Here is a 122,500-nt window from a genome sequence, read left to right as displayed (position 1 = left end):
GACGTTTATTCTCGGTTTGGCCAATAGGGGGCGCAGCTGGTCTCATAGCACATGGGGAAGCTTTTCACTGCATTGAATTCTCATGAAAATAAAAATTCAACTCACAAATTGGGAAATGGTAAAAAGAAAACAGAGAAAATTAGTCAAATTATTAAAAAAATAAATAAAAAAGCTTTGAATGATTTTAAACAGGTCATTTAACATGTGGCACAAAGTCCCTTTAGGTTAAACTAATAGTAAAAGCAGCTTGTGAAATATATGAATTTGTTATTGTATTCTAATTTATTACATTACCTGACAACAAACAATTTATTTCTTTATTTTCAGTAAATAGTTTTGAAATCTAATGTGTTTTACAGAAGTAACAATTAACTTAGGTTTAAGTACACATTGTTAGAAAATTGAGACACATCAACAATTAACTAGTTCACATTTCAGATACTTTTAATGTCAGTAACTTACTTTTTAACCATAATCAGAGACATATTTCCAGTACCTTGTATTACACTAACTGAGATCTAAAATAAAACGTACATAATGTAATGTTATTTGTTTTTAGTTTCAATTCAAAATTTTCAGTTACTTGCACCATGAGTTACATTTACAAATACATTTTTCCGATTCCTGCAAATGACCAGTTACGCTTCAGGTACTTTAAAGTCCTATTACTTTACATGTATTAACTGTCATCAATTACAGATTTCCAGTAACCTGCAGTATTCTGAGACAGTTTATTGTAAGTAACTGGCTAAATTTCCACGTCAGTGAAACGGAGCAGGACCTGATTGTGTTTTGATCGTTGATTGACAGATAGAGGAGCAGCAGGTTTTCTTAAGGTTCTCCTTTTTCTGTCTGACCTACTGGTTTTCCATTTTTGAGCTAGTTTCTTTTTCTTTTTTTTTTACTGCCTTTTAATTATTCAACTGCTCGTATTTGTCTTTTTTTTTTCCACTTTTTGTTTTCAGCAGTGAATTTAGAATTTCTGACTGGTCACTTTGGAACTGCTGATGTTTTACAGTGTTTCATCTCTGCCTGGGGTTGCAGCGTTCAGAGGTGAAGGACTTTCTGTGCGGCAGTCTGGGCAGATTGATCGATTGTTTGGGGGGGGGGGTCTTATAGAGAGTGATGGGCGGCTCGAAGGGAAAGTGGAGCGCTTGATGAGACATTAATCAGGCGGCTGTGGGAGGGGCGGAGCCTGTGTGGACACTGGATGTGATGGAGTTGTTGGAGATGTGAGGTGTGCCGTGAGAGGCGGAGCTTGTTGGAGCAGAATAATGAATCGCCACATTAGCATATTGTCACCGGTTGTCTTGTTTACTCCGAGCTGTTTGCCAAGCAGCTCTCCCCAAGGAGAAACGGCCGCTCCACAGTAACTTCTGGAGTAAACACTGATATGCTAATGGACTCACACACACACACTGCATGCTCGCAGACAGTAAACATAAATAAACTTAGCTTTTAACAACCTGTGACGGGGTGATGGCTCACGTTCTTTGTCAATATTTATTACAGACAGAGGAAATGCCCGTCGTCTGCAATCAAAGGATACAAAGGAGGCAAGTTTAAGCACCTGCTAACATCCCTCGAATATCCCCAAAACATCCTGCTAATGTGTCTCTAACATCCTGCTGACATTGATAACGTCACGCTAAATTCACAACAACGTTTCCGTCAACATCCTGCCAACGCACCGCGAACATCCCACTGAGGACACGCTGGCGTTCTCTCCCAACCTCTTGCTCTGATTTCACTCGTCAGGCAAAACAAGCCAATGCAAAAGGATGTAGTGTTGTTTCCTTGCTGCAATTGCTGAAGTCTCAGTGGACTGTATCGTTAGCGCCATTAGCATTAGCACTGTAAGTTGATGCTGAGACCGACTGAGGTTTTGTCTTTGTCTTACTCAATAAACCTAATGTTAGCAGTGGCATTAGAAACTATGAACTCTATTCTCCTTCTCTGCTGCTTCCCTCATAACTGATGTAACTTCAGATGAACTGGCGGAGCGAATCAGTCGTGAGCTCAGCTAATGCTGTTGAGTAAAGTAACTGAAATACTTCTGAAATGAAGTCGGATTTCCTGTGAGGTTTCCATTTGCGTTTGCCTCTTTCAGTTTTTCTGAACAAATATCAGATTGTGTGTGTGTGTGTGTGTGTCCCTGGGCCCTCTGCGGTGTCTTGCAGGCACACAGAGTTTGGTTAAACCCGCCGTGCGGCGCCGCGCTCCAACATTCAATTAGAGGATTTCTGCAGCGATAAGGCCGGCCGGCGGGGGCCGCATCCCGGGGATCCCGGCCGTCCCCTTCCAACCCCGCCGTCCATCCAGCGTGAGAATTATGGCGAGCAGTTCAATAATTCAGATTAGAGCTCATGTTTATTAATGTCCGACATCTGTGCAAACAACGTGTCAAGCCGGGAGTTTATTGTAATTGCCTGAGCAAACAAAACCTGAAAGAAGCAATTTCCAGTTACAATGTGCGGTGACAAGTAATGAGGCCATTGGCATTCCGGTGCCGTCGTCCTGGCGGCCGCCGCTTGGCCGCTGCGCTGGGAGAGAGATCTCCATGAGAATGAAGGTGCTGCTGCCACTGGAGGCAGGTTAGTGATTAAAGATAATCATCTTTTTTCATCCCATCCTGTAAGATTTGATTAGCTTTCTCTCAGCCGCTCAGGCAGCGCAGCTCCTCTTTCACAGGAGGAGGTGCGGCTAATAAAGCCGGTGCCACCCGATGGAAACTCCTCTAATGTTCATCATTGACCTCGTCAGCTGTAAAGCAGAGCGCCACCTGATGGTCACTGGGCTTCCGTGGGTGGCCAACGGGGGGGTTAGCCTATGATGTTTCTCTGTGGCATTGTTGTTTTTGTTGTAGGTGAAAAGGGTTGAACACGGCTGCTTTATGAGCCCGCCGTTAGCTTTATCAGCAGAAGAAGCTATCGCCCCGTCGTCTGGTCTCTGACATAAGAGCTGACAGAGAATCTTCCTCCCGGACCCATTTTCATCGGCTTAGTTTGACGTTTCTTGGCTTGTTTCGAACTTGTTCTGGTTGACTTTAGACTAGACTTGTCTCATCAACCTAAATCTTTCAATAGCATGTTAATTTTCAAGTTTAGGAATTGCATTTAAAGCAGTATTGAACCACAATTTGTTAGTTTTTTTTTTGTTTAAAATAGTTCTCAAGAAAACCGTTAGAGGAGAGAGTTTTCTGGACTGGTTCAGCTGTTTTGGTTTTGGGACTTTGCCTCTATAAAACATTTTCGTCTCGTTGCTTCTTAACTGCTGGGCCTAAAGCATTTTGTGCCGTTTTTCACTACAATTGATTTTTCCTTTATATCTCAAATATAAAATCCTTAAACCTTGCCTTTTTTGGTGTCATTTTGTTCAGGACAATCTCATAAATGCAGCTCTGAAGTATTGTTTTCAGTTTGGCATACTTTATTAACACAGTGGATCTGAAAACACCTTAAAACTACAAATTTGGTTGGGAAAAACATAGATTTATTGATGATAAAATTCCTAGACATGCTCAACAAATCATTTAGTTTACTTGTGAAGTAAATGTAAACTATAATTAACTAAAATTTATCAAAACAGGACTGAAAAAAACGGTTATATACAGATATTTACAGTGAAATAGAAGCAATGCCTCAGGCGTTGGATTGAAACACTGGACCAGATGACGCTGTGCTGTGACGCTACTGCCTTTTAAAACGGTCATGTGATGAGCACGCACTGGTGTGTCTGCTGGCCACAGAGGTTTAACTGAACTCAGAGGAAATTTCTGTGTTTTTTCTATGAGAACTGCTCACGTCTGTGCTCTCAGGTCGTCTCGCTTCCATCAAATTAAAAATGAGCTCCAACTGTTAAAGTTAAAATGTGACACAATCTAAATTTTACACGCTGTTCCAAAATAGTGAATGAAGTCCTGACCTGGTGTGTGTGTGTGTGTGTGTCTATGTGTGTAAGACACAAAGTGTTTAGGTTGCATCTCTGTGTGATGGCTGTGGGATTAGAGCGTGCCGGCTGTGATGGATCGACGTATTTGTGGCTGCTGTTCGGACGGCGGCGGCTGAAGCCGGGACCATTAATCAGTGTAAATAACGCTCGTCTTATTCACACATCAGGAGGCCTGCGTGAGGACGTGTCACACCGTGGAGGGGCGGTGGCGTGCGGACGCTGACTCGACGCTAACCACCAAGGAAATTGGTGTTTTTTTGCTCTAAGCTCAGGTTGTGGCGTTTAGAACTTGATTAATGGCTGTAAAATATTGATGGATTCCACGTGAAACTCTCAGATCAGAGCTGCTGTCTCTTTCACTGTGAGCAAAATGCCCCCTCAGCAGTTAATTTTTTATTTTTTATTTTTTTTTAGCACTGCAGTTTACTGCTTTGAATCGGTTATTGACAGGTAATGGATCATTTTAGATCGAGGTGGTTTCCTCTTATTTTATGCTTTTTTTCCAGCAGTTTGAAAAACAAACATGTTTAGCAGTAATTTCAGACAGGATCTGCCAGGTTTTCTTCTGGTTTTACTCGCAGCTTCTTTTTTTGAGGACTTAGTTTGGATGGATTTTGGACTGTGCTTCTCTGAAATGCACCTTACATGCAGCACCACCGTGTTACTCTCCTGTTGCACTCAGCTGTTTTGAAAAGTTCTTCCAGCCACCCAGACTAGTTGAGACCTTGGTCAGAGATGGACTGGGAGACAACCAGTAGACATACATGTTAAAGATCTGGTTTGAATAGGTTTGAAACAGATTTTAGAGCAGCTTTGGACAGGATTCTGAATTGCTTGTGGATATATTTGATTACCCAAACATGTTTTGGACTCTTTTTCATTCATTTTTGGACTTTGGCCTTTTTTAATAAGTTGTGAATCATTAAAATGTTTAGGCTTGTGAGAAAAATGTTTTCATTTTGGACTATGCCTCTTGAAGATGCTCTGATTTTTTTTCTACCCATCATTTAGCTACTTTTTAGTTCTACTGAAAAATTACAAAAACAAAGCTTGTGATCATAACACTTCTTCTATTTTTGAAATAACATTGACAGAATTCTCCCTCCCGAAGGAGTTGTAGAAAGTTGGTCGTCCGTTCCTACCTTCTGTCTCTGCATGCATCCTGATGATTACTCTTATTAATTATCCTGCTGAACACATCCAGGCTGAATCCACCCTGAGATGATTATCACACGTGCAGAACAATGGTCGGACATGTCCAATCTCGGCCCATTGTTGCCCAAAAGAAGCCGTGTGATTGGGTAACTTCTCCCGGGTATCTGCTCACCCGAAGCTTTGCTATTATCTCCGCACAGACGCACACCTTGTCATTATTTACTGCTTAATTAGCAGGCGGCTTAATTAAATCGGCATTAATCAAGGAGACAGAGGTGGCGCTCGGGGAGCACTTTACACATGTTAGTGATACTGTACTTTATTATCCGAGGGAACATAAATCAAGCGCCCCCTCACTGGGATTAGCCGGGACCATGTTGGATGTTTGCAGGGGAATAAAAGCTCTCGTCTGTTCACGTTTGGACGGGAAAAAATGGACAGAAATTAGATTATTTTTCATTCAATTTATCTTTAAATACGCTTCTGATGAAAGATTGTCTACATATTTGTATGAACAGCAGCTGTTCGGGGCGGTTTGCCTCATTTATAACATCATTTTCACCAACTTTGTGACAATATGGTACTAATATAATAGTGTAATACACCGTTGGCCTGATCTACTAAAGAGCTGCCAGAATAAACAGAAGCATGAATCTGGAAAATGTAGCTTCTGTTTCAGTTTGTGCAAAATATTCAGATTATTAATATGTTTGTGATGCATTGCATCAGTTTTACAGCTCAGCCTTCAGCAGAGGCTCTTCATGACTTTCATTTGTGGATTAACTATCCTCCGTGTTGGACCACAACTTTGTTCCAGTTCCTTTTTCCTTCCAGCGTCAGATATGTTTGCGGTAACGCTCTGATATGTCTGAGAACGCCCTCCACCAGGTTCTGTTTTTTAATCTCCATTTGTACACAAGGTTACTGGTGCTCATAAAATAACCTGCTGACAAACTGAAAGTTCAGTCATTTTATGAAAAATCTGGATTCATCTCACTCATTTTGTATTTTAATTTCTTCTCCTTGTAATCTCTATTCTTTTTCTGTCCTTTCCTGCACTTGTATCCCCTCGTCTTTTTATATCTTACCTCCTTCTGTTCTCTTGTCATCTTATTCTTCTTCCTCTTCTTTCTCTGTTCTGTTCATTCTGCTTCTGTCTGTCTGTCCGTCTGTCCGCGTGTCTTCATGATTTGTCTCGTGAGACTGGATGTCAGTATTGCTGCAGTTTGTCTTGTGCTTGTCTGTTGCTTCACACTGTTTTCTGTCTGCTTACACATTTCACAGAAAACAAAATGAGACACAGATGGTGATCAGGACTGCGATTTATCAGATTTTCCAGTGATTGTGTGGCGTGTGAGAAATGAGGTGAGCCAGGTATTAGAGCCGTCTCGTGCTGCTGCGTGAAGCCCTCCGTCCTCAGAGACGCTCTTGGCGTCTGATCTGAAGCGTGAAGCTCACCTTTAAATCCGTCTCAACTTTTCTGAGCACCGACTCCCCCTTTCTCACAGCCCCCCCGCCCTCCCCACCCGCCCCGTCACTTTTCATGCACTCACAAAATCTGCGCTTCGTCTGTGAAAAGACGTTGGAGGCTGAAAGTGGTGTTTGCTCCCTGCTGGAGGTGTGGACTCTAGAGTCTGATGGAGAGGAGACGGGGGGGGGGGGCTCCCCGTGGAGAGAGAGGGAGTGTGTAATTAAAGCCGTTTGAATAGGAGGGGCCAGACGGTGGAGGGGTGGGGTGGGGGGGGCATTCCCAGTGGCGATGAGCACCGTCCCAGAGGAAAGGTGGGTGCAAACTCCTCCAAAGCGGATTTCACCGGCGGCTCCTTGAGGGGAGGCGGGCGGGGGTAGGTGTGTGCACCGGGGATGGGGGGGTGGGGTGATTAACTCCACCATGTAAATGAAGGTGGAGAGAGCTGGTGGTGGTGAGACGTCAGTCAGGCTTCACTGTTCCTCGATGTGACTCCATTGTGATTGTAGGTGTACTGCTTGGATTCTTGGTCTTCTGACATCTTGTCCTCTGAAGTTTGTCCACAGTTACAAGGAAATACCAGCTACTTTTCCATCTTCGTCTTCTTCAATGTCTTTCTTTTTTTTTCATTCATCTCCTTTGTCTTTGTCCCCTTGTCCTCGTCCTCTTTCGTGGTGTTCTCCCTGGTCTCTTCATCTTCCTCTCCATCATCATCATCTCCGTCGGGTTTGTCCGTCCCTTGATGTGCTGTGAGTGGAGGTGTGCTGGTTGTAAGTTGACTCGTCCCTGCAGGACTGTGAGAAGGTGGATATGCAAAGTTTTCAAAGTGACTCGGAGGAGGAGGAGGAGGAAGGAGCGGGCATGAGTGCTCTCTTGTCAGCTCTTTCTCAGCCCATCAGACATTGGTTTTGAAGATTTCGCCGTCTGACTTTGCGATGATACATAACGCGGGGTGGAGTGGTGGTGGTGGTGGTGGGGGGGGGTGTTCTCTGACAGTGCAGTGGTCCCCTGAGGATTGGAGACATGTGCGCACCTCTGGAGGTCTGGTGTGCATGGAGTGTGCATCACTCACACACATTTAAGTGCCTTTTTCTCGTCTTAATAAGCGTTTGCAGCAGCGTTGGCAGCAGGTCAGGAACACTCTTCAGGGTCCGACGTTCGCGGTTTCAAGCAGACGTTGGTTCTGTTTCCAGGCTCCCGTCTCCTTTTGGTGTTTTCCTCATGAATTCAGCGTGACCCCCCCCGAGTTAGCCGCCTGCTCCGCAGTGCGGGAGAGGAAGGCCTAGGCTGTAAATTAGGACCTGGAGGGATGTAGCGGGATGGTGCAGGGTCACTCTTCCTCTGCCTGTCACAGATTGTAGCTTAGCAACCTTCACCAGCGGAGCCCCGTGATCTTGACAGGGCCCCCGTCCTCCGCTGCCTCCTGCTCCCGATCGCTGCCAAGTCCTCCCAAAGTGGACCATCATTAAGAGAAGTCTTGGAGCCAAGTCTCTCCACAACGTGGCGCTAATTTGTCCGACCTGGTTGGACCTCAGTCCTCTGACATGTTTGCTCTGGTCCAAGGTTCCAGCTGTGAGGAGACAAACACTGAATGGGAGGAGGAGGAGGAGGAGGGGATGATGTCTTGTTCTTCTTTCTCTCCCGGTTGTTCTTTGTATCTGCCTTCGTGTTCTTCCTCGTGTCAGTCTTCATCTCATTTTTCATCTTCCTCATTTTACTCTTCTAATGAGCTGTTTCATCTTTTCGTCTTCTCGCCATCCTGTCTTCTTCTTTATTGTAGTTGTTGCTTTCTTCCTCTTTCACGTTGTTTTCCTACTTTGTCTTCATCCATCGTTGTTCTCGTCTTCCTCATTTTCTTCCCCTTTTCGCTCCGTCCTTTTGTATCTTCCATGTCTTCTTCATTTCTGTCTTTGTTGCCTTCATTGTCCTTTTTTTTGTCTCTGCTCTTTGTCATTGTCTTCACGTTTGTCTTTTTCATCTTTCATTGTCCTCCTTTTCTTCTTTCTCCTTTTTGTTTTCATCTTTTTTCTCTTCTGTTTTATTGTCTTCCACATCTTTTTTTATTTTCTTGTTGGTGTCTTTTGTCTCCATTATTGTTTTCTTCATCCTCTTTCTCATCTGTCTTCTTTTCATCCTACATCAGCTTTATCATCTCCAGCTGCTGTTTGTCTTAATCTTTTCTCTTTGTCTTCACCTTCTCTCTTTTTCTCTCTTTTGTTTTGTGCTTTTTCTTCGTCTTTCCCATGTTCTCTGTTTCTATCTTCATCTTCTTCTGCTTTGTCTTAATCGCCTTTTTCTTCTTCACCATCAGACTGTCAGTATTGTTGATGCACTTCACCTCCTTTCTTCCATATTTCTCAGGAACCTCTGAAAATGAGCCAGTGCTGATTGTAGAGGATGGATAGTAACTCTCTCTTTCTCTCGTTTGTCATTTCTTAATGCACTTGACCTGGTAATCAGACTGCCGGCGCAACAAGGCAGCAAACAAGTTATGTCATGTTATCAATTTATCCCACATGACAAAGTAATAACAGCCGTAAATGAACGTGTACTTTGGAGCGGCGGCGTTGCAAATTGAAACGCCGGAGTGTGAGATGTGACTCTCGCTGGGAAGAAGGCAGCGATGAAGATGATGGAAAATCTAATATGAAGGCAGACAAGTGTTTACACTGCAGCGTTTCCAGCCTAAGTACTCTCCGTCTCTTTGTTAGCATCCCCAGGGCTGCTTCCACTGCGAGTGCAGCATCTGCAACACCACTATTTACTGTGAGAGCGCCAAATGAAACATTCTGTGTCTTATCTGATGAGAGAAATTCTAAAGCTTCGTTATCTTTGGGGCGAGATTTTCTGGGTTTTGCAGCAGGAACGCTGCCGGCTGTGATTTTTCTTTTCCTTCCTCTTGGGGCGGCTCCAGTTTGAGAGTCTAAATCAATCCATCAATCAAATGGATTTCACAGGCGCTTTTGACCGGAGCTGGAATACATCTCGATGCATATTTCATGCACCTGAGCGGCCTCTCAGGTCCCTCTCATTTGACATCAATTCAGTGTGCAGCCAGTTAAGGCCTTGGGCAGTTCACCTGCACACAGGACCGGCTGCACCGCTTTGTCCCGGCTGCCCCGGGCGCTTCACAGTCCAACGCCTCTCACGCTGCAGCAGACCTGCACCCAGGACCACCTGGACTCCGGAGAGGAGCCGGGTCCGGCTCTGGGGCCGGGGCCGGCCGGAGGAGCTCCTGGAGCAGAGCTCAGGCTGAAACGATCACGGCTCGCTGTGTTTTAATCCAACACATGTGGAGCCTGTGTGGCCTCCCCCATCTTTGAACACTTTCATTTATGACCGTCTATTCATATTTAAGTGTCCACAGCTTTTCTGGAGATACGACGAGAAGAAAGTCGCACCTGAGTGGAGAAAATATCACCGGTCTGCAGTGTAGCATCGCTGCTTTCAGCTTGTTTGAGTCACACAGACTGAAAGAAGCTGAGCGGTCCAAGTAATTGCAAACATTAAAGCACAACTATCTCCTAAATAATACCTGATTACAGTAATGAGATTATTAGTAACTCATTACTTCCACCTCCTGTCATTTTAAAAGTATTTAAGTACATTACATGGAATCAATTTTATTTATTTACAAATACAGTTGCATTCTGTAAAAAACTCAAACCCGTAAAAGTACTCCAAATATACTCCATAGTTACCGTTATTTGAGTATTTGAGAGTAAACACACACTTTAAGGAAAAAAATGCGAGATTATCTCCTCCGAATATTTCTTATTTCATCACCTCCAGTCCTTGTGATTGTAGTGGTGATGATTAAAATAAATTACAAATGTAAAGCAAAGAAATGCCCATAAAGGGCCTAAATATGACTTGGCGACGGTAATCACTGGACACGCTGATAGAACATGGCTTCATGACAATCATCATAATATTTGAAACTCATTTCGTTCACTGTTTATTTGAAAAGTAGTGAAGTATGTGAGTAAGCATGATGCTGAGATGAATTACAAATACTATTTACCTTATGTAAATATACAATTCCAATGTGTAATCTCATAGTTGTATATTTTTTTTAATTTCTAATTGAATCAAATGCACAGGAAGTCATCTACTCCATTACTATAAGTAATATTTTGTAGCACTTTAGAGAATATGGAATTATACTCCTTGTTATGTACAATTGAGACCATATAATGTGTGATCTTTAAAACAGATACCAGTATTTTGACTTGTAATTGAGTACAGGCCATGCAGCGGTAGTTATACTTGAGTATAGCTCCATCCTCCTCTCTGAGCTCTATCCTCCTCTCCACCCTCCATGTCTGCGTTCATCTGATGGTGTCATCATCTGTGAAGAAAGCAAAAATCCTGGATTAATACCTCCCCCCACCCCCACTCCCCCAACTCTCTCCACACACTGACCTTTTCCTCTCATTATGAGGGGTTAAAAATATTAATGAGCTGAAGCTGCCCTGAAAACTGGACATTTTAGAGATAGCACTCCTAATATGAAGAATTAAAAAAAAAAAACACTGATGGGCAAACATAAGCTACATTTTAATCCACAGTCACTTCACCTGCATGTCTCTTCTTGGTAACTGGAGAAAAGTTGTGACGATTTAAACTGTAAATAACATTGAACACCAGCAAAATACCACGATCACAAACAGCACACGACTAAATGTTATATAATAAATGACTCCTGTTAATGAAGTCACTCGAAAGGCTAAACCCCACTACATACACACACACACACACACACACACTTACTATGACCTTTTTGTCTCATTATGAGGAGGATCTATAAAAAGCAGCCTTACAGTTTGTTCCTGAGCTTGAGGAACATCGTTACGACACATTCAGCGATGCTAATGAGACATATTGGCTGTTCTGTACCACCAATGAGAACTATTTAGCCCCCACCACCACCACACACACACACACACGCCAGGCCAGATGTACTTTTGTGTGTGTGCATTTATGTAAACGTGAGTATCATCATGTGTGTATTTCTACACGTGCATGAGTCTTCCTGGATTGGTATGTATATATGAGTGTGAATGTGATGTAAAGATGTGTGTGTGTGTGGGGGGGGGGGGGGGGCAGACTGTAAACCACCTTTGGGAAGTGTGTGTGTGTGTGTGTGTGAGAGAGAGAGATAGACAGATGAAGACTGAGGCGTTCACTGTAATCCGTCCTTTGACTGTTGTCAGGATGGAGCACAATGACCCCCGTCAGTGTCGACTCACACCATCCCTGACACTCCTGACACCCCCCCCCCCCACCACCACCTTTCCCCCCCTCCCTCATTTTTACAAAAGAACCTGTCAGGATTCCCCCCCCCCCCCCCCCACACACACACACACACACTGCTGCCATTGCCTACAGGGGGACCGCCAAAATGCTGGACCCCCCCTTTCCAGGTCTCTTTCTCCTCAGCCTCTCCCTCCCTTCTCCCCCGGACAGGCGACACAAAGCGGAGGTTCAGGGCGCGATGGAGCTGCACGCCGCCGCGCAGGGCTCATGTGTGGCTGCTGGCTCGCAGCGAGGGGTTAATTACGAGCGAGGTTAACAAAATAGGAGACAAAAATCAGATGGAGCTGTGTGTGTGTGTGTGTGTGTGTGTGTGTGTGTGTGTGTGTGTGTGTGTGTGTGTGTGTGTGTGTGTGTGTGTGTGTGTGTGTGTGTGTGTGTGTGTGTAAAATGCTAATGCTACCCTAATGAGTAATATATTTGAGGTTAAATGCTAACGCTAACCATCTTGGGTAATCCAGCCAGTGATGCTTATTCTAGTAGTTGAAACATGTTTTTTGACAAAAACGCTACTTCTACGCCTCTTCCTACACGTTAATGCTCTGAAACATACAGAATTCAGACTACATTCAGTTTGAGCTTTATTGAATTTGTACCGTATCTTTCCTGAATGCATATGTTGGTGCAGAAGCTGAGTGTTTGTGGCATCAACACAGCGTGCAGCGTTGGTACGGAGCTGCAGTGGAAAGCCTCAGCTGTGTTATTAGAGCGCGTTCACTTACTGTACTCGCTCTCCACCGTCACAGCTCGGGGAAAGGAGCTAACATCGGGCCGTTAATAGCGGCTGCTGGAGTGTTCGTTCGTCTTCAGATGATTTAATTGCCCGGCAATTTTCTCCTGTCAAAGAAGCAACGTGCAGCTCGCCTGAAAACCAGCCGGCACAAGTGGGAGAGTTAATTAGCGACCTCGTTAGGGACCTGGAAGTGTCTGCTGGGGCCTCTTTCGCCGTGTGTGTGTGTGTGTGTGTGTGTGTGTGTGTGTGTGTGTGTGTGTGTGTGTGTGTGTGTGTGTGTGTGTGTGTGTGTGTGTGTGTGTGTGTGTGTGTGTGTGTGTGTGTGTGTGTGTGTGTGTGTGTGTGTGTGTGTGTGTGTGTGTGTGTGTGTGTGTGTGTGTGTGTGTGTGTGAGAGAAACCATGTCATAACGACCTGATCTCTCATTGTATGTATACATGACCAGCTTACATTGTGTGACTGACAGGATGTTCACACCATGAACCAAGTGGTTTGGGTGTGTGTGTGTGTGAAGCAATGCATTGTGGGTGGTGACATAAGCTGCGATTTCCTCATTGTTGTAATTTTATTTTTATTTTTTTCACAATATAGTTCAGATTACAATAAGTCCACTTTTTCAGAGAAGATTGAAACAGTCTGTTCTGTTGTGTTCAGAGGAGACGGTGGAAAGAAAACTCCAGATTCACAGGTGGAGACTTTCCGCCGCTCCGGTTGGAGGTTAAAGGATAGAAAGAGAGGAGATGAGAGGACAGAGAACAACAAGCTCACTGACATCAGAGAGCAAGCTAATCCACTCACTGCATAGAGGGAGAGAAAGAGAGAGGAGAGAGTGAGCACGGCCTATAGTATGGCGAGCGAGAGTGACCCTGGACTATAATATATATATATATATATGTGTATATCGAGCGAGAGAGAGCACAGACTATAGTAGAGTGAATAGAAGCTCTGCGATGCTTACTCAGCAGTCTGAAACGGAGAGAGAGAGAGGGCGAGAGACATTGCAGAGTAAAAGGGTTTGAGTTCTGGTTCTGCACTGAAACAATGTGAATACAGACGATCCACCTTGTGAAGTAGTTCTAAAGTTTTTTTGCTTGGTCCTTATTTTTCTCGTGATGTGAAGAAATGCTTAAATCTAACGTCAGATGGGTGTGTGTGTGTTCTGACTGCTGTTTGCGAGGCGTCTGATTGGCTGACACTCGTCTCGCTCGGGGCCGTGATTGAATTACGTCTCTTATTTGGTGTCTCTGCAGAAATGTCAGCGTGGCGTACGGGGGCGTGCAGTGGAGTGGCCGGGCGGGCGGCGCCCCGGCTGACTGAACTCTGCAGGTTTGGAGAGCGACGCTCGTAATTTGTTTCGACTTAAAGATGAATTATTAACGAGAAGACGAGTGGAAATAATTCACTGATCAACACACAGCATGACAGGACATTCATCACACACACGGAAATGTACGAACACCCACACACTCATAAACTCACACGTTCAGATACACAAACGTGTGTATATATATATATATGTGTGTGTGTGTATAAACTTTACACACACAGTTCAAATACATACGGACACACACACAGACTTAAAAATGTGTGAATAGAAATAACTGAGCATCTACATACATGTGCACGTACACACACACACACACACACACACACACACACACACACACACACACACACACACACACACACACACACACTGAGCTCCTTCATGGAGGAATGAGGAAACAGTGGGAGGTTGAAGTTTGAGGACAACTCTGTGAATCTGAAGTGCTTCATCATAACCGGCTTTACTGTTTACTCCCCATAATCTCCAGCCCTGCACCGCACACACACCTTTATATTTTTTTTCGACTTAACCTGGCTCTTTTCAGTGGCACAGCGAGTCTGGTGACAAATTACCATAAACGGGTGGAAAGCATGCAAATGCAGCCAGGAGACAAATGTCCAACCTTGTGTTTAGTCAGAAGCTAAGGTCATCCACCCTCCATCTATCACTGTTCTAATCAGCTGCACACAGCCCGCTGCACGGCCCGCTACCTGCTGCGGAGATAACAGGAGGAGGAGGAGGAGGAGAAGGAGCAGGAGGTGGTGGAGGAGGAGCAGGAACAGCAGGAGGAGCATAAAGAAACAAAACTGATTAAAGATTCAACAAGTAAACAACTCTTCTACACAGAGGTCAACCAGTGTTGTTGAACTTACTGAAAATTAAATGATTACAGTCAATAGTTTTTTAATTTTAAAAGGTGCCAACTGGAGATACGAAGTAAAAGGTCACTTAAGTGTGTTACAAATGTTCACATAGCTGTATTATTGTCTTAGCATTAGCTGAGCTGTCGGCACTGTGGGTCAGTTTAATGACACTCTCTCATTAAATTCAGATGGAGATCCGTCAGATAGTGGGAGGAAGATGCTCTATGATCTGGATGTCAGCTGAAGTTCCATCAGTCAGTGGGAGGCTAAGTACAGCTCTCGCAAAGGGAAGCTAAGTGCTATTTAAGCATGCTAGTGCTAATCGCAGCGACTGTGGATACGAGCTAATACTAATGCTACTTACGGTGTGACAAGCTTCGTGTTGCTGTCAGGAGGACTGAGTTAGTCCAGGATTAAGGAGGCTGCTCCTCAGTAAACAGACGTTGAGTGAAATAGCATCACAGTGGAGACGTACACTGAGGATAGCACAGTTTAGCATTAGCAGATCAAAACCACAGCAGAGTCTCTCTCACACGCAGGCACACATGGTGCTGAGACCTGTCAATCATTCAACTCACCTCCTGTTTCCACCTCCACACTTGTCTCTGTGTGTGTGTGTGTGTGTGTGTGTGTGTGTGTGTGTGTGTGTGTGTGTGTGTGTGTGTGTGTGTGTGTGTGTGTGTGTGTGTGTGTGTGTGTGTGTGTGTGTGTGTGTGTGTGCGCGCGTGCGCGTGCGTGCGTGTGTGTGTGTGTGTCTCCTGAATGTTCTCAGACAGGATAGAAATAATTAAATTGTGCCACTTCAAACTGTCAGCACTCAGGGCTCAGTCAATAGGAGTCCTCATAAGTGTGTGTGTGTGTGTGTGTGTGTGTGTGTGTGTGTGTGTGTGTGTGTGTGTGTGTGTGTGTGTGTGTGTGTGTGTGTGTGTGTGTGTGTGTGTGTGTGTGCGCACGCGCTTGTGTGTGTGTGTGTGTGTGTGTCCGGCTGTCCACTGCAACAAGGTAAAAGTGTGTGTGCTCATTAATCTGGGTGTGTGTGTGATGGAGCAGAGTGCTGGTAAAGCTGCTGAATGTCTGAACAGGAGCTGTGTGTGTGATTTATGGCTGGAAGCCTGCATTAGCAGCCATTCGTAGCCATTAGCTCGGACAGCTAAGGACGCCTCCACCTCGTGCACAGCCTCCACAACCTCCACCTCCTCCTACACAACCTCCACCTCCTCCAGCACATCTAAATACAGCCACAGAAACACAAAGTCCTGGGATCATCTGGTTGCACCACAGAAACTACTACTGATTTAGTCAAACTAGTCTTAAACTAGTATGTTATAGATCGTATGTATGCTCTAGTATGGGATTCTAATGGAAATCCTATTTAATTTTAAAATACTTTAATAGTAGAAAAAATATACATCAACTAAAAAGGGTATAACATCTATCAATTAGCAACATTTTCTATTGATTTCAAAAGGTTTGATAAGTCTTGAGGTTCTGCGAACGCCGTAACAACCATAAATTGAATCATAATCGACTGTTTAGTATATATTTTCTAGGTAAAAGACACACACGTCATTGACATTAGCAGAGAAAATAATATTTTAACATTTATATTTGATATGCACGAGTTTCGGTGAGAGACACATCAACTAATAATCACGGACGTGATCCTGAGTGATCAGAGGCGACAGAAGTGATGCGATCGCACAAACAAATTAGCATTTCCAAGCAAGTCGTCTTCCTTTGTAACTTTTAAGAACCAAGCAACTCAAATCAGAAGTAATATTTAAATTTCCCTGCTATTTGGGAACATTAAAGACACCTAAAAACACTTTAAAAAAAAAGATCTGAAAGTGTTTTGGCTGAAGTGCTGATTGATTCAAATCCAAATGATCCTGGTTGAATTTATTATGAACGTCCTCTGACCTCTTACCTCTGGAGACCTGGAGGAGCCTCACTGTCCGCTCAGTGTCAAAGGGAATTTTGTGTTAGCGCCACCTACTAGAATCACCTATGTCTGTGTTAAATGCAGTCAAAGAAAACGTTTGAGTGATTTGTAGACAATTGTGAGAAGTGATCAGACTGGGTGTGAGAGCACAAACACCAGGAGAGAGCACAGAGCAAGTGGAAGCTCCGTGTACACCTGCGGCAGCAGCACCCGGAAAAGGCTCCACTTTAACGCTAAACTTGATTTAATAGAAAAGACTTGGAGGCTGTGTAAACCTCCCTGGTTCCACATGACAGGAGCCTGAGTGCTGAACTCTGCCTGCTTTTCTGCTTTCAGGAAAGCGAGGAACCTCCAGGGGGCAGCACCCCGAGAAGCAACAGCTCCTTCAGGTATGATGGAGTAACTCCTACCTCTGTGTGTGTGTGTGTGTGTGTGTGTGTGTGTGTGTGTGTGTGTGTGTGTGTGTGTGTGTGTGTGTGTGTGTGTGTGTGTGTGTGTGTGTGTGTGTGTGTGTGTGTGTGTGTGTGTGTGTGTGTGTGTGTGTGTGTGTGTGTGTGTGTGTGTGTGTGTGTGTGTGTGTGTGTGTGTGACCAGGGGATGGGGGGTGTTAGTCTATTTTGGCTGAGGTAATCCTTCCATTGTGCTGCACTTCTTCATCTGTATCAATTCATTGAGAGCACAGCGGCTCTGTGGAGTGAAACCGAGCCGCCCGGCCCCCTGACAGGGCGAGGGGGCGGGGGGGGTCCATGAGGGACCCTTCAGGGGGAGGAGGTAGAGGTGTGGTGGGGGGGTGGGGGGGGCTGAGGGTAAAGGGGGTAAAAGGGGTAGCGGACCATGGGAAAAACACAATCCCTGGCCCCTCTATACCACTTGTTCCACCCCACTTCTCCCACACAGCCACCCACACCCACCCCGTGTGTGCCACTTGTCACTGACCCCTGCACTCTACCCCCCCCCCCCCCCCCCCCCCCAGATATGTGTCAGCCTCCACCACCTCCTGTCAAAGGTGTGTGTATGTGTGTGTGTGTGCGTGTGGAAAAAGCAGGAAGCAGCGTCTTGAAACAGAAAAACTTCCCTTTGGGTTTTTATGTGTTGTTGCTAATGTCTCAGCTGTTGTCTGTGACTCTCTGGATCCTTATATATGCAATAAGAGGCAATAACAAAGAGGTTAACTTTGAAAGTTTGGAGGTCCAAGGTTGACCTCCAAAGCTCCTGTGTCCTGCTGAAGCTGATTTAAGGCCTCTGAAAGCTTCTGAGCTAAATAACCATTCCTGTTAGCGCCTCATCATCTTTTTAATAATTGAATTTGGCAGCAGCATTATTTTCAAAAGCCACCCTGGTGGCACCTCGCTGAAGCTAACAGCAGCTCCTTCATCCTCCCGCTGCGTGTCAATCACTGCTGTTGACGAACCTGAGTCACATGATTAAAGCTGACATGATGGATTTAATCTCTGATGAGCTCTTATCAATATCCCTCATTCACTGTTAGCATGTAGCGAGTGGTGGGGGCCTTTATTGTGGTAGAGTTCCAGTACAGGAAGTTGTTTCAGACAGAAGTTTCTGGTGGTTCCTACAAAATTAAGCCCACAACGACGGAAACAGCTGGATCAGGCTCCACCCCCTTTTCACTATCAACCAATGACTGCAGAGCACAGCTGCCCAACTTCAGGAAGAAGATGAAACAGGAAGAAGAGCAGGAAACAGGAGCAGGTGGAAGAGCAAGAGAAGGAAACAAGTGGAGGAAATGGAAGGAGGGAGAAATAGGAAGGGGAAGGAACAGGAGGAGGAGGAGGAGAGGAAGGAAACAGACAGACGAGGAGGAGAGAGCAGCCAGCAGGGGGAGGTAAGACAAAGGAGAAGAGAGGGGAGAGGAGGAGGTGAGAAGGCAACTCAACCTCAAAGATCAGAATCCTCCTGCAGTTGAACACCTGTGTGTGTGTGTGTGTGTGTGTGTGTGTGTGTGTGTGTGTGTGTGTGTGTGTGTGTGTGTGTGTGTGTGTGTGTGTGTGTGTGTGTGTGTGTGTGTGTGTGTGTGTGTGTGTGTGTGTGTGCGTGCGTGCGTGCGTGCGTGCGTGCGTGCGTGCGTGCGTGTGTGTGGAATTGGGGGGGAGGCTGAGGACCCTCCAGTTGGTTGTAACCCCTCTGTCTTCATGTCTGTGAGAGGAGGAGGTGAAATTGTCCGGGGAGATCCGCTCACAGTGGAAAGGTTCCTTAGTGGATCTATTACACAGACAGACACACACACACACACACACACACACACACACACACACACACACACACACACGTATCCCTTACCTGTTCGCCCGCTGAATGACTCGCCCACGTACAGGAGCCAAGAAACAGACACCGAGTAGATACAGAGCACTTTCTCCTCCCAGCGGACGGCAGATAAAGACGGGGGGGGCAGAGGGGGTCTACCTCTCTAATTTGGTCAAAACGTTACCGTGAGACATCACAGTGACTCCGAACTGCCGACATCGTCACAATCAATCAGCAAAAAGGACACAGAACGAGTATATGATCACAAAGTGACATAAACTGACCAGAAGATACAAAAGATAGAAAATGAATGGAAAAATACACAAAAAACATAGAATAACCACAGAATTATAAACAAAAAGACACAATTTCAGCAGAAAAACCTTACAAAATTACCCAAAATAACCTCAATGATCTAAAAAGTGAGAAAAAAAGACACAGGACTGCCATAAAATAATTACAAATAAGATTGAATGGCCAAATATATATGAATAAAACTGAAGGTGACCCACAAATATGTATGAACTCACAATAAAAACACAATATCAGACAAGAAAAATACAAAAATAATACCAAATAATATCACACAAAAGTCCCAAAATACAAAGCATGTCCACAATGATTGTGAGGTGACTACAAAACAACACACAGCTCCCAAAAAGTGGCACAAAATGATCTAAGAAAGACAAATAAACACCAACTGCTTCCAGAAGTAGACACAAATTGAAGACAATTGTGTAAAACAACCAAAAAAAGTCACTGAAATTGTGGAAAAGACAAAAAAAAAAACTGCCACACAATGTGTTATCAACAGGTTTACTTAATGTTAATAACAGTACTAACAGCTCCCAGTATTTCTCCACTTCCTGGTTCTACACAGCAGCCGTTACCATGGAGACCACTTCGCCAATAGCGGCGAGAGCGAGGGTCTCCGGGGCCGCCTGTCTCTTTCAAACAAGGCCAGACACTTCACAGGCAGAGAGGGGGCCAATTAGGAGAGCCGGGGGCCGTGCTCCAGGGGCCACGCTCCGGGTTAGCATTTGTTAGCGTGATAAATTAGCGTTTTGTATCGGCAGCAAACTACCTGAGCTCGGCGTTGTGACCGCTCGCCGGGGCAGCGGCGATGCCACGCCGTTCAGCCTGATTAGGCCGACATGCCTCAGCCTCTTTCACGGGGTCGCTGCACCACTGCCTGAGCAAAATTAATTAACAGATGCTCACCTCGGCCAGGCTCATTTCAGGCTCCTGGCTAACATCTGCTGAGGAGGGAGTCAAATCCACGCTTTAAGGGAAAAAAATTAAAGTTCACCTTTTTGAGTAGTGAGTATTCTTTAAAAAAACAAACCAAAAAATAGCCTCTGAGTAGCACATGTGACCCCTGATTAGTGAGAGGAAGATGCTCTATGCTGTAGTATTAAGAGAGCAGAAGAGAGAGACAGCAGCTCTGCAGCTCCTCCACCGTTGTCACAAAAAATAATGAGCCCACTGAGGCTTAACAGTAACTGTCACTCAGTGATATCAGTGGCTAATGCTAAAGGCTAGTGTACTCTTGGTTATCGTGCTTGTTTTGATGTAAACAAGGTGGTTGCTGAGTGGAGGAAACCCCCCGGTCACTGCTTCCATCTGCTCTGAGTTTAGCCCCCCTGCTATCTGATGCTAACATCAGGCTCATGCTAATGTGAGGAGGAGGAGGAGGAGGAAGAATATGTTTTACCTCATTATTTGTCTCCGTCTGATCTCCTCCGAGGTGGATTACAGTGTGTGTGTGTGTGTGTGTGTGTGTGTGTGTGTGTGTGTGTGTGTGTGTGTGTGTGTGTGTGTGTGTGTGTGTGTGTGTGTGTGTGTGTGTGTGTGTGTGTGTGTGACTGCATTAAAAACCACCATGAAACACAAATTACAGCTACTTTTTCAAAAAGTTGTAAAGTCACTTAAAAATTAACAAGTTACTTTGAGAAGTAATCCATCAGTGCACAAAGTAATACTTGGTTACAGTTATTTCCTTAGAAAGTAGCGGAATTACTTGTTGATTAGAACTGAAAATACTCAAATTAACGACTTATGGAATTCAGTTTTTCTGTCTTAATCAACAATCTGAAGTCACTGAGAAGTACTACTGAGAAGTACTACTGGTTACCACCAGCTTTTGTTGCTCTATTTCATGTTGTGATATTTCTTTTCAAAAGGAAGTACTGGAATTCATTATCAGTTGTTGAAAATACAAAGTAATTCTGTCTCTATCAGTTTTGAGCAGGCTTAAAACTGATTAATGTTGCCCGAGTTATAGAAAATTATATCTTTTTCACATAAAGCTCTTTAAAAAGTAACAGAGACAGCATGAATAGAATGAATACTAGTTACTTGAAAGGTAACTTTCATTACTTGTGCTTTACGTTAGCCCGTTAGCTCGCATATGTATGAGGGGAAGCTGCTGTGTGATCTGGAAAGCTGATATCAGAGAGTGGGCCAGAGGACCAGAGGTTCCCCCTCATGGGGGGTCCTGAGAATGTCACCCTCTCTCTTCTTTACCCCTCCTCCTCCTCCCACCATTATACTCGTCTACATTATCTCCAAATGTCACAGAGAGTAAAACCAACAGCACTGAGAGTCGCTATCAGCTCTCCTCTGATAGTGCACATGGAAGGATTGAAAACCAGCTAACAGTCTGTCGCTGCCGCTGGTGGACATCCACACTCCTTATGAGCTCCAGGCAGGCAATAAAGCACACATTTGAACATGTCTAAACATAAAAAGATTTGACATCTAATTCAAATACAGTTCAAAACAAGCCTGGAACCGGTCAAAAACTGTGTTGAAACCAGCTGAAAGCTCACCTCTATCTCGCACAAAACAAGTCCAACACCAGTCCAGAGCTTCAATCATTGAACGACTCCAAAGTTAGCCGAAAGTAGTCCAGACAAAAACAACAAACAAACGAGGCTAGTCTGAAAAGCAGGAAGGATTAAAATCCAGTCTAGTCTTGGACGAGTTTCAATTTAGTTAATGACTAATTTGAGGTTTGAGAGTCGGCAGTCTTTTCTTTCTTTGCTTCTCTGCTCAGTTACCTTCACTTTGACACACTTCCACTGATCCACAGACAGTGGGGGACCCCCCCCCCAAAAAAAAAATAAACCCACCCAACTACGACCACAGTGAGGTTGTCAGTAGACGACGCCATCAGGTGAAAAGACACAACATCTCTGAATACCTGGGAGACAAACACTGGAGATGATGGGGAAATGGAGGGGAAGTTATAGTGACACAGACTTACCCCCACCCCTCCGCCCTGTCTTCTCTGGGTGATTCAGAGTCCTCAGAGTGAGCGGCAGCCATTTCTAGTGTGGAGAGGAGGGAGCCAGATAAAGAAATGGGGGGGGGGGGTAGTTTGAATCGTTGTCATCGGCTCCATCACGTTGAAAAGACCTCCTGAATGCAGGCGAGTGTTGAGGAGCGGCGGCAGGTAATACCTCCCACATTTAATTGGGAGCAGGTATTGGAGGAGGCTGTATTACTTTAATTGGGGGTGGGGTGGCTTGGGGGGAGTGGAGGGGGGTCTTCTCTAAATGGAAAAGACAAAGTATAATGGCCAAATTGTGGCGCACAATGGCACTTAGCTCGGGATTGTGTGCATTCGCTAATCTGCCCTGGAATGAGGCAATTCTGAACAATTTTCTCAGTGAAACCAGCTGCAGTAGAAAGCCCCCACACCCTGTCGCCCCCCCACCTCCTCACTCTCCTTTTTTTTGTTCTCTCTTGGGAAAATGTAAGATTGAAACAGAAAATACCTTCACCGGGGCAATCATTGGCCACGTGTGGAAAGCGGATACAGCTGTGAGTGGTGGAAAGAAAAGGAGGGGGAGGCGGGGGGGATGGGGGGGGGTAGATAAAGCGGTGCTCGGAGTGGCGGCCAACGGCAGAATAAAGTGATGACATTTACAGCGACAGGTGAGCCAGCCGGTCGCTCTGCAGGGGGAACCCGATACCTGGCCGACAATTAGCATGATTAGCACGAGGAGTTAGCCTCGTCATTATTAATGACCAGCGGAGACACGGTACCGGCGTCAGGCCACGCCCACAAACACGCCACACCGGCAACTTCCTGTCAATCCTGCCGCAGTACGCCACGTGATCCAGCAACCCGCCAAGTCGACGGGCGCATCATTGGTGGTGGATTAGCTTTACTTTAGGATAGGCACAAAAGAATTTCAGCTTAAAATGTTATAATCATCGACATCCCTTATTCTGAATTTTAACTTCCTGACATGTCGACACAACGTTCACTAAGAAATCTGTAAAAACTTCTAATGGACCAGGTCATGTGTTGGTAAACTTTAAACTCGTCTTAGCTGGCTTATTTCAGTGACGTGCCAGAGCAGCGCTCACTGATCTTAGACCAGTTTCAGGTTGTTCGTCGGGACGTTCTGGTTAGTTAATGACAGGTTACAGGTTAGATATCAACAAGTTAGAGGTTAGTTTATGTCATTGACTCGGGACAACTAAGTCGTTACTTATTGACTTATCTCAGATGAGTTGACAAGTTTCACCTTAATTATTCTATAGTTTGATGGTGGTTAATGTTAAGTTACTGGTTAGTTTGGGACAACTTTCATATTTATGACTACTTTCAGGTTAGTGAAGTTAGTGAGTCAGCAGATTGAACCGTCATGTATCATTTGTTTGATTCTATAATTAATATACTGTGTAATTTACATAAGTACTTTGAGTTTTGCTATAGAATTGTTGATAATTAAAGCAGATCTTCAAATGATGCTTTTGTGAAGAAACTTTTGTTGAATGTACAACAGAGCTGTGTATAGTCTGACTTCTGACTGAATTCAAATGTTAGTAGTTGTGAATGAAAGTGTGTAGAAGCCTGCAGTCAGTGAATGCAGCACGGCGCGGAGCTATTTGTTCCTGCTCAGAGAAAGCTGAAGGTTCCTCTTAAATATTCATCATTCACTGTTTCTCAACAAATTCTTCTTCTGCTCTATGAAGTACGAAGGAGTGGAATTTTTCAGTTCTCCGTCAGCTATGCAACTGATGTAAAGTGTGTGTGTGTGTGTGTGTGTGTGTGTGTGTGTGTGAGAGAGAGACCCTTGAAAAGGTTGAGAATGGTGACGAGCTCCGGTTCTTCCAGAGAACAATGGAGAGGAGTCTGTGCTTTCATAGTGAAGGTGAACAATGCTGCAGGTCTGCAGGCGGGTTCCTGCTGTCAGAGTGCTGCACTGGCGGAGGATTCACAGTCAAACAGTCTGAGAGGCTGATTGTGCTGCACAAGTCACTCTGATTGCTTTTGATTCTGCTTCATCTCCACAGGTTACGGAGAGGCGGGGCTGAAAGGGACGCCCCGCCGGGCCAACGCCGCTCCGCCATTACGCTCCTCCATCACGCCACTTCAACATCACCCTGATCCGCCATTACGCCGCTCCTCCGTCGTACTTCATCACACTCCACCGTAAGGCCGCTACGACGCCGCACCACACCACACGTGTGTGCTCGCCTGCGCAAAGGCTGAGCGTTTCACTGGGGTCAGTGAAGGCAGCATCCTCGTGTCGTCACGTGACTTGACCACCGACGCGTCACGCAGCATAAAAACGCACATCGCGGGACTGAAGACGCAAGACGGGATTAAAGACGCACGACGATGCACTAAAGTCACATGACAACAATAAAGACGTGACAGAACTTGTTCCCGAGCGGATAACTTTGCTGAAATAGATGATGTCATCGCTCAACCTCCAGATTAAGTAACCCTGCGACCCGCTCCCACTTCACCGCAGTGTCAGACCACATGCAGATTGACTGCAGAAGCTCCTGATGCTATTTGCTTTAATGAGGCGAGAACTTAGATACTTAAATACGAGCATTTTGTTTCATGCTCCATGTCTTCTTCTCAGTTTTTGGTGTGACAAACTTACAGCGCCCCCTGTAGGCCTGGCGAATGCACTACATCATATAGGGGTCATAGAGGGTCGAGATACATGACTAAAAACACTTGTTCAGACTAAAGATGCACAACACTGGACTAAAGACACAAGATCAAGGATTAAAGTTGTACCACAAGAGACCGATGACACCGGACATAGAACTAAAGACACAACGCCAGACTGAAGACACGTAACAAGACAAAAGACACCTGAAAAGAATAATTATACCGAAAAGATAAAGAGACACAACCCCAAATATATTAAAATACATCAGACATGAGGAAAACACTCAATAATGCCACATAAAAGACTAAATACAACAATAACAGACCAGAAAACAACTATAAAGACAGGAAACTATGAAAAAGAGACAAAATACACCCAAAAGCAGGAAACAACAGAAAGACGGAGAATAAATATCATCGATCACACTTTTTGTTCTCATCATGTGACGGTGCACAGAAGTGTGTGTTGGTGTGCGTGGGTGTCCAGATGTGAGATGTTCACACGTCTCCGTCCCACATGTTGCGTTCACTGACTCCCTCACACGGTGGGATTGGTGAGCGTGGGGAACAATCGGAGGACAGATGTATGTGGTGAAGTATTTTTACCAGCTTCGTCGGCTGCAGATGGAATTAAGCGTAAATGAACTCTTTGAAATCTCCCTTTTGTTATCTGCTCTTTAGAAATAAACAGCCTTTATTTATTTCATCTTTAAAAAGACAAAACATTCTCCTTTCAATACACATATTTTTAACCCGTATCAGCATGTGATTGAAGCAACGGAAAAACATGTCAACAAGCAAACGCTCGTCCTACTTTATGGCTGCTTTTCTCCAATTAAAGACAAATTATTTCTCTTTATTTTCGGTTTTCTGATAACAAAGGAGATTTATTCAGATTGCAGACAGAACGACGCTCCAGAACCATTTCCATTGCTGTAAACAACACCAACATTTGTTCTTTTTTGTCCTTTATTCTTTTTCTTCTTCTTCTTCTTCTTCGTTCTTTTTTGTCTTTTCCTGTCTATTCTTTACTTCATTCTCCTCAGTAGTTTTGTCGTCCCTTTCATCTGTCCCTTCTTCTTTTCTCAATTCTTATCTTTCGTAGTGTCTTTTTTATTCTTTTTGTCCATATTTTCATATTCTTCCGTCCCGTCACTTTCTATATGATGTCCCTGCTCTTTTTCCATATGTCTCCTGTCCCTTCTTTACTTCTTCTTCTGTTCTTTTCTTCATCTTATTAACAAGAACTTTTCTCCGACTCACAGGAAGTCATCCGGCCCTGCTTTTCCTGACTGCGGCCCTGAGAGCTGCTCTACAGGTAACGTCTGCTTTTTGTGTTCGGTGGGAGTAAGGGTGAGTAGTTGGGGGGGGTGGAGCGATGGGGTGGGGGTGCAGAGGATGTAATTTGTTCTGTCTGGCCAAAGCAGGGGGGGTAGGTGGTGGTGTGGGTGGGGGGTGGCCCTCTGTACACTTGCCCCAAGTGGCTGAAACATACCCACTTCCCTCTGCTATGTGAGCCTGAGCGGGGCCTCCACCGCTGAGAACCAGATGTACTGATAACACACACACACACACACACAAACACACACACACAGCCCCCTTATACTGTGGACGTTTTCCTGGTGCGGCTCGCGGCCTGTGTTAGCGTAGCGTAGCGGCAGGTGATGCTCACAGACACTCAGGTAGATGGTGGGAGCCGATCGCAGCAGCGGAGGATTTCAGAGCTTCTCTCCGGGTTTCATCACGGCACATTTCTGCGTCCCTCCGAGAGTTACATCACCCCCACCACACACACACACACACACACACACACACACACACACACACACACACACACACACACACACACACACACACACGCTAAATGCTAAGCCTGTCTCGGTGACAGCGCAGGAACAAAGTAATCTCTGAATATAATCAGTTACTTCTCGGAATGTGTAGCTCCCCTGGCTTCAGTCAGTAACTGATTACTGTTATATTAGTAACTCTGTTCATATTAATATCTATATAGATCATATTTAGAGCATCTTCCTCCTCGAAACTCCAGGTTATAGAGCATCTTCCTCCCGCCAACTGATGTAAATTCATCTGAATTTAATGAGTGAATAGGTTTTCTTTCAGTGAGTCTTTGTTTCAGGTCTGCAAGCTCTTTTCTAACATGTTTATTTCCTCCAACTCGGTCTGCGTCTGTCTTCTCTCATCACAGAGTTTGTGTACGTTTCACAGCTCCTGTTACATGACTCACTGCTGCAGCACAACCACGTGTGGAGGTTGTTGGTTTCAACATGTGCAGGCATTTCGGAGCGAAGCATCTCTTTTCACCGAGTGCAGCTTCAATAACCTTGAGACAGTGTGAAGAAAAATGATGTTCCACTGTCATGGACAACAAGTTAGATGGTAGAAATAAGAAATTGGATGCTTTTTTTTTTTTCTCTTTCAACTGTTAAATCTTTGTTTTAATTTTATGGTAGCGACACCTCTCAAGAACGTTGGGACGCATGCAACCCCACCAATTTTTCAAAATATGTTATTTTGAACAATTTAGAGCCAGAAAAAAACAAGCATCTGAATGATTTTTGAAAAGTCACTTCTAAATGTAAAGTAGTTCTGAAGTAGCCCAAAGAGAGTCTTGATCAGGCTTCTAAAACCACTTCAAAACTTTGAAGTTAAACTTTCTTCTCCACACAAAACTGTGAAAAGAGTCAGACTGTTTGTTTGTTTGTATGCAGTGTATGTGTGTGTGTGTGTGTGTCACCTGGACTCTAAGGTTTAAGTGACTGCCTGTGTTTTTTTCTCTCTGCGCCTGTGTGTGTGTGTGTGTGTGTGTGTGTGTGTGTGTGTGTGTGTGTGTGTGTGTGTGTGTGTGTGTGTGTGTGTGTGTGTGTGTGTGTGTGTGTGTGTGTGTGTGTGTGTGTGTGTGTGTGTGTGTGTGTGTGTGTGTGTGTCTGATGCAGCCTCCCTGTGAGCTGTCAGAATCTCTGGCTGAAGGGGGGAGGAGGTCAAGTGCATCTTTCTGCACGTATACAGGGGGTGGGTGGGTGGGGGGGGTGGCAGTTTGGTGCCTCCGACCAAGTGTGTGTGTTTGTGTGTGTGTGTGTGTGTGGTAGGGGGTGGGTGAAGAGGGGAGTGGTGGAGGGTTGTAGCCAGCAGCGAGGTCACTGCAGACCTCCCTCTGTGTGTGTGAGTGAGTGCGTGCGTGCGTGCGTGCGTGTGTGTGTGTGTGCGTGCGCGCGCGTGCGTGTTTGAGAGCTTCCACAACTGACACTGGACCTGTGGCGCACATGTTTGTTAACGTCCTCGTCTATTTGTGTTCTTTTCAAACTCAGATCACACGACCACTATAAGTCTCATGCTTCTGTACGCTTGAAATTCTTCAAATCTCATCTTTGTGAAATTTGTAGAATTGAACTATTCTGTTAAGATTCTAGAATTCTAGGATTGTCAGATTCCCAAATATGTTGAAGTCTTTGAATTGTACTATCTGCTGCTGGTAGAATTCCAAAAATTAACTCTGTGTGGAAAAACTGCAGCAGGTTTTTGAATACTATAATATTTAACATTCTTGTTGAATATTCTACTATTTGAAGATAATTGATGGAATTCTACAAACTTACATGTACAGATTGTTTGGAAAACTGTCCAACTGCATTGATGCATTAAATTAAGGTTAAGAAATCCTACAATCGGAAAATTTGTATTCTTTCAAATGAAAATGATAGAATTCTATAATCTGTAAAAAATTGCAGAAAAATTATAGCATTCAGAATTTGTGAACTATAAAATCCTTCGAATTTGGAAAATTTGTGAAAACTCTGGAGTTCTAGAAGATTCATTGGAAAAGTGCAGCATTGTAAGAAGTTGGAATTTAGATAATTCACTGTTTATGGGTCTCATGATGGAAATGTCTAAAGTGTTAACTGCTGCTGAGACCTCAGTGTGATTTGTGTCCTTCTTGGACGTACTCTTCCTCCTCCTCCTCCTCCTCCTCCTCCTCCTCCTCCTCCTCTTCACCCGCTCCGTCATGAAGAATGTCTTCATTAACATAAAAGCTCAGCGTCACCTCACGGAAACAAATCAAACTTCGCATTAACAGGAGGGATGGACACCGTAACCTTGATCACAGAATTCCCAACAAAGTTGCTGAGTGATGGAGGGGAGGTGGTGTGTGTGTGTGTGTGTGTGTGTGTGTGTGTGTGTGTGTGTGTGTGTGTGTGTGTGTGTGTGTGTGTGTGTGTGTGTGTGTGTGTGTGTGTGTGTGTGTGTGTGTGTGTGTGCGTGCTTTTTTTTTCTTCAGGTTTAACTTTTCTATATTTAGATTTTACGCCAGTTTGCGTCCAGTATTCAAGTGGTTTTATAATAGTTTCTGAATTATATTTCAATGTTTTAAATGAGCTGCTCTGACGTTTGAGTAGCTTGATGAAGCTTGGGGGAGTTTTACCTACGTTGGGCCTGGATTGAGACTCGTATCCACAAATATTCAGTTATACTTTTTCTCCCTCTGTTTCATCAGTGGTGCATTTTGTTTGTCGTGCTCTGTGCTGACAAAATAAATCGAAGCAGTTGTGAATAAATGATAAAGGTGAGTGATGATGAGAGTTTCAGATCAGATTTAATGACCCCGTTCATTGTCGACCACGTCTTGGCCGTCGTCTTCACTATGGAAGACGTTTCCTGAGCTCATTTCCCATGATTGATTAATATCACAATTAAAATTCCTGGCTGGATTGTTTTGATTAATATTCCCTTCTTGTCTGGAGGTTCCAAACCACCCATGATGACATGGAAATAAATAAACAGGCACTGGAGCTCTGGCACAATTCTCAGAGACGAAACAACATGTACCAGGATCTTTGGGGGGGGGGGGGGGGAGAGAGGGGGAGAGGGGGGAGAACTTCCCACATTTCTGCTGCTGATTGACAAGGCTGACATATGGAATAGTTCACCTATTCCCCAGTGATGGGAGGGTGGGGGAGGATGGGGGAGACGCGGGTAAACTTGCCTGCGAGGCTGAGTGGAATTTTTTTTTTTTTTTTTTTTTCTTGGATTCAGAGCTTCTGATCAGAAGGACTCGTATCTGTGTTACTAAATTTAGCTCCAGTGGCAATTAGTGTTGGAGTCACACAGAAACTCCAGCAGCTGACAAACACCTCAGCGCCGTGTGTGTGTGTGTGTGTGTGTGTGTGTGTGTGTGTGTGTGTGTGTGTGTGTGTGTGTGTGTGTGTGTGTGTGTGTGTGTGTGTGTGTGTGTGTAGCATCTAAAGGTTGTGTAGATTGGTGTAATTTTTTTGTGCACGAATCTGTGTCCATCTGCATGAGAATCGTTTGTGTGGGAAAGTTTTTCTTTTCGCTTTTTTTTGACGCGTTACATTTTTTCTGTGTATTTACTGAATTCAGAGGATTATTGAGAAACAAAATACACTTTGCATTAAACAACCGAAACTTCACACCCTTCGTTGAATGGTTTCTTTGACCACTGTAAACTGTCTGTTCACAGCTGTTCCAGAGGTATGAAGAGGAGAACGCCGAGTCCTCGTAGAATAATGAAGCTACGAGCAACACGAACAGCCCACGAGGTCCGGCGAGCGTTTAGGAGGTGTACAGAAGATTTGTTGTTTTTGTGTCTGTTTTGGTGAATGTATGCCCCTTTGTGTGTGTGTGTGTGTGTGTGTGTGTGTGTGTGTGTGTGTGTGTGTGTGTGTGTGTGTGTGTGTGTGTGTGTGTGTGTGTGTGTGTGTGTGACCTGCAGCCTCTCCTCTCTTTACACTGCCAGCTCTTGTGTGCGTCTCTCAGGCCTCGGAGACACGGGAGGAGAAAATATGTGCCGACAGCCCATCAGAGTTCACCGCGCTTTGTTTATCCCTTTAATAATTGAGCATTGCTGCTGAAGACAGTACAAGGTGGGTGTGTGTGTGTGTGTGTGTGTGTGTGTGTGTGTGGGTTGGAGGTGGGCTGCAGAATATTGTCACTGAGGGAATTCACACTAAGCATCACATTTTGAGCTAAACTGCTTGTTTACGACAACATTAACGCACATTTGGACTCTTTTATCAGGAACCTCTCTTTACTGTGTTCATAAAACCTCCGTCAACACTTTTATTTATGTTTCTCGTACAAGTGTGTGTGAATATGTGTCGGTCTATTGGCTGGACAGCTCGCTGTGTTGGACCAAAGATCTTGAGGTGGTTGAATTCCTGGTCAGGGAAACTTTCATGTGGATCTTTCAGAGCAGCTTCACCCCAGCTTGTGTTAGAAACATTGATATCTACCTGTCAGTGTATAAAGCTGCACCTGTTCAGGACCAGAACCCTCGATGGGTTGCGTCAATCCCACTGAGCTTGATACAGATCAATATTCATTCTCAATGCATGTAAACATAAACATTGTCCTGAGAGTCAGACCCAGTAGTTTAACCTGTCCACACCGGGTCTGCACTACCAGCCCAGGTGGCACCACACACCCATTTATTGCAGTTTTTAGTGTTTCACTGTTTGTTTAGGCTAAAGTTGAACCAGGAAGATACGTTCAAACCTGAACAATGACACTGAGACGTGTCTTGTGACCTTTTCATGCTTCACTGTGGTCGTCTATGTAGACTTCTACACAGTATCTGGATTTGTTTTTCAACCAGCAAACACACTAGAGCATTCTATAATGTTTGACACCTAAAGGATGAGTGGTCCGGAGAGTGTTAAGAGTGTATGTGTGTGTATGTTTCATTTGAATTGTGTATTTGTTCAATCTATTTTATATAAACATAAATTGTTTTACTCACAGAGACGATCTAATAAGTGCATCCAGACCTGTGCACATGCAAATTTCTACACACACACACACAGACCTGTGGTTTGCGGCGTGCGGTGGAGCCGCAGCGTGCAGACAGCAGGTGTAAAGAGTTGTGACGTGTGAGCCGGGCCTCTGTGTGGGCCGCACACCTCTTTAAATCTGTTTCTCACTGATGTTTCACAGTCGTGGAGACGCAGCTCCGTCACAGAGGAGGAAGAGTCATCCTCTCCATCAGCTGCATGATTCACTGCAGCGCCAACAGATTTTATTTAGTCAAGCAGCTGTGAAAATGTTCTGTCTGCTGCTTCAACAGCAGCTCCTCGGTCAACTTCCAACTCCATCCTCCACGGATTACACTCCACTAGTTACTGCAGATAGGAAGTAACTATTCCTCTGCTAGCGATGCTCACAGAGCTGTGTTATTGTCGTGTTCACATGAGCTGCGCCGTCCGAACTGTGTCGGTCAGTTAACGGCTGATTCAGTCATGAAGTTCAAATGGAAGTTACAAGAGGAGGATGCTCTATATTGAGCTTCTTCCTTCATGGGAAAAGAATGCAGATTCCTGAAAATGTGTGTAAACCAGGCTGTAATTTGACTCCTTCCTCTGCGTTTTTGCAGCCTGGCGGTGTGGAGAGGACGACCCGCAGGCACCGAGGCCTTCGCACGGCAGAGGCACGTGAAGTTTCCTTCTTTCATGTGAGATTTGTTGCTATAAGATGCAGCAGGATGTTGCTGGGTGTGTGAACGCCGGCGCTGGTTCAGCCCGCCGCAGCCTCGGCGGCCCGTTCACTTTGTTTATCGCTCCTCTTTATTCCTCTCGCTCCGGCAGCTTCTGTAACGATCTCCCCACGTCCATCACACCAGTCCACCCATCAGCACGCCGACAGACACTTCCTTTGATATGCTAAAGCAATATTGTACTTCATCTCTCTTTTTATTTGCCCATTTGTGAAGGAGATGCCATTAGCGGTGTGCTGTGTTTCTCCGGCGGGGGGAGAGGGAAAAAATATCTCCAAAAGGAAAAAGTCTGCGTCGGCCCGCGTCCTGCAACGCCTCATTAGTGCATCGCCTTCCAACAAACGTATCAACAATGTTCTGAGCTAATAAGCTTTTATATTGGCGGGCTATGTGATGTAGAAAGAGGCAGCGCTGAAGGTCACGGGTGTGTTTGAACGCAGCAAGTGGCTCAGCCGGGGAATGATTTATCTGGAATTATTGCTGCGCTCTGCTCCACAGAGTCGGCGATTGATGTGTGTGCTTGAAATGGCTTCTTCAAGAGGGGAGATAGGCGCTTCACACACACACACACACACACACACACACACACACACACACACACACACACACACACACACACACACACACACACACACACACACACACACACACACACACACATACACACACACACACACACACACTGGCTGGACGTTCATTTCATCCAGCGTCACTTTGTGGATTAAACGTACAATATGTCAGATTCCAGCAGATTTCAGATGCTGGTGTTTGTCTTCACTTCCTGCTGAAGTTTACTGGACTGCTGCTGTGGATGAAGCCAACACTGACTGAGCTTCACAGCAGAATAGCCCAGGAGAGAGAGAGAGGTCTTGGCTGAGGTCAAAGGTCACAGTAGGCTAATACTAATGCTAACTGTAGGCTTGAGAGCAATGAGACTGCAGCTATGCTAACGCTAAGGCTGTGTAGAGCTGTTCAGTCTTGCCTCAAATCTCAAACACAAACCTGAAAGTGACCGTCAGGTTTAAGTTTGATTTGTCAATTTAAACTTGCTTTATTATAGGTTTGAACAGATTTATGTTTATTCAAGGAGTTAGAATACATTCAGGCTTTATTTGACTTGAGGATATTTATAGACTTTGACTGGACTCATTTCAGAGCAGAAATAGATTGATTTACACTCAGTGGAGGTTAAATTGAACTTTCTTTGAGGCTGGATTTGGAGCTGGATTCCGGATTGTTTGAGACAATTTTCAGGTTATATTAAACAGGTCTGTCCTCAGTTTAAACGAGATCCAGGCTTGATTAGGAATTCAGTTTATTCCTGTCTGTCGATTAGGTTTGAGAGTGTTTCAGATCTAAGTTCAGGCTGAGGTTTGGTTGTGTCTCAGATATGATTTGCGCAGATTACCTCAGACTTTATGCTACTTTTGAGCTGGTTTTAAAGTAGTTTTCTTTTGTCTTCATCAGCCTGCACGGCCATGGCGCTGGGAATCAAACCGCCGTCCCTGTCACGCCGGCGTGTTGTTGAGTCGGGAGATTGAACTCGAGTCCGGGAGAAAACACTTGAAAAGCTATTAAGCCTGTAGTGGGTCTTGTGTGTGGCAGTTGTAAGCCTCCTCTTGTCGATACGACTGTAGGATGCACACAAGTGCAGCGGCTGGATGGAGAGGGAGGGGGGAGGAGGGGGACACGCTGTAAAAAGTGTTGGTGCCATGAACACCACATTCAAGTCTCTGCTGCATCCAGATAGTAAGAACAAACAATATGCAAATATGTGGTTTAAAGATTTTTACAGTGGAACACGGAGTTGTTTGGGTTAAAAAGTAGAATTCAAATAAACAAACCAACGTAAACTAAGTGAAATCAGCCGTTTGGTGAGAACAGAACTGGTTCAAGACCAGGTGTGGTCACAGCCGTGAATGCGGCCGAAACCAGACACAAATCTTTATCAATCCAGGTGAAAAACTAGTCCAAACTTCTCAGAGGAACCAGTTCAGTACCAGTTCCATCAGAACCCGTCACAAATCAAATAAATACTTCACTTAAATTCAGTCACGAAGCTGTTTGACTTGGGGGGTCAACACATCTGTTTTGGAAGCCGTCTGACCCCACAAACCAGGAAGCAGTGAAAATGAGAGACTCGTCAGAAACACAAACCAGTTTTAAATGAGTCCAAAATTAGTCTCAAGTCCAGATCAGTCCGTCAAACAGCCAGAAACATATCCAGACAGGTCAACAGACCCGGGTAAAGTAGTTTAACATCAGTCTTTATTTGGTACAAAGACGGAAATCCAAACAGAAAGCAACTGAAACAGAAAAAAACTTGGCCAATCTTGATTCAGAAATCAAAAATCAGTTTGGAATCCAGGAACCAAGGAACTCTGAGCAATAGTTATTCATCAGTCCAAGATCGAGTCAACAATTCAGCAAAACACAATGAAAACCAGGACTAAAACAACACAGAGAGAAAAGGAAGATCAAGTTTTTGTTGTGTTTGTGATGTCTGGTTTTTTAATGTTCCGTGCAATCATCACTGAGCATCAGAATGGACACTTGCTTCCTGAGGAGTGTCGACTTCAGGAGAAACATTTCTGGAGAATCATGGGGACGTTTCTGCATGAAAATATCTACATCTGTGCGTCTGGTCCTTTAAAAAGGCAGATTGAATCCAACATGTGGGAATATAACTAAAAAGTGACATTTTGTGTCTCTGGGCCCCGGTGCCGGGTAAAAACCCAGAGCAGTGGTGGATATTTCTTGCAGTCGTGGCAGAGATTGAGTTAGAGGAGAGATTGCTTGTCAGGCCTCTGATTTCGCCGTTTCACTGCTGATGACGATAATAATAACCATTCGCAGGAGTGGCGGTAAATGGGGGGGAGAGGGAAGAGCCGTCTCTTTAAAGAGGCGTGCATGCAGTTACTGTCTGCAATCAAAACACAGATTTCTGAAGACGAGCCGCAGCTCTACTCACGCTCACGCGCACGCTCGCAGATTGCCGTGCGCGCACATCCTGTTGTTTGCCGTCGACGGAGAGTATTAGCCTGGTGTTTGTGTACAGTAATCAGCAGCAGACCCTTGACGGACAGACGGAGACATGTCTGCTAATCAGGCGGTGTGGTTTAAGGCCCGGGGGGAACGGGGAGTGGGTGGAGGGCTAAAACATGGTAACTCCAATTATTACTATTGTTGTGTTACGATGCAGCGAGTTGAATCACCCCAACATCACCATCTGTAGCAGGACACTCCAGAAAGGTCTGGAGTCTGATTCACCCTCTGATACGATGCTACCAGAACTGTCAGATTGAAACCAAACTGCTAACAGTAAAATAGTTTCCACAATTTCTCTCATTTCTTTGAAAACCAGTTGGAAACCACATCAAACGATCCTTTGATATCAGTCTAAAGTCAGTCCAAAGACCAGCTCAGAAATCATTCTGCATTCAATGAAACCAAGTCCAAAACCAGTCCAGCTCCTTAAGCATAGTTCGAACACCAGCCGCTTTTAGAAATGAGTTTAGAATTTAAAAACTGTTGGAAAGCCAGAAAAATGTAAACTGTCTCACCCAAGGCCAAAACCTAGTCCAGAACTAGTCTAACCCAAAGCTAAAAACCTAGTCCAAAACTAGTCTCACCCAAGTCTAAAACCTAGTCCAAAACTAGTCTAACCCAAGGCCAAAACCTAGTCCAGAACTAGTCTAACCCAAGGCCAAAACCTAGTCCAGAACTAGTCTAACCCAAAGCTAAAAACCGAGTCCAAAACTAGTCTAACCCAAGGCCAAAACCTAGTCCAGAACTAGTCCAACCCAAGGCTAAAACCTAGTCCAGAACTAGTCTAACCCAAGGCTAAAACCTAGTCCAGAACTAGTCTAATCCAAGGCTAAAACCTAGTCCAGAACTAGTCTAACCCAAGGCCAAAACCTAGTCATGAACTAGTCTAACCCAAGGCCAAAACCTAGTCCAGAACTAGTCTAACCCAAAGCTAAAAACCGAGTCCAAAACTAGTCTAACTCAAGGCCAAAACCTAGTCCAGAACTAGTCTAACCCAAGGCTAAAACCTAGTCCAGAACTAGTCTAACCCAAGGCTAAAACCTAGTCCAGAACTAGTCTAACCCAAGGCTAAAACCTAGTCCAGAACTAGTCTAACCCAAGGCTAAAACCTAGTCCAGAACTAGTCTAATCCAAGGCTAAAACCTAGTCCAGAACTAGTCTAACCCAAGGCCAAAACCTAGTCCAGAACTAGTCTAACCCAAGGCCAAAACCTAGTCCAGAACTAGTCTAGCCCAAAGCTAAAAACCGAGTCCAAAACTAGTCTAACCCAAGGCCAAAACCTAGTCCAGAACTAGTCTAACCCAAGGCTAAAACCTAGTCCAGAACTAGTCTAACCCAAGGCTAAAACCTAGTCCAGAACTAGTCTAACCCAAGGCTAAAACCTAGTCTAAAACAATACGCTACACCCTCCAGAATTTAGTGACGTGTCAGCGTGAACCAAGACTAGAAAATGTGAGGAACTTTGTCCAAACTGAGTTTGAAAAGGACAAATAACTGTGTGAGAAATGAGCCTGCGGATGAAAAGAAAACATGACGACGTGCTGCTGCTCTTTTATTATTATTTTCTGCATGCCGATAAATTAAAATGAACCGTAGATACATAAACACACTCTGCCACATATCTTCCTCCCATCCTCCATATATTTTCCCTTCTTTTCACCATCCTTTCGGATGCATCATCACTCCTCTTCCTCCTCCTCCTCCTCCTCCTCATCTTCCTCTCTTTTAATCTTGGCTTGATGATACTTGGTGGAAGCACTTAAGTTTCTGTGCCAGGTGTCTCCTCCATGCTTAACATCACTCCCCCGGCTCCTCTTTACACACACACACGCACGCACGCACGCACGCACGCACGCACGCACGCACACACACACACACACACACACACACACACACACACACACACACACACACACACACACACACACACACACACACACACACACACACACACACACACACACACACACACACACACTGGAGGTCATGTTTTGACACGATTCATTCATTTATTCATGTTTTCGTTTGGTTTATTTGTAGTTTAACTAGTCAACTAGTTTCTTAGTAAGCAAGTTGAATGTGGTTTAGTTGTTAGTCCAGTGATGAGTCGTTTGGTTACTTATTGATATTTAATCAGCTGTGAGTGGATTGTTGTTGGTTTGTTAGTTCTCTGAAAAAGGTTGGCTCTCGTTGCTTAGTTAGTTGGTTAGTTATTGATGGTCAGTCAGTTATAGTTTGTAAATTGTTTTGTCTTTTGCCTGGAGTTGGTTGTTTGGTTGTTTGGTTCAGTGGTTGTAGTTCTTTCTTTCTTTCTTTCTTTCAGTTCAAAGTGCAACTACGACTTCATGTTGTGAAGACACGTCACCTTTAACCTTTTTAACTGGGTTTCGTAGCGTTCATCCAGACTCCGACTGCTGCAGTAACATAAAAGATTCCTCACAAAGTCTCACTTCAGCGTATTATTTCTGCTTTGTTTTAAGATTAAAGAGATAGAAGTTGACATGTGCTCCCAGGCGCCGCCTCAGCTGAATAAAAACATCATATTTACAGTGTGTTGAAGTGGATCAGTCACATCCCAGCGCTGCTGAGTCATATGGATCCTGATTTACAGCTGCTGTAGAAAACACTGCTGGCGTTTGGGGGAGTGGTTAGCATTAGCATTAGCACTGTTGTGTAGTAGAGAGACAGCACTGTGTGTTTATGATGTGTGTTTGTGGCGCCACAGACATGTGTGTGTGTGTGATGTCTCTATTAGATTTAATAGCTTCCGTCTCCTCACGTGAAGAAAATGACGACAAAAAAAGATTTCTTCCTTTGTTTGTTTTAGCTTTTTTCTATTTTGTTAATTATTCTTCTCTTAATTTTTGTAATTTTAAAAATGTTTCATACTTTTTCTGATCTAATTCAACACTGTACCACCCCCCCCCCCCCTACATACACACACACACACACACACATTTGTGTTTGTTGTTAGCATTTTAGCATTTAGCATACCCCCCCACGTGTGTCTCGTGCGTCCCCGTCCTTGAGACGTCTTCATCCCACCAGGCTCTCCGGCGCCCCCTGTGCCCCTTCATCAGGACAGAATGCTGGTGTCAGCATGCCCCTCCTCCTCCCCCTCCACCTTTTGCCTTTATCTGTCGCTTCTTCTAAAGATGCTCTTTCCATCTCCTGCACCCCGGGGGTCAAGCTGGTGGAAGAACAAGGAGGAGGCGGTGGGAGGGGGTAAGAAAAAGTGGAGGAGGGGGAGGCGGAGGAGCACCTGACTGGGAGGCAGAGAGATAATTTCGGCCGGGCGGCTCTGTTTAAGGTTAAAGCCTGATTTGCATTTCAAAAGCGGCGGCCGGCCGCGTTGCCACCTCGGGGACGCCATCGGACCGAGCGGCGTGTCATTTAATGTCAGCCGGCACCGTGATGAAATTAATAGAGCGCCCGGTGATTGATAACAGCCCCCCCCCCCCCCCCGCCACCACCCCTCTCCTCCTCCTGCCTCCTCGTCTTCTCCCACCAAAGATCCCATCAGCCGTAGCGTGGAGGTCGTCCTCGTCTTCTTCTGCGCTGACCTGAGCGGTCGCCATGTTGGATCGGCTTCTGGGGATGAAGCGAGCGTGAGAAACCCGAAGCCCTGAAAGAGACGGGTCGTGTCTGCAGGATTAAGAGGACCGCTGTTGGTTACAGGTTACCGTTTGTTCGGTTTGTGACTCACCTGAAAAGATCATCCAGGCTCATTATGGTTTTGATCCAGGTTCCACCCTGTTTAGTTGGTTATTTGTACTTGATTACTTGTAGTTTGTTATATATTCGAACAAGTTTGTTCGTTCGGGTCGTGGCCTGTTGACTCGGCATGATCGATGCTTTAGATAGGCCACTTTCACAAGTTTATAACGCTTCAATCTGATTTATTCGGTGAGTCAATTTGTTACATGGGGAGTTGCGCAGTGTGTGTTTACAGTGTGTGTGTGTGTGTGTGTGCAGCTGCTTGTCCATCAGCCATTAAAAACGTGAATCGGGGAGGCCGCCAGAGAGACAAGCCCAGCGGGAGGTGAGGATGCTGTGCAGGGATGAAGCCGTTGGCCCCCACTAATGGAAGTCCTGCTCCTGGAGGTCCGCGGTCACGGGGTCAGACTGTGCAGACGTTACACCCGCAAGACGAAGACGGACAGATGAAGGAGGAGCAGGAGGGAGGCGGGAAGAGAGGGGAGTGTTTTCAAAAGAAAGGCCCAGGGAGGAAGAGATGAGAGTGAGGATGTGCTTGTCCTGAAATGACTTGATGTGTTCTTGTCAGTCTTAATCTGGGGTGTTGTGGAGGAGCTGGTGGGAGACGGGGGGGGTTTGGGGGGGGGATCAGTAATCTCTTTCACAAGCAGCGGACAGCACTCGCTGTTTCCCAGCCGCCATCGTCTCCAATCCACTTCATAGCAGCTCCTCATTCCAGCAGCACACAGGAGAGAAGGTGACAACAAAACACACCGACTAGTAGAGTTAGTTGGTTAGTTTGACCACCTTTTTATAACCTCATCCTGCTGAGTTTTACTTTATTACTGCATGTATTTGATTCGGTGTGACTAAGGTACTGAGTTTCAACAGCAGCACAGTTTTATTGGTCAGTTGATTAGTTAGTTTCTCCAGGTTGTAGCACCTGGATTACTTTGTTAGTCTGTGAATTATTTAGTTGTGTTGTGGTTAATTTGTTTTGCCAGATTTTAAAACCGGAGTTTCTCTGTTTGCTTCGTCAGTTAAAAAGTCAGTACATCGGTTGCATGGCTGGTTAGTTCATTTCACCCGGTTTTATCACCCACATTGTAGTGAGTTTGGTGGTGAATTGGCGACTTTGTATAGCGGTTACGGGGTTTTTATAGGTTTTATGACACAATTTGTTTATTTGATTGGTTTGTAAGTTGGTCTCTTTGATATTAACACCTTGGACTGTTTTGTTAGTTGAGGCTATTCCCGAATATGTTAGTTAGATAGTAATCTTATTCAGATTTGAACACCTAAACTGTTATCTTGGTTGGTTGGTTGGTTGCCACAGTTACACCTGTTTTAACATTAATTGGTTAGTTGGGGACTTGGTTTCTTCCACCTTTAACAGCTAGGCAGTTAGTTCCATAGTGTTTTAACTTATTATTCACTCTTATTTATCAATAATATTATAATGTATTTATTTTATCTGCTTCATTCAAACTCCCGTTCTGTGTTTCTTTTAATAGCTGCTAACCTACTTGGTTTTGTTCTTTCAGTTGGATATTTTCCGTTGGTGTTGTGGATTTTGCAGCAGCGGCAGCACACAGGCGAAAAAAAGACCAGAGAATAGGTAGAAAGAAGATGATTCACATCGTCCTCTCTCCCATTCACTCATTTACATCAGCCATTATCTGCATACACTGAAAGGATTGAGATAAAGAGAGAGAGAGGCAGCGAAAAACAACAAGTGCCAGGACAAAAAAAAAAGAACAATAAAAGGAGGCAGAGGAGGCGCCGCCACGTTTGAATCAATTACATCCTAAAGAGTCTTTCATTTGCATGGGTATCTCTTCAAAAGCGGAACAAATGCCAGATGCCTTTGTGTGTCCAGTTATTTATAGGGGCTGTTTCTCCCTCTCCTAATTGTGCAAGAAATATCAAATTTGCATAGAGTGATTATTGTTGATTGTTTATCTCGCCGTCAGGACGTTTCAATATTCGGAGGCTGACAGGTTGTCAAGTACTTAAAACTCATTTATTTGGGGGAAATTTGCATGTAATTTGCCGGTAATGAGGGGGACGTCTGTGGTCATGGATTAGATGCTGCAGGGAGAAAAAAGGAGGATTCTGGCTGACTGGCATTCCTCCACTTGAAACGCAGGATTTATCTCCTGCTCTGAATGCTAACGCTACCTTAGCACAACACAGGATTGTGTACAAACGCTTGGCAGGGCTGTGGAGCTGGTGAGTGAAGCAGGAGGGAGCGTGTTGAGAGCTGTGGTGTCACCCTGCAGGAGCTCCAGTAAATACACCAGGAAACACAGAGCGCAGCTCATTGATCCACAGACGCTAACTCATTGCGAGAACACAGATATTTTAATATTTTGCTTCAATTCCAAGCGTTTAGTGATGCGACAACAGGCCTGAAACGACCTGAGTACTTACTCTGCTTGTCTTACATTCTCATTATTCTGTTGATTTGTCGTCTTTTTTTGTTGTTGTTTAAACAACGATAATCCAAGACGTAGCAATAATCCAGTGCGTTCAGACGGTCTATTGTCTGGGAACCGAAATGCTAAGGTTCTGTCGGTTTTTAGAATGTGTGACTTCTGGATGCTCTGTTTCCTTATTGTTTGGTTTCTGGAATGTTCAGACGGTAGATTGTTGACGGACTTGACAGCATTGATTTATTCTATAATGTTCACGCACCCTGGAATCCTCAAACACTAACAGGTTCTGGAATGCATGTTGCTGCGGAGGCCGAGCATCCAGCCGTACTCACACATTCAGCACAAGGTCAGGCTCAAACGGGAGTCCTCAGTTCTGCCCGCATCAAAAAAACTCAAAAACACACTGAAAGTCACCTCGGCTCCAAGGTTAACCGCTCTGCCTCTCCAACACACATCTGTCCCCGCGCCTGAGCCTCACCTCTGCCGGTAGCAGCCACTCAGCAGGTGGATCTACTGTACGCGTGTGTGTGTGTGTGTGTCTTTCCGCAAGAGTGTGTGTGACTTTTTAAAAAGGCTGAGTGTGGATAATCAGCCCCTGGCGCTCCGGACTAAAAGGCCGGGTCAGAGTTTTAAAGAGAAGCAATGTATTTCCCGTCCCCGGGTAACGGCGATGAAGTAGGCCCTCATGACTGCACCTGAGAGCGTGAAAAGGGCCTCAGAGGGGCCCCGCCACCGCCGCCGTCGGCCCCTCTCTCCTCATCCCGCTAACGGCTGCCTTGCTCTCTCTTCCCACAGCTGATGGACGAGGTGGAGAGCTCTCACCGCTTCAGATACCAGCAGCCACTCTGCAGCCTGAAAGCTCAGGTAATGTCCCCTGTTCAGCCTCATAATGACTCCGTGTCTGAGAGTGTGTGTGTGTGTGTGTGTGTGTGTGTGTGTGTGTGTGTGTGTGTGTGTGTGTGTGTGTGTGTGTGTGTGTGTGTGTGTGTGTGTGTGTGTGTGCGTGTGCGTGTGCGTGTGCGTGTGTGTGTGTTAGCAGTAGTTGTAGTAGTTATTGACTCTGGTTTAAGACAAGTGGACACTAGTTAATCTGCTCTACTGGCCTCACAGTTGGTCAGTGTTGTGTTTTTTTCACTTTTTATACTCTGGAATGATTCTGTGAGTCTGAAGGTCATGAAGCTGATCACACAATTGCAAGAATTGCAATATAAAAGCAATATTAAAACTACATGAATGCAAAAGCCGAACTGCTATTATTCAAATAAGCTGCAACACAAATGCAAAACTAACAATTGTAAGAACTCTGTAACTCCTAAACACAAATGCTATAATCTCAACAAAACAACGAATCACAGCACAAATGCAAAAACAGAACCTGCAACAGTGTTGAAGGAACAACATGAATGCAGAAGCTGCAACAGTGTTGAAGGAACAACATGAATGCAGAAGCTGCAACAGAAATTAAAAGACACCATTGTTTTAGCTGCATCACAATGCAACAGTAAAAGAGTTGCGTGAGTCACCGACCCATACTGGGAAGTTTCACCACAAATGTAAATATTGCAACTTGATTGCAAAAGCCACAGCGTGAAACCAGAATGCAAAAATCAGAGTGAAGAAGTCTCTTCACCAGAGTGTAAACATGAGCAGTGCTCTTGTTGGTGACAGAAGGTGTGTGTGTGTGTGTGTGTGTGTGTGTGTGTGTGTGTGTGTGTGTGTGTGTGTGTGTGTGTGTGTGTGTGTGTGTGTGTGTGTGTGTGTGTGTGTGTGTGTGTGTGTGTGTGTGTGTGTGTGTGTGTGTGTGTGTGTGTGTGTGTGTGTGTGTGTGTGTGTGACCTCCGTCCTGACGGGTCACCTGGAGTGTTTAATGCCCGGTTGGGAAGTGGGTCTCAAACCGGAGCTCCTGCAGCTGGACTGACAGCCGCTGAACGAGTGAACGTCTGTAAGTAAAGTTTGATTGTCGTGCGTCAGTTTGGGTTTTTTTTAACATCGTCTTTCTTGTCGGACCGCCGCCGTTCTCTGGGGACGATCAGCCGAGTCCGTAAATTTTGCGAGCGGTCTGCCTCGCTGCTTGTCAGCGCCGCCGCTTTATTAACTCCCGTCGCCGTGCGGCGAGCTGACAGCGGAATATGTAAAAGCTGACACGGCTGACATGGTGACGGGCTGATGGAAGCAGGAAGTGGAGGATCTATAAATAAGTGGTTTGGATGGGATCTATAAAGAGTGTGTACCCTCTTAGTTTTCCCCTCCTTTTTCCACCTTGCTTTTCCTTGCCTCCCACTTTCTTGACTCCCCCTCCCTCCACTTCTCTCCCTCCTCTCTGGATGGCTGCCTGCCTCTGTGCCGGTGTCTGGGAGTTGGCTGGGGCAGAAATAAACCACAGTAATGGCTTTGCTTTGCTGCTAATCTTGTCATAAGAAGGTGCGGCCCTGGGAGGATAGCTCCTCGCGTGTGATATCCTAATTTAAACATCAAAAGATGCCATCATTAGGAAGCGTGCGTCTAGCCCCACTTTTCAAGGGAAATTATTACATCTTGCCGCAGTAAGAGTGTAATGCGAGGAGACGTTTCTGTCAGACACGCGCTGGAAATCTCTCCGGACGTGATGTTTGTGCTCCTGAAGAAAAACATCATCATTAGCGGCGCTCTCTGCTGATAGACGGGACCAGGACTCTCCGTGCTGAAGGCCTTCATGTGGATCTGGACGGTCCTCTGACAGCTCCTCTGGTGGTGCTGCTGGATCTCTGAGGAGGTCTGATGTATGCGGAGCCTCACCTACTTCACGTTGCCATAAAACACTGTGACACATCGCGCAGGGACGGCACGGCCACATGCTCGGCTATAAATATATAGAATGTTTGTATTTAAAGATTCATACCAGTCCAAAGAAAATCTAAAAACCTGTTGGAAAACCTGCGAAAAACCAGTGTGAGCCGAGACCAGAGACTACTGAGAAGCACCTCCACATCTGGTTTTAAACAGGCAGGAAATTAATCTGAAACCAGTAGAAAACTCATAAAACCACTGAGAAACTAGCTTAACCCCTTCCGAGAAACCAGGTGAAATCTTTTCTAATAGCAAGTTGGAAACAGATTGAAATCCAGTCAGTACTCAAAAACACAAACATGAAGTGGTCTTAAAGAGGGAACCAGTGTAAAAACAGCCGGTTACAAACCTGATTATAAACCAGTAAAAGACCAGCTGGGCAACAGAGTAAAGCTGGTTTGAACCATCCTGAGTCCTCTTCCTGTCTGAAACAGTCTCTGGTGGCTCGTCGCTATCAAACGTGGCGTCATTATCGCCACTGATGACGGATTGAAGAGCGAATCAAGAAACGATGTGTTCTGTGAGACAGAGTGCCATCAGAAGACCAAAGAGGTGTTTGCTCTCTCTCCTCCCCACTTTACCCCCCCCCCCCCCCCACACACTCTGTACAGGACTACAGTAGGTTTCTGTATGATTTATTCATTGTTGTGTTTTCTCCTTGAATGTTTGCGGGAGAGGACAGGAAACTTTGAACCTCGCTACAAAGAAATGTATATTTGGGTCACACATTTATTCCGTGTGTGTGTGTGTGTGTGTGTGTGTGTGTGTGTGTGTGTGTGTGTGTGTGTGTGTGTGTGTGTGTGTGTGTGTGTGTGTGTGTGTGTGTGTGTGTGTGTGTGTGTGTGTGTGTGTGTGTGTGTGTGTGTGTGTGTGTGTGTGTGTGTGTGTTACCCCCCCTCCCCGTTCTGAGAGCTTGTGTGGTGAGTGGGTCGACTCCTCTCTTCTCTGCCACGTTCGTCCTTGAAGTGCGAGCAGCAGGGTGCCCATATCTTGGAGGGAGGGGGGGGGTGGGTGGGTGGAGGCCACGGAGGGTTGGAGCTAAATAATGGATGATTTCATATTGAAATGGTTGAAACCAGGTGAGCTGGTGTGTCATTACCTGGAGCTGAACGTGTAATCCCAGCAGCGGCGGTGAAACCGTGCCACCGTGCCACACCTGATGGTGTGATGTCATAACGCCAGTGTGATCACCTCCTCTTCCTCTGTGGTGTGACTTTGACCTCACACTGATTGACTCAGCAACCCCCCCCCCCCTTCCCCCCCGATCACCGTCTCCAGACTAAACTTGTCTGGCACACAGCCGAACTGGTAAAATATGAGCCGATGCCATTAGCAGGCACTTTTTGTCTTTTACAGAGCGTCACCTTCACCGCAGACGGCATTGGGCCGGCGCATCTGAAGAGGGTGCGGTGTTCTGTGTGAAGGTTGAGGAAAACAACTCTTAGTTTTAAAGGATTCAAAGGTCTGGGAAAGTAAAGCGTTCACGTTGTACTATTGTCTGTGTGAAACCAGTCTGAAAAACATCATTGCAAACCAGTAAAAAAAAGCTTGAAAACACTATAAAAAACAGTCCACAATAAATTAGAAACTCGTCAAAGGCTGTGATAGAACCAAAAAGAAAAAGGTCTCAATTCAATCTCGACCCGCAATAAAACCAGAACTGAAATGGGTCTGAATCGTGACCAAAACTCTCCTTAGACCAGTTTAGAATTAGTATTAAACCAGAGTAGAATGAATATTAAACAAGGCCCGACACTCGTTCTGAAAACTGATTAAACTGCTCTGGATATCTTGAACCAGACTAAAACTGGACTGAAAACTTGAAGTCTGTTTTAAATCTCTCTATAAACAGTAAAACTGGATTCAAAACAAAGTCTGAATCTGAAACAACTCTTAAATCTGGTCCTGAACCAGTTTTAAAGCAGGTCTTCTTTCAGTCAGTCTCGCTGATGAAAAGCTGAAAGTTCAGAGGAGGAATGCAGCATTAGTTTTGCTCATGTGACTGTCACAGAAGTAACTTTTCAGTGCCTCATTATTCCCGTCCCACATTTTCTGCTTCTATTTAGAATTTAGAAATAAGCAAAACGAGGCTAACGATGTTAGCTGTAATTAAAATGGAGAAGTAGCAGGCTGCAGTGCTATGGGCTTGGAGAAAGATGTATTAGCCAGGCATATGGTTATGATAATTAATCCCAGGACTGCAGAGAAACAAATAAACACAGGCTAAACAAACAGGGGGGCAGAAGAGGGCTGCAGGAGAACGAGGGGGCCGGTAAACTTAACCTCTGCATGCATCCTCGACTCACTCGGCATTATCCCGTGTTTTTGTTTTCCAGAAGCACAAAGGAGGCTCATCTTCTTCCAGGCTTTAAAAAGAGCAGCCAGCCTTTAGTGGGAGCTTATAAATAACCACAGCGGCTTCCTCTCTCTGTGATTCAGGGCTCAGACTGCAGAGAGGGAGCCAGCGAAGAGGGGCCGTGAGGAGGAGACGCAGGGATAAGGCTCTCTATCTGCTCCCACTCCGAGGATGAGGGAGTTGCTTGCTAATAAGGCGCTGGGCGAGAGGCTCTGTGGGGCGGGGGCGGGGGGGAGGGGGGGGGCTCCCCGCAGTGCCAGGCTGTAATGGAGATAAGCGTCGCAGTGTTGTTGTCTCTCAGAAATCAACAAAGGGAACATGTGATGGGAGATTTGTGGCCACGTCCCCGGTGGAAAGCTGTACTTTCTTAGCATAAGCAATCGTGACCGTGGGGAACGTGTCCCAGTTTAAATCCTGTCTCTAAACTCAGTTCTTAGACCTGTTTAAATACGCTTCTAACACCAGTTTTAAACCCAGTCCTAAAACCAGTGAGAAACTAGTGGTAATCCAATTCTAGAACCAGTTTAAACCCAGTCCTAAAACCACTTAGGAACTACTCTAAACTCTGTCCTAAGACAAGTTAAAACCCAGTCCTGAAATTGGATATAAATTAATCTAAACTCTGTTTTAAAACCAGTTTTGAATCCAGTCCTAAAATCAGTTGAAAAACTAGTCTTAACCAGTCCTGAAACTATTAGCAAACTGGCTTTAGGCAGTGCAAAAAGCAGTTTAAAGCCGCTTTAGCGAAACTCCAAAATCTACAAAAACTACACACAAAAAACAAACAAAAAAGCAGATTACACTCACCGGTTCAAGCATCTGGAACAAGAATGAAACCCAAAAAACAAAATTACATTTGTAACAAAAACTTGTGTCAAACCAGTCTGAAACTAGTTCAGGCCTAATACCTGTCTAAACTGTCCCTCCCCCTCTCTGAAACCTGCTTCAACCTGTTCAAAGCCGGTGCAAACGTCTCAAACCAGCTTATTAAAATCAACAAAATAGGTCTAAACTGAATCCGCCGCTCAATTTTAAATATAGTCAGAGACTAATCTGAGCCACAGTCTACATCTAAAACGAGACTGAAACTCAATCTAAAACCAGTTGGCCCCAAAACATCTGACAGGAATGAGCAGGAACACACAACTGGAGATTTGTGGAAAGCGTGCCCTGCGTTAGCAGCCAATAGCGGGGCGAGCGTGCTGAAAGCTCCCGTTCACCTTCAGACGGCCCGGAAAATGTAAAAGACGGACATTTGTTTGTTTTTAACTGCAGATTCCAGCCACTCTGCATCCTGCCGCCCGACTGCAGCCACACGAGCAGCAGGTGGGTGTTCTGGGGGGGGGGGCAGTAGAGGATGCTGATAAATGGGGCCGGTTTCCCGCATAAAGCCCAGCGCCCTATGGAGGGGGAGGGAGGTAATGTATGCAGAGTTCAGATGCGCTGTGGGTTGCTGCTGCTGCAGGGCGAGCGTTCGGGCGGACATCTTTGGAGCGAAATGATAGCTGCATAGAGATGAGGAACCTTCCAGGAGGCTGGAAATGGGGAATGGACTCCTGTGATGTGCAGTCGGATGAGAGGAGGCATAACGAGGCAGGAGTGGTCAGGAAAAGTGGTGTTTTTCATTTCTAGGCTGCAGAAAGCACAAAAGCAAACCTCTTACTTTCTCTAAGATGTAAAATTCCCCTCGACCTGTCGACTCAATGAACTGAGCGCGTTATTATGGCTTCATTAACGTGTCTCATCATGCACATTTCAGTTAGACTTACAATGATGCATGTCTCACTGGAACTCTAAAGGCTTTTCTATATTTAGACGAAAAATAAACAGTGAAAAATAAATCTGTTGATTTAAATCAAGTTGCCTGCTGGTCAGGGGTTTGATGCACATTTTTACAATTTCTCATATGAAATCCCATTAAGATACATTTACATTTGTGGTTGCAATGTTGAACCGTTCGAGAGGTGTCTATACTTTTGCAAGCCGCTGTATCCGCTCCCGTGCGTGCCCACGGGAGTTTCTCAGGCTCAGTGTTCCACATGCATTTTATTTCACACTAGTGTTTTTGGTGCTGTGGGAATCTTTCACGTGTGCACACATGAGGCGTTCAGGTGCAACTCATCTGTCCTTATCTGTGTGGACGCACACAAGGTGCATTGACGTACTTAGACGTTCATAACTTTTCTCTCTGTTGTGAAGAAAAGCTTTCACTCTCGTTTATTGATTCTCTTGGTGTGTGTAGATATTCTCATGCAACTTGTCCACCTTTAGATTTCTGACTCCGGCGTGTGTTGATTTTAGACTCGACCGTTCTGCTGTGTAACGCAGCAGTATGCTGGAGCGATGCTGCAGCCGAGTCACCAACTCACAACACGACTGCATTAAACACGTGTCCCCGCGGCTCCGTTACAAGCCAGCATTAACCTCTCGCTGCAGTTAACTAGCAGCAGCTATTTGGCCGAGCGCTAGCTGCTAACCAGCTGCTGATGAATGCACCGGGCCTGGAAGGTCAAGCTTAGATGTCTGGGGACCCATTAGAGAGGCGAGTGAGGCCCCCCCCCCTCCACCACCACCACCACCACCACCCCACTACTCTGCCCTGCACTCTGCCTCTCTCCCTGCTTGAGCTCTGTGTCCTGCAGGCTCTGGCTCAGACCCTGTGCTGCCCAGGGACCCCACCTCCACCAACTGTCATTTGTCTGGGCCGCGCTGGCAGCGCCGCGGGCCACGTTAAGCCTTGATCTACGAGGTGGGCCGGCCTCCTCAGCCCTGGGATCTGCAGGCGAGCCGGGACTCTGAACTTCTCTGTGTGGATAAAAATTGTGTTTTTTTTCCCGACACAACACTTGTATGTGAATCAGACCAAGCTGTGGAGTGACGGCCTTTCTCTGCCTGCTGCTCCTCAGTATCTCCGCTCTGCTGTCAACACTCACACTTCCACTTCTCGGCGCCGGGTTCCCTCAGATGGCCTCCACACTCGCCCCGTATCTCGCCGCTTCTCAGCATGGCTGTGCGACTGTACGTGACGAAACTGGACGGGGTGGGGGGGGCTGAGGGCCGTTTGACCACTCGTGCTTCTCAGAAAAATGCTCCTACTCTGTTGACGTGCTACTAAAGAGCTAAACCAGCTGCTGGGAATCTCTTTAACCTGTGCAACTAATCCTGCTACTGCTAATATGCTAAAGCTGCTGTTCAACTCAGCCAAACCTGGAGTTGATGCTGCTCTGCTAAACTATTCCTGCTGCCACCCTGTTGACACTCTGCTAAATGTGCTGTTATTTTCATAAACTTGCTGCTTCTCATCTCAAGATCCGACTACTCTGCTAATCCAGTTATCCGACTAAACTTGCTTCTGCTACATTGATCATTCCGCTGAACATTCTATTATTCTTAAGACCTGATAACACAACGTGTTAAAGCTTCTGCTTGCACTCAAAAAATATCTGCTGCTTCTGCTCTGCTAAACCTTTACCTGCTGCTCTGCTTCACCTGCTCCATCTTTGCCAAACCTGCTGTTTTTTCCTGGGAGAGCTGCTCAGTTTCAGTCCTAACTTCTCGGAGTGGCGTGATTAAAAACAGGCCATGTATTTCTCTTCTGATCAGCCTTCTTCCACCTCACCCTCAGACTCAACACTTCTCCTGTGAATCAGACCAAGCTGTGGAGTGACGGCCTTTCTCTGCCTGCTGCTCCTCAGTATCTCCGCTCTGCTGTCAACACTCACACTTCCACTTCTCAGCGCCGGGTTCCCTCAGATGGCCTCCACACTCGCCCCGTATCTCGCCGCTTCTCAGCATGGCTGTGCGACTGTACGTGACGAAACCAGACGGGGGGGGGGCTGGTTTGACCGCTTTGTTTTCCTGTTTGGGGGCACCTCTCTTCTCCTGCTACGTCCCTGGAGGCCGGCCAATCGCCAGGCCTCGAGTAGAGCTGTCAAACCTCATTCTGCCAATGGCGGGTGTGGAAAGCTGGCGTGGCAGACGTCGGGAGAAAGTCGGCGTGTTGCTGTCACATTATTACAACAGTGTGTGTGTCTGTGTGTGTGTGTCTGTGTGTGTGTGTGGACAGTTGCTCGCCCGGTTTCTGCAAACAGGCCGTGAGCGTTTGCATGTTTCTTTCCATTCATTAGATTAGTGTTGTGGCTTAAATACAGGATGTCATAAATCATAATGCTCATTTAAAAAGCTCTCACACACACACATTCAGTTAAACACTCGGTGTGTGTGTGTGTGTTGTGCACATGTCGGAGGTGGACATGCTCGCGTCTCGGCGGCGCTCCCATGAATCATGGGCTCTTCTTCTCTGTTCTGAGCGCGGGGGGAAATCACATTAAGCGGAGCGCCGTGTTGGCTCACACCAGTCTGGTCTTAATAGCTGTAATTTGGAAAGCAGAGAAAAGAAGGCAGAGAATGGAGAAGAAAGCTTGCTCACAACACTAATTCCAGTCAACAAAAACACCCTCTCCAATCCCACCACATTAATTTGCATTCAAATATCCAGCAGCTAAATATGTAAGGACAAGAAAACGTGGCGTGCTATTTATACCCAGGGCTCATCTTCTGCAGGTTTACTGTGACGGCAGCTGTGTGCGGATGCAGCGTGCAGCAAAGACCTCCCACACCAACCCCGCCAGCAGCCCACCTCAGCACTGGGACGCAGAAACAGGGTAAGTGTTGGCATGCAGGAGGGCAACACTTCCTGCTCCTCTCATCAAATGACTCAGAGATTAATCTGGCCAATAGGTGGGGGGGGGGGGGGGGGGTCAAGAAAAGCACAACAAAAATGTATAAAAAAGAGACAAAGTCATTACAAAAATGATGCAAAATGTTTTTATTGGGTCAGCAGGTAGGCAGTTGCAAAGAGAACAGTTTATAAAATTCTTTATACGTAGTCACAAATATGTCCAAATGACATGCAGAACAATCTGAAAAACTTGCCGTATCCCAACCCATTATGCACAAAAGTCTTTAAAATGCACAAAATGTCCCCAAAAGATGCAACGTAATCAAACAAACTAGGAAAAACTGTGACAAAAAGACGATCCGGCTTGCAGGATATCAACTTCAAATAACTAAACGTCATAAAATGACCTCTGAAAGATGCAAAGTAAAAAAAGGAAAACTTCCAAAATAAGCATAAAAGGAAACTCGATAATCACAATGTAATCGGTAAAGAACTTCCTATATCTTTGAAAGGTGTGAAGAACTCACCTTGTGGTGTTACAGGACTGCTTCGCTCATTAACAATGTGACGACGCTCTCTTTTGGACTGAAATGCGACGTACTGTCACCGTGGGAGAATAAAGCCCGTGAGTCGGATTCACGCCTGATTTGCATCGTTTGATGACTTTTCCAGAAACTGTGATCATCACCTGCAGAGATTTGTGACTCATCTTGTCGTCCTGTTGTGTTTCTGAGCGTGGAACAACAGAGAGGCGACACGGTGGTGCAGCGGCAAACTCAGGATAAGACGGCTGTTTGATCCTGCTCTGTAGAATACCTGCTTCCTGGCGTTGACTGGTGATTCACAGATTTGGGTGCTTCTTTGTGAGTTTGTATCTGGATCTCATCTGTGCAGAGGTTTAATGGGGATTCTCCGCTGCGGAATTATCCACGCTAATGCTCCTATCGTGCTGATAATAGCATTATCTAATCCAGCGCTTTTACCCCGAGCTGTTGCGGCCCTGATCCACATAATCACACTAACTAATGCAGCAGCCGCTCCGCACACCTTCACGCTGCGGCACCGCAGACACCAGTACCGCACTGACCTGTGGCGCCCGGATCGATTCCTCAGAGCGCCATGCGGCTTCGGGACATCAACAGGAAGTGACCCACTGTCAGTGATTCTCATTCACTTAAAGTGGTTTTAAAGTCATCATGACTGGAAGTCCAGCTCTCCTGAGCCGCCCGTGAAAGAGTTAAATGAAACCTGACGGGAACATTCACTTCATTCACACACTCACACCGGAATGTACTGGCGAACCTGCGCTGGCCACCCACTGGGAGCGCTTTTTCCACGGTGGCTCTCCATCCCTGCGGTCGGCTGTGCAAACACATCGCACAGTCGCCCTCTCACTCCTCCGAGGGGTGAGGGCAGGTGAGGACAGGTGAGGGCAGGTGAGAGGCTCTCAGGATCCTGAAGCTATTCCAGCAGAGGTTAACCAGTTTGTGCCGTCACAGTGAGCAGTTATGATGTACTGTAAATTAAACCTCTACTTAATCACCTCGAATTGTACGAACCGGTTACAAAGCAGCCTGAACCCAGCCAAAATAATTAAAAAACGCTCCAAAATACGGTCTGAAAATCAGTGAGAAACTAATGTGGAGCCACTTTTGACACCCATTCAAAATAAGTCCTAAAACTTTGCGAACGTCAATTCCGGACAATTTGAAAGCGGTCTAAATCTCCTCATAAAGTCTAAAATCAGTCTCTAAAACCCAGTTCAAACTACAATTAGAATTAATTTTAAAAGTCTTAAATCAAATTACAAATCAGTTGGAACTAATCTTTATTCAGTCTGAAAGCAGACTTTGAAACCCGTTTAAACCTGGTCCAGCAAATGGTTCAAACTCTGTCTAAAAGCCAAGCAGAAGTCAGTCTAGCAACCAGGACTAAAAGCCTGGAAACCAGTCCAAACCTGGTCTAAAAACAACAGTTCTGAACGTTTCTGAATCTGGCCCAGAAAACGACCTGTACCCAGTCAACACTTGTTTGAACCAAGTGTAAACAGCAGCACAGAACCATTCTGAACTGGGTTCTGAAAGCAAGTGAAAGTGGTCTTAACCCAGATTGAAAACCAGTCAGAAACCGGTTCAATTCTTAGGAAAACAAACACGAAGTTAAAAGGCAATCTGTCGCCAGTCCAAGCTTCTCTATCTCTATTGTTTGCGTTAAATGGTGATTGTGTGTGTGTGAGGTAGTGTGATTACCGGTTGAACAGCAGTTACATTGAGAGGCGTTATAGATATGGGCCGTGAGAGGGAGATGTCCTCTCAGCACAAACACCCGTCTGTGGAGATTTCCAGCCTCTGACTCTGGACTCTTGTTTGATTTGGCCGGCTGCAGCCTGGAGACAGGGGGACGGTTGTCTTCACCGTCAAGAGAGTTTCCCTGCTAACTTTTCCCTCGCTGTGAGGCAGCAGAACCCCGGCGGGCGAGTGTCCAGGACACCAAAGCGGCATTTTGTGGAGTTATTGGCGAGGACAAAGAGGACCAGAGAGGCTGAAATAATCAAACGTTGCAGCGGGTTGTTCGCTAGCTCTCGTTTTCAGCTGCAGCGACACATTTTGTGGTGAAGTGTTCAGGTGCTTTCGGGGTGTAATTTCAGTGCTCGGCAGCCTGTGAGACCTTCACTCTGGCAGTTTGGCTGATTTCCCTCCAGCTGTGTGTGCAGAGACGTGGACGCTGCTCGCTAAATGCTAACACTGTCCCCAGGTGGCCCGCGGTTGGTCAGTCCTCCCTCCTCACCTGCTTCCCTCCCAGTTAAGAGTTTCAGTCTGAACAAGTCGACACAAACATGCACAGCAGCCTGGTTCCTCCACACAAAAACACTTTTGATTAGTTTGTGGGTTGTTGTGGAAAATCCACAAAGAGCAACTAAAGTTGGACATCCAGTCCAAAACTGCTTCACTGGCTTTAAACTGGATTACAACTGGGATGAAGGTAGTCAGGATTCAACGTAAACGCAGCTTTAAATCCAGTCTCAAACCAAACCAGAACTAGTTTCAAACCAAGCGAACCCGAATCCTGCAGAGAGCGATTAACAATTTCAGACAAACCAGATTCAAACTTGTCGAAAAATTATAGTTTGTACCTTAATGTCTACCTATTGCACTTTATTCCTATGTTTGCACAATCATATTTTCATATTGCCTGTAGAAATCTGTATTATATCATTTTAAATGTTGTACATTGTCATTATTGTTAGTCTTATAAATATGCTGATGATCTCAATAGTTTTTTCCTTCTTGGTTAAATAAAAGTTAATGCAACTAATAAAGTTAAAGTCCAATACTTTCTCCAGTTATAACTCAATTCAGACCAGTCTAGAAATGGTCAAAAAATTACTTTATACCCATTCAAAGCTATTCAAATATAATCAGAAACTAAAATCAAACCAGTCTGAAGGTAATATGAAGAGTCCAGAACTGGTACAACAGTAATCTGATGTTGCTTTATTCCAAGAGTGGTTCAGAACCAGTCACACAAAACCAGTTCTGAACTGGAACACAATGAGCCTGAAAGGTTTGAAACTGGTTTCGACCAAGTCCAGAGCCACTGTGAGTGTCGAAACCACATCTGCTGCATTCTCAGTCTGCAGCTGTTTTATTCTTTTACGAGCACAAAAATAACATTTTTACTATAGCTCATTGTATCCCCACCCCTGGCTTCACTTGGGGGGGGGGGGGGGGGATGTGTCTTTAACTGAGCCGGCGCTACAGCAGCAGCTTACCTCTCTGAGCTGAGACAGGATCTGTACCCTGCTTTGTTACAGCTCACCTGCTCGTTTGGTGTGTGTGTGTGTGTGTGTGTGTGCGTGTGCGTGTGCGTGTGCGTGTGTGTGTGAGAGAAATCCCATTATGGAGCCAAGTTGCTGCCACGCTTCCTCCGTACACACTGTGAACCCGCTGTAATCCGCTCGCACTCTCGCCATGCGTCCTTGTTTGTGACACACACACACACACACACACACACACACACACACACACACACACACACACACACACACACACACACACACACACACACACACACACACACACACACACACACACACACACACACACAAACACACACCCTGTATCCTGTACACTCGCCGGTGAGCCGTGCATCCCCGCGCTCTGTTGTGGCGCCTAGCGTGAAACGTGCCAGCTAATGATGTGGAAGGTGTGTGTGTGGATCGCTTCCAGACGTCGATTAACAGCAGACGAGCGTCATCTCTGGAAGTCGGAGGGTGAAATTGATGGTCCTCTGCCCTTTCTTTCCTCCACATTATGTTCCTGTTACACTTCAATTAAACCAATGTCAGCTCCTAATTCCAACCGTGCCACGCACTCGCGAGGTACCCAATATTCACGAGGCTCCTCTGCACTGCAAAGCACAACATAGTCCAGTTCTAATTTCCTCCAAACTCAGAATTTAAACTTGTGTTTAAATTTCGAAAAGCTCCACCCCATATGCAGCTTTCAGTTCTTAGTTAGGAATCCCGAGTCACTACTCTACTGCAGCATTGCAGCCTGTTCCAGACGTCCTCATAATTCCTGGTATTTTGGAATTGTGACTAGTTTTCAAATTGGTAAAAGCTTTTAAGTTTTTAAATTTGTATTCCAACAGAAATCTGATATTGCAGTGTGGTCCATTTGTCTCAGAACTGGGAATTATTTCCAGAGTAGTGAAAGCTACTTTCAAGGATAATATTCAGATAAACTTCATGTATGACATTGCAGTGAGTTTCAGTAAACCTTGGAACTGGGAATTCAAGATATTTCCAAAGTTCTAAAAAGGTTGAAATTCTGGGTTCTGAATTTCTAACTTGATATTCAGAATTCTAACACAACATTCCAGTCTGTCTTCACAAGTTTGGAATTTAAGTTTATGCAGGACTAATAACAAGATAATCTTAAATCCTGCACAACTGAAAGGCAACATTAACATGTTTCCCACTTATTTTTTGGACTTGGAATTCCGATTCAATTGAAGTTGAAGCTTTGCTTGAGGTGTTTTTTTCCCCCCCCAGAATTTCTCAGGAGTGACTGAAGCTTCCCAGTGAATATAGGGAAGGAATTCCGGGTTCCGGAATAACTCGAGTGCAACACCACAGTATTTTCAATTTTCCTCAAGACTCAGAATTCCCAGTTGTTATCAGTGTTGCATCGTGGTTGTAGAAAGAGCCGCATTTCCCTTTGAGGTTGAAATCCAGGGTTTGAATTTCCGAGCTTGGAATTCGACTTTCCGACACAACTGGATCCCAGCATTTGTGTCAATTTTTCTTTTGAATTATTCTTCAGAGGTGAGGAGTGGAAGCGTTTTAAGCTCCGTCCTCTTGCAGTGACAATTTGTGTGTTTGGAATTCAAAACTAGGAATTTTTGCTTGTGACTGAGTATTAACGTTTTTTTTTTGTTTTTTGGGGGGCAAACCACTTCCTGGTTTTCTCCAACCGGTAATGGATGGTGATAATCGGTCAACTGGAACGCTACAAGTCGGTCGTACCTTGTAGACGCTGGACGGCAGCATCGGCCCCAATTTCGTGCAACATGTGCTGCACTGCTGCTGTCAGATTGATCCAGGTGGGGTCTAATGGAGGGGTCCTCCCCTCCCCTCCCCTCCCCTCCTCCTTCCTCGCGTCCTGCAGGGGGCGCTGCACACTCTGCAGTACACCTGTGTGCCGGGCACAGAGGGGAGCCCATTTCACCAGTCTGTCTCTCTGCCTCGCCACTGAGTGCTCACTCACCGCGAGTGTGACAGAGGAAGAAGCGCTTTCACACACACACACACACACACACACACACACACACACACACACACACACACACACACACACACACACACACACACACACACACCGTGCTGTCCCCCTCGTCCCGCGCCACCTCCCCCCTCTCCCCCCCTGACCCCAGCGCCATCTTCTCTGTCTCATCCTTTATGCATACTGACAGCGAGCCCCTCCGTTTATGGCACTGCATAACGCTCCCTCATTACCGCCTGGACTCAGAAACCCAAACGCAGCGAGGAGGGGTGAGGGAGGAGGAGGGAGGGGAGGTGGAGGAGGAGGAGGAGGAGGAGGAGGAGGAGGAGGAGATGTAGTTTATAGTGAGGTGGAGGAAGAGGAGAGAAGAGCCAACGATGACATTCACTTTAGACAATATTCACCTGATTTATGTGCAACACTAGGAAGCTCCTTTCTGAGTGTGTGTGTGTGTGTGTGTGTGTGTGTGTGTGTGTGTGTGTGTGTGTGTGTGTGTGTGTGTGTGTGTGTGTGTGTCGCAATTGATTATCCAAAACACACTTTTCCTGCACAAACAGGTACCTCTCTAATACAAACACATAATTACACACACGTACAAACAGTATAAGCTGCTGCATAAATCCCTCCTGCACACACACACAGACACACAGACGCACACACACACACACACACACACACATACACACACACAAACATCAGCTGGTGCAGGTCGCAGCAGCTTGTGTTGGCTGTAAACAGCAGTGCAGGCAGTATGGAGAGCGGCGGCTGTGTGAGCGCCGGGCCGGCCAGCCAATCAACCCCTCGATCTCCTGTCCCTGCCCTTCCATTGATCCCCATTAAAATGCTTAGCAGACGCTTGGCTGGAGAGAGACCAGTGCTCCTCTTTGCTGCTGCTGCTGCTGCCGCTGCCGCCGCCGCCGCTGCTATTTTCATTTGTATGCTCCTTGCCGTGAGCCCACAGTCTGGAAGAGTCATTTTGCCAACTGGCATGCAGGCCGGCTGCAGACAGTACAGTAGCATCCATTCAGCTGCGGCTACACGCTAACGCTGAAATGTTGAATGGATGTTTTCTCCACCGGGTTCGGAAAACTGAGGACAGTTTAGTGCCAGACTGACAGTTTTACCATCTGTGGTACAAACACACACACACACACCAGACACACACACACACACCTGTACTGGTTCAGTGTCATTCATGAGTGCTTCCTGTTACCGCCGCCGTCCAGTTTTCCCCGTTTGTGAGAGAAACTGTGACAAACTGTGCTCCGGGCAACGGATTGGCTCGGTTTTGTTATTCTCACTTGTTTATTCTTGAATCAAAATTTCCTGCTGGGAGTCTTTTGCAAGGAAAACATGGTCAACTTAGCATGCGATCACAAGTAAAGTATTCAAAGTACAGACTCTGAAAAGTAAGTTTCTATTATCGATACTGTTCAAGCTTATCTGTGTCCGGCAAGAGATAGTTTTAAGTTTTTAAACACAAAACTATCAAGAACCAGTCCAAAATACCAACATCCAGCTAGTCTCAAACCCATCCACAGTTGAAAAGTGTTGTTCAGTATCAAGCCTATGAAATGAGTTGTTAAACCAGTTCACATCAGTCCAAATCACACCTTAACTTGTAAAAACTACTTCATAGCAAACAGCTTCAAGCTGGTGCAGAATGTTGAATTATACCAGATATTTAAAAAAAAGTTAAATCAAATCAAAAATCAACTAAACTCATTCCAGGATTTCAAACGACTGTCCTGAAGGGGTAGAAAGTCATGTGAAACAAACTTTACACATATTTTTTAAAGATATCACAAAACTGGTTTACAAGTTTCAAACCTTCCAAAAACAGTCAAAAGGTGTCGTAAACGTTCCAAAACCAGTTCTAAAACTATCAAGTATCGCGTAAGAGGGTACTGAAAACCGTCAGTCTGAACTTCGTCCAAATATGGTTCAAGTAGGCTAAAATCAGCTTTAAACTCGTCCATCACCTTACCTTTACAGAAATACTGCAGACCGGCTTAAAGTCAGTCTGTATCATTCCAAAAAGCAAGATTTCCAAATGTCCAGAATCGTAATACATGAAGCACAATTGATGGTCCAGATCAGGTCCGGAACACAAGTTTAATCCAGCCAATACACAAACTTTAGACCAGTTTGAGCCCAAATGTAGTTTAATAATGAATCTCAAAGTCAGATTGTGGTCATGATAAAACAACTGCATCATGAACATGAAAGAATATTTTGGAAGCTCTTTGAGAGATCCCTTTCTGTGACCTCCCGTGTTTTCATAGTTTGTAGTGAAAAGGTGTCATTGTTTTCCCAGCAGAAGTGCTTCTCTTCATTCCCAGTGAAATGATTATGCTGGGAACTGAACTGTGATGTAAAATATTGATGTGATGATGCAGCATGTGACTCCCGGCGTGTGTCACTCGCTCTCAGAGGCATGTACACATGTAAACATGTCCACGTGACGTAACCCTGACCAGGAAGGACTGCAGCCCCTCGGAGAGAAAGCAGTAATTGTGTGTGTGTGTGTGTGTGTGTGTGTGTGTGTGTGTGTGTGTGTGTGTGTGTGTGTGTGTGTGTGTGTGTGTGTGTGTGTGTGTGTGTGTGTGTGTGTGTGTGTGTGTGTGTGTGTGTGTGTGTGTGTGGCATACACACTGGCGGGCTTTGTGTGTACGGGTGGCTGATGTACGGACATGACAGAAGACAGTGGTCCTCCAGGAGGATCCACATACTTTTAAAGAAAGAAATACGACTAACTATAGTTAATTTAATGTAATTAGTGTCATATGTATGAAATCATCCTCAGAGGGTCATCTGTTAGTCCAATGAATAACTCTAAATAACACACACACACACACACACACACATCATATACACACACACACACACACACAGTCCCTCTCCTTGCCGTCACACTGACAGCACTCCATTTAGTCACCAGGACAGCCCTGACAACTGCTCCAACAGCACGCTGGGAGTGTTGGTGATGCACACAAGATACGATACGGGGAGGGGTGGAAGTGTGTGTGTGTGTGTGTGTGTGTGTGTGTGTGTGTGTGTGTGTGTGTGTGTGTGTGTGTGTGTGTGTGTGGGGGGGGGGGGGGGGGGGGTTGTTACGGAAGCTGAATTTGCGATGTCATGCGGCCGATTAGGCAGCTAGTCTATCTCAGTGGCGTCAGGGGGGCTACGCCGTCCCACCAACACATCGTATCCATCAACCTCCCTGTCGCTACACACACACACACACACACACACACACACACACACACACACACACACACACACACACACACACACACACACACAGAAACATCCTTCGCTTCCATGTCACCTGCTCGGACCAGGAGCATGAAAAATGGCCGTCACGCCAACTCCCCAAAAATGATTGCTGAAAAGTAGAGGAGAGGGAAAATAAAAGAGGTGGGGGGGAGGGGAGGAGGGGGGGGGGGGGGGGGGGGGGTGAGTCAGGGAAGGTGAAATTGGAGGAAACTGTGGCCAGATTAGGTGCGGGTTAAGAGAATATTGATCTGTGTGCCGAGGACTGTTGATCTCTCTTAGCAGCACAAGACAAATGGCAGCAAACAGAAAATCGAGCGCTCGCCTTTTCTCCAAGGACGGCTGCAGCTCCTCTTCCTCCTCCTCCTCCTCCTCCTCCACCTTGTGCTCCTCCTGTTTAATCCTCTGACCCCTCTTCAGCAATACCTGAAATGCTTAAACTGACAGTAATCACCAGCGTCTGCATTACTGAACATTAGCACTGGATTACAGTTACTGATTCAAAACGCACTGGAATTACTTGATTAGTTACTTCAGAAAATATTTAAAAAAAAATTCCTGGTAGCGTCTGCCCTGAGCGAAGATGAGCTGAGATATAAGCGTCGTAGAAAATGGAAGGATGAACCAGCATTACTGACAGTCAGTCAGTCGGAGGTTATCTGAAGTTACATCAGTTAGAGGGAGTGAGAAATTTCTAGAAACACTTTTTACATGTTTCCTTTTCCAGCTTCTCAGGTGTAATGACATGTAACCCCCCCACCCCCACCCCTACCCCCCCTTGTGGTTCCTTGATTTCCTCCCCCTCTGCCCCTGGCGGGGAGTGTATCCAGCTACCCAGGCAGCAGTGCTGGAGGGGTCCCTGAGGGGCTGCAGTCCTTTCCTCCGGGCTGTTTGATGTTGAGCCGGTGAGGATGAGCCCAGCCCCGCCGGGCCCCTCGGCCCTGAGCCCCCCACCCCTGGCATAATACACCGCGGCTGGGTGCCGGGCCAAGGCTGAGGCCCTAATCAAAACACAGCGGCTCCCGTACGCTCCGAACGGGCGAGCAGGACTAATGATAGCGGCAACCTTCAGAATCGCTCGGCTAACGAGCACGAGGGGCCGCAGCAGCTCCCGACACGCTGGAACTACCTGTAACTGTAACTGAAGTTACTCACTCAGCGGGCTGGTCGCCGTCTCTCCGTCCTGACCCTCGACAGTAACTAGTTACTTTGTATCTGCAGTATCTCTGCAAGCTGCAGGTTTCTCGACTTGTTCCCTGTGAAATCTGCGCCTGTTGATTTAAGCCCTCGTTCATTGAGCCTCTTCATCTGTTCTCCCTCACCCCTCCGCTCTCTCCGTCTCCTCCTCCATCTGTCTGCTACTCCTGCAGGTCGGCGCCTCCTCCTGCACTCCTACATGCTCGTTCCTTTAAATTTTAATAGCGTCGATGCATGCAGCTCCTCTCCTCCTCTTTCATCTCGGCGGGGTGAGGGGGGGGGGTCTGATGTTGCACCTTTCCCTGACTCTTCACCCTCCACCGGTCATGTTTCATTATCGGGTCGACCTCCGTTATCAGGGCGTCCTGCAAGCTGAACAAACGTGACATGCAGAAATGCTCCAGGTGCATTTAGCTGACGGCTGCTGCGGGAAATGCATCCAGGAAGGCGTGCGGTTGGGTCGCTCAGCTCCTGGATCCTCGCGGCCGCTCCGTGTGCTTTCAGATGTTTTGGAGACGTGAGCTCCATCAAAGCAGGAGCAAAGAAAAATCAATGCTGGCAGAGGAGCAGCGTGGCCCGTCCAGGAGCCGCCGTAATAAGATGCAGCAGGCAGAACGCTCCTCAATTAGCCCGGAGAAACTCTGGAGAATATTTACAGTAATCAATGTACAATTCTCCAGTCAACATTTTTTAATTAATTCTCCCCGGCAATTAACTCCCTCCGAGAGAAAAGTCCCACAAACAGAGCCTCTTATTGTGACGTTAAACTTCTCGCCACGTTTGAAGTGCAGCACACAGTCGAACATAAACACACTGGGTGCATATGGCTGGTGGGTGGAGAGCGAGGACACTTCATACTGAAACACAGAGTTTGACCCATTTTGTCTCTCTGTGGAAGTGTGTGTGTGTGTGTGTGTGTGTGTGTGTGTGTGTGTGTGTGTGTGTGTGTGTGTGTGTGTGTGTGTGTGTGTGTGTGTGTGTGTGTGTGTGTGTGTGTGTGTGTGATAGCTCCTCTGCACCTCCTCTCTCCTCCTGTGTTCCTCCTCCTCCTCCTGCTGATAGATCTCCAGCTAGGGGGTGGGGACTGCGGCCCCAGTGAGACCCCCAGCCCGCTCAGCCGGGGGATCCAGCTGTCCATCACTCTTCCACCGTGAACACTTTTACTAGCTTTAAATTAGCCGCTGTCACCTCCAGCCGTGGCTGCGCCGCACGCTCCTCCAGATGTTGCCGGCTGCTCCTCCCGCCACGCGGCCGCTGTAAATCTTTGCTTTGCAGAGCGCGGAGAGGCGCGAATGGCCTGGAGGACGACCGGGCTCACCTCCTCCCATCTGTCGGCTGCTGCAGCGTTTGCAGGGAGATTCATGGGCTGCGAGGCGGCTGCTGGAGCTCTGCAGGAGCACACATTACGTCGACACAGACGGCTTTACCGGGCTCAGCCTCGGCAGCTGTGAGCAAAACAAACAGCCCCGCGCTCACATGTCACTCCCAGGCTCCTTTTTCTGCAGGCATCGAACATGTGGCCCTTCTGAAGTGCATCAGAGCTCTGGCTTTACGCTTTCTGAAAGCTTCCAAACCTTAATCCTCAAATGACCTTTAAAGATAAACTTTAGGGTCACTAAGTTTATTAGTGAGTTGTTTTGGGGTTGGGTTTTATTTTTCTTTGCAATTTTTTAGTGAAATTTGCAAAATCTGAAGCAGAAATATTCCCCATACAAAGTGAGAAAAGTGATGACTCAGCTCTTTTATGGAGCCCGGCTTTCATCAGCATTCGCGGTAGTCCGTATCCACAGAAGCTGAGATTAGCATTAGTGTGTTAAACGTTGGCAGTTTATCTTGACTGTCCATCCAGATGACAGAGCATCTTCCTCCCACTGACTCATGGGTTAACCCGGTGGGGGCATGTTGTGGCCGTTAGCCGTTAGCTTCTCTCGCTACTTCCTGGTGTGGCTGTTTGTGTCTAATTGGAGAGTTTTAGGTGTGAGATGTTTCGGAGCCTGCTGCACTTTAACTTTCGTTCTAAGTGACTTCTTCCTGCATAAATAAGTTTAATAGGCGCTATGAGGAGATTAAAAATCATCTCAGTGGGAACTTTGGATGTTGACCTGAGCGTTCTCCGGACAGAATTCCACCTACTTGTGTTCTTGGTTGGAGGCCAGTTCATAGGTTATTTATCCGCCTCTACAGCCCTTCACAGGCTGGAGCAGCATTTTTGGCACTGAACAAGCCGAACCTCCTCCACAGCTGAGAGGGTCAAAATACAACCGCCTGTTCCACTCACGCCGTCGGGCTGCTCTCTCACTCTCACTCTCACTCTCTCTCTCCCTCTCTCTCTCTGCATGTTGCAGCGCCGCTGTCTCTTACTTAGCTAAAATAAAGGCAGTGATTACACACAGGAGCACTTTCTCTCTCTCGCTCTTCCGTCTTCTCTCAAGTCTTCTCTCTGGCTCCGTGAGAAAGATGAAACTTAACTTTCCTGCTCCCGCATCAAAGTTTGATGGTTGTTGGAGTTGTGAGAAGAAAGTTGGATTTACCCTTTCAGGCCTGGAAACACATGACTGCAGCTCCCTGCTCAAAGCACAGCTCGCATATCGATGTGTGACCGTGTTGAAGAAGTTTATCCAGGAAGTCAGTGAGAAATGTGTTGCATGTGTTTCGAATGGAGAAATGAGACTTTCTCTCGGATGGAAATTGTCGGGCAACAATGTAACAAATAGAATCCAATATTATAAAAGTACATTAAAAGTAACATTAGAAAAGTAACAATATTGAATAGTTTATATAACAGAACTAATAATATATGTATTTGCACAAAGACAGAGAAAAGTAAGTAAAAATGTAAAAAAAAATAATAGACTCCAGAAAGTGAATGGCAAAATAATGATGATGATGATGATAATAATAACAAAATAAAAGTAATAAAATCAGCAACTGTTCAAAAACCTCAAAGAGGGGAACTGTAAATAAATAAGTGTAAAGGTGTAGTAAAGTGATGACTAAGCGTTGGAGGTCAGGGTTGAAGGACAAGAGGTTAAAGTGAAGCGCTGAGAGCAGAAACACATCTGTGTCTCTTTTCCTGTTCTATCTCCTCCATCTCTCCTCCCTCCTCACTGTCTCCTGTGTGTCTCCTCCACATCTAATGTGCAGCAGCTATCACAGGCTGTATCAACCCCCCCTCCCTCCACCCCCCCCCCCCCGCTCAGCTCCTGTATTTCTGCATCAACCGAACATCACATCATCCCCAAAATCAAAACATCAGAGTTTTGTCTATCTGCAATTTCCTTTCAGCTCTGAGAATATGAAACCAGATGTTTCCCACATCCTGAAGATGCTTTTCATCTGCTCCTCCTCCTCCTCCTCTGCATTCAGAGTGAATGTAAAACCAGAGAGAGAGAGAGAGAGAGAGAGAGAGAGAGAGAGAGACTGGTCCTCTCCGCCTGAGGAAGTCGTCTGGTTTGCATTGATAGAGCGTCGCAGGCCGCCGGCCATCTAAGCTCAGCCCGCTGCTCCACCGCCATATCCTGCCGCCACATCTCTGCGTCCTCGAGAGCGCCTCCGAGGGAAGCGGGCGGGTTAAAGCAGCCCCCCACCCCCCCTTCCTCCTCCTCTAATTGGAGGTGCTCAGGTTAAAGAATGTCCTGGTTATCACAAAGCCGACAGAGAAACACAATTCAGGCCTTTAACTCCTCTGATGAGTGAGTCGCATTCCCAAATATTTCAGCTGTTTACACATTATCTCATTCATGCACATTCAGACGCTGACACCAGCTCCTGCACGCTCTGTGTGTGTGTGTGTGTGTGTGTGTGTGTGTGTGTGTGTGTGTGTGTGTGTGTGTGTGTGTGTGTGTGTGTGTGTGTGTGTGTGTGTGTGTGTGTGTGTGTGTGTGTGTGTGTGTGTGTGTGAATGGCGTCTGTTTCCAAAGCATGCGTGCCGTCTGACAGTCACTTCCAGGCAGCCGTAGCTACAATAAACACTTTTCCTCCACTGCAGTCGGGCCCCCGGGTTTGATGCCGCGCAGGCCGGCCTCACTTCCTCCAGGCCCGCCCAAACTAACAGGAGCATGTACACAGCAGCTCCTGCACAGTGTTACCTGCAGACAGTGCAGCTTTAATTTCACTGTAGATTGGGTGTGTCCATCAGTGTTTGGCTTCACTGTAATGTTAAAAAAAAAAAAAAAAAAACAAATCCAACATCTTGATGACTATTCGGTCGTCTATTGTAAAGATTTGATATACAGTTAAGAAATGAAAGAAAATGAGCTCAGTTTAAGGTCCCCGGGATGAAATGAGCTCATTTTCACCACTCAAAGAGAGAAAAGCGGAACTTCTCCCGCGATCCGATGGAGAGCCGTTGCTCCGTAAACCTGCCGATGTTTGTGCCGGGATGACGGTGGACGTCTCCACAGCGGCTTCATCTGGGTACGGTGACAGCCAAATGAGACGGTGTTAGGCTGAAGCAGACGAGAAGCAGACTGTGTGACCGCGGCGGCTCCGAGCCGGACCCTCCTCTGAGACCAGACCAATTAAGATAAGAGGCAGTTACCAGGAAGTGCTTGTTTGACATGCTGTCACGTTAACGAGGACAACCATAATTGGACTCGTGTATTTAACAGTAGGTGTAAAATGCTGTTACTTGTCAGCACTTGTGTGTCTGGTGTGTGTGTGTGTGTGTGTGTGTGTGTGTGTGTGTGTGTGTGTGTGTGTGTGTGTGTGTGTGTGTGTGCGTGCGTGCGTGCGTGCGTGCGTGCGTGTGTGTAACGTCTCTGGATTCTCTGTAAACAGGAGGGATTTTCTACTTGCCGCAGCAGCTGAAGGGAAACGTCCAGGTTTTAAAGAGCTGCTCACACAGTAATCGAAGCTCCGACGCTGCTTCTCCTTCACATTTCTGTCCAAAACCAACACAGCATCACAAAATATATTAATCTTTGGTTCACCAAAGTTTTTCCTGAGTCGTACTGCGGTACGCAGGTCCTAATGACATGACTGTTGTCGTTGGCGCTATATAAATCAAGTTGAATTGGATTGCTGACAACCAATGACGGCGGAGGTCATGAACTCTGCACACCTAGAAGCTTTGTGGCAAAAACATTGAGCACACGGTGAAACGACCTGCTATAAATCCTTCCTTCACTTTAACGTAGTGAAACGTACAAACTGGAATCAACAACACTCTCGTCGACGCATGAAAACAAAACAATCCATGTGAAAACAATCTATTTCCTGTGTGCACTGCCTCAGTGCAGTAAAACTCATAATTAATTCAGAGAGTATCTGTGCGATCCACAGAGTGAAGTTTGTTTAGAAATGTTGCAGTTGAAAGTATCTACAGTCTGAATAGTTACTACACTTTCTAAACGCACAGCGTGAGCTCATGTCGGAGGACGTAAAGAAATTCGTTAAATGATGTGAATGCAAAACCATGTTCTCGCAGCCTTCCTCCTCTTCCTCCTCCTCCTCCTCTGATAACGATACCGTAAAACTCTCACTTCAAATGGTGAACTGTGTCGTCGTACAGTGTCGCTTAGAACTCGACTGAAGCGTTTTTAAACTGTGCTGTCACTCACACGTCGAAGCTTCTCCTCCTCTTTAGGGTCCTTGACGAGGACGAAGAGCAGCACTCTTAATAAAGCCCAAACGCAATCTCCCCGTAACCCCGGCGCCATGGCGGCGGCTCCTCAGCTCTCCCATAATACACTATTCATGCTTTTTATTAATCTCTTTTTCCTGCAGCCATTTTTCAAATCACTTCTTTTGTTTACTCATGAATATTTTTCTGCCTTGTTGAGAGAGAAGCGGCGGCGGGTGGGAGGGAGGCCGGGGGGGTGGGGGGGGGGGGGCATCAGCACGGCATCGGAGCGTCCTGGTGGCGTTTCATCCGGGGGGGTAATTTGTGGCAGCGATGCCTTGTATTTCATCACGGGATAATCTCACCTTCGAGGTGTTCCACTCGCCGCCTCCCGGCCCAAAATAGGTCACTTAAGCAGGCTTAGGTTGAGACAAGGTGCCCCCCCCCCCCCCCCCCCCCAGGGAGATCGCTCCTCTGTAATTGGTGGCTGCAGCCAGAGGTTTTCACAGGAAATCAACAAAGTTGGTCTCGTGTCACGTTTTAGGACGACAAGACACAGATGTCTGTGTGTAGCAAAATTTATGAATGTATCATGAGATTTCTCTTTGTGTGTGTGTGTGTGTGTGTGTGTGTGTGTGTGTGTGTGTGTGTGTGTGTGTGTGTCATCACGTTTATATGTAGTGTTCAGCAAAGTTTGTACACAGACTTGTGTGCAAGTGTAAAAGTCTCTTTCTGAGGTCAGATGTATGTCTAAACAGGTTTGTGTGAATTTTGAAATTAGCATTATTTTGTGCACATATACTGATGTGTGCATACAGACACAGTGAGTGAGTGTATAGGTATGCGTGTGTATAAACAGGCGTGTGTACTGTATACAGATTTGTGTGTAACAGTTTTAATGTACGTGTGTGTGTGTGTGCGTGTGCGTGTTGATACAAAGGGATAGCCATCATAATAGAGCGTCTCTAAAAAGTCTCCGGCATTAAGCTAATCTGTCACCTATTTCCATTTTTCTCATTTTTTTCCTGATGCAGAGGGTGTGTGTGTGTGTGTGTGTGTGTGTGTGTGTGTGTGTGTGTGTGTGTGTGTGTGTGTGTGTGTGTGTGTGTGTGTGTGTGTGTGTGTGTGTGTGTGTGTGTGTGTGTGTGTGTGTGTGTGTGTGTGTGTGTGTGTGTGTGTGTAATGAAAAGGGCCTAAATGACAGTGGGTTGACAGTGGGATTGGCTGGTAAATGACTGCAGAGAGCGGATGGCGGCGGCTCCCAGTAGGCCTGATTAATTCCACTCTGCCGGGGGAGAGTCGGGGTTAGCGGCGGCTCGGAGAGGAGCCTATTACCGCCACGCCGCTGAAACTGATATAATCAGCTGCACCGCCACCCGGCCTTCCCCAACTTCTCCAACACTCGCTCTCCACTCGCTGCACACGGGGGCTTAAGTACGACCCGGGGAAGGGGGCGGAGGGGGTTTGGGAGAGGGGTACAAAGGATTTTCTTTTCTGGAGATGGTTCGAGGAGCTTTGTAAGAAATCCTCTCTGCTGCTCTTCCCCCCCCACATTCCTCCTCCTCCTCCACCCCCCCCCCCCCCCCCCCCCCCCTCCTCTTCTTCTTCTTCTCCAGCTTTGATAGCGACACTCTCTCCCGTGTGGCTGCAGCTTTACGTCTGCTCAGATATGAATATGTCACCCTCTCTTTTATCGGACGGGGTGCTGTCGTCCCCCCCCCCCCCCCCCCATGTCTCTTTCTGTGGGATTGACCCAGACTGAGCAGAGTTGTGTGAGAGCAGATCATTATCCAGGTGACATGTGTTGGAGGATTACAGGATTACAGTTTGTCAGTGTAAAATGATACACATTACCGCTGGATTCTTTACGTCTTTGATTCATTCTGTGTTTTCTCACTTCTTCTGCATTTTCTTTCCTCCCATTAGCGCTATTTCATTCAGTTTTTAATATTCAAATAATTGTTCTCAAAATTGTAGTTTGTTCTCAATTTCCAAAAACATTTTTTTAAATTTATTCACAATATTACTTTTTTTTAATTCCGTTTTCTTTTTGTATCAATAATTTTTTTTTTTTTTTATATTTAACAATGTGCCGATATTTTCTTTTATTTTTAGCATTATTTAATTAAACTTTTTTTTTTTTTTTATATTAAGTGTTTTGTTTATACTTTTAGTTATTAGTAATATTTTAAAGTTATTATGAAGAATTTCCCTCTTGGAAGTAGTTCTACTGTATTCTGTTCTCAATAGAACTTTTGCATCAGTATTTTTTGTCATTTTGGACTTAATATTTAAATATTCACAGTATTTTCTTACTGTTATAATAACTCTACTCAACATCTTATTCTTTGCGAATATTTTTATTTTTTCTATGTCTGATATTTTTCACTTCTGAATTTAGAACTTTTTTCTGATATTTACTTGTTATTCTTATGTTTTTCCATAATTTTTCAACTTTTTAATAACTTTTTTGACTTAATTTTCCAATATTTTTGTTTTTATTGTGGATATTGTTAAATTAGCAGCTACATTTCTTATATTTTGACTTGATATTTTGCTTAATTGCATATTGAATTTAATTCAATATATTAACTTTGATGGGGATTTGTGTATATACTTTTATTTACTTGAATTAACTTTGAACTTCATTCAAAATATTGTAACTTCAGAGTTAAATTGTACTTTTTTTTAATAGATTTAGACTTTTCTATTATATTTTTGTTTTAAAAAGGGCACATTTGTTTCAAGATTTGAATTTCATTCTGAATCGTAAAACTTTCTGAATAATATCTGAGCTGTTGATAAAAATGCTTACAGCTCGTTGCCACAGGTGGGCCGTCTCCAAACACGTACACAAGTCTCACCACATCACGTTTCCAGCTTCATCCACCTCACGTCTCGTTCAGGAACTCGTACATTGTGGACACAGTCGCCACAGGAAAGCAGCAAACATGGAAATAAATGAAAATACGTGCAGGAATCCTCGGCACAGTGCAAGGAGAAGAAAAAAAAAAAACTTGTTTTGGTTGTAATTTGGGCGAAGCCGCCTGTTAGCTATGTGTCTCTTGGCCTGTGGAAGCACACACACACACACACACACACACACACACACACACACACACACACACACACACACACACACACACACACACACACAGCCATTTGTGTCCATTACACAGTCCCATTCATGTCCCAGATGGAGGCGGCCTCTGCCTGGCTGAGCCTGAAAAATGTCACCGTATATCCCCGCCGCCGCCGCCGCCGCCGCCGCCGCCTCCCTGCACGCTGATAAAGGTCATGAATAATACATACTGAGCACTATACTGAAGGCCGAAACCCAACTGTTAAAATATTGATCCTGACCAATCATAATAAAGAGAAATTACTGAAAGCGATCCATCACTATAAGCAGAGTGTCTGCTTCTACTCCCGGCTTAACTTGCTCAATTTCCCCCCTCTGTGTAGCGCCACATTATGGCTCAATAATAATAAAGATGATATCAGCGCCGCCATTGGCGCCGCCGCCGCGCGCTGAAAGGTAGTGTGTTGTCATGCAAATTAAGTGACAACAAATCCATAACAGCACTAAATATATTTGGAGGATTACGCTGCGTTCATCTGTGGAGAGAAATAAATACTCTCAGTGTTTGTCTGCGCTCGTCTCTGCTCTCCAAATGGTGCATGACATTTGGGACGTGCACGAGGAAGAGGAGGAGCTTGTGTGCGTGTGTGTGTGTGTGCGTGTAAGGAGACACTGTGTTGGTGCAGGCGTGTCTTATTTTGCGAGCTGTATGAGTGTGTGCACACATTGAGATTGTATGTGGTTCTACTAATATGCTAACGTGAGAAAACAGTGACTGTGTGTGTGTGTGAGGCAGTTATAGTGTACATTACAGTGTGTGTGTGAGAGAGAGAGTGAGAGACATATTTGTGTGTGTGCTTAAGGTTTAAGACCGCCACTAAATATTTTAGGAGGATTATATAACACACACACACATCTGTGTAAGCACACAAACGTTTTCATATCCACATGAATTTGGTTGCACATTCAAAATGTGTGTTCTCTCTGACATTGTTACATTATTAAATCTGTGTGTTCACATCAATCTGTCAACACGCACACACACACACACACACACACACGCAGGTTACTACACACAATGTACACACATTGGATGCATGCACACAAATCCAGACACTCACTATTTGTGGATGTTGATGAGTGGATGAATGTTGATGACTGGGTGGATGTTGAGTGGGTGGATGATAATGTGCAGGTGGATGATAATGTGTAGGTGGATGATGTTGAGTGGGTGGATGATGATGAGTGGGTGGTTGATGTTGAGTGGGTGGATGATGATGAGTGGGTGGATGATAATGTGCAGGTGGATGATAATGTGCGGGTGGATGATGATGAGTGGGTGGATGATGATGAGTGGGTGGATGATGTTGAGTGGGTGGATGATAATGTGCAGGTGGATGATGATGAGTGGGTGGATGATGAGTGGGTGGATGATGTTGAGTGGGTGGATGATAATGTGCAGATGGATGATGAGTGGGTGGATGATGATGAGTGGGTGGATGATAATGTGCAGGTGGATGATAATGTGCGGGTGGATGATGATGAGTGGGTGGATGATGATGAGTGGGTGGATGATGTTGAGTGGGTGGATGATAATGAGTGGGTGGATGATGATGAGTGGGTGGATGATAATGTACAAGTGGATGATAATGTACAGGTGGATGATGAGTGGGTGGATGATGAGTTAACTCCACCAGTGGTAGTTAACTCCCCTCTGGGCTTGTTTCTGTCGGTGGATGTTTTCCAGGTGTAGAATCAGTAAACTGGAGGTTGTCGTCGCCTGGAAGCCACTCCACCCTCCACCCCTCCCACCCTGGGAAATTCCCCCTGACATTTCGCACGGCCGTTTTTATAGCACCTACAGGTGATGGAGCCGCGCGTCCGTGCTTAATGAGCTTTTAAATATTAAAAGCGGCGCACATCGCCGTCACTATTGTGAGCTCTTAATTTACCAAGCAATTAGGCCCGGCCCTCATTTATCAGCGCCTGTTCATTTGCTGAGAACCTCGTCACTTTTTATTAATCGACGCCGCAGAAACGGCACGCTGAAATTAATGTGCGCCCAGCCGAGGTCACGGCGGCCCGGCTCGAGGAGCCGCGGCTCCGCCAGGCGGGAGATAAATAGGAAGCCGGCTTGCGGCGGAGGAAGGTGGAGGTGTTCACCGGGGGAGCCGCCTCGCCCAGGAACCATCTGTTTCTGGAGCTTTCCACCAGCAGAGGGAACGTGAACGCCTTTAAAGGAAAACAATTATAGTTTTAACCTTGGTGCTTTGGTGCATCCACGCCTCCCACCTCCACCCCCACCACCTCCTCTTTACGAAACTCACAAAACTTTGGAGCCTTGAATGCTTTATTGTGTACATGCAAAACATACTGACGCTGGAAAAGAAAAAAGAAAAAGAAACTTCCGGAATTCCTCCAGCGGTTCAGACCATGAGTGTAACTCGGCGTCGCCTAGCAACAGTCCTTCATTACTTTGAACCAGCTGGCGGTGGGGGCGAGCTAACGTCATGCACAAAACAATTTTAAATGTTCTTAACGGAAGATGAAATCCTGAATTTTACCTTTATTCTCAATATTGAAATTTTACTCTGCATTTTATTTTAGTTAACATATTTTGGTGAAAATTTTAGCTTTTGGATTTATCAGATAATTTCAAAAAAAATGGCGAGAGAGTGAAACAGCTGTCATGGCCGCCATAGGTTCTGTCTCTCTCTCTCTCTCTCTCTCTCTCTCTCCCTCCCTCACCTGTACCAGGTGTGTGGGTTCACTCCAGGTCGCTCTGAGCTTTGACCTCACGACAAACTCTGCGAGTGTGTGTGTGCGCATGTGTGTCCGTTGGCCAATCAGAGCGCGGCGCCTGCTGATGAATGAAGAGTCGTCTGCTCGGCTGGTGTTCACCGCCACACGCTAAATGTTAGCGCTACCCGGGGTTAGCGTTTCCATGGTGACGGGCACAGGTGGTATTTGTTGCGTTGCCTGTCAGGAAACACACACACACAGTGAGAAATGTGTCTCCACAACAGGAAGTGGTAGTAATGGAGGAAACTGAACCTCGTTTGATTGATCCGTCCCATTGAATGAACCGAAGCGGTTGGGGGTTCCACCGCAGGTCACAAGGGGCGTGTCCTCAAGTGTTTGTTGTCGTGAATCAAACCTCATCTCTGAAGTTCACATAAACTAAATGTTGGTTTGTTCTCCTTCTCCAGCTCACAAGAGGACGAGGCTGGTGACAAATTACAAGCACTGCCAGGACAAACAAGGTAAGTTTTGTCTTGTAACCACGTGACGACGGCCCGGCTGCGTCGCCCCCCACCCCACCCTCCACCCCGCCTTGAGCTCGGGCCGCGGCCCCCAGTCCGCCCTGGCCCCGGCTCTGGCACTGCACTAATACTCTCCCATTCCTCATCCAGACAGTCTGTAAAGCACCGGGGCAAAATATTCTGTCTCCCTGAGCAGATCCTAATAAATTGTCCTTCCATGGAGGTGCAAGACAAATTCTTACCCCCCCCACTCGCCCCCCCCCCCCCCCCCCCCCCCCCCTCCCTCTCCGGGCTCCCTGTGGTTCCTGAAACTGGCACACTCGTTCTACCTCTCAATGAACTGCAGGGATGCAGCAGCTCAGCTCAGCTGGTCTGAGCCCTCTGCAAAGGGCTGAGGGGGGGGAAGGAGGGTAAGGGTGGGTGGGGGTGGGGGGGGTGAAGCAGAAATAAAAAGAGAGGGATGCGATGGCGCAACAAACCTCCTCCTCCTCCTCCTCCGTGCTGCACACACAACACGCCGCTGCTTCCCGCTTTGTAATTGCACAATTAGTGCCACAGCCCGGTTTTCATACATCAGGAATGGCGAGGTGCCGGCCATTAAAGCGGCAGCGGCGCCGGGCGAGCGAGCATGGCGAGCCGCGGTGCATTAAGGGCAGCGTTTTGTAAAATGTGAGCCAATTTATCATGATCTGTTTTTCACTCCCACCCACTGATACACCACCCCGAATACCTCGTCTTTCAGCCTGACCTTGTACTCTGTGTGTGTGTGTGGTGTGTGTGTGTGTGTGTGTGTGTGTGTGTGTGTGTGTGTGTGTGTGTGTGTGTGTGTGTGTGTGTGTGTGTGTGTGTGTGTGTGTGCACGCACGCAGAGGTTCAATTTGTCCATTGTTACTGGCTTGCATAATTTCAGGCGGCTGCTCCGGCCCTGAGCTTTACACACACACACACACACACACACACACACACACACACACACACACACACACACTAAACCCACAGCTTTACGTGTGGAGGCTAAACGCTGTTCATTTGTTAGATGGTACGCAGTGTAACTGTAATTCCTCCTCACCAGTTTCCTCTGCTCTCTCCCCTTTAGCTGTCATGAGCAGTGCATTAAGTGAGGGAGGCAATCCCCCCCCCCCCCCCCCCCCCCCCACATACACACACACACACATCCCCCCCCCACCCCTGCATGGCGGTGTGTTGCTGCTGTGGAGATTTGTGTTTCCTCTGAAGCCGCAGAGCCCCAGGAGAGGGTGAGGCAGAGGTTCAGGGTGAGGTTTGGGGTGATTCCTTATGGAGGAGTAATGAAGTTTGCATTAGTAGCGGCAATATGAACTTTACCTTCATTTAGCTGTAGTGTTACACACAAACCCTGGTGTCCAAAGATTGACAACCCAGAATAATTGAACTGATTGTACGCTGACGGATTAGCCTTTCAAAGTAGTTTGTTAATTTGTTAACCAACAAAATGACACAAAATGAAGAATATACTGCAAAATATGATTGGTAAACCTAAACAAACACAAAGAAACCGATGATTTTCTCCAGGTAATGCTCAGTTTGACTTTATTTCCACTTAATTATGAAACCAAGCAGAATAAATGTGCCACTATAATTAGCTTAGTCTACACCACATGTATAAACTACTAGTGAATGTAATTTTTTTGTACCATGTAAAATTTAGAAGTTACCTATTAAAGTACAAATGACCACAGACAAGTTGCATGAAACATTGCTGATCGTATAGAAATCATTTTTGCGTCACAATTATTACCCACAGAAACAACAAAATACTTCAAAATACTTCAATACAACTATAAACGGCTTTTGATGCCTATAACTTACATTATAGATTCATTCAACATTGAACTTTAGAAGCTAAAACTAAATGACAAGATATTATTTATTATTATACTAAAACAATTGAACTGCTAACATTATGGGGTCATGTGAGAAGAATTTTAACATAAATCATTAAGCAATAATAATCATAATTTTAAAAATCACTTCAAAATATTCCATAAGAAATGTATCATTTTACACCCTGTGGGAAAAAAACAGAAAACTTTATTTTAATCAGTATCGATAATGTGTGTTGAGGTTTTTTTTAAATCTGTTTCTTAAAGTGACTTTAACACACAGCGACGGTCGGATTGTAGCGTCAAGTTCATTTGATTTATAATTTGAACATTTTCATTTCAGCTGAGTTTAAGACTGAGTTGCAGATTTAGGTTGGGACCTGGTTTCAGACTAACTTCTGCTCGACTCCTTCAAGTCTGATGTTGGACTAAGTTTCAGACTTACTGGTTTCAGACTTTTCCAACCTGATGTTTGAGCGAATTCCAGTCTGAGTTTCACGCTTGAGCTTCAGACTTAATTCCAGACCTGGCAGAGCCATTTAAGCCGACGTCGGACTGAGTTTCAGACTTTTTACAGACGAGTTCGAGGTTTGCTCGACTCGATTTCAGAGCCGCCGTGTCGTGTTTTCTCAGCGTCGACGGCGGCTCATCAAACCGTGTGTTCGGAGGAAGTCGTTGCTGACAGCTTAATTATGATGATAGTGTTGGTATTATTTGAAGATAACAGGTTCTAAAGCTGTCAGATGAGCACATTTGGGGGTATTTTCCAGTATGTGCCGAGAGGACGAGCGCAAACAAGCAGGAAAACAAGCTGGACCAGCAGCACTCGTTTTCTCCCACCTTAGTGATAATGTGTTTGTCGCTACTTGTCAAACACCCACTTGTTTTGAATTTTCCACAAGAGTCTTGGCAGGGCTGCTGCTCGCGCTGCGGACAAGAGAGCAATCATTGTGTTGTTTTTTTAGAGTGCCGCACGAGCTGCTAACTTTTTGGAGGACTTGGCACGCGTCCCCCCTTTTTTTTTTTTTTTCCCTCGCCTCATCCCCCATTTTTCATGATAAGTGGCCAACTAGCGGCTCGGGAGGAGGTCAGCGCAGGCCAGAACAGGACTGAACCATTCTGTGGGGGGGGGGGGGGGGGGGGGGGATGTGTCCATCACATCTGAATGTCTGCTCTCATGTTCAAGGTGTAACAGCTCAGTGTGATTAGCGTCATTAACTGAATCAAGAGGAAGAAGTGGAGTTTCAGATTAAGGTGGGAAGTTCGTTTTGAACTTTGATCTGTCGTTGACTTCATCATGTTCACACTTAGCAAGACTTTTAAAGGGATTTGTAATTTGTCATGGTTCTCACCTTCTTTGGTGTTGGTTTTAGACGTTGTGTTTCGCTCATCGGAGACGAGTTAAAGTGTAGTTTTAGACCTGTTTTGGTCCAGTTGTCCTCAGTTTTAGGACTGTAAGGGTAGGCTAGTTTACTTTAGTCTCATTTTGTTTGATTTAGTTTAGATTTGTTAAGTTTTTTTACTGATTGCAAACTAGTTTGGAGAGATTCTGACTTTCTATTGGAACACTAGTAAAGACATGGACTTTTACTTACTGGACACTGGTTTGACTGATTTAAGACAACTTTAACTCATTTCGTTGGGTTCTCAGATGTTATGTAATGATAATTGTAAAGTCAGTCAAGAAATCTCAAGCCATCGATATATGATCAAATCTGTTTAAAATGCTAAAATAAAGTATTGAACATTTTTCCACATTTAAATAATTCTCAGCCAAAGCAGTAACTTTACATTTTCTTGAGTTTGTTCAAATCTTGAAACACACAAAGCTTCTGCTTTGTGCCCTCACCATTTTGCATAAAAAACTCATCTATGGCCCCCAAACCTGTGGCGCAGCTCCACAGAATCACTCAGACGCACTCAGAAAGTCGCTCTGGAGATGATATGAATTGATTTGAGCCGGCGTGTCCGGGTGCTTGTGCACAACCACCGTCCTGTGGGAGAACTCAGACTGAGGCTGTGGTGGAAGAGCCGTGAGAGTTAATGTTGCTTAAACAGGCAAACTAATCGTCCCTGTCGCTGTCATATTTGTGTAGCTGAACACTCCTAAATACCACAGCGATTAATTTACCGAGCAGCCAGGTGTGTGTGTGTGTGTGTGTGCAGTCAGCGGATGATGTGTCCCTCCTCAACGCAGGTTTTAACGCGACCACTGTTTTATTTGTGGCTCCTCTGAAAGTGCTATTCTGACACTCAGCTCCACTTTCACCGTTTGTGCAGTGCAGCGTCCAGTGCAGGGTTCAGACTGGTTCATCATGCTCAGAATATCCATCCACAGTTGATATCAAAGAGAAAACTACCTAATATTTGCAGTTGGTACAAGTGGAGGTTGATTCAGTGTTTTTGGTAACGCCACGTCGCTTCAACCTGATGTTGCCATTTTTTGCTTTCCAGTGATTGTTTGAGGGCGAAATATGTGGGTTTTTTTTTACAGCTTCCAGAGATTAAACCCAGTAAGACCCTCAGATATGGAGGTTTGCACATGACCTTTGTTTTTTTTCCCTCTATTTAAATAAAAGTGCTGCGTTTGTTTTGCGGTTTGTGTTGCTGAATCTGAGGCTTTCCCTTTTTTTTCCCTCTATTTAAATAAAAGTGCTGCGTTTGTTTGCGGTTTGTGTTGCTGAATCTGAGGCTTTCCCACACAGGAAGTGCCTGTTTCTTTGGGATGGATGATGATGGATGGGGTGTTGCCGCCCTGGTTGCTGCGTCTCGGCTCCACGTCAGAGTTAATGGGAATAAATTGTGCGGCCGCTGACTGCAGGCAGGACTCAGTTTGTTGGGGAGTATCCCCCCCCCGCCTGCACGTGATCGTGGCTGCGTGTTGGGGCTTGTTTGCCAAGATCAGAGGCAGAGGCTCCCCGGGTGTGTGAAGTATTCCCATCATGCATCTCTCCATGCCTGGTCAGCCCACGCCCACTCATCATCCCCACATTAGCACTCATCTCCGAGCCACTATCTCTCCCCTGCACACCCCGGCTCTCTTCTTCCTCCTCGCTCGCTCTCCCTGTGATCTCTCTGTTTATGTTTGACCTTTTTGCCGCGCTGCACCGGCTAATGATGGTACAGGCAGAGCAGGTGTGCTGCATTAGCCGACTTCTGCCGCGGCGGAACAAATTAGAGGTCCACCGACACCGAAGGCCAACCTTTCACCGCCCATGCTCCCGTTAGTGGCCACAAAAACAAACACACCCACAGATCCCCGCAGACTGTAACACAAACATACAGACACACATACACACACACATGCAGACACACTCTCTCTGGGTTGTCAGGTGTGTGCAATTTGAGTGAAATGACACAACCCAGCCACATAATCTTCTCACCTGGAAAAATGGGAGAAAGAGGAGGCGAGATGTATAATCAGGCTTTGTTTGAACAGCTCGTCCTGGTTTACAAATACTACTCTGCTGATTTTGCATAACTAGATGACGGTGGATCTTTGATTTTCCTGCCTCCTCCTGCAGCGTAGTGCTGCCTGAGAAAGAAAGGGAGGGAGAGGGAAAGAAAAGAAAGATCGGCACGTAGAGGGAGATTACTGCTTCACACAATAACACACACACACACACACACACACACACACACACACACGTACGTACGTACAGCCGCAGACACGCATCCTTCCTGATGTTGATAATACGCACAGCAGCTCTGGGACTTTGCAGATGGAGGGAATCAAAAAGAACAGCAGTCTGACTCGGACCCCCGCTGATCCCCAGTTTGCTGGTTTGAAAGTGAAACGAGAGGAAGAGGAAGATGTTCAGAGTTGGCTCTTCATCCATCCGAATGAGAGAGAGGCTGATGCTGTGAAGTGTACACTGGACACACACACACACACACACACACACACACACACACACACACACACACACACACACACACACACACACACACACACAGCTGTGTGTGTGGTTATTATCTGACCAGTGATGATTATTACTACTCATGGCAGTATTTATTCATGTAGCTTATTATGAGCTCTTTCACTGGAATAAAATCCCAAATGAACCGGTGGAACTGTTTGCAGCAACCCAATTTAAATCCAGTCAAAACACTGCTGAATTAAGGCCAATAACAATCATAAACTAACTTTATTTGCAGTCCGAATTCAGTTAAATCTGACAGGCATTAAGTGTTTCCCAACACATTCTGTCTGTAGAATTGAACATAGTGATCCAGTATGAAAGAATCACAATATTGTCACAAACCAGTCCAATAAAACCAAAACCAATCTGACATCAGCTAAAACCAGTATGCTACCATTTAAAACCAGTGTGGCACCAGAAACAGTCAGACCATATTGTAACTCACTGAAAAAGTTTTGGTCAAAATGAGTCATGAACCTGTGGAAGAAGGGAGTTCAACCCTAAATGCATCAGCAGCTTTGACCACCAGCTGAAAGAAAGTCACTCAGACAGAAATCACAAGAATCTTAATCCAAGGAGAAATAAACGTTGTTCCATTTAAAACCAGTTTGAGAACAGATCTAAAACAGCATGAAAACAAATTCAATTCAATTCAAAATTAGTTTAGAATACGGTTTGAATAGTCATAAGTACTCCAAGTATCAATCAGAAAAAAAGTATAAAATCTCTCCCAATAGGACTTAAAGTCCAATCCAGAAACCAGGTGGAAATTTCAGATTAGTCTGAGCCAAACACTGAGGAGAAATAAAGTTCATCTTGGTACAAAAATCAGTCATAAACCCCTCAGAAGCCAAAACCTAATATACCAGAGTCCAGATCAGAAACTATGAACTCACAAAACCCCCTTAAACCCCCTTCAATCCAGATTAAATACAACACAGTGAAGCTTAGTCCAGTCACAAATCTGTGGAAACCAAGTCAGGATCCAGCCTGAAAGCTTTTTCTCTTGACGCCTTCAAAAATCCCCAAAACCTGATCAGACACGAGGAAGGACCCAGTCTACAAAGACAAACCACATTCCTTGACTGGAGTTTCAACATAAATCCTGCCCACAGCCAGTCCTGGAACCAGTCCTGGAACCAGTCTGAACTCCAGGTGAAACCAGTTCAACCAGAACCTGGAGTACAGTTACACAGTATGAGTACTTAGTTACCGCCCACCAGGTTGCGGCCTCTCTCAGTGATGTGGCTGGAGGGGTAATGAGCCGGGGGGGGTGATTGGAGTGAGGGGACGAAGCTGTCATCAGACGTTGAAGCGCCGCCTCGGAGGGACGAGTACAAAATAAATAAAGAGTCGTGATGGAGGAGAAATTGCCCCCTGCTCGCCACATTGCCCCGTCTCACCTCGGTAAATGAGCACCTTCATCCCAGGGACAAAAACCTGCAAATCTGTTTCCCTATTTCCTCTGCTGTCAGGGTGCCATTCTGCCGCCTGTCACCGGCCCTCTATTACTGTGATTACGGCCCTGCTGCTTAATGTGTTTGTCTGAGGACACGCAGCTGAATGACAGCCAATCTACATGAGGAGGGACCCGGCCCTCCTCCTCCTCCTCTTCATCAGACACACACACACACACACTCCTGTAATGGCTGTAAAGACGTGTTTGGAAAGTTGTTGTGAGATGAGGAAAAACAGCAGAGATGAGGTGGAGGGGAGTTTTCTTCTTCTCTTCTTCAATCTGACGTTCAAGTGGATGGGGGTGGGGGGGTGGTGGGAGTGGGGGGGGGGGTCTCTTCAGCACTCTGACACATCACACAGGCTCTGCGCTCTGAAAACAGATGTGTGTGAAGAATACACACATAAACAATTTAATGCCTACAAATACACAAATGTCAGGTCAAAAACCAGACGGAAACCAACTTGAAGTTTTACGTCAATCAAAACCAAATAGATAAAGACCACAATTTATTCACAGCATGAAATCAACCCAAGAACTCAGAAACAACCAGAATTCTGAAATTAGACAACAATTGATTACCCTGAGGCCAAAACTGTGTCGCGTACCAAAAACAAACCAAATCTCAAGAAACAAAAACTAATTAAATTAAATAAGTTCTAAACACAGCTCTAAACCAGTTTAAATGCTGAATCCAGTCTAAATCCAGTCTGAAACCAGTCTGAATTCAGTGTAAAAACAGTCTGAATCCAGTCTAAAACCAGTATGAATCCAGTCTAAAACCAGTATGAATCCAGTCTAAAACCAGCCTAAATCCAGTCTAAAACCAGTATGAATCCAGTCTGAAACCAGTCTGAATCCAGTCTAAAACCAGCCTAAATCCAGTCTAAAACCAGTATGAATCCAGTCTAAAACCAGTATGAATCCAGTCTGAAACCAGTCTGAATCCAGTCTGAATCCAGTCTGAAACCAGTCTAAAATCAGTCTGAATCCAGTCTAAAACCAGTCTGAATCCAGTCTAAAATCAGTCCCATATGGCCACGAAATGAGCTTGAGCTCAGGTTAAATCAGAAACCAAGTGAAGTTGAGCTCAAAGTAATCCTCCAAAAAACATTTTAAGTCAGTCAAAACACACACACACACACACACACACACACACAGTGTCAGCTGATGCTTTGTTGCGCTTCCTGCTGTGGCTCCGCCCCCACACCGGGCGAACATATGGACCGGGGTTGTGAAATGAAACACTTTGCGTTCCACGTGATTGTGTGTTTGCTCATGTGTGTTGGCGACGCGGCTAATGAGGCGTTAGCGGCGAGGAAACCCGATCGATGTTGAACTGTCGCCGGACAATGCTGATCAATTGTACTGTATTGACTGTGTTTCCCCCTCATTAGCTCGTGTGTGTGTGTGTGTGTGTGTGTGTGTGTGTGTGTGTGTGTGTGTGTGTGTGTGTGTGTGTGTGTGTGTGTGTGTGTGTGTGTGTGTGTGTGTGTGTGTGTGTGTGTGTGTGTGTGTGAACACACTCAGGTGGCCTGTTCCGTCTCTGCTGGGCTCAGTCGGCTGGTCGCAGGCATGGGGCCACTGATTACTCTTATTAACACCGAGGGTGTCAGGCACTGGTCCAAATGGCACCGCCACTACTATGAGAGCACACACACACACGCACACACACTTGTTCATGGCTTCTTGGAGCCGGCAGTCCCAGCTGAAGGCCCGACGTGCTGTCATGAGCTCAGGAGGAGATCTTTGTCGGACCTTTCATGATTAATGTTTCGCCTCATTGCTCTTCTGAAGCTGTTTGTTCTCTCCGACGTCACGCCAACAAAACAACAACAAAAAAAATCAACATTTCTGCCAAATCTTGTCTGGATTATTCCACAAGCACGTCAACTTTTAGCTGCATTTTGCAATGTGAATGAAACAGACTCGGACTGAAATTTTCACAGCTTTTCTGGGAATATGAAGAGAAGACGGGAGTGTCCTACTTGATTTATGATTTAGAAATGTCGGGAAATCACGGGAATGCCCTGTTCTACCAAGTTGCTTTGAGACAAAGTTCAAAACAAGCTGAGAGACTCACCAGAAATCACAGCTATCCTGGAGCTGCTGGAGGCAGAATCAAGGGTTTATTGTTTCCTCTTTGTGAAGTTGTTGGTTCCCGTCCGTCCCCCGGTTCACCACCTGCAGCTGACCGTTCCAAAAGCAGCACATGAAGCCTTTTCACAGAGTTTTTGGTCTTGGGCCAACTTCCCCAGCGTTCACGTGTTCCCCCTGCTCATTGTGCTGGGCTCTTCTTCCCCGTGGAGGGTGCTGGAGTGGATTGTTTGATCCGCTCTGATCTCTCCTCCTGCCTTTGTGCCGCGATTCAAACATCTGTATCGCCGCCTTTGTTTCAGAGCCGGCTCGTTCCACCCGCTCATTTCGCCGTCGCTCTGCCGTGGCGGCGTGGCCCCCGGTCAGCGCTCACTCTCTCCATCCTGCTCGCCGCCTCCTCTGACAGGTACCATTGTCACACATCCCCCACATGTCCATGAACGCTCTTCATCCCCGCTCTTCGCCGCTAGATAAACCCTCGGTGGGGAATTCACCAAAATTCATCTTCTCTACAGGCACAAGTTAGTGAAAATTGCAAAGTTTCATTGAAAAGTAAGTCTTGCTCTTGAATCGCTTCTTTACATCTGAGTATTCTACGAGAGAGTGAAATTTAGTGTCGTTGCTGGAAATACTCTTTGGACTGACTGCAGGTATGAGTTCCATTTTAGAAACAGGTGGAGGGACTCTCATGCTCTGATGCTTCCTGAGTAATGAGGTATAATTTTATTGTCATGTTAGTGGATAAATCGACTTAAACGAGGCGGCATGTTGTGGTGCATTCTGGGAAATGTAGTAGGTGTACGTCTCAGAAGAAAGTAGGCGAACTAAAAAGTGCTCGTCATCAGAAAGTGACAGTGAGTGGGTGAAATGGTTTGACTGGGAGGCTCCCAGCAGGATTCAGCCTGAACTGAGAGAGAAGTGGGACAACCCTAATAAAAGCAAGAGAGAACTTACATGAGTCAGCAAAACAGACGGAGATAAAGGAGCATGCGGAGAGGAAGTGTTGCTGCTCCTCGCCGCCTCCTCCTCCATGTTGGCTGTATCAGAAGAGCCCAGCTCCCCGACTGCAAGATGATTGGCTTCCACAGAACTTATTAAACATAATTGCAAACTAATTAGTACAGCGATGGCTTGGCACCTTCGTCTAGTGCCAGACACTCTATGTGGGTTTACAACATGCATTTAAATTTTACACTAATTACCAATCCCTGATTAATTCATGACTGGGGTGTGCTTTATAATAGTTATTAATAGGGCTGTATAGATTAGATTAGAAATTAATTTCCAAATAAAAACCTGGCATTACATGCATGGGGGAAGCTAAGCGACCTGTGTACGCTGATGTATGTGTCGTGTCACAATGCATCGGCGAAACACTTTGATTCAACAATCAGCTGCGCCTCTGTATGAAATCGCTCCATCTAATGAGGGTTTGCTTCGGCTAATGAGCGCTAGCACCGGATCCGCTATCCGAAACAAGCCGCTGCACGCGAGCTATGTCGCTAATAATGCTACGAGAGATTTCAAATCCTTACAGCGCAGCCTGCAGTGAACCTCGTAATTATAACCAGATTTGTACACAACACATCGGCCCGTCACCAGCGCCACCCCCGCCTCCCCCCTCCGCTGCAGGTCATTAGCTTGAAAGCTAACAGGCCCGGCTGGATTGTGACCTGCGAGCATCTCCATCTTGCTCTGGAGGGATTAATCCTGGCCCACACTCTCCGTCCTTCCTCCAACAGCTAATGGTCACAGCATGGACCTCACAATGCTTCCCTAATTTCCCCTAATTGAACGGTCGTTAGCAGCCATGGGGCCTTGGCACTTAAAGCGCGTGTGTGTGTGTGTGTGTGTGTGTGTGTGTGTGTGTGTGTGTGTGTGTGTGTGTGTGTGTGTGTGTGTGTGTGTGTGTGTGTGTGTGTGTGTGTGTGTGTGTGTGTGTGTGTGTGTGTGTGTGTGTGCGCACGTGAGCATGCAAAGCTAACCGCACGTTAGCTTCCTGGTGTATTTGTTCTGCATCAAATGGCCTGGCACGGTTGTGAAGGGCACCGGTGGCACAGGGAGATCATTAATTCGCCCTGCCTCTCTGCACGGCTTATTTTGATGTTTTTGTAATGAGCGCCTGCCAGGGAGGGTAAACAGGCGGCGGCGTCGCGGCCCCTTTGATGTCAAATGATGTGAGAGCGGCGACGTGGAGGAGCGCAGGGTGGAGAAGGAGTGGAGGCTGAGAGGTCCGCCAGGAGACACCGCTCCCGAGTCGAGTGGCTGACACACACACACACACACACACACACACACACACACACACACACACACACACACACACACACACACACACACACAGTGACTTAATGCTGAGAGTCTACTACTTCATAACTGATAACTGGAAGAAAATTACTCAGTTACTGAAGTTTGGTCGTCATGGTAACATTTGGTGAAAGAAGTTGCAGAGCGGCTGCCTCTCTCTTCTTGTTCTACACTTACTATTTAACCAAACTCCTGTTTACTGGAGGCAGTTTCTCTTCCTCTGAGATGCATGTTGGGGATCACGTCCAGATTATGGAGCATCTTCGTCCCACGAGCTGATGTAGCTTCAGCGAATGTCCAGATTATACATCTGTATCTAATAAGTCATTAAACTGACCCACACCGCGCTAAGAGCTCAGATGCTTTTTTTTTTTTTTTTTTTCCCCAGGCTCAGCTTCTATCTGTATGTTGTAGTCCTCCTCCTCCTCCTCCTCCTCTTCCTCCTCCGCCTCTTTCCCGGCTGTTTACCGGCGTGCTGCTGAGGCCTCGGTGAGGGTGACATCTTGACAGTTTCCAGTTAGGCTGCAAATAAAAGGATCTCTCTGAGTGATGAGCTGTTATTATGTAAATATCTTCGCTCTGAGACTGTGTCAGCGCGGCAGAGTCCCTCCGACCGCTGCCGCCGCCACGATAGTCATCATTTTCATGATTGCGGGGAGCAGGAAGGGGGGGTGGGGGGGGTGACCAGGGTGTGTGGGGGGGGCTCACACTGGATGAGTGGGTTTGTTTACTGACCCTTCGTATGGAAAACACAGCGTACGTGTGGCGACCTGACTTTGGAGAGTAAATCTGAGGCGGGATCACAGTGAAGGTGAAGAAGTTTGCGTTGCAGACGGTCGGCGTGGCGACGCGACTCACCCAGAGAGTGACGTCCTCTTCAGGAGGGACGGGGGCAGTTGGACTGACTGACGGGGCAGTTGGACACATGCAGTTCTCCGTTTCCCACCTTGATTGTGCTTGAATGCTTTTTAGTGAAGTAACCCAGGACTGTAACTAAGGACAAATTCTGACCGACGAATTGGGATTTATTCATATAAGTTTTCAATACTTTTCAAAATAAGGCCTTACTTTTTTGTGCGTCTCTTAAAACGTAACCTGGCATCATTTTTACACCTAGTAAAATACAGGTTACTTTTCAAAGTAACTCGTTCCATTTTGTTTGCAGTAACTAAAGACTAACCAATTTTTTATTTTTTTTTTTAAAGTAACTAATCAGTGGTGGTTTTTCATATCTGGTTCACACATTGGTTTTTAAACTCAATGAACTCTTGTCCTGAATTCACTTTTTACATTTTGGATTTTTGGGATTTCGGCTGAAGTTGAAGCTGGTGAGAGTATCCGAGTAGTTCTGCTCCTGTGGGCTGTTTTTAATGGATTTTCTGTAAATAAAACTTACGACAGCCTGCAGCCAGCGGCCTCGTGCACAAGCGTGTTGGACTGAAGTGAGTCCCTCTTCCTGCCAGCCTGACCTCGCCTCTGCCCACACACACACTCACACACACACACACAGACACACTCTTTCTCCTCCACTGACCTTTGACCCTGGCCTGCAGTCGAGCTGTACGAACACAGACCTTCATGATAACTGCAGCCAGCGACTCATCTGTCGTAATATGTGCATGCTCACTCGCCGTCTCACACGCCTTCACAAGGTGTTGATACGTTTGATTATTAAACAAACTGAGAAATTTGTAACTGACCCGTTTTTTTGTGTTTAGTTTTTGTTCTCCAGGCGAGTTGTTGTGTGGAGGAGGAGCACTGGTTACTCTTAAATTCACGTATTGTCGCGAATAGGTTAGTGTGATTAGTATAAGTCTTTAGCCAACTTCCTGTTAGCATCTTTTAGCCTTTTCGCCCACTCAGAGCAAAGTGACACTTTTTTGAACACTGAGGCGCCTGAATTCATATTCGCTCTTGTTAGCACCTGTTAGTCTGCAACTTTTTTGAGATTATGAACTAACTTCCTGTCTCTGCAGTCACTCGGATCATGAGTTCTGCAGATGGGTTTTATTTTTTTAATTTTTGTTGTTTCATAATGCTGATTCAAAGAATCTTCCTGAAATATGATCAGATTTCATGTTGGCATTGTGTCTGTAAGTTCATTTTAGCAGCTGTTAAACTTTGAGTGTGTTAACTAAACTTTGATCGCTGCGGTCACACCTGATCCCAGTTATAACACACACACACACACACATACACACACACATACACACGCACACACATGCATCCATATCTATCTATATATTTATCCAGAGAGTGTGACTCTCCTGGTCAGGGCAGTGTTTATGAAGCTGCCCGCCTGCCTCCTCCCGGCCCGGGCGGATGATTTTCTTGGAGTGCTGTAACTATCATGTCACACCATGTTGTCATTACAGTGATTGCCGACGGCCCTGATAACCTCCCCGCGGTGATTCGTACCATTGAGGAGTAGTTTCATTTCTCTCTCCTCCTCCTCCTCCTCCTCTCATCTTGATTGCAGCGGCTCCCATCAGCAGCTTCGCCTTGTTTGTAGTCGTGGTGAAAGAGATCTCTCCACCCTCCGACTCCCCCCCCCTCTCCCTGTATCCCCCCTTTTATTCCACAGAAAGCATCAGCCATCTCCTGGCATGATACGGCTCGCCATCACCACTGTTTACCGCCCGCCTTTGATAGCAGAATCATCCCCCTCCTCCCTTTTCTCTCCCTCTTTTTCTTTGTTTTCACTCCCCCCTCGCCTTCCTTTCCTTTCACGTAAGTTGTCATTTGTTGCCCATTGTCTCGGTGGTATTTAGTGGCGGGGAGATTAGGCAGCTGTGAATGGACTGCAGCTGTCTGTGCTGGATTAGGGGAGTTTAATCAAAGTATTTTCTAATGCGCCTCGTAATGATGATCCATAGGGACGGAGGCTCTTTAACAGATAATGATAGCTGGGCTGAGTCTCTCGCTCAGAAGCGCCTCCGTCAGCCCCTCTTATCACCGGCGCTGCGTTCAGGCCCGGCTCTGCTGCGAGGAGAAGATGGTGGCTGTGTGGGAAGAGAGCAAGTGTTTGGATGGTTAAATGTCAGGTCTGATGCTCTGGCAGCGTCTTTGCGTCAGCGTGATCGCAGTGCAAACAGGTGTTGATTGGACCGTCTCGGTGACAGCTCTGGTGCTAATCATATGCCTCCTTCGTTTGGCTCAGACACGCCATTGTTTGTTCACTCCGTTTTCTTCTGGACTTCACTTTCCACTGAAAAAGAGCTCCTCCAGCTCCGGGGGGCTTAGGACCCCCCCAGAGTCAGTTAGGGTGTAAAAACCTCCAGTCATGAACCGACTGGTCGCCATCCTGAAAGTCCTGCTATAATGAAACAACCAGTTTGCATCTGTGGCATAGGCCACGCCCCTTTCACCACCAACCAATCACTGCAAAGCAAAGCTGTGATTGCCTGAGAGCAGATTGAGCGACGGGTTGATTTTCACGATTGCTGCACGATTGATCAAACAGAACTCCTGTGTTGATCATCAAAGTGGGGTCATGTCTGGTTAGCCCGTAGCATTAGCATAAATTAGCCAGCTACATTAGCTCACTTCACCCCTGTTTACCTTCGCCAGGTAGCATTAGCAGAGCTTAACCGGATACAGCATGCTATGTGACCACACGAAAACTGTTTATTTTACAAAGGTTGCATTAGCATAATTTAGACAGATCCTCTATGCTACATGATAACACTATGCCTTTTTTTCATCTTAGCAGGGGTAGCATTAGCATAATTATGCTCGAGACCGCAGAGCAGTATCCACAATTAAAATTAAAGTCATCATTAATTGTTGTAACTGTCTTCAGTGGTTCAGGGTTTTTACTTATTAAATGGAAATATTTTCTGGTTGGACTCACAAAACAAGAGATTTTAGGATAATATTAATCTTTGTTCAAACATTTTTTGTGTGTTTCTCGACGTTTTAAAGAGCAAAGAACGGCAAACATCCATAAAATGATGAATTCTGAAGATGGCGTTGAGTTTGAATCTTGCTGTGCAGATTGAGACAATCAGTGGCAGGTAGACGGGTACATAGTTCAGTGTGTGGTTTTAAATGTGGTGTCCAGTGAGCAGGATGAATGCACGCTCGGCGTCTCTGTGGGCAGGCGAGCCGAGTGAGAGCTCCACTCTGAATCAAACATGTGGAGTTTAAAGCAATAATTTAGCATTAATGTAATCAGATCTGCGTTGCAGCTTCACCTCGGAGGGGCAGCAGTGCGAAGGGCACCGCCCCGGGGATCGTTTAACAAACTGCAGTAAACATTAGAATACAGTCGTCTGGCTCCTGACAGTACAAACCAAAGAATTTGGCTGGCAGAATCAGAACACGGCAGCAGTGCCGGAGCACGGCTCGACCTGAACCCTCGTCCGGCCCAGCGTGCTGAGCGCCGCGGGTGGAAAGAAGAAAAACATCCACTCTCAGGGAAGGAAGGCAGACGGAGGGGAAGTTTGGACACATTTTTCCTCTTATAATGTTTAATCTTTTGTTTCACACTTTGCCTTTGAGTAAAGAAAATTCTTTTTCTGTGTGAGAAAAGTTAAAAAAGAAAAGATCCTCATTCAGGTTGGTTTGGTGGTTTAGTTGACTGATTGTTGTGGTTAATTAGTTGAGTTGGTTGGTTAATTTGATCTTGTTGGTTGTCTGATGACCTGATTGTGATTAATTTCAAAATACATTTTATATTTATTCCAATATTATTCATTTGGCCTTTGGATTGGCTGGATAATTTCATGTTTTAGATTAGTTTTAAATATATTTCAGACTAGTTTTGGACATAACTCCATCTTGTTTTGATTTGGAAACAATTCAAACTGGTTTTAAATCAGTTTTAGACTCAAATAAAACTCAAGTGACGAACACAAAGAGTTGAAGTGTTGACTCTGTGGGATGTCCAGAGCACTGTGGCTGACACCTCGGGGCCAGTGCCACAGGTGGAGGACCCACACAGTGCAAGGCAGGCGGTCATAATGTTGTGGCTGATGGGTGCTTTGTTGAAAAGTTCCTCCCGGTTGGAGAAGCTCTGCTTTAATGACGTCCTCTTGAACCTTTGGCTCATGTCTGTCGACTTGTTTTCTCCTCTCTTATTTACTTCAGTGTGGACTGTGACGGCCTCAGAGGCTGCACGCTGCACTCCACCTTTCTTTGTCTTTCCTGCCGTCTCGCAGCAGTTGCCACACAGAAATTGCACTCCTTTGCAGCTAAATTGTTACCTCAATTACGTTTGGGTGCCAGATAATGGTTGGCTGGTTGCGGAGTCGTGTGGAGGACGCGTTAATTCCAGCGGCACACTGAGGAAGGTGAGATATCAGGACCTGGTATTTATCTGTATGATTAAAGAGACGGCAGCGGAGAGCCCTAAATCTGCTGAAAATACTCTTAAAGGAGGGCCATTATGCTCATTTTCAGGACTTTATGCATTTTCTGGGCATTTCACAACTCAGTTTAAAACCATCCTCCTTTTTTTGACAAGGTAAATTTATTCAACTAAATACCTGATTTCGTCGTTTGTCATTGCTACCAGGGAAAACTCCACATAACTACCTGTTAATTTGAAATTATACAACAACTAAGACAAACAAGAGTAAATTGTATACAAAGATAAACAAGTCAAAATATTTACCTGTTAATTTCAAGTAGGCACAAGCAAATGCCACACTGTCGTTTCAGTTCCAGTTGGTGTAACAAGACTCACGATAGTCATGTCATTTACATTTTGGTGAAGACAAAGGCAGGAAGTGACCAGATTCCGTCTGCATCAGGCTTAAACAAGAGTCAGGATAGTGTCTGGTTGTCTCAGTTTGACACAAACAAAAGCTTAAATATAAGAAATATATATTGTCTTATATTTGCCCATAACAAGTCAAGATAGTTCAGTCATATTCATTTAAGTCCAAGAATAGTCAAGAGAGTCCCAAGTGTTACTTCAATAGAAATAAGTGTCAAGATAACCATAGACATAAATAAATATGACAGATGAGATTATTTAAAATATATTTACAAGTATATATTAACTCAGGCTCAATAAGGCCTTCAACCGACTGTTTTTTTTTTACATTTATGTAAAACAATCCATTTTACAGATTTAGTTCCGTCTCATGTCTCCAGCAAACGTCCCTCAGACGGATTCAGCACCGCTTCATTTTCCACCGTCATCACTGATCAATACGACTGAAACGGGAGGCATTGTGGAGGCAGGCTGGGGTGTTTACACGTGCTGCACAGAGTGCACGTCACTACTCGCGAAAACCAGCAAATCCACGGAATTTAACAAAACATACCAACTTTTGTGCGAAGAAGTGGGGAAGCACTGGCACTTCCTCGCTCGGTATTTCCATTTCCTTTCATGAGGAACAGAAGCGGTAAGTAGTGGTGAGGTTTTGGGACAGCTCCTGCCTCATCTCCCTCCAGTTTCCCCCAGTTTTCTGACAGTGTGACTCAAAGAGGAGGTGGAGGAGGGGTGGGGGTGGAGGGGGGGTGGGGGTGGAGGGGAGGTGGTGTGTGTGGTGCTAAACTCACAGCAGAGCACGTCGTGTTGTGATGTGACCCGCCGCTGACTCGCAGACGATGGAAGACAAAAACACTCACACTGAGACGGTGGAGAGAGAAGAGAGGAAGCAGAGATGAAGAGAAGGCCTCCTCCTCCTCCTCGTAGTTCTCTTCCTCCTCCTCCTCTTCCTCCTCCTTCTCCCCCTCCTCCTCCCTCGCCAAGGCCCCATGCTGCTGAAGACAGATGCTGGGGGAAACAGTGAGGCATGTTGCTACTGTGGCTTGTTTCTCAATCAGAGGCTTAACTCAGCACCTCACACACACACACACACACACACACACACACACATACACACACGCATGTGGAATCTTGGCACAAAGATGAAATTTGTGTGCATATTCACACACACACACACACACAATATCCGCTGAGATGTGAGATTACAAACGCTATAGCTCCACCTGTTCTTTGCCATAACAGGTGCCTGTGATAATTATTTCACCTCTCTGATGAGCCCGGCTCACAGTCGACGGCTCGCAACTGTAGCAACCAGAACATTTCATTAAACTATTGCTTTGTAATTACTGCATTTGATTTCTCTCTGATCCTTTTATCTGCGCACTATACTCCGCTTGGTGGGGTTTTCTCTCTCTCTCTTTTTTTTTTTCTCCAAATCTGAACATTGCTAAGTCAATTTATTTGCGCGGGAGCCAGCAGATGGCGGGGTGTCAGAGGTCATTGTTTGGCTTTGAGGCTGCAGCCGTCTTTAGGAGGGTCAATCTGTGTGTTCAATACGTCGCAGACCCGCCCGGCGTGCAGCATTGATTGGTCCTTGGCGGCACACGGCGGGGATTCGCACTCCTGTGGCCCGTCGTGGTTATCGGTAACAGTTATCTCCGCTAATCGGATGTCAGAGCTGCATCCCGGCTGGTAGCAGGAGATCACATCCAGCATGTAGAGCAGCGCTTGAACAAAGGTCAATGTGTGGCGAGCTGGGGAGGAATAAAAGTGGATGCAGAGAGTGAACGCTCCACGGTCAGAACACAGTTCGTCGATCATTCCTCCAGTAGGACCGTTACTGAGCTACAACAAAGAAAAATGTATAAACAAAATTGATATAATAAATTTGGTGTTCCACAGGGGTCTATGTAGAGACCCTGCACCTGATTTGACTGGTTATAACAACTTTTCGTGTTCTAAACTTGTAGTGGGATAATTGCATCAGTAATTAAACACAAGTAATCAGAAATGCATCAAACACACTGGCTGTACGATGCGGCTTTGCACAGATAACCTGCTGGGCTTGATGCTTCATTACTGCATTTTTTTTTTTGCTTTTACATTATTATATAGTGATTAAAAAAAAGGAGGGGGAGTAAATATGTAAACAAGAATGTGAATTTATAATGTATACAAAATTCAAAGTTGTAAAAGACCAACAGGACTTTCTTTCAGCCACAGAGAAGATGACACATTTGCATGTCTGTATCTCAGTTGGACACAAAATAGTTCTCAGAAGAACAAAGCCAAGATAGATGTGTTGGTTTTATTCAGTCACAATAAGCACAACCAAACTAGGTTCTTGTCATTGGACACGAGGGCACCAGGCACTGACAACGACCACGATGGTTGAAATTCCAGTCAAATGCTAGCCGGAATCAAGAAAGTCCTATTTTATTACAGAATTAAGGCCAATAAGAGTGAAGATTTGTGGTAAAATCACTGAAAGTAGGACTGAAGGACTGTTTGTGAGGGGAAAATGCTTAGTTTTGGTCGTAACGCTGCACAAGGAAGTTCTCTGCTTCGTGAGGAAAGAGTTTCCTGGAGGATGAGCAGAAATAACGAGGCTGCTGCCGTCTCCCGCCTCGTCTCGGAATAGAAGGAGAAGACAGGAAGGAACGGAGCAGAAATAATCTCTCACTCAAACACCGGTGGGCTTCGTCTGACCTCTGGTGACCTCTGGGGTTTGATCCGTCTGCTCTGATTGATGATGTCACTGCCAGCTGGGGTTTTCTCCGTTACATATGATGGGACATTATTGTTGTCCAAAGCCGTTTGGGCCCTCTGTCTTGCTCACGTGGCGACCTGGCACCAGCAGCTCTGTTACTATTTCAGTAAACTGTTGTTTCCCAGAGGAGGTTCGCCTCATTCATCCCGTATTTTTAAAGTACTCATCGAGGTAATCGCACAAATTTTCACTTTTTTAAAACTGGTTTTATATTTGATTCTTGACTATTTATTTCTTATAATTTATTTCCTCGTTATTTCTGCTCAGCCTCCAGCCGGTTTTAAATTACGGACATCTTTTGGATGCATGTTTTTTAGACTTTTTTTTTTGGCACATTTAAACCGACTGCACCGGTGGAGTCTGTTGCAGCCTCGTTATTGCAGGATTATATGTGCATCACTCGCCGACATGGAGGGGTTGGGGGGGGGGGCGCTCAATCACTCAATCACTCTCCCTGAATGATGTAATTACTCCTTTTTCTCCGGCGCTGACACCAGAAACAGGTATTTTCCTGCGGCTCTGTGCTCCCCTCACGCCTTCTCTGAAGGCTACTCGCTGACAAAAGAGGAGTGTTTGGTGCCTTTGACATGATCCCACCCCCCCACCCCCCTCCCCACAGTGGACGAGGGTCCACAAAGCCCGGGCGCTGAATGGGGGTCAGCTGCAGCCTGGCCCCTGGGAGCCTCCCGTCGAGCCTTTTAATGAATGTCATTTTCTTGCATTAACCACCACGATTGTTGGATAATGGCCTCCCAACAATAACATTTAACCAATTCCCCTGTCTTTTGGGCCGGCTCATTTGGGCCGCAGCAGGGGATGGTAATTGATTGTGTAATTCCAATCAGAGCTGTAAACAGATTGGAGCTCCCCCCCCACCCGCCCTTATCCCCTCCGATGTAAAAGCACATATACATGCATGCACAGCCTTCATCATCACATCAAAGATCCACAGTGACCTGAACGCTCCTCAGAAACGAACCCAGTGGAAGTACTTTCTTCTTTGCCGCCCCTCTTTCTCCCTCTTTTTCATCCCCCCCTTCACATTGATCGCCTCTCATCGTCTGCAGCACAGATCCTCAGACTCAGGCTGAGGGGAGGGGGGGTTGGAGGGGGGGGGGGGGGGTGGAGGAGGGATGAGGGGGGGTTAACTGCACTCGCCAATTTAGATTTACTGTGAGACAAACACTGGTTGGGTGAAAGGCGGGTGGATGAAGGGGGGGAGGACATGTTGTCTCCATGGAGATAAGGCGGTGACGGCACATCGAGCTCAGGCGCTCGTTTCAAAACCACTTGTGCTAATTGTCAGCAGGTTAAAAACCAACCGGAGGACTCCCTGAGATATTATCAGCCCACCTCTAAATAACGGTGCCTTCAGGAGCGCCTGGGAAGCTGGAAAACTGTGATTTCCAAGGGGGAAAGTTACTTCTGGATGCTCGGATGTTGGGACAGAGTCTTGAGAAGCATATTTCAGGTCAGCCGATGACTGTGTGGAAACTGTTGCACAGCTTAACTTAGCATAGCCTAGCATAGCATAGCACTCATGAGGGGTGATGGCATGTTAAAGTGTTGCCTCCTCTGAAGGAGAAACTCATCTCTCTATCTATTTGAACATATCTACAATATGTTATTGTTGTCCATCCTTCGTGCTCCTCTTGTTAGCCTTTATATTGTTGCTCGTTGTGACTGATAGAACATTGAAAATAGTCTGAATATGTACTTTTCTGGATTTTAATGAGTTTTTAATGGTAATCAGACAGTCTGTTGACCTTGGACGTTTGCACTGCTTTTGACCATCGAGACTCGACTTGATGCTTTCTGGGTGAAAAGCTTTCTTATAGTCATGTCAGCAGAAACATCGGACCACCCTGGACGTTTCCCCATCCCCCGTCCACTGATGATTATATTATTTTATCACGTCTCAAGTGTGAGCTCAGAGATTTATCCCGGCGCTCGCTTGGATCTGAGTTCATTTCTGCCTCGGCCTCCCACCATCCCTCCGTCTTTCTGCTGACTCTGTGCGATGGTAGAGGAGGAGGAGGAGATCTAATATAAAGGCGTTATTGATTTGCAGGTCCTTAATCACTTTGATTCGGCCCAGTTTTCACTGACCCCCTCTGAGGCGTGGGGCTCCCCTGGGGGGCCGCTTTCAGCATCGCGGACGGGCAGAGACTCGCAGGCAAATGCAATTTTTCTCTCCTGCCAAGGAGCTTTAAAAATCCCTTCATCAATCATCTCATCACTAATATTTATATATGTGCCACGCCGATCGATAGCGCCTGTTTTATTCAGCTGGTATGTGAGCTGCAGCAAGTTCCCCCTTCTCTCTGAAAACTTAGCCAAATCGAAACCAGCCCATGCTAATGCTAACAAGTCACTGTAGTAATAAACAGGATGCCAACCACCAGTGGATCCTTGAAATCTTACGTCTTCAACCTGGAACCTCTGGGGTCTTGTGTCCCTCTTGTTTTGTTTCAGTGTTTCTTTTGTTTTGGCAGACGGTGTACCACAGGGTTCTCTTTTGGATCCCATATTATTCTCCCTTTGATCACATTATCTGCCACTTCGCTCAGGTTTGTTATTACTATGCCCATGATACTCAGCTTTAAATTCTGTCTGGAGACCTCAAGATCGGAAAAGAGTAACTATGAAAAGGAAAACTTTATTTGAAAAAGTTAAGCGATTCGACTTTACATGTTTGATTGTACATTTTAAAAGCTGTTATGTCATTTTCCAATTGTTGAGATATCAGGGATGTTTGTTTGGGGAATCTGAGCGGTCCTTGAATGCATCACACTGTAATTATCTATGTATTTACATTCACATGCTTTGAATTGTCTTCCACACATGACTCTGAGCTGATATCATGAACCAACTGTGCCACTTGGTAAACAATGCTAATGAAGAGAGACAGTGGGATTGTCTCAGTGACACCCCCTTCTTCTTCACCCCCCCCCCCCCCCCCCCCACCAGTGTTTGTTTGTTTTTATTGTCCCTGCTAATTAGACTTAATCCCCTCGTTCGCTCGCTGTGGACCCTGACCAGACCCAGCCAATCAGGAGAGCTGATACTGCGAGGCTGGAAAAGGGGTGTGGGGTGGGTTCAGGGGGGTGGTTAGGTATCATGTCGGGTGGGGCCCCTGGCAGCCATTGTCTCACACCACAATGATCAGCTCACAAATGAGCAGCGGGCCAATAATAACGAGGAGGCCCCACTCAACAACATCTCTCTCTCTCTCTCTCTCTCTCTCTCTCTCTCTCTCTCTCTCGCTCTCTCTCTCTCTCTCTCTATGACACACACACACGCACACACACACACCTCATCTAATATCTGACATGGGAAGTGTGTTCGCTAATGGCTAATTAAAATAGGACTATTAATGACTGGCCGAGCAGCAGCAGACATGATAAGGAAACTTAGAGGGACGAATTAACACATCCTGAACATGTCATTGCAGCCAGCTGCGGCCCAGTGTGTGTGTGTGTGTGTGTGTGTGTGTGTGTGTGTGTGTGTGTGTGTGTGTGTGTGTGTGTGTGTGTGTGTGTGTGTGTGTGTGTGTGTGTGTGTGTGTGGGGGGGGGGGGGGGGGGGGGGGGGGCAGTTGTTTCCATGCATGCGACATATGCATCATATTATAGAGAATGAAACATGTAGTTATTCAAGTAATGCTTAAGGAAAAGTCTCATTTATCATTTCTGTTCCAATAGTAAGTACATATTAAAACTTGTTTGCCTGAATTAAAATATTTTCACCATCAAGTATTTTATTGAAGCATAATGTGAGCAAATGAGATAAAAAAAAAAAAAGGATAAAAGACAGTCAAAACATTGTTGCCAGGTTGTGGTTGCAGAAATGAGTCACTGTAGTATTTGTTCAAAAACAAGCCAGAAAATATCTTATCTAGTCGTGTTATGTTGCATAGGTTAGCTTTCGCTAGCACGGGTGTATGCAAAGTCCCAATCAAGCAGAACTCATGAAAACAGTTCGGGGGGGGGGTAGCTGCTCATTGCCGTGTTTCCCTCGGAGGGAAGATCCTCTTTGTGAGCGCTCAGCAGATTTAGAGGGCATGAGGAGGAACACACACACACACACACACACACACACACACACACACACACACACACACACAAACTGTCAGTTTCACACAAAAACGGAGGAGTGATGCAGGAGGGAGGTGAGGGTGGGGGTCAGAGATTAGGAGGAGGAGAAGGAAGGTGTGTAATGATTAGCCGGTACCAAGAGGCTCTTTGTAGCTCCTTCATGCTCCGTCAGCTCAGCCTCAACAACAGCAACAGGCATCATGGGTAAATTTCTTCCCACCCATTCAAACGTGAGAATGCATGTTAACAGAGTCTTTCTCCACATTTCTTTGGGCTTGAACAGGAAAAGTTTTCTTCCACAGGGTCAGAAATGTGCTTTTCTTTTACATTCCTGACCTCAAAACTACTGACAAAAAAATTTATGTTTCATTCACTGTGCAACCGTAAACCAGCTTAAACCTTCTGGAAGAGCAACATTGATTCCCTCATACATACAAAATGCTGGGAATTTGACTCCAGCTTCATCAGTTTGTCCAGTTCAGGGTAGTTTCACTGTGCAAGTATTTTTCTTGAGCTGAAAATATTAATTATATTTTAATCATATCTATTTAACTGTAAAGTGACATAGTCGGTAAAAAAAACAACAACCAAAAAAACCACACAATCTAAATGTAACTAAAATACTCCATAATTGCTTCATTACAATAATTTAGGGTTTTATAATCTATTACTTCCACTTCTAATGATTTCAGAGTAGCGAGGTTGTTACATTGTTGAAATTTAGCACAAATAAAATAACATTTTTTAGAGAAAATGCTGATTAAAACTCATATAAATAATATTTGATAATAGTACTGTGATTATACGTAATTCAGCCCGAAGCAAAACCGATCCAGATCGTAGCTCATGGTAATGCTGAAGCTCACGGCTCGTGAGCAAAACAGATTTTTCGAGGCTCTGGTTTGCTGAAGAATAACAACCTAATGCTGCAGCAGGTGTCTTTATTCCTGTAAAATTTCCCGTTTGGATTTACGACGTTTACGCCTGTAACTCTCCTCCATGAGCAGCTTCTGCTTTTATTCGCTCTGCGTGAGTTACAGTGTGTGTGTGTGTGTGTGTGTGTGTGTGTGTGTGTGTGTGTGTGTGTGTGTGTGTGTGTGTGTGTGTGTGTGTGTGTGTGTGTGTGTGTGTGTGTTGGGAGATTGAGAGAGAAAGTGGCAGGCAGCAGCTCCTGCCTCTCTCCAATAGTTGCCATAAATTGGCCCATAAATCCAGCGTGTGCTCCGCCTGAGCGAGGCTCTGGCCTACATTTGTACTTTGGCCACTCACGGTGGAAACACTGTCTGCTACTCTAACCTCCGTTTCTAGCCAGCAACCTCCCGTCGGCAGAAACTGCGCTCTCTGTGACCCACAAAAACGCCCCGGCAGCCTCTCTCTGCGACCTCTCAGAGAGCGACCGGCGACCCGGAGCAGAGGTTTCACTCCAGCAAATCACACTGATGTGCTGTGGGCTCCATGGTCGCTACCGTGGGCGCGATGAAACTCTGAGGAGAATGTTTCCCACCAAAAAGAGTGCCAACTCTGAGGGAACAATGGACGCAAGACAAACTCTGCACTGAAAATGGATTCCAACATTAGTTTGCAAGAACAGGCAGCAAAACTAGTCCCAAAGTCCACTCAAACCCGTCCAAGAACTTTCTGAAACCAGCTCAAGAAGCGTGTTGGCAGAGTGGACCGCAGTCGGTCCTAAGACGGGCCGAGAGTGGGTTTTAAAAAAGCATCCACAGTCTAAAACCAGTCCAGTTCCCATGAAAAGGGTTAAAGTCCAACAACAAATACAACTATTCTACCTGAACAGTCAGAACCAATCAAAAGGGATATGAAAACCATTTCTACATCTAAACTAGTCCAAACGTGGAAACACCAGAGTGGAAATATGTTAAAAACTTTCCCGAGAACCATTAAAACCAGTCTAGAGAAAATAGTCCATAGAACTGAAACTGTTCCAAAACAGGCTACAGAATGAGCCTCCAACAGTTTGAAGCTCTCATAAAACCAGCCTCGATTCTACAAACCATTAACAATGACTTCAAAACGATGTGAAAGAGTTGATGAAAGGCTGAAAGTGAACACATTATGTGCTCTGTAATAACCTGTTGTAAAGGCCTAGAAGTGTAGCGCTTCTGTCACCATGCAGCGCTGAAGGTGACACCTCTGTTTAACATTCCCCATCGCTGCAGCCGACGGAAACGTGTCGAGGTGGTCCTCGGCTCCGACGGGACTCCTGATGCCTTTTTTTTTGCGGCCATCCTAATCAGCGGCCATTGATTAATTGGATTAGCCCAAAATGATCTTATCACTGATCAATTTCCATTAGACACTCTAAACACATCTTAATGGGATTGGCTGAGTGTCAGGTGTGTGGTGTGTGTGTGTGTGTGTGTGTGTGTGTGTGTGTTGTGTGCGTGCGTGCGTGCGTGCGTGCGTGCGTGCGTGCGTGCGTGCGTGCGTGCGTGCGTGCGTGGGTGGGTGGGTGGGTGGTTGGATGGATGGATGGATGGATGGATGGATGGATGGATGGATGGATGGATGGATGGATGGAATTCATGAAGACTAGGAAGTCTCTGTGCCCCCCTTCTCCTCCCTTCCTGCCAGCTCCTCTGTGATCCCTCTGTCTCCCTCTGTTGTTGTTCTAAACAATCAGCAGGGGGGTTGTGGGTGGAGGCCTACACTCACGCTGGTGTGTGTGTGTGTGTGTGTGTGTGTGTGTGTGTGTGGTGTGTGTGTGTGTGTGTGTGTGTGTGTGTGTGTGTGTGTGTGTGTGTGTGTGTGTGTGTGTGTGTGGGAAGGAGACTGCGAGGATGCTTCCCTCCTCTTTTCAGTCTCTATCTGCTGGAAGGTCAGCAGGATGGCAGGTTGGCTGAATTGAAAGGGTGAATGAAATCAGGCCAAACACACCAATAGTCTTAAACCAGGCTGAGGAAGATCTCATATCTATTGAAACGGTTGGGAAAAAAGCTCCCAAATGGTCAGAATGTGTCCCAAACAAGTTCGCCAAATGGTCAGAATGTGTCCCAAACAAGTTCGCGACTTTAAAACGCAATTCAAGAGAGCTCCAGTCCAAAACAGAAAAAAAAAGTCCAGATAAAGAGAATAGAACCTGGTCAACAAATGTGAATTGGACCCGTCCAAACGAGTCCGTGAGACGTCTGAATCCATTTCAGGAATTGTGTTGAATTTGTCCTAAATAATTCCAAAACCAGTTTGAACAGTTTAATAGAAATCTCAGAACTTTCTGGAGCCAATCCCAAACAGTCTGAAAGACGGGCAGATCCAGTCCTAATGAAGCTACTAGAAGTCCACTGCAGACGAGTTTATGACGAACAGGAGGTCGTACGGCACAATGTTGATTCACACTCAATAAATCCCCTTTAATTGCACATATATGCGCCTTACGTCGAGTACAGTCGGCCTCCAGGACGCATTCATCAACAGAGACACTCATGCATGAAATAAAGCATGTTTGTCAACACACACAGTGGAAAAGCATAAAGCACCGTTAAAAAAGACATGTTCACACATAAATCTGCAACCTGAAAGCAGCAGAGCGCAGCAATTTTCAATGTCTACAAAGAACTGCGTCAAATATTATAACCCATCAACATGTAAACAAACTCCCACACAAACAGAGACACTCCGTCAGGGTGTGGATGTTCGTGTACGTACATGAGAGGAATATGGCCGTTCACACTCTGGATGGACAACAGACAGACAGAATTATGCACGCTTATTAGCAAGGGGGGTTTTGTCTACAAGAGTAAATTAAGGCAGTCGGAGAAAAGAAATAACAGGAATGTCTTCAGCTTTTCCAAAAGTGGTGTAAAACCAGTCCAAACCAGTCCAAAGCCATGCCAGCAATGCTCTAAAATCAGTCCAAGAAGGAGATGAAACCACCATGAATGAGTCCAAGAATTGGTTATGCTAGCCCAAGGACAGTCTAAAAACAGGCTAAAACTATTAAAGAGAGACTGGAGCCAGTACTGGTTAGGAAAAATAAAGAATAAAAGACCTCTGTCAAACAAAGCCAAGAGCAATCCTAAACTGTTACCATGTCGTTTGAAATCTGTCTGAGAATGAGCTCAAATAGATCATAAATTGTCTTAAAGTCATTCATAAACGCTCCAAGAAAAGACTAAAACCAAAAAGATCTTCTGAAACGATGCCAAGAGTCACCTGAAACCAGTCCTGAAACCGGGATGTCCGTCCTCAAACAGATCCATAAGTCGTCTTCAACCTGTCCGAGAATCTGAAAACCATTCAATCAGTCCAAGAATTGTGGTCCGTATGAACATATAGCAATATGAAAACCAGTTAAGACATTGTTTAAAAAGAAATAAAACACAGGTTAATAACAGTCTGAGTCTGAATAACAGGCCCCAAAACAGTCAAGAAAAAAAAAAGGATCCTCAACACCAAATCTTAACATGAAAGAATAGACTGACTGAGACCAGTTCAGAAACAAACCAGTCAGAAAGACCAAGAATTGTTGGATACGAGGTGAAGAAAGGACGTGTGAAACTTGAGAACAATCTCAAAATATTCTGTGAAATGTCCAAAAAAAAAAAAAAAAAACCCACTCTCTAATCCAGAACCAGCTCCAAATTAGTCCACAACCAGCAAAAGACCAGAGTCAGAGGAAAGAACCAAGTGCAACATTCTAACTCAACATGAGAACAGCCTCCCACACAAACAGATATAAATAAAGTCGTCCTCAGTCAGTATGTCCATGTACGTATGTACAAACTGTACATGAGGCCAGTACGCTCTGGATGTACAGCAAACACACAGAAACCTCCACGCTTATTTGCGGTGGGGGGGGGATTCACACACTACATGGATTGAGATGTTTGGTTGTATCACAGCTTCAGCTCGGCGTCGTACGCAGCTGTACGAACCACATCTCTGCTTGGGTACTGAGCCGGGGGATTACGGGGCCGGCCTCATTTACATAACTCCATTAACCCTCTGGGGCCTGAAGCATTTTGTGCCGTTTTTCACTACAATTGATTTTTCCTTTATATCTCAGATATAAAATTCTTAAACCTTGCCTTTTTTGGTGTCATTTTGTTCAGGACAACCTCATAAATGCATTTCTGAAGTATTTTCATCACTTTGGCATACTGTATTAAAACAGTGGATCTAAAAACACCATAAAATTACAAATTCGGGTGGTAAAAACATAGATTTATTGACTATAAAATTCACAGACATGGTTAACGAATCATTTAGTTTACTTGTAAAGTAAATCTAAACTATAATCAACTAAAATGTATCAAAACAGGACTGAAAAAACAATTATATACAGATATTTACAGTGAAATAGAAGCACTGCCTCAGGCGTTTTTATAAAACTATTTACAAAAGGTCACACATATAATGTCAGGTGAAGACAAATGATTTGTGCCACTCAAAAAAACAGACTCTGTCCAACACAACACAGAGGGACACATCACACATGGCATTTCCATGAAGTGTTTTTCCTTTTCTTGTGTTCCTGCAGGCAATGTTTACATTTTAGCCTTTGGCTGTTGTGGTGGAGCTGGAATGATGAGGACAGGGGGGGGGACACGTCTCCTGGTCTGGGGGACACCTGTCTCCTCTCTAACAAAAATAAGCTGAGGTCTTCAATATTGCCATCAGAATCACTCTCAAACTCAGTGTCAGACTCGATGCTCTGCTCCTTCAAAAAAAAAAAAAAGTCGGAGCGCCTGATTGACGTTCATAAGGCGCGTCATTGTTTTGATAGAAAAAAAAAAAAGAGTTCACTTGAAACTAAAAAACACTCTAATCTCACTCACTACACACTCACTACACACTCACTACACACTAACTACACACTAACTACATGGTCAAATCATGATTATAGTCGCTTTTTCTCTGATATAAATCTCAACTCACTCTCGCTGTCTCCGTCTGTCTGTTTACTTTTTCACGGGTGAACTAAACAAAATGACACCTCCCACTATGGAAACTTTTGATTGGACATGGGCTCTTCTTCTCAACCAATGAGTGAAAGGTATACTGGCACATTACAAGTGTTGGTTTTTTTTTGCTGCTCAGTTACTTTCACTTTCACTCCTGACCGCTCTTCTGCACCTGACGCACTAAATGTCGCGGAAAAACACGGACACAGTTTTCCTCATATCTCCGCTTTTATTTGGGCGATCAACATCATTTAAAAACGAGCTTGTAGTTTTATATCTGCACTTTCGACATGGATTGAAACACTGGACCAGATGACGCTGTGCTGTGACACTACTGCCTTTTCAAACGGTCATGTGATTTTGACGCTGCAGAGCGTCAATCGGCCCCAGAGGGTTAAGGCATCGTCTCTCTCTCTCTCTCTCTCTCTCTCTCTCTCTCTCTCTCTCTCTCTCTCTCTCGCTCTCGCTCTCGCTCTCGCTCTCGCTCTCTCGCTCTCGCTCTCGCTCTCTCGCTCTCTCTCTCTCTGTCTCATGCAGAGACACCTGTGCAGGAGACGTCCCCCCTGTGAGAGGCAGAATTAAGTTTCCTCTCAGGTTTATGTCGGACGTAATCCGGCCGTGCAGCTGTGAGAATGAGCCGTGGAGCCGGGAGAAGCAGCTCAGACCTGCGGAGGCTGACGTCGGGTCGGCGCCGGGCCTCAGACAGCGAGGGGCGAGAGGAGCCGGGCCCTCGCCCTCCGAACGGCTCCCGGTGCCCCGTGTGAGTACGAGCTCTCCTGCCAAGCTTCCGACGCCGGAGTTATGTTATGTCACCTCTGTTGGCAACTTCATCCGTGAGTCAGCAGGAGGGAAGCTCAGCATCCAGACATGTTCCAACTCCGCTGGCGCAAAGCCGACAGACACCGTGCTCACGTCTGCTCCACCGCACCGCGGAGAAAACAAACCTCTCGAGTAGAAGACACATCACCGAACATACAACAAACATTTACACACAAATAAACCTGCAGACTGACGTCATGACGTCACACCAAGTTTGCTCCAAATACGTCCAATTATTAACGTTTGATTCTCCAATAAAACATGACAGAATTACAGAAGTCAGTTTAAAGCCCAGAACATGACAGTAGTATCATTCAAGCGAGAATGATTACATTTAATTAACCTACTTCACAGCGTTGTCACTTCTGTCTCTGGTTTCACATTAACATCACATCTCTTTCATTTGATTTATTTGACCACGTCAGCTGGTTTTTACATCGCTGTTGTAGCTTGTGCATTAGTCTTTGTGGCGTTTACGTTTGAGTTGAAACGTTTATGTTGCATCTTGCCCGAATTGCATCTTTTGCATTCACGTTGCGTTTTTTCCGTTTTTACATTTTTCATGCATTTTGCAGTTTTGTGACTTTTGCCTTCGTGTTGCATCGTTTGCCATTCAGGCTCCGACATTCCCCATTAGTGTACTTTAGCTTGCATTCCTTGTGCATCTTTAATTCTTGTTGTTTTGAAATATCCTCTCACAGATTTTGTATTTGTGCTCTAATTTTTCCATTCTCCATGCATCTCGATTGGGACGGAATTTGTTTACGTTGCGTCTTGATTGCACTCTTCTGGCGGTTTGTGCTGTGATACGTAATTATTTGTTGTTTGTATGTGTTTCGCCTCTTGAACACATGCCGTGCACGTTACCTTCTTTTACATGCCACAACCTGTAAATTGAGGTGAAAAAGCTTCATAGTGCAGTTAAAGTGCAGCCGGATCACGAGGACCAACAGGTTGGAGTTTTACATTCAGAATTTGGAGCTGAATGTGTGAAGGCGGCTGCAGCAGGTTATGTGTGTGTGTTTGGACTGAGGAGAGTTTGGATGGAAACAGCAGAGGAGCTATAATTAGTCTTTGCTGTGATGCTGTTAGCTTGATGATATTAGCGCCTCGTGGGATCAGCCTCCCTTTCTTCCTTTAAGACAATAAGATCAATGTGGCTGAGCCGGGCTGCTATAGATAGGCCGTCTGTGTGTGGTGCTGAGGAGAGCGATGACCTGGAGGTCGCCTCCTTCCTCTGGTGTCTTTATATCCACCGGCCCCCGCAGTGTTGTCCCCCTCCTCCCCCTCCCCCTCCTCCTCCTCCTCCCCCCTTCGGCTTCCCCTCTCGGTCTGTCTCTTCTTCAGTGGCGTGAATCATGAAAGCCGCTCCTGTGTAGTCGATGGGCCTTTTTCCTCGGCGGGGAGATGAGGTATCGATTGGAGAGCCTCTGGGAGGAGAACAATAGGTCCCTTACTGAAGCCACTCTGAAGCACAAACACCTTCCCGTTAACGCAGCTCCGCTCTGCAGCGCTGCACGTCTCTGCACTCGCAGCTGGAGGAGGAGGAAGATGGAGGTGGGGGGGGGTCCCTGCAGACTGACTCGCTGCACAGGCCGGGACCCCGGACCCTCTGAACCCGCCCTGCACACGGCAGCTCTGGGCCAATCGCACACTCGTACAGGGGGAGGGCTGGAACTGTGACACCCCAGGGGTCACCGGTTCAAATCCCATAGTCAGACGCCTGAAGGCGCACTGAACTTTCTTGGCATGTAAACCCAACCCGACTCACCCCGCCTCCCCCCCCCCCCCCCCCCCCCCCCTCGTACCATCACCAGCATCCACCCACTGACGTGTTGCTGGTTTCTCTCTTCGAGGAAACGGAGTGAGGTCGTCGTCAGCAGCTCAACACAATGGTGGTCTGACCGACACAGTCAGCCCTCAATCACTGAGTGTCTGACGCCCTGGAAGCTCTGCTTCCACTCAAAAGTCCTTTTAACCATGAAAAGAAGAAACAAAATGAAGCATTAATCTGTGATGAGAGAGACATTTTAAACCCTCCATGTTAAAGTCTCACAATCCGGCGTTCATAAGTTGTAAAATACTGATTTAAAGAGTTTAAAAGATGCGTGATAATAGTGTGCAACAATAAATACATAAAGAAAGTATAGAAACATGGGAAAGTAAAAAAGAGAAAATGAAGTATGAACTATTTAAGTTTATTAAAATTCATAAAAATTTTAATACGATTAAAAAAAAAATCTATTTTCTTTTTAATATTTGTTTATTTATGTAATAGACCAGGTAACCTGTTTGCATATGTTTAAATGACTTATGTACCTTTATTTTAGTGTTATTTTTCCAATTCATAAATTATTACTTTTTTAGATTGAATTGTTTATTTTAGTTTTAATAATATCAAATTTAAAAAGAAAAAAATGAGCTCATGTTCTATAAGGACATTTTAACTTGTTTAACCTTGTTTAACCTGTTTTTTTCAGCCTCATAAAAGCAAGAGTACAGAGTATGTATTTTTCTCGTAACTTAACTTCCTGTGTGTTTTAGCACCACCAACGCTGGTGCACGCCTCAGAGAAGTGATGTGTTAAGCGAATTATTTCATAAACAAGCCTCCAGAGACGGCGGCTCGTCTCTCCGCTGTGCGGTTGGACGGGGAGTCGGGTCGAGGCGGCCGGCGTTGCCTCTCCTCTCCTCTCCTACACAGACGTCGGCGAGGCCGGAGCTCGCTGTTTATCTCATTATGCAAAATGTCTGCGGGATGCGAGAGGCCGTGGAGCAGCATAATGTGCAGAGTTCATCTGGAGTCTCTTATATGTCTGAACATTGTTTGTATCGATCGGCGTTAAGAGGGATCGCGCTTGCTTTGAAGAATCAGGATGAAACCGGGTCAGTCCGTGTGGTGTCCATCTTTAACTTCACATCGTATCGATCACATCCCTGTTTAGGGAGAAGTGGAGTTTGTTGTTGGATGTAGAATCAGCTGGTGCGTTACAGTAAATACAAGAGGGCTGCAGCGATACAGAGCCCAGGTGTAAACCAAACATTCTAGTGCTAACAGACTCACTGCTCCTTCACCGTTAGCCGGTTAACGTCCAGTGAATCCAAAGTTTTCAGAGGAAAGTTGGTGACTCTTTTGTCTGTGAGGTGATGGATGACCAGCGGTGATTCGTATCACACAGCCTCCTATATATTTTGCCCACAATGCACCGCATTTCTCAACAGGAAATGAGAGCGGCTCCCCTCCGATGGCACGCCACGGCTGAAAAACAATTTCCAACTTTCCCATTTCGTGACAGTGTCGCCGTCCGTACCGGGCCGGCCGCTCCTGCAGGCGACTCATGTGGAGCAACGTAATGAATGTGCTTCATAAACAGACGTCCGGAGTGACCGTCGCTTTATCGCGTCTGACTTAGTGGAACGGCCCGCTGATCTCCTCAGCCGGCACTTCACCAGTGCTGCTAATTCACTGCAGCTCATTTTATTGGACGTCGGATCCCCAGGAAACAAAATCACACTTGTTTATTACGTTTTTATTGTTGAAAAACATAGAAATTTAACAGCATAAAAGCTCACAATTTTAAAGAAAAGCCCATCAGAATGTGTTAAAACTCATTCAGTTTATTTGATTATATTACTACTTCAAAATTAACATTTCTTCTATTTAAAAACTGTAAGTCTTCCTTAATTTACACAAAATTTCAGAAAACACATCTTTCATATTGAAATCAACCTGGGTGCTAAAACAAGCTATCGTTTCAAGGACTCATCAAACCGTCGTCTGCAAACAGTCCATACAACCACTGATCGTTCTGACTCTTTGAATTTGGTCCTTAAAGAGTCTGAACATTAAACTAACTGCTACGCCTTTGTTGTGAAAAGGTTTGGATACTTTAAAGTTTTCAAGTGAAAGCGTTCGCTGTGTTTCACGTGTCCATTCACAGAAAATGTTCTGAAAATAAACCCCAAGGTGGAACTCTTGAAAAATACTGAAACACTGAACAACCAGGTGATACTGTGTCTGCACGTAGTCAATAGTTCTTCTACACATGTGCAAGTCGATGGACAAAACAAGGATGTTTCCTCCAGATTGTCATGCCTCCATATTCTCCTGGAACTTGGTGGCTTTATGTTTGACAGTGGCCGCAATAATAACCCCCCTAAACCCAAATGTGCTGCTGCTGCAGTGAAACAGCACACCAGCTTCCGTGGCGTCGTAGTAAAAGTGAGTGAACTAACTGGCACGTCTCTTAAGTCATGGAGTACCGCTGAGAAATGAGTCCGGGTGCTAATCTATGATCATCTCGTAAAAAAATGAAAACCCGGGTGCTAAATGAGTTGTATTGCCTCCACCACGGCTTCTTCACCTTCTCCAGGGGAATAAAGTGCAGGTGTCTGCCTTTTATGGTCAAAGTGTCTGAGGTAATAACTCACTGTTTGCCTCCTCAGAGTCCGGCTGCTGATCGCGCTGCCATGGCTCTGCAGTCTATGAATGCATAGTTTAAGATCCAGGTGCCAAATGCACTGTGGTGGCGCAGTGAAAGGCTGAAAGGGGAGATTCAACATGGTGGTGCGCGTGCATACAGCTGCGCTCAAATAATTCATATTGTATAAAACTTCTCATTTTTGTGACGTTTTAGCATTTTGGTAAAGTTATATATCTGAGCGGTGGATGTTCTTCTCCTCCTCCTCCTCCTCCTCCTCCTCCTCCTCCTCCTCCTCCTCCTCCTCCTCTACAGTATTTAATAATGCTCAGTCCTGTTTCCCTCTAACAGCCACAGCAGCAGGCAGCTAGCAGTCTTAAAGGCACCCAGGGGGTCATTTCCCACTCTTTCTCTTTGAGTTCAGTTAGAAAAACCAAGACACAAGAATTAATAAACCCCCACGCCTCCCCCCCTCACCTCCTCCTCCTCCTCCTCCCCCTCCTCCTCCTCCTCCTCCTCTCCTCCTCTCCTCCTCGCCCTGTCACCGAGGCTTCTCTCAGGCCGTTCCTTCTCTTCATTTCTCCTCGCTCGCGGCTGCATCTCGGCATCAAGGCACCGGGAGAATTTAAAATGCTCGGGATGAGTTGTTTGTCTTACGTCGGGGAGTCAAATGGCAGCGGGAGACAAGGAGAGGGGGGGGCGGCGGGGGTGGGGGAGGGGGGGGCGGGGGAGAAGGGAGAGCAAGGAGGGCTTGGAAAAAAAACTGAAAGCTTTACCCAGCTGAAAGGATGCAAACAGCCACCGAAAAAGTGGCGTGGAAACTCTTCCATCATAACGAGGCCGTGAGCCGGGGCGGGCGAGGTGGAGCAGTGATGGAGAGGGGGGGGGGGGTGGAGGGGGGGCTGTAAGGCAGAGATGGGTGGGTTATTAATTTCCACTATGCAGTATCATGCAGCTGGTGGCTGCAAAGCGGGGTTTGGCGGTAATGAAAATGGCCTAAGTCGAAGATTAATGGCTCATAAAGACGGAGCGTTTAGATGGGACGGCCGCCTCAATCTGGACAGCGGTGACTAATCGCAACGTGCACGCGCTGCCTCGCGGACACGCACACACACAAACACAGCGTCTCCCCGAGACGTGTCCCTCCAGCCCGGCTTTTACCCGGCCGCCCCCTCTGCCTCACCCTCCTTCCTCGCTGCGTGACGTGAGTTGTGGCGGGGTCAGAGTTCAAGGCGTGCAGAGGATTATCTTGATTTATGCCCCCGGCGCTCGGCGTGCAGCGAGGCGGGCAGGCGGGCTGCGGGCCATCGGCCCGGTGACACGCCGGGGTGAGGCTTCCCTTCGCCCTCTATTTCTATTTATTTATTTATTTTCCTGTTAATGGCGGCGAGGCTGACAGCGCCACCGGCATCATCAGGCCGGACAAATGGGCTCGCCAGGCGCCGGCAATTTTTCCTCCTTTGCAGCTGAAGGTGCATCATATATCTCTAAAACCGCCCAATAAGGCCGTGAAAAACGTTTTTTTTTTAAAAGCAAATTGATCTGGACGCTTTACAACGTGTGTGCTGATGGTTTGGGAGCAGCGACAGCGTCGGCCATAAAAGGAGTGATTTCCAGAGTCAATCCTGCTCCGTGCTAATAGCCTGACATGTGCTCTCACTCAATATAAACCAGATGTGGGTCCACTGCTGGCTTGTTTGGTCCTGATAAAGGGATGTTATTTTTTTGGTCTTATTAACTATGATTACGTCAGTAAATGTAAACGTGGCGAAAAAGCAACACTTATTCCGTCATATTTAGCTTTTATCAGCAGCTCTCCAGCCTCCAGAAGCAGGAAAATAACCAGCTTCGTTTGTGCAGGTCTTTTTGTATGTAGGCATGTGTCTGTTGTATGTGTGTGTGTTTCAAGGTGTGTGTGTGTGTGTTGGTGTGTACATGCATATGTGTGCATCTGTGTGTTATCCCTGTGAGGTCTGTGATTACAGCTGTGTGTGTGTGTATTTATGAGTTTGTGCATACTTGCATTTGGTTGGATGGACGTGTGTGTAGGTGTGTACAGATGCGTTTGTGTGTGTGTGTGTGTGTGTGTGTGTGTGTGTGTGTGTGTGTGTGTGTGTGTGTGTGTGTGTGTGTGTGTGTGTGTGTGTGGGTGTGTGTGTGTGTGTGTGTGTGTGTGTGTGTGTGTGTGTGATGTGACTGTTGGCTGTCAGTGGTGAAAATGAGAGCTCCTGTGTCAGATTTATCATGCCTCCTCCTCCACCACCTCCACCTCTGGCGTGCAGCCCACTCCTCCAGTGAACCCCGGCCTCGCCTCCTCGCCGCCGTGACCACCCATGCACACGTGTGTGTGAAGTGTGTGTGTGTGTGTGTGTGTGTGTGTGTGTGTGTGTGTGTGTGCGTTGTTGTCAGCTCACTGACAGCGTGACATGAAAATCTATTTGTTTTTATGTTGTGAGGGGTTTGCGGTGCAGAGAGGGGGGTGTAGGGGGTAAACTCCATCCAAACCTCATCTTCTGCACTCCCACCCCCAACAAATTGCACCTCCTCCTCCTCCTCCTCCACTTGCCCTTGCACCTGGCCCCTCTGCTGGGGCCTGTCATCCATTTTTATCTCTTTCTTCTTCTGTGGTGCCAGCAGCATGCGTTTGTGTGTGTGTGGGGAGGCGTGGGTCAAAGGTCACGGGGGGTGCATGGGGCTGCATTTTACCCCCTCGTTCCACAGGAGTCTATTTACTCCCGCCACTGTTTTTCCGAGGTGTGTTACCAACAAAGAGGGGAGCGTACTCCTTCAGGAGGAAGAGGCGCTGCTGATTCAGCGCTGCAGTATGGATTTTCATTTCTCCCCCAATCTGCCCTCGCAAGTTCCTCCTCCTCCTCCTCCTCCAGAGTCAGAGTCGCTCCAACCAAATGAAGTTCCCACTTGGCAAATCTAATTTCTCCTGTTTTCTGGGGGAAAACCTATTGAGGGGCATTAGATTTACCCCGCCACCTAATATACAGCCGGCCCAGCCTCTAAAGAAACCCTTCTGAAAATAAACCACAAATCAGGTTTGGACCCTGTCGTGTTCCTGTGTGTGTGTGTGTGTGTGTGTGTGTGTGTGTGTGTGTGTGTGTGTGTGTGTGTGTGTGTGTGTGTGTGTGTGTGTGTGTGTGTGTGTGTGTGTGTGTGTGTGTGTGTGTGTGTGTGTGTGTGTGTGTGTGTAGGCGTGTGTGTGTGTGTAGGCGTGTGTGTGTAGGCGTGTGCGTGTGTGTTAACCCTGAACAAACCGAATGAAGACAGGAAACAGTTTACTCTTGCTTGTCCTCAAGGAGGAGAAATGTTCTCCTGTGGAGGTTTTGGGGTTTATAAAGAGGACTGAGGCTGCTGCAGCATCATGTGTCTATGTGCATTGGTGTGTGTGTGTGTGTGTGTGTGTGTGTGTGTGTGTGTGTGTGTGTGTGTGTGTGTGTGTGTGTGTGTGTGTGTGTGTGTGTGTGCGTGTGCGTGTGCGTGTGTGTGTGAAGCTGTAGTGCACACACACACACACACACACACACACACACACACACACACACACACACACACACACACACACACACACCTGTGGAGGTTGTTCCTCATGTCCTCATGAAAATGCAGCAGAAATGAGTAGAAATTCAGAGTTTGCACCACGAACGGATTTGTGAGTTGGACGTCTGCAGAAGATAAATAACACTTTGTTCTCATTTTCACGAAAAAAATCATTTTATCATTCCACTTTTTGGTGAGTTAAAATCCTTGAGTTAAAATCGAAAGGATTTGAGTTTGATGGGAGGAAACAACCCTGATAATCACACACACATGCAACATATGCACATATCTATGACATCTGCACACACACACACACACACTTTTCCCTGCAGACTGATGGAAGAGGCCTCCCCTGATAACTGAGCGTCTGAGACTCTGCTGTCTAATTACCCCGAGCGGGGGCAGCAGCGGTGGTGAGGCTATTCATTTCCACGCTGAAATAGCCCCGATAACGCAGCCTTTTTTGTGTGTTGTACAGTATCGCTGGGGCCGGTGATTGAATTACAGAGCGTCCCCCGGTGACTAAGAGGCGGTAATTACGGCGTAATTTAAGATTACATTATTAACCGACTGGCTTTATTAGAATGTAACTTCACCTCCACAGTTAGTTACATCCTTATCATAAAAAAGGAGATGATTAAGGGAGAGAGGAAATTGCCACAATTGTCCTTTTGTAGCTGTGAGTGCGTGGAGCTTATTAGCAGCAAGCCACGGGAGGATTTAACTGCTCTGTTTTGACTGTGAGGAAATAAAAGCTGCTCAGGTAATATGTTGCTGCCTCAAAGAGCAAAACTAAACATTTTCTTCTGCTGCTGCTCGAGGAAAAGTTCCTTTTTTCATCCCACGCGAACTAAAATGTGCTTCTGATTCAATGCATGAAGGATTGAACCAACACCGTCGTGACAAATATATCACATGTTCATGACCAAAGATCTGAAGGAAACAGTCCAACCAGAAACCAGAATCCAGGTGTGAAACTATATTAGAAACCAAATGAGTTGAAAAAGTTTATTTCAGACATGTGGGATTAACAACAACTGCTAGAAAGAAGTTTACTCTGGCTGTATATGTCCAACAAAACAGAAAAGGGTGAAAATAATCTTGTTAAATATGTTTAGTTTAAAGGGGAAATGTCGTGAATCAAAGCGAAAGTTGGTTTTATGGTGCAATATTTACACAAACACACATTTTCTGTGTTGGAACATCCACTCTGACATACAATGAAACACTCTTTAATGTGCAAAGAACACACACACACACACACACACACACACAGCAGCAGCAGCAATGTGTCGGCGTTGACCTGAAACTGAAACAAGATTAACCCCGATCACTGGATTCAGCCACAAATCCTCTCAGAGAGCAGAAACGGGCCGAGGCCGCGGATAATCATTACACATCCCTTCATTAGTATCATATCAGCACAATGGATTACGCTCAACAATGAACGCTGCTGTTGGAGCCGCTATCGAACATCGCAAACAAGCGTCAGGCTGAGACGGGCAATAGATTACTGTTAGCTATCAGTTACTAATCGTGTGCTGCTCCAGTAAATAAGAGTTCGTAAAATCCTCTTTCCCTCTCCAAATGTGTAGGAAAACCGCCAGCGGCCATGAAAGATGTGGAAAAACCTCAAGGAAACAGCTTCTGATTTTGAAGATAGCGGCTTAATTCATGGTGAGACACAGTCAAGCTCAGCTTCATGTGTTCATACTGTCATGAAAAGCTAAATGTCATGTCTTTCTCCCTTTAGGCATGTGGAGGAGAACCTCCGGCGGTCACCAACGTCCTGACTCAGCAGAGAAGAGCTCATTTTAAGGTGAAACAGGCACAGTAACAGTTCAAGATTATTATGTAGATATAAAAAAAATGGAAATATGACAGAAGTGATGAGTGGGTTCCTCCAAAGCCTGGACGTTTTGGACTTATTTATAATGTTTGTGTCTTTTATCGACCAAGAATCTGGATTTTCATCCAAGTTTCCAGACAGATTTGTGCTTTAATCAATTTTACTGAGCGAGTCGTCACAAGGATCTCAACCTTGAGCTTCCTTATTGGTCAGATTTAGCTGAAACCAGCTCAGCACTCATTGGTTGGCCTTCAGCATCGACTGAGAGCATCAAGGAGCTGCAGACACACGGGGAACAGACGGGAGGGAGTGTGTCGGGCGTGAGGCTGTGTCAATACCTTTCCTCACACTCCTCAAACTTCGGCTTGTGTAAATTGATCGGCTGCGATTTCACCTTGTGACAGCCAGAAAAATCACTACACCTGTAAGTCCAGAGGTGAAGGAGGAGGCCACACGAGGCGGAGCGCTCCGTCCAATCGGGGGGAAGGCTGAACCCTCACAGGGAATATCTGACAACCTGGTGAACCTGGTGCTGCATACTTAAAGGATGAACATGTCTGAAACTGGAGGCCAGCAATGAAATCTGACATTCCAAGTCTGGCGCCAGTCCAAACGAGTGTCAGTGACCAATCACAGAGCACCACCACTGGTTAAATCTAGTGGAAACTGGTTTCAATAACTACACTCAAACGTATTGCTGAGAAGGTTGAAAATTTATCTGAAAGAAGTCCCAATATCTGGTCCAAATATTAAAACAAACAAGTCCAAACTTAGGTGAAACAATCTGAAATCTGTTAGAAACCAGCTTGACTTCAGACCAAACCACCATCCAGGAGCCAAATCCAAAACCAGAAACACATTTTGAACCAGCCCGAACCCAAACCAGCCTGCAAGCTGGATGAACCCAGTCAAGAGGCATTCAAAAAATAGAAACTGGTAGAAAACTGGACCATAAAATACTAATTTCAACCACAGTTTCCTCACCATTCTGATCCAAACCCTGTCTGAAACCGTCTGAAACCAGATCAAAGCTGAACCCAGCGAAGCTCAGTCCAAACCAGAACCCAGACCAAGAGAAGAACAAATTCAGTGAAACACAGAACTATATTTATTTGTTGCTGTAAACGTTGGTTGATTCTTCTTCTGCTGCTGCTGTTGTACTTTACTTTACTCAATTGTTTTTTGACTTGTTTACACTATTAGAGAAGAAACCAGAGTAACACTACCTCCACCAGGAGGCTTCAAAATGCATCTAAATCTCACACTCGTGGCAGATTTATAACAGTTACCAAGCCAAGAGGAAAAAAAACACACATTCCTGTGTTGCAGTGACGATTCAGGAAGAAATCACACCAACACAGCAATTACAGACGCCACTCGGGCCGTTTGTTCTGCTCTGAGACTCAAGATACTGTGAACTTTGTGTGTGTGTGTGTGTGTGTGTGTGTGTGTGTGTGTGTGTGTGTGTGTGTGTGTGTGTGTGTGTGTGTGTGTGTGTGTGTGTGTGTGTGTGTGTGTGTGTGTGTGTGTGTGTGTGTGTGTGTGTGTGTGTGTGTGCGCGTGCGCGTGCGCGTGCGTGTGTGTGGGATGGTAGGACAGTCTTAATAACATTTCTTCTTCTTGATCTCCACAAACATAAAGTAACGCTCAGTTTTCTGCTTTTACACCAGGACACCCTGACTTTGTGTTTTTGTTTTTGTTTAGTTTTTTTCTTTTAGCATGTTTTGGGAAATCATGGCGTACTTTCTATTTTCCCGCCAAAATATCCAAATGTGCAGTGCAGCTTCGACGTGTATTTATTTCCCCCTGCTCACCCTGCTATGTGAGAGTTCTAGCAGGCTTTTGATTGATTTCTTTTCGCGTGTCGCTTGTTTTTTCTGGGCTTTTCATTAATATGTGACAGTACTGAGGCATTAATCTGCCCCTGGAATTAAACTGTGCCAATAGAGGTTTTGTGCATGTGTGAGGGCCCCGTAACCATTACATCATGCTCCGTGCGGTGGGGTCCCCCCCCCCCCCCCCCCCCCTCAGTCGGACCCCAGTTCTGTGGGAACTGAAACCCACTCTGCTGGTTGGAACAAAGGGCTGCCCCCCTCCCCACACCTGCCCCTCACCCCCAGCCACCGCTGCCCCGGCCCACCTCGCAACAAAAGGGGCCACGGGGCCTTAATTCCCAGGCAACGATATAAATGGTGGCCCCCGACTCCCGAGGATAAGGCAGGAACGAATGGCACTGAAATGGGACAGGGGGGGGGGGGGGGGAAATGGCAAAGAAGTCATAAAAGAAGAGCCCCCCCACACCCAATACCCCCCTCCTCACCCAAGAGGTCCCTTTTGTTGGTGAGGGCGAGGGGACACAGGGTGGGGGTGAAGGGACTGGGGTGAGAGGAGACAAAGGACAGGTCGGAGAGAGTTACAGGGGTCACAACACACACACACACACACCTTCACAAAGTTTCTCACACGTTCATCAACACACATCATCTGTCAAACTGTGGAAAAAGTTACTTTTCCCTAAAAAAAAAAAATCCTAAAATAAATGTATTAATTATCTTTAAATGACTTACAATGGTCTTAAAGCAGCTTTAAAATGTCATAAAATTGTGTTTATCAACTGCAAACTTCTAAAACTGCCAGTAATTGGTCTTAAAGTCTCTTTAAATGATCTTAAAGTATCATTAAACAGTCTTTACAGTTTTAATATGTCATAAAACACCTCTGAAGTCTCTTGAATTGGATTTAAAATGTGTTTAAATGTCTTTAAATCCCTTAATATTGACCAAAACTGTCATAATAAGTCTTAAAATGGTATTGAGATTTGTTAAAGCTGTCTTAGATTGACATTAAATAGATTTTCTGTTGAAAATTGTGTTGAGTCAGTAGATGTCTTTAAATCAGTTCTATCATGCGTTAAACAGTCGTACATGCTTGGAAACTGCTAAAAAAATAAATATCATAAATCGGTCAACAAATCACTAACAGTAGGATCTTAAAGTGCCTACAATGTCTTTAAAATAGGCTTTTAAAATGTTTTAAATGTCAAAGCAGATCGTCTCTCAATCTCAACTGTCCAGATGTCAAAGTGTCCTTGAACAAGACGCTGAACCTCAAACTCCTCCCACTGGAGGGACGGAGCACCGTCGCATGGCAGCCGCCTGCACTGGTGTGTGTGTGTGTGTGTGTGTGTGTGTGTGTGTGTGTGTGTGTGTGTGTGTGTGTGTGTGTGTGTGTGTGTGTGTGTGTGGTGTGTGGTGTGTGTGTGTGTGTGACTGGGTGAAAGTAACTCCCATCTTAAAGTATTTTTGGGGCAAATAAATCAGTGCAAAAGTGCTCAAATAATGAAATCCATTTACCAAAATCGTCACTTCAGCGACAAAAAAGTCTTTTGAGCATTCAAAGTATCTTAAAATGTTACGCAACGTTCCAAAGACGCCGTTGAGTATTGAAAAAACGTAAACCAGTTGAACAGCTATTGAAACGTGGTGTCCCTCAGGGCTCAGGTCTGGGGCCTTCGCTCGTCCTCGCACAGAAATGTTTGTGTTTCCACTTAAGAATACGTCAACCGATACGAGTCAATCAAGAAGTGATGCTACAGTAAAACACAAACTCCTGCTTCCCTTCAAATAACGCGCGACGACACCCGCATCCTCCACCCTCGGGTGGATGCAGCAGGTGCAGAAGAGCTGTTTGCAGAGCATGCTTCCAGTGTCAGCCGGGCGCCGCAGAGCGGCGGGATAATTGGTGTTGTGTTGAATTTAGTGTCTGTGGCACTTCAGGGCCCTGAAAACAGCAGCTCAACAGTTACCAATCATTTCAAACCCCGGCTGGAGAAAAGCAGCGCGGGCCGCCTTTCTCTGGGGGCCACGGCCTCGGCACCTTCAAAAGAACACTCTGTGTGTGTGTGTGTGTGTGTGTGTGTGTGTGTGTGTGTGTGTGTGTGTGTGTGTGTGTGTGTGTGTGTGTGTGTGTGTGTGTGTGTGTGTGTGTGTGTGTGTGTTTCTTTTGAAGAGAAAAGAGGCCAGGAGCTGGAACAATTAGAGCAGTTTTGCCCCGCTCCCCCTCCCTCCTGCCCTCCATCGCCTCTTCACACACATTCGTCCTCCACCAAACACCCATCAGACTTCTGACCGCGCTCCGCGCTGAAACGTTCCTCTGACGCTGAGGGAAAATGTGCCATTCCGGCCCGGACGGGGGAGTCTTGACACTCCGGAGGCGGCCATTTTTGTTGGTGTGCAGCGACTCGTGCATGTGCAGAAGAATGACTAGCTTGATACCGATGTGGCGTCGACCCGTTACTGTAACTGTGCTTTTAATTTTGAAAATACATTTTATCAGCGCCAACAGGAGCTAAAGGGGATTGTAAAGTTCTCATGCAGAGGTTTAGCGTGAACCCCCCCCCCCCCCGTCTCAACTTTCCCCTGCTCATCCCCTGCACCACGCTGCGGCCTGCAGATTGTGTGCCGCGCAATTAGACCGCCTAAATGAAGTCGTAACGGAGACCGGGGCAACGGGCGCCCGCCACAGCGCCTCCGGTCGTCTCAGCGCTTTATCTGCAGAATGCACGGCGGAGCTTTAAACCGGCACGCCGAGCGGGAAGGGGGGAGGACAGGTGCATGCTGGGAGGTTCCTCTGCGTCTTCTGATACTGCCGGCCCGTCAAATATTTATTCCACAGACGGTGTAATGCGGCGCGATACGCGGGTGAGGGCCTGTTTTTCAAAGACCCCCTTAAAGGGGGACGTGTGCTCGGCGAGCTTTGATTGTAAGGAGGGGGGTGGGGGGGTGAGGGAGGGGTAGAGGGGGGGTGGGGGGGTGTAAACAGCCTGGAGTCGCAGCGACGCGGCGGCACTTTCTCATCAGCAGCGGCAGGTTTCGGGGGGAAATGGGATTAAATTTGAGCGGGAAAGGTGTGATGGCACCTGCAGAAAGTTTACACTCAGAACAAAGAGGTGAGACGCTTCAACAGGTGGAGGTGGAGGTGGAGGTGGAGGTCATGTCAGGGTGAACTTCACCTGCTGCTTCACTGATTTGGGGTTTTATCTATTTTTAGAGATTTCAGGTTTGATTTTTGACATATTTTGTATAAGATTCATACTCAAAGTTCAGGGGGTTTTCATCACATCTTGATTTTATTTGATTTAGAAGTTTTTTAATGCTTAATTTCCAGGCTTTTTGATGCTTTCTGACATGATTTCAGACTAATTTTAGTGCAGTTCTGTATCTGATGTGAGAACATACTTCAGACTTGAGTTTTTGGATTCGATTGTCTAATTCAGTCTCCTGGTTCTGAGCAGGTCTGGGTTGTGGTCTGTGATGGTCTTTGAAGGAACTTAAAATGTAATCCAGGATCTTCACACGGCTTCATCAACTGCAGTCAGAAAAACCTTAAAATCACGTTTTTACTCTGAGTTACTGAAAAAAACTAAGGTTTCTGCATGTACTCGACATGTATCTCATTTTACAGATTTTACAGATTTCAGACTTATATTCAGACTTTTATCCTTGATTTACTCAAATTACACTTTTTTTCAGAAGAGTTTTAGACTTGGTTTAATTCTGATGTCAAACTTGGTATTTGACTGATTCTATGTTAATATGTGAGCTTGATTTTGTGTAAAATCCAGTTCAAAATGATTTTGAGCTTGATTTTACACAATTTTAACTTCATTTTAAACATAATTTTTTACCAACTTGAGACTTTCTTTTTAGACATTTCATCTTAATTTCAAGCAGATTTTGAATTTGCTTTTAAACTATTCCAGACTTGATTATGTTCAAATTTAAAACTTGATTTTGAACTTGATTTCAGACTTAATTTCAGTCCAGTTTTGGACAAATTTCAGACTAAATTCTCTTTAGATTTCACACGTTTTAAATCTGTTTCCACACAGATTTCATTTTAGATTTTTGACCTTTTTCCCCCGATGATTTTGGACTTGATTTCAAACTGATTTCTATTCAGACTGACAGTTGAATGTGGATTCAGGCTGCTTTCAGATGAGTTGTGACTGATTTCCCACTCTGGGTGGTTCATGTACATCTTCCAGTGGTTCTGGTTTTGTGACTTAGAGAAATCAGTGGGTTATTTTTAAACTTTTTATTAGACTGAATCAATCGTTTTGACTCGTTCTTTATCTTGGATTGCAGCTGGTTTGTGTCTCTTCTCTCCGGGTTCGTTGGCGTGGCGATATGAAAACGTGACGCGGAGTGTGAAGCCGGAGCACGTGGGAGAGTCTTCGCTCGGCAGCTAACAGGTAAAGTGACCGCAGGGAGGAAATCTCACACCTCGGCGTCGACGCCGCAGAAGTGTGAAGGAACAGAATCTGTCTCACACTCCGTCACCGAGCCGTAAATACACCACCAACTACCACCTCAGGCCTTGCTCATCTGCACCGGGCAGAGAGGACGGGTACCAAACAACCTGAGTGGGGTTTTTTTGTTTTTTTATTTTGAAAATCTAATTTTGACTTCAGGTGTTGGTTTTAGGCTCTTTGGTTTTATTGCTTGATTTTAAACTAATGTCAAATGGACTTCGCTTTGATTTTATGCTGATTTAAGCCTGGATGTAGATTTTTCGACTTGCCATCATCTGGAATTACACTGAATTCACTATAATCTGATTTTATACTTCATTTTAAGTTTAGGCTTTCCTGGTTTTTAGACTTGACACTGACTTGAATCTGGTTTTAAACTCGACTCTGCGCCAATTTTGAATTCATAACCATTTTAACAGCTTTTTGACTTAATCTAATGTTTATTCCAGCGATATCATGTCATGTTTGACTGGTTTTCGATGGGGGTTGAGGAGCCGGGGGAGCCGTCAGAGGTGTGTAGCTGCGGTGGGCCGGCGCTGCCTTCACAGCAGGGGGGGGGGATTCTGGAGCGAACATCACACCGCTTCAGCAGCCAACCACACGGGCTCATGCCAAGACATTTGGCCAGCAATCCCACAATGCTTTGGTGCGTGTCAGTGATGAAAGAGGAGCGTGTTTGGATGTGATTCAGGGCGCCGCGGTTCACCTTTAGACTCTGAAAGAGGCGTCGCTGCACGCTGTGTTTGGAGGAGACATCAGAAGCGTGGCGGATTTACAGCCGACGCACGCTCACCTCCACCTGCCTGCAGTCTGGCTCCTCCTGCAGCAGCGCCGTTCGCTGCATGGGAAGCTGCAAAATAAAAAATCATTATTTGTGCTTTCGCCTGCAAACGCTGAATGACCAGAAAGATTTAAACTCGTCACGTCGACAGAAATGAAGTTTTTCACAATTAAAGAGCATTTCTATACATTTTATTCTTCATTCTGTCAGTTTTCACAGGTTTACAGAGCTCAAACTGTCCAGTGCACACTGGGGACAGGATTTGAAGATTATGGATGGATTTTAATAGAATTTTTACACATTTTAAAGCTGATTTCAATGGATAGTTGGCAATTTTGAGCTTCATTTGAGTGGATGTGAGACCAGTTTATGGGACATTTTTAATTACAACAAAATTCATCTCTCATTAGACTTTATTGAAGATTCTTTCAGACTGGGTCTGTACTGGGTTTATCATGTACTACTGAGCTGATAGAGCAGTTCAGGACTGATTTTAACTGGTTTACAACTTTTTGTAAACTGATTTAGTTGTTTTTATGAAATAATTTTTCCATTTTATTCAAACATTAAACTTGTTTCTTTTGAGTCTTGATCACAAACAAAATGTGGTCTTGAATCAACCCATTTTGGGTTGGTTTTGTAGAACTTTATTTTTTCCAGATCTTTGTGTGATCATTTAAATCTATCAGGATGTGAAGAGGAAGGTTGTGCTGAAACTTAAAGCTTTGACCTCCATGACTGAATGTGAGTGTCATTTAAACCTTATTATAACTGATGGATGGATGGATGGATGGATGGATGGATGGATGGATGGATGGATGGATGGATGGATGGATGGATGGATGGATGGATGGGATGTATATGTGACAGAGTGGTGTGGAGCTCCCACCTCGTGTGGAGGAGGTGTGAGGAGGTGCAGCAAGGCTAGAAAAA

General features: G+C 45.8%; 1 long non-coding RNA gene across 1 annotated transcript; it reads left to right on the top strand.

Annotated features, from left to right (window-relative positions):
- Positions 1 to 51,435: 51,435 nt before the first annotated feature.
- On the top strand, positions 51,436 to 114,291 carry LOC308147586. Its single transcript, XR_013937162.1, has 3 exons — positions 51,436 to 51,495; positions 73,626 to 73,679; positions 114,220 to 114,291. It is a non-coding gene; the product is annotated as an uncharacterized lncRNA (long non-coding RNA).
- Positions 114,292 to 122,500: the final 8,209 nt, after the last annotated feature.

This window comes from Blennius ocellaris, assembly GCF_963422515.1.
Source record: "Blennius ocellaris genome assembly, chromosome: 24".
Taxonomy (NCBI): Eukaryota; Metazoa; Chordata; class Actinopteri; order Blenniiformes; family Blenniidae; genus Blennius; species Blennius ocellaris.
The sequence above is the reverse complement of the archived record's forward strand: the minus strand, read 5'-3'. Positions and strand labels throughout refer to the sequence as shown.